Below are 144,179 nucleotides of genomic sequence, written 5' to 3'. Positions count from 1 at the left end.
TGTTTGTCATGGATTTGGTGGAAATTGTTTCTGGCCTCACTGTTGGTGTAAAAGTTAGTGTAGTAAATTTTTTTTTTTTTTGCTCTAGTTAAAACTATCTTACTTGACTAAATATACACTATAGGGGGGGGGTGTTTTGCAGCCGGAGAATGGGCGATTACTGTGTGTTGTCTATATTGGGTGGTGGATGGGTGGTTGGGTATATATGTGTTGATTGGTGTCCGTACATACGCGTGCGTAACTTGTTTTTAGTCATCCCAATATATTTGTAGTGGCAATCTTCACAGTCAATTTTGTATATGACGTTGCTCTTATTCAGGTCTGGTACAGGGTCCTTTGCTGTTTTATAAAGATGGCCCACTGTGTTCCTGCTACTGTAAGAGATGCCCATAGCTGTGTTGTTGTTACGCAGTATTTTCTTGATCGAGGATGCCAGTCCATTGACGCACGGATTTTTTTTTGACGTAGAACTACGTCTGTCTTTTCTATATTGGGGTACACTTTAGAATTGCAAAAAATTGAAAATCGTCACGAAAAAATGATAGACTTTGAACGTTAATATCTCAGCCGTTTCTCGATGGATTTTCAATTTTTTTGGACCATTCGATCAAGGAAGAGTCAACGCTTTATACCCGATGTACACTGAAGTCGTTTGTTACGCAGTTATTTTTACAGGAATCGTTTTTATGCGATTTTTTATTCACGCGAGTTTCTGGATTTCCGCATTCCTTCAGACATACTTTGGGATTTACGCGGTTTTTTACGTTGTTTTAATTTACGCGGCCCACAACTTCCGCGTAAAAATCGACTTTAGTGTGTTACAATATCTATGTATGATAATATTTACTATTAAAAACTTGCTAACAGTTAAGCACTTGGTTTCGGTGAATCAGTTAATCTCGTAAGTGCATCGCAAGCTTCTTCTTCCATAGCACTACATTCCAACTAGAACTTGGCCTGCTTTTCAACTTAGTAATTTATCAGCATTTCTTTAGTTATTAATTGAAGTTTTTTTATGTCCGCCATTGCAGGGCTTTTAACTAACTGTTCGTTCGTTTATGCTAACTTAAACGTGCGTTTTCCTTGAAAAGCTTGGGGGCATTTGACGATAGCTTCTTGCTTACGTCTGTTGAAGCAGTAGTGGGGCTCGGAACCTTCTTCGCTGCTGCAGTGAATGCGTTCTGGTAAACTTTCTTTGGGTCGTTTTTGCTGATTCGTAGGTGTCTGCCGGACTAAACGACGCAATTCACGTGAAGGAATAATTATTATTATCAATAACGCCATTGACAGCCCAGCTTTCGCAATAGGTTTTTCTGTAATGAGCAAACAGGGGCTTCGACTGACTTAGCGATGGGTGGTAAGTCTCTGTAGCATTTTGCGTCGGTAATGGTTGCAGCTGTACACTATCAGCCAGGCTTGTGCTTTTCAAATTGTGTAATCGATTATCATTTAAAATAATATAAGCCTAATTAATACCAATTGTCAACAATGAAGTTCAATCGGATGTTTGGCATTGTTACCAATGCTTCGAATCGAGATACAATTATCGAACGATTCTTACTCTCTATCGAGTTTTTATCAATTGGTAATTTGGATATGTGAACGCTTGAGCGTGTTGTTCATCCTCGATTATTTGAAAAATTATTTTTATCTTCATTTTCAAATGTTGGTCCAAAAATTATATACATCCCATCGAAAAACAGATTCATGCTGGGCTTGAAAAACGCTTGCTTTGGTCTCATCGCACAGAATAGTCGAAAACCTGTAGATTACATACAGCTACGTAGTTCAACGGAACCTTTGCGTACAACCCGATTGGGCTGAACCTTTGAGTTTTTATTTTATTTTTTTAATTCGTCAACCAACGTAGACTAGTACATATACATATACATGTTTGTTTTTGTAATGCTATAGTATAATTAAATAATAGGTTTTTTTTTAGTAAAGTGATGTATAATTTTGATTTTGAATTTATATTGCTGAATTTGTAATGTTTGTTCTTTGGAAATACTGTCTAATGTTATGCCGAGACATTGTTAAGTCAATAGTTTCGCAGTGTTGATTGTAAACGGCCATCATTCGGTTGAGAGGCCCAAATTTGGCGTAATTTGTTCGGCAGTGGTTGGTTAAAAATAATGTTCTATGTCGAAGTAGCCGAGAAGGTATGTAAAAGTTAAATTTCGATAAAATTTCAGTTGAATCAACACGTTGAGAAACTATATCGTTAACAAATGAAACCGTTGCACATTCTCGACGCTCTTTCAAAGTTTGTATATTTATAAGCATGCAACGTGCTTCATAAGATGGAAGAGGAAATGACGTCCAACCTAATTTACGAAGAGCGTATAATAGAAATTGTTTTGTACTGACTCTATTCTTTCTTCATGTGTGGTTGTATAAGGCGACCATACAATGCTACAATATTCCAGTATAGATCGTACATATGAAATATATAGTGTTTTGATTGTGTAGGGATCCTGAAAGTTGAAGCAAAACGCTTGATAAAGCCTAGCATATTATTAGCTTTGTGGATGATTGTGTTATAGTGATCAACAAGAGTTAGTTTCGAATCTAAAATCACTCCTAAATCCCTAACTCTTTCGTGTCTTTCTACAGTATTGTTCCCTAATACAATTTGTGTATTTGGTGTTATTCTTTTTCTGCTGAATGGTATTATGTTGCATTTCTTAACATTCAGTTGCAATAGGCTTTTTCTGCACCATGTATAGAACATGTGTATTTCATTCTGGAATATGATTATGTCGTCTTCATTTTTTATTTCCATAAATAGCTTTATGTCATGATGATGATGATGATGATGATTCTACCATCTATTGTAGCAAGGCACCTGCCGATAGCACTGGCCATATCTGACAAACGATTTGATCATGATTATGCTATTGTTTGTATTTCATCAGACTCTTGTATGAAGGGCTAAAAATGGGTGGGGTGGTTCCATAAGCAAAGACGCTTATGCGAATCCACGGGAAGAATAGAGAATCTCCTTCCAGAAGAAAGTTCGTACATGCAATATTATAATCTAGCCTTCGTTTCCCAGATTGACCCAATAGATGGGGAGAAGAGCCCGCCCTTTATCCACGAAATGTTAACAATAGGAAGTTGGCGATTCCACTTTTCCTATCCAAATCGCTTCAATCGGGTGCCCTGATGGTTTTTTGCCTTTCTCGTATACTAAGTATACGTAAAGGCTATATGATCGCTCCAAAAACAAACTTTTTATAGAAGGCCCGAAGACCCATAGTGTTATATACCGATCGACTCAGCTCGACGAATTGAGGTGATGTCTGTGTGTATGTGTGTGTGTGTGTGTGTGTGTGTGTGTGTGTGTGTGTGTGTGTGTGTGTGTGTGTGTATGTGTGTGCGTCTGTGCGCACCCACTCAAAAAAAATGTCACTCATTTTTCAGGTACTTATCGTTGACCGATTTATTCGCAACAAGTTGCATTCGACGCAAGACATTCTGCCATTGTTTCCTATTGAAAATTGGTCAGATCGGACTATGGGATCGGAAGTTATGGCCAAAATACAATTTTTTTTCACAAAAAAAATGTCACTCATTTTTCAGGTACTTATCCTTAACCGATTTACTCGCAACAAGTTGCATTCGACGCAGGATACTCTGCCATTGTTTCCTATTGAAAATTGGTCAGATCGGACTATGGGCTCGGAAGTTATGGCCAAAATACCACTTTTTTATAGAAAAATTGAGTAAAAAAATGTCACTCATTTTCAGGCACTTATCCTTAACCGATTTACTCGCAACAAGTTGCATTCGACGCAGAATACTATCCCATTGTTTCCTATTGAAAATTGGCCAGATCGGACTATGGGCTCAAGAGTAATGGCCAAAATACTATTTTTATAATGCACGAGAAAGGCACCATCACCGCTAGGTGGATTAATCAGGGTTTTTAATAGAAAAATCACAAAAAAATGTCACCTATTTTTCGGACACCTAGGGAGTGAGTGCTAGTAATGGACCCCTTAACGACTAAAATTTACTTCAGTTGCTCCGCTAGAGCGAGCCTTTTGACAAATTGTATTTCTGCTGCACCAGATGACAAGCAACAGGTACCAGCATCTTGTTTCGTACATAAAACTAGCCAAAACATTCATTTTTACTAATAAAGAAAGCATTTTAAAATAATGTAGCTAGCGGGCCTATTATGGCCACCCCCGGGTCCATAATACGCAACTTCGGGTTTGTTTATATACGTATAATGGTCCCCCATTTGATTTATATGTTCCATTCCTACATGTTCCTGATGCCTATTATGGACCCCCCTTTGTGTGCTAGTAATGGACCCTTTGGCGTATGTGCATTTACAGATTAGTTAATTTAACTAAATTCCTACTACCCAGGCCATAACAAATGTATGGAACTGCTGTCCTGTTACATGGAGCAACTCCGGACGGAAGCTTGCAGAAAATAGTCGATTCCAGCGTTTAATTTGAGATTTTGTTCAGGGGGTCCATTATACGCACGGGGTCCATTACTAGCACTCACTCCCTAACCTTGATCGATTTACACGCAACAATTTGCATTCGACGCAGATTCCTGTTCCATTTTTTACTATTGAAAATTGGCCAGATCAAAATATGGGATCGGAAGTTATGGCCGAAACACCATTTTTGCCTTTGGTCTACAAAGTAAACAAAAAGGCTATATGTTCGCTCCAAAACCAAACTTTTACCTGTAGACCCATAGTGTTATATACCAATCGACTCAGCTCGATGAATTGAGATGATGTCTCTGTGTGTGTATGTATGTGTGTGCGCGCACCAAAATTGCGACAAGTTTAGCTCACTTTTTTGGTACTTATCCTCAACCGATTTACTTGCTACAAATTCCATTCGACGCGGGATCCTGTCGTATTGTTTTCTATTGAAAATTTGGAAGATCGGACTATGGGCACAAAAATTATGGCCAAAATGCTTTATGTTATAAAAAAGCGCGTAAAAAAGTCTAGCTCATTTTTAATGCACTTACCCTCAATCGATTTACTCACAACAAATTGCATTGGACGCGGAATCCTATTCTATTATTTTCTATTGAAAATTATAGAATAGAAATTATGGCCAAAATACTTTTTGCCTTTCTTGTGCTACAAAGTTGTACCGAAAGGCTATAATTTCTCTCCGAAAACGAACTATCGGATGCTTCCACACTGATACACTTCCCTCCCTCTTCATACGGGAGTTTGGCAGAAGGACGGTCATGAGATTTATATCATAACAAATATTGCCCTCCGCTCGCTTGATGGGAATGACATTTTCGTTTTTTTTTGTGTAGTCAGAGCTTCAGTTTAACAAACATCCAAATGTGATATCCTTAAAATATATAACTGGGTAAAATAAAACAGGGGTATGTACATCAAAAAGATTGGAAAAGGAAAAAAATGTCGAAATTCTTATTAGCATATTGTAGATCAAGTTGAAAACCGAACCGAGATCTCGCGTTTTCAACTGGATCTACAATATCTTTGCTTGAAATGATCCGATTTTCATAGAACGGTCAAGAAGTTTTTCTTTTTTACTCTTAGCTACTAGCTCATCTACTTTCAAGCAAACACATTTTACGAAGGTCGAGAAAGGCACCATCACCGCTAGGTGGATTAATCTGGGTTTTTATATAATCATATGCGTTTAATATAATTTGTCAATATATACAATGGAATTTTCTCACCAAATTTCTGTACGAAAAAACTGCAGCTCCCTCGTTTGACTTAAATGGGCGAGCTCCTTTCTTGAATATCAGTATGTTTTGAAATGAAATTACTTTCTACGGTATAATTCTTGAATTCTTAAAAGAGGTGATGGGAAAAAAGAAAAGGCAGTATCAAACATAACAAATATGATATTAGTTTTTAAATACCGAAATGGACCATCATTTCGTACATTATGAAACATAGCAAATTCACAAATATCGAAGCATCGAATAAAAAACTAAAAACTAATTGAACCATGTTAAAATGTTATCATAGGTGACCATTTAAATGACTCATAAAGTATAGTGCACCTAGAAAAAAATAAGATAAATCCGATAGCAGGGGGATGACACCAAATACAAATAAATGAATGGTCTGTTTAGAGGTCGAGCTTCATGACATAAAAGAGGGGTATGTTGAGAGGTGAAGCATATTACTACTTGTTGGAATCCATATCTGTATCACCTATGTCGAAAAGAATGCAAAAAACAATATTTTCCGTTAGTCAAATATTCCAAAATTAAAAAAAAAAAATATATGCTGATCACTATTGTCTCCAACATTGTTTGGAAAGCCAAAAATGTTTGAACGAGGAAATAAAAAAAAAAGAAACATGTGAGCAAAGTCATCTTGCAGGAGGATCAGCATTATAGATGAATTTTTAAGATGAATAATAAATAATACAAGGGGCCGTCCACAAAGTACGTCACGCCTCTAGGGGGGACGGGGGGTTCAGAGCAGCGTGACGATCCATACAAAAATTTTAGAGGTTTATTACAAAAAGTGTGACGAAGGGGGGAGGGTGGGTCGAAAATCGTCGATTTTTGCGTGACGTACTTTATGGATCTTCCCCAAGCCAATTTTACTCCATTTAATTTACATAATAACCTTTCAATAAGACAGCTGATGCTTATTTTTGGCTAATTCTTAATTTTAAATCTTTTAAAGAAACATATTTCTGCAATAAGTACAATTATATGAATGTTTATTACAGTCAGTTAAAACGACCACCATTCGTAAATTTTGCATATTGAAGTCAACATTTTTATTACACATAAAACATGACAGGAACCATAATGACAGTTTATTGTTTAATGAAGAATTCCGTTCAAATCGCACTTTAGTTTGTTATATTCGATTTTTGATGTTGTTTGCCTCGTGTTCATGACGGAATAATATTCAAAGTGTACAATAAATCTTAAGTCTATAAATTGGGATTCAATATACATATTAACAGATGCCAATCAATACTCATCAGTGTGGAATAGCTCCATCTTTTCATAAATAATGGAACTATAGTTTTGTTTCAACTATTCTCAATCGCATAAAAAAGCAAGATATTCATGCCTTAAAATTATTAACCTTTTCAAGGTTTCATATGAAACTTTCCATTTTTTTGAAAATACACTAAGCTACTACTAAACTACGTACTACGTACGAGAAAGGCAAAAAAAAATTCAATCTCTTTAAATTTCCCGAATTCCAACAACCAAAATCAATAAATTAAATTTGTATCTGCCCATTAAAACTTCGCTCTCAACAAACATCCTATTAAACAATTGGTGTGCAAGTAAAGATTGAAATCGGTGGAATAAGAGACCATGAGGAATAAATGTCATTCGTAGCTTTATGTCATCGGCATAAATTAAAATCTTTATATTTTTGAGAATGAAGGTAATGTCATTTACATATAATATAAATAAAAGAGGGCCAAGATGAGAGCCTTGTGGAACTCCTGAAGTGACTTGAATGGGATTGGATTTCTTTCCGTTAAATTTTATTATTTGTTGCCGGTCTGTGAGATAAGATTCAAGCCATCTAAGGAGTCCTGGCTCAATTCCAATTTTTTCAATTTGAAGAGTAACATTGGAATGTCAATACGATCAAACGCCTTGCTAAAGTCAGTGTATAGAGCTTCCACGTAGTTACCATTATCCATTGCATTAAGAGAATAGTCAATGAATTCTATTAAATTTGTAGCGGTAGAGCGACCTTTGAAAAATCCATGCTGCTTATTCGTAATTCTGTTTTTAAGTTGTGAAAATAATTTTTCATTGATAATGGATTCAAAAAGTTTGGGAATGCAAGAGATAATGGCTATTCCACGGTAATTACGAATGTCAGATTTTTTGCCTGATTTGAAGATAGGCACAAGATAGGAGCTTTTCCATACCCTGGGAAAATTTCCGGATTCCAATGACAATCTGAAGAGCCAAAACAAAGGTGCAGTCAGCTCTTTAGCCAGACTCTTCATAAATATCGGTGGAATACCATCAGGACCAGGGCCTTTAGATGCATCTAAGTTTTTAAAGCGTTTAGAATATCGTTCACCATGATCTGATTAACACCGATATCCCTAGCGAATTCTGGGATAGGCGCGAAAAATCTAGGTCGCGATCTTGTTCCGAAAAGGTGGTGTATATTTCTTGGAAAAAATCTCCAAAAGATTACAGATATCTTCCGAGCAATTACCGACGCGTTCGTCTAAATACATGGTTGACGGAAAATTGTCTGATTTTAATTTTGATTTTACGTAATTGAAGAAGTTCTTTGGACATGACTTTATTTCGTTTTCTGTTTTCGTGTTGTGTTCTTCAAATGCTACATCAATTGCTAATTTTAATTGATCGCAGATGTTCAAATATTTTTCCAAATTTTCATTCGTCTTGTCTAGCTTGTAAGTTTTATGTAATTTTTGTTTGCGATTCTTTAAATTTTTTATTTGCCTATTGTACCAAATTGGATATTTTGAATTTCCGCTCCGTCGTTTTCTTCTTTTTGGGACCTCGTCAATAATAATATCAAAAATAATGTTATAAAAGACATCAACGGAAGATTCAATATTACCTTCATTCGACGAATTTCGCGCCAACTCGACCAGCGGTTGGCAGCACCATCTCAGAATCGAATGAAACTTGGTGGGCATAAAGATATGGTATTTCTAAGCCACTCTGCATACTTAGTTTTTCAAAAATTGTCAAGAGTAACATTTGATGAGGGCATAATTTTTTTTCATGGATTTTTTATAAATCGATGTAACTCTAAAATGACAAGACCTACAAACAAGTGTTGTATGACGGACTGTCGTGAAATTCCCAGAAGTTTTTTGGAAAAATATCCAAAAAATAAAATACCGATTTCTACACTGAAAAAAATTAGTTTTAAAAATTAAAATCGATATTACAAAAAAACCTCATCTCAGAAATCGATGAAATTTTTTCTGCAGATAGGTATTTTAATTATCTAACTTTTCTGGGAATAATGTTCCTGTGACATATTTAAGGCAAAAAAGTTTTTCTAACGAAAACTTTTTTCATGCCCATATTGAGTGAAAACTTATCAGCGTGTTTTATGCCTACAGCGCCAATTATAGGTTCAGCAGCCTATCAACAACCAACGACACATTTTGGAAGTATAAAAATTTGTTTAGGAAGCATAATCTAACATTAATGTGGACCAACATTTGAAAAGGGCGTATATTTTCCTAGATTGCTTATATCAAGCTCGGTAGGTAATTTCATTAGGGGGATTTCCGGTAAACGCACATTTAAAGAAAAAAAAATTCCCGCGTTTTTTTTATTTTTTCTTCAATTTTATTTGTTACTACATTTAATTCTTATTTCTACTTGAATACTCATTAATTTGTAAACTTAGTCGAACAATTCAAAGACTTTTGGGTCTTCATCTGAGTTGGAATATTTTTTAGCCAGATTTTTATTATGAGCGATTGGTATGAAAGAATGAAGCTTTTGTGTGCCAATTATAGTTTTTGCTTTTCTGAAAAGTTCATCAAACTTTTGTTGAGTACCGTCGTCGGGGGTGACAATGGGTCAAATGGGGGTGAGAATGGGTCACTGTTCCAACTACTTAGAATGCTTGTCGAATGGATGTATCTGAGGACAAGAAGACAAAAATATAAGAGGCCTTTTTGAACGATTTTGCTGAACGGTGAGAGCGATGACCCATTCTCACCCCTCATAACAGAAATGTAATATAGTGATATTTTTGTTTGATTGAAAACGTGCCCATTCGTACAACTCCCGAGGAGTCTTGATAGTATTTCCATAATCTTTGGCTAGCTTCGCAAGGGCCATTTCCGTGCGATGTTGTATAAAAGTGCCATTCTGCTTCTAAGCCATGTTTTGAATTTAAATTACACAGACTTGCAAAGTTCCTTTTATTTTTATAATGTGCTGCAGCTCACCCAGACACAAAAGTATTTTTTGTAAAATCGATCGACTGTTTCAAAAAGTCATTTAATTTTGAAATGAATAAGTGAACGGCTTTTGTGTCATGGGTCATTACTTCTGATTAATAAAGCTAACGTTTTCTAATTACCCGTTTCTTTTAAAGTAAACTTCGAATGGATGTATTGTTGCCTGGGAGTTATTCCAACCTTGAGCAGTATTTCAGATAATGAATGAATAATTTTCAGAGAAATCTAACAGTAAAAGTGTATTGCTGTTTGCAAATAATGTCATAAGTTATAAGTTTATCAATTTTTTCAATTAAATACGATACAAAATCAACTGCAGGTTTTATAACGGTTTCTAAATTACACCGGTCAGTGGTTAGCCTTTGCTGAAAAACAACATCTTCTTCTCCACTATTACAATTAAATATCACTTCAGTTTCGTTTCGGCAACATTGCCCGTTTTCAAAGTAATTATTTTTTTGTAATTGTTTTTAAGTTACTTCGATACAAAAAGTCAAATAAACCATAAACCCTTTTCAAATTTTGGTCCACAATTATGTTAGATTATGCTAAATTGCTTCCCAAGCAAATTTTTATACGTCCAAAATGTGTCGTTGGTTTATAATAGGCTGCTGAACCTATAATTGGCGCTGTAGGCATAAAACACGCTAAGAAATTTTATCTCAATATGGACGTGAAAAAAGTTTTTGTTAGAAAAACTTTTTTTCCTTAAATATGTCACAGGAACATTATTCCCAGAAAAGTGAGATAATTAAAATACCTATCTGCAGAAAAAATTTCATTGATTTCTGAGATGAGGTTTTTTTGTAATATCGATTTTAATTTTTAAAACTAATTTTTTTCAGTGTAGAAAGCGGTATTTCATTTTTTGAATATTTTTCCAAAAAACTTCTGGGAATTTTACGACAGTCCGCCATACAACACTTTTTTGTAGGTCTTGTCATTTTAGAGTTACATCGATTTATAAAAAATCCATGAAAAAAAATTAGGCCCTCATCAAATGTTACTCTTGACAATTTTTGAAAAATTAAGTTTGCAGAGTGGCTTAGAATTACCATATCTTTATGCCCACCAAGTTTCATTCGATTCTGAGATGGTGCTGCCAGCCCCATAGAAGGGTTGGCGCGAAATTCGTCATTCTCTAAAATTTGCTTCCAGTTAAATCTACTTAGCTTATGTCTTATGTTGTCATAGTTTGCTTTGTTGTATTCAAGGACTTCTTCAAAGTCACAGTCGCTGGGTTTTTTATATTCATGAACGAACACAGAGTATTCTATTGCCGTGTGGAATGTTTCGTTTTTCATAAGGGATTCAATGATTTAGTCACACAGAAATCTTCTTGAATATTGGTTAGTAGGAGATCAAGGTAACAGTTCTGTTGATTTTTAATGTGATTGATTTGGTTAAGTCCTAGGCTAGCAGTTCTGTCAAATATAAACATAAGTGTTTCATTTTCCCCAGCGACTGGAAGTAGAATTTTTTCGTTCTCTGAATCCGGAATAAAGTCAACGGTGCGTTGGTTAAAGTCTCCGTAAATATGTACTTTGACTTCAGGTGGAAGTCCCGATAAAATTTCTTCTGCAGTTTTTAAAAAACTTTCATAAGATGTTGTTTGCGCATGTTCCGGTGGGAAATACACAGAGGAGAAAACATGGGTTTCTCCTGCAATGTTAGATTTCACCCAAACATGCTCAAAGTTCTTATATTTTTTTGTAGTTATTATTTCTGAATCAAAATTGCTAGAGATTGCGATTAGAACTCCACCGCCAGACATTTTTTTGATTCTAAGAAATCGCGATCGTCCCTGAATACGTTAAAGCTGCTTCCAAAAAGTTCTTTACTATTCACGCTTTCATCCCAGCTGGTTTCAGTTGCCAAAATAACCGAGAAGGACGAGCTTAAGATGTTATTATGAATTTCCTTCATTTTAGCTGGGCTTTTCATGCGATTGAAATTTTGACAGTAAATCAAAACTTCAGTGGCATTCTGTTTTGATGAAGAACTTGTGGGAAGCACTTTGGTTGTTAAAATATTTACCCCGTTGGTCGATAAGATAGTGCTATTTTCTTCAGCCGAAGAAGGCGTCCTTACTTGCGAAAATTTCCGGGGTGACCTATAGGTGTTAGGCTTTTCCATCGTGTTTCGATGGGTTGATTGCCGTAGTATCCTGTTGATCAATGCATTGGGATAGTCATTTTTGCGAAGATGACTATGAATGAGTTGATCTTGTTGTTCCTTAGACTGTATTGTACTGAGTGAACGGACTTGATCGATGAAATTATTGGCTACTGATAATTTCTGATCCATAGAGTGGAAAGAGAAATAGTTTAGGATCCTTCCCGAAGACATCGGTTTGGCATACCAATCTGTTTTTACGGTTCCGTCTTCGTGTCGGATCACCATCAAATCTAAGAAAGGCAGCTTTCCTCCTTCTTCGACTTCACAGGTAAACTGTATGTTAATGTTCTGTGAGTTGAACACGGACAAAACTTGATTTACTTGATCCTTATGCAGAACCAGGAAGAGATCGTCTACATATTTCCGAATGTGTTCTAGGGGGATGCCAGTGAGAGTAATTGCCTTGGTTATCAGGTTTTCCATGACAATATCGGCAAGGATAGGAGACAGGGGGCTGCCCATTGCTGTGCCTGATACTTGGTGGTAGAATTTTCCACGGAAGCAAAAGAAACTAGCATCGATGCAGAATTCAACGATTTCGATAAAAAGATCGAGATTGATTTCTGTGTTATGGCCAATATCATCCCACATCATGATGATGTCATGTATTACCACATCTTTGGTGACGTTGGTAAACAGAGAGACTGCATCGAAAGATACCAGTATGTGGTTCTGTGGTATGCGTAGATTGTTTGCGTATGCACAGAAACTTTTCGAATCAATAGCATTGTGTTGGCTAGTGAACGAACGTCGTAAGATATTCGCAATGTACTTACATATTTGGATGGTAGGTGCAGTAGTGTTGGGGACTACTGGACGGAGAGGGAGATTTGGCTTGTGTGCTTTGGGCTGTCCATAAATCCTGGGGCACACTGCATTGTAGCTTATTAGTTTTTGTTTCTCTCTGTCGTCTATCAACTTGAGTGTATGCAGTCTTTTGACCATGTTGTTGTTCATGCGTTCATATCGACCTGTCGGGTCCGGGTCCGATACTAAGCTGCTTGCCTCTGTTGATAAAGTTTTGCATTTTGTTGATAACCTGACATCTTGTTTGTTCTCGAGTGGGTAGGTCGGTTTGTGTGGACAGAATGTTCTCTACATCGGCGATCAAATGAAAGCACGGAACGGAACGGTAGACACAGTGTTGTATGTGTGGTGAATAAAGTGAGTCTGAAAAATGCATTTGCATTTGTTGGTCACATTGATGGATAATGTGGAACGTATTTCTTATTTCATGATAAAAATAATGGAATAACCTAAAATATTTAAAAATGACATTAATAGAAAAAATGATAACGAATTTGAAATTCAATCGTAGTTGGCATTTGAAATGCCAGCATACTAAGAAGCTAATGAGAAGAAATTTGAAATTCAATCTCAGTAGGCTGACAGGAATTCTAGATGATTCTAACGGTGAAAATAAACGATCATTCAGTGTTAAGTATTTGAGGCGTGAACATGCGAATTATCCTTCGGTGTTCCGCGCTTGTTTTCGTTGGTAAAAGGCAAATCGGAAGATGGATTTGCTTGGCTGCGACAATGACGTAGTCGTTGCTCCCTACAAGGTAAGAAAGGTCAGCAGTAGAAGAAAAGCTGAATGAGGCAAAAAAAATATGATAAGCCTCCGACGTGAAAAATATTGCAAAAATAATGATAAGCTATGATTGGTGAAGGGTAAAAAAAAGGTAAACCCCAGACGAGATATGGCAAAAAATAGTGGTAAGCCTCAGTCTAAAAAAATGGCAAAAAATAATGGTAAGCCATTCTATATAAAAGGCAAAAAAATAATGGTAAGCCTAAGTTGGAAAAGAGAACGGCAAAAAATGAAAGATAAGCCATGATATGCTAAGGGCATATAGAAAGAGAGAGAGAACGCGAAGAAATAACATGGCAAAAAAAAAGAATTAAGGAAAGTCATGAAAAAAATTACATCGGATTTGGATTGGATATATATTGGATTTAGATTTAATTTGGATTGGATTTGGATATGATTTAGATTGGATTTGGATTGTATTTGGATTGGATTTGGATTGTATTTGGATTGTATTTGGATTGGATTTGGATTGGATTTGGATTGGATTTGGATTGGATTGGATTTAGATTGGATTTGGATTGGATTTGGATTGGATGTGTATTGGATTGGATTTGGATTCGATTTGGATTGGATTTGGATTGGATTTGGATTTGAATTAGATTTGGATTGGATTTGGATTGGATTTGGATTTCATTGGATTTGGATTGGATTTGGATTTCATTGGTTTTGGATTGGATTGGATTTGGATTGGATATGGATTGGATTTGGATTGGATTTGGATTGTATTTGGATTGGATTTGGTTTGGATTTGGATTGGATTTGGATTGGATTTGGATTGGATTTGGATTGGATTTGGATTGGATTTGGATTGGTTTGGATTGGTTTGGATTGGTTTGGATTGGTTTGGTTGGTTTGGATTGGTTTGGTTGGTTTGGATTGTATTTAGATTGGTTTGGATTGGTTTGGTTGTATTTGGATTGGTTTGGATTGTATTTGGATTGGTTTGGATTGGTTTGGATTGGTTTGGATTGGTTCAGATTGGTTTGGATTGGTTTGGATTGGTTTGGATTGGTTGGTTTGGATTGGTTTGGTTGGTTTGGATTGGTTTGGATTGGTTTGGATTGGTTTGGATTGGTTTGGATTGGATTTGGATTGGATTTGGATTGGATTTGGATTGGATTTGGATTGGATTTGGATTGGATTTGGATTGGATTTGGATTGTATTTAGATTGGATTTGGATTGGATTTGGATTGTATTTGGATTGGATTTGGATTGAATTTGGATTGGATTTGGATTGGATTTTGATTGGATTTGGATTGGATTGGATTTAGATTGGATTTGGATTGGATGTGTATTGGATTGGATTTGGATTTGGATCTGGATTGGATTTGTTTTGGATTTAGATTGGATTGGATTTAAAATAGATTTGGATTGGATTTGGATTGGATTTGGATTTCATTGGATTTCATTGGTTTTGAATTGGATTGGTTTTGAATTGGATTGGTTTTGGATTGGATTTGGATTGGATTTAGATTTGGATTGGCTTTGGATTGGATTTGGATTGGAGTTGGAATGGAGTTGGATTGGATTTGGATTGGAGTTGGATTGGATTTGGATTGGATTTGGATTGGATTTGGATTGGATTTGGATTGAATACCCTAACAGCTCTAAACAAAATTCCTAATCGAAAAAAAAGGAAAGAGTAGAGACGTTGAATATTGTGGTGAATAAAGTGAGTCTGAAAAATGCATTTGCATTTGTTGGTCACATTGATGGATAATGTGGAACGTATTTCTTATTTCATGATAAAAATAATGGAATAAACTAAAATATTTAAAAATGACATTATTAGAAAAAATGATAACGAATTTGAAATTCAATCGTAGTTGGCATTTGAAATGCCAGCATACTAAGAAGCTAATGAGAAGAAATTTGAAATTCAATCTCAGTAGGCTGACAGGAATTCTAAATGATTCTAACGGTGAAAATAAACGATCATTCAGTGTTAAGTATTTGAGGCGTGAACATGCGAATTATCCTTCGGTCCAATACACATCCAATCCAAATCCAATCTAAATCCAATCCAATCCAAATCCAATCAAAATCCAATCCAAATCCAATCCAAATCCAATCCAAATTCAATCCAAATCCAATCCAAATCCAATCCAAATCCAATCCAAATCCAATCCAAATCCAATCCAAATCCAATCCAAATCCAATCTAAATACAATCCAAATCCAATCCAAATCCAATCCATATCCAATCCATATCCAATCCAAATCAAATCCAAATCCAATCCAAATCCATTCCAAATCCAATCTGAATCCAATCCAATCCAATCCAATCTAAATCCAATCCATATCCAATCCAAGTCTAAATCCAATCCAAATCCAATCCAAATCCAAACCAAATCCAATCCAAATACAATCCAAATCCAATCCAAATCCAATTCATATCCAATCCAAATCCAATCAAATCCAAAACCAATGAACCAAACCAATCCAAACCAATGAAACCAAACCAATCCAAACCAATCCAAATCTAATTCAAACCAAACCAATCCAAACCAATCCAAATCGAATCCAAACCAACCAACACATCCAATCCAACTCCAATCCAAATCCAATCCAAATCCAATCTAAATCCAATCCAATCCAAATCCAATCCAAATCCAATCCAAATCCAATCCAAATCCAATTCAAATCCAATCCAAATCCAATCCAAATACAATCCAAATACAATCCAAATCCAATCCAAATACAATCCAAATCCAATCTAAATCATATCCAAATCCAATCCAAATTAAATCTAAATCCAATATATATCCAATCCAAATCCGATGAAATTTTTTTCATGACTTTCCTTAGTTCTTTTTTTTTTGCCATGTTATTTCTTCGCGTTCTCTCTCTCTTTCTATATGCCCTTAGCATATCATGTTTTATCTTTCATTTTTTGCCGTTCTCTTTTCCAACTTAGGCTTACCATTATTTTTTTGCCTTTTATATAGAATGGCTTACCATTATTTTTTGCCATTTTTTTAGACTGAGGCTTACCACTATTTTTTGCCATATCTCGTCTGGGGTTTACCTTTTTTTTACCCTTCACCAATCATAGCTTATCATTTTTTTTTGCAATATTTTTCACGTCGGAGGCTTATCATATTTTTTTGCCTCATTCAGCTTTTCTTCTACTGCTGACCTTTCTTACCTTGTAGGGAGCAACGACTACGTCATTGTCGCAGCCAAGCAAATCCATCTTCCGATTTGCCTTTTACCAACGAAAACAAGCGCGGAACACCGAAGGATAATTCGCATGTTCACGCCTCAAATACTTAACACTGAATGATCGTTTATTTTCACCGTTAGAATCATCTAGAATTCCTGTCAGCCTACTGAGATTGAATTTCAAATTTCTTCTCATTAGCTTCTTAGTATGCTGGCATTTCAAATGCCAACTACGATTGAATTTCAAATTCGTTATCATTTTTTCTATTAATGTCATTTTTAAATATTTTAGTTTATTCCATTATTTTTATCATGAAATAAGAAATACGTTCCACATTATCCATCAATGTGACCAACAAATGCAAATGCATTTTTCAGACTCACTTTATTCACCACAGTATGCATTGGCGTAACTTATGAAAAATTGTAGGGGGGGCTATCTTTTTTTGAACTTTTCTTTTTTAACACAGAAAGTTTACCATTTTCGCTCGATTCAACTGATGTATATTGTTGGTCTACCAGATATCAATGGACGACTTAAATATTTCAAATGATATTCATCGACGCTCAGCCCTGTTACAAAAATCTAGAAATCTCGTAGGATTCCTAAAATTCTTGATAGGTTCAGAAAACCATAGGTGTTGCGCTCGCCGTAAATAGAATGTGAAGCACTGAAGCACGATCCTGGGGTCTCATTGCGCATCTCCTTTCGACAGTTCTTTAGTATGACAGTTTGCACGGTTTGCTCGTTTCGAGTCGAGGTGCGCAATGCCACCCTTGATTTTTAAAGGATTTTTTTTATTTGTTTCGAACCTAGAATACATTGTAAATTAAATATTGGATAAATTAGTTGGTTAAACTCTTTGCGCCAGCTTTCAATTCAGTGGCCTGACAATTCCTACGAGCTTTCAAACGGCGATCTGACCACATCAAACTAGCAACCCTATAACCAGAGACCAGCAGAGTGAAAAACTGTCGAATTGGCAACGTATGAAAATGCATGAAATCGCGAAAATAATACTGGCAGCACTTGAACTTTTTGCTTGCTTCTTATGGATGCAAAAAGTAAACAAATCGAATTGGAACCGCTTTTGACGGTTCGATTGGAAACGAGATGGCGTTTTCCCCGATCTCTAATTCTAGTATTTCTACATCAAACTAACCTCTCATTTCTGTAAGAATAACTTCGCGGATGATTTAAAAAAAATCAGTGGAAGGTTAAGATCATACGCTCGATTTAGATTACAATTACTCACAAAACCTGGAAAAACTTGAAAATCTCAAGGAATTGTCCATTATCCATTAAGTACTTGAAATACTAATAAATAATATATTTTTTAATTCTCTTGATGATGAGGTATTTCCTTTGATATTTCATAAGCTATAACGTGTTTTGAGGGGTCCAGATTTTGTCGTGAACAAGCCTTATAACAATTGCAATCGAAGTTCAAAAACTTGAGCGAATAGATTCAACTTGCTGTAGTGTTTCTAGAGGGGGATTGGATAATGAGGACAATCCTTTCTCTGCATTTACCCCCGTATATAATCAGTGGACTAGATATGTCCAATACTTATACAAAGTAACAAATTTTCTATGGGGGGGCTAGCCAGATCCTAGGTGGGGCTATAGCCCCCCTCCCCCCCCCTAGCCCCCCTGTAGTTACGCCAATGGTTGTATGGCAGTGCAAACTTCGGTCCAAGGCTCAGGAGGATCATTGTTTCTGGTGGTACGTTCTTGTTGGTGGCATTTAGGATGGCATTTGGGTTGGCTGTTGGGGTTTGGCTCTGGTGGATCGTCACGGTATAGTGCATCAATTTGATGAATTTCCGAGTGGTTTGTTGAGATTTTCGTTTGAGCTTGTCGTGGTATGCGAACTGTTGAGTGAGAAAGTATCGTGCATGTGTGTCAGGATCAGTTTCACTGACGATGTGTTCCTTCAGGGGTTTTCTCGAGATTTTCTCCCAAATTTCTTTTCGGTTCTTCAGGGCAAATCTTTCGTAATTTACTGTGCATTTTTTTCTGAGCTTCCATGAGAATTCTTGAAAACATTTAAGACAATTGATTGCATATTATTCGGCAACTCGGCCGTACGAAAATCATTGTTTTGTTGAATACCATGTATTGTAATGGACAAATTGATATGCAATTTGCGAAAAAGAATCCACGTGTCTTGGAGGGATTCGAACCCTCATCCTCCTACTCTTTAGATAGGCGTGATAGCCCCTACACAGCAAGGCCACTTAAAGGTCACGTTTGCGGAAAAGCCATCAGAATCCGAGTACCAACCTCCACCGCGGTTAGCTCTTTTTTGCAAAGCAATGCTTCGGGGCTTCTATGTAAAATTCTTTTGATTTCCCACACAAAAAAAATGTCATTTTCACGGAACATTTCCCAAAATATCCATAGTAAATAAATTTGTCAATATATGCGCTTTTCTTTACTTAAAACAACAAACGCGCATTCCTAAAGAGGCGCCATAATGTTGCGTTTTTTTTAAATAGAAAACTGACTCGTTGTTTTATTTTTTGAGTCATGAACAAATTGGTTTGCACTCCGACAAAACTGGAAACGTTTTCTAGGAAAACCGTTAGACTAATGGAGATGGACCATTTTTCTTGTATCAGAATAGTTTACATGATGAAGCCACCTCCCGCATACAATATTAGCACAAACTTGGATGGCTGTCTCTCGTCACTACACTCCATCGCCACCACCCACATCCTCGAAGGACCCAAACGTGAGGGACGCTTCGGCGGGCTGCTGAAAGTTAGCTGCGAAAAAACTCACGCCGGCATCCCTTTGATTTATACCCTTTGGACGCAATGGCGCAAAACATGCCACACGGACACGCCACGGTCTTGTGCTATTTCCTACACTTTCCGATCCACAACAGACACCACAACGGATAGACAAAAAAGAAACCTCGTGAATCCGCCTGTCACAGACTTCCATTCTTCATAAACCAAACACCAAGCGACTCCATCGTTACATGAGCAATCTATGTGAAAAAAGCATTGATTCATTCACGATGCAGTGTTGTCTGTTTAAGTGATAAGAATTCGGTCCGGTCAATCACCGATTTCCCTGATTCGATCGCGGAACGCAACAAGAAGCAATTGTTCAACTACCTATAAGTCATTGTTTAACTGAAGACAAAGTCTTTTATTGAACACTTACTGCACAAGAAAGGTTAAATTCCGAAGCGCATCGGCCGTTATTTATGATCGCTTTTGCAGTGCCGCTCCACGATCGCTAAAACTGCCAACCAGCACAGCCCGAAAGTTGGTGGGGGGAGTCGGAAATGTGGAGGCACTTAGGGACGGCGCCTGGATGTATGCACCCTCTCCAACGACCCCGGGTGGCCCGCCACCGAACGGAATGGTGGCTGCCCGGGCTGTGGCCTAGAGAAGCCACGAAATGCGTATACGAGGGTGCGGAGAGAACACTCCTGACACAACCATCCATGAGATAATGTATTGTATGTATTGAGCTGAAGATTAAACGTGGTTGAGATTTATTGCCTTATTGGTGCGGAACGCTCCGGTGTGCGAAGCGGAGGAGGATTTTTTTTCTTTCTGCGTTCGAACGTCAACCCGACTCGGAGCAACCAACATGACCGTGTAGCAACAAGAAAGCATCTGCATTGCGACCGTGTATTTTTTTTTGTGTAAAAAAAGTTTGATGTTAATGAATGCATAAACACGCAAGACTGTTAGTTGGGATGTCAATTCCGTAGTGAAAAACTGGCGAAAAGTCGGGAAACGAGCGCCATGGTAGTTGTAGCACCCAAACTGAACGTTGGGCACGTTCCTTGCGATCCTTTCAGCGTTGACGGCTGGAAAAGCTTCTCAATGCGTGGTGCGAGTCACCAAGCACACTCTTTTGGGTAGGTACATAGAACATCGTCGGCATTCTTTTCTTGAAGTTGCAACGTTTAGAGCAGTCGCTCTTCTCCGGTGCTTGTCCAACTTTGTTTGTGTCTTAGCTACTTTAGTCTTAGCTAAGTCAAGTGGAATAGTCATCGGCTTGTTGGACAAAGCATCAAATTAGAAGAAGTAAGAAAAGACAGAAAGAAAATGAATTGAATGGCAAAATAAGAAGAAGAAAGCATTGAGTGAAAGAATATCCAGAAACCATAATAAAATAAAGAAGAACACAATTAGAAAAGGAAATAAGGAACTAAGGAAATAAGGAAATAAGGAAATAAGGAAATAAGGAAATAAGGAAATAAGGAAATAAGGAAATAAGGAAATAAGGAAATAAGGAAATAAGGAAATAAGGAAATAAGGAAATAAGGAAATAAGGAAATAAGGAAATAAGGAAATAAGGAAATAAGGAAATAAGGAAATAAGGAAATAAGGAAATAAGGAAATAAGGAAATAAGGAAATAAGGAAATAAGGAAATAAGGAAATAAAGAAAAAAGGAAATAAGGAAATAAGGAAATAAGGAAATAAGGAAATAAGGAAATAAGGAAATAAGGAAATAAGGAAATAAGGAAATAAGGAAATAAGGAAATAAGGAAATAAGGAAATAAGGAAATAAGGAAATAAGGAAATAAGGAAATAAGGAAATAAGGAAATAAGGAAATAAGGAAATAAGGAAATAAGGAAATAAGGAAATAAGGAAATAAGGAAATAAGGAAATAAGGAAATAAGGAAATAAGGAAATAAGGAAATAAGGAAATAAGGAAATAAGGAAATAAGGAAATAAGGAAATAAGGAAATAAGGAAATAAGGAAATAAGGAAATAAGGAAATAAGGAAATAAGGAAATAAGGAAATAAGGAAATAAGGAAATAAGGAAATAAGGAAATAAGGAAATGAGGAAATAAGGAAATAAGGAAATAAGGAAATAAGGAAATAAGGAAATAAGGAAATAAGGAAATAAGGAAATAAGGAAATAAGGAAATAAGGAAATAAGGAAATAAGGAAATAAGGAAATAAGGAAATAAGGAAATAAGGAAATAAGGAAATAAGGAAATAAGGAAATAAGGAAATAAGGAAATAAGGAAATAAGAAAATAAGGAAATGAGGAAATAAGGAAATAAGGAAATAAGGAAATAAGGAAATAAGGAAATAAGGAAATAAGGAAATAAGGAAATAAGGAAATAAGGAAATAAGGAAATAAGGAAATAAGGAAATAAGGAAATAAGGAAATAAGGAAATAAGGAAATAAGGAAATAAGGAAATAAGGAAATAAGAAAATAAGGAAATGAGGAAATGAGGAAATAAGAAAATAAGGAAATAAGGAAATAAGGAAATAAGGAAATAAGGAAATAAGGAAATAAGGAAATAAGGAAATAAGGAAATAAGGAAATAAGGAAATAAGGAAATAAGGAAATAAGGAAATAAGGAAATAGGAAATAGGAAATAAGGAAATAAGGAAATAAGGAAATAAGGAAATAAGGAAATAAGGAAATAAGGAAATAAGGAAATAAGGAAATAAGGAAATAAGGAAATAAGGAAATAAGGAAATAAGGAAATAAGGAAATAAGGAAATAAGGAAATAAGGAAATAAGGAAATAAGGAAATAAGGAAATAAGGAAATAAGGAAATAAGGAAATAAGGAAATAAGGAAATAAGGAAATAAGGATATGAGGAAATAAGGACATGACCCGCAATTTGCGCAGTCCAACCGACCCGCCATTAGTGCGGTCTTTTCGACCCACCATCTGTGCGGTCTTTCTGACCCGCTATCTGCGCGGCCCAACTGACCCGCTTTCTGCGCAGTCCTTCCCACCCGCTTCCTGCGTGGTTTCTCCGACCCGCTTTCTGTGAGGTCCTCCCGACCCACAACTTGCGTAGTCTAATTGACCCGCGACTTGCGTGGTCCAACTGACCCGCTATCTGAGCGGTCTTTCGGGGTTTTATCGACTCGCTTTGTGTGCAGTCCAACCGACCCGCTATCTACGCGATTATTCTAACCCGTTATCATTCATACTTACTGCTTCAAACAAATCTGCTGAACCGCTAAATAAAATCACTTTTGTCATTATAAGTTAAAAATACTTACACAATCACTGCAATTTGTGCTCAGAGTGATCTCTTTTCGTCCAGTTTTTTTCAGATTCTGAAAATCGTGAAAATTCTGCTGGCAGGATCGCCATTGTGAAGACTTAAATATTGGCGGAAAGAGATTACTCCGAGCTGCCACTGTTCCTACTCGTTCAATCTGTTTGACAGTCAGAAACTGATTGAGGTAAGGTAGTATCGTGACTACTTGGATGATTAGAAAAAGTCTCACGGTAAGTTCAAGCGTGGAGGTTTATCATGACCTGGGTGGTGCGAATAGAATCGATTTGGATGTCAAACTGAAGCCAAACTTTTCTATTGTGCCGCAGCCAAACATTGAAGATTGTGGTTATGTTCATTTCATATCCTATATTGAGAAGTATTGTTATAATTTGGGGAAATAATAAAACTAAACTTAGTTTGATTTCTGTATTCTTTGTAACAAATATTCTCACATTATATTTCGAGTTGAAAATTATTCAACAGCTGATTGGAGCAGGAATGTATGTAAACCATCGTAAAGTCATGTAGCGTCTCTCGCATTTGTGCACCTTCATGCAGCTTGAAGACAAAAATTCGAAGAGCGGGAAATGTTTGACAGCCAAGTAACTGCAAAATAATTTTGCTTATGGGATTGATTACAAAATATCCCTTTACTCGCTTGAGAGCAGAAAAGCGACTCTACCCGCAGCACCCAGCTCATGACATATTCAGCACACGTCACAATGTTCACTATCATCTTGGCTAGTACCAAACACCTTCGAAAGGCAAGAAATCACGCCAAAATTGGCCTAAGAATCTATGTTCCTTCAAAATCAATACCTGGGAACCAGAATGGCCTAGAGCATTGGAGCAGTAGAGCAGGAAGAACTCTCAGAGAAATTTGAAGAAGAACAACTGTAGGATTTTCACGAAAAAGTTCAGGACGAAATTCCTAAAATTCTACTTGGTGCTCCTTCAGAAATTACTAGTAACCTAATTTCTGGAGGATCTAAAGGAGTAGTTTTTGGAGGAGCTCCAAGAAGAATTTTCGGAAGGATTACCGTAACAAATCTAAAAAGATATCCTGGAAAAATGCCAGGTATAATTCCTGGAGGAACTTCAAGAATAGTTTCCGAATGAAAACGAAGAAGATTTTCCGTAGCGACGTTTGGAGGAATCCCTGAAAAAATCCTGAAGGAACTCCATGGGGATTCCCTGCAAGAGTTCTAGAACTCTCGGAGGAACTCCAGAAGTAATTTCTGGAAGGGATCCAGTAGGAAATCCCGGAGGAACTCCAGGAGTAATTTCTGGAGGAGCTGTAAGAAGATTTTTTGAAGAAACTCCAGGTCCTTCCTGTAGGAATTCCAAAAAGTTGTCCGGGATGAACCCCATATATAATCCCTGCAGGAACCTCAGGAGGAATTCCTTGGTGAACTTAGAAGGAAATCCTTGAGGAGCTCCATTTGAAATTTCTGATGGAGCTTTAGTAAGAATTTTTGGAGGAATTCTTAAAGTAACTCCAGGAGAAATTCCTGGGGGGATTCAAAATAAATTCCTGGAGGAATTCTGACTGAATTCCTGGGGTAATTATAAATGAGTTCTTGAGGGAATCCACAATGAGATCCTGGGAAAATTCAGAAAGAATCCCGAAGGGGCATCAGAATGAACTCCTGTGTGAAATTAGAATGAATTCCTGGGAAAATTCAGAAAGAATTCCGGGCGAAAAGCAAAAGTAATTCCTGGGGAAAATCAGGATGAGTTCCTGGAATAGTTAAGAATGAATTCCTAGAGGAGTTCAGGAAGAACTTCTTGAAGATTTCAGGATGAATTCCTTGATGAATTCAGGATAAATTTTGAGAGGAGTTCAGGATGAACTCCTGGGGGAATTGATTTTCTGAATGAATTCCTGGAGGATTTCAGGATTAATTTCTAGGGAAATCCAGCATGAGCTCTTTGGGGGAGTTTAGAATGGGGGAGTTTAGAATGAATTCCTGGGAGAATTCAAAATAAACATCGAGGAATTCAGAATGAATTTCTGGGGAAATTCGGAATGAATTCCTGGGGAAATTCGGAATGAATTCCTGGGGGAATTCGGAATGAATTCTTGGGAGAATTCGGAATGAATTCATGAGGGAATTCGGAATGAATTCATGAGGGCAATCGAAATGAATTCCTGGGGGAATTCGAAATGAATTCCTGGAGGAATTCGGGATGAATTCCTGGGGGAATTCGAAATGAATTTTTGGGAAAATTCGGAATGAATTCCTGAGGGAATTTGGAATGAATTCCTTTGGGAATTCGGAATGGATTCTTGGGAGAATTAGGAATGAATTCCTGAGAGAATTCGGAATTGAATTCATGAGGGAATTCGGAATTGAATTCCTGGAGAAATTCGGAATGAATTCCTGGGGGACTTCGTAATGAATTCCTGAGGGAAATTGGAATGAATTCCTGGGGGAATTCGGAATGAACTCCTGGGGAATTCGAAATGAAATCCTGGAGAAATTCGTAATGAATTCCTGGGGGAATTTGGAATGAATTCCTGAGGGATTTCGGAATGAATTCCTAGGGAAATTCAGAATAAATTCCTGAGGGAATTCGGAATAAATTCTTGCGGGAATTCGGAATGAATTCCTAAGGGAATTCGGAATGAAATCCTGGGGGAATTCGGAATGAATTCCTGGTAGAATTCGGAATGAATTCCTTGAGAAATTCAGAATGAATTCCTGGGGAGATTCAGAATGAATTCCTGGGGGAATTCGGAATGAATTCTTGGGATAATTCGGAACGAATTCCTGAGGGGATTCAGAATTGAATTCCTGAGGGAATTCGGAATGAATTCCTGGAGGAATACGGAATGAATTCATGGGGGAATTCGTAATGAATTCTTGGGGGAATTCGAAATGAATTCCTGAAGGAATTCGGAACTAATTCCTGGGTAAATTCGGAATGAATTCCTGGGGAAATTTGGAATGGAATCCAGGAGGAATTTGGAATGAATTCCTAAGAGAATTCGGAATGAATTCCTGGAGGAATTCGGAATGAATTCTTTGGGAAATACAGAATGAATTCCTGGAGAAATTCGGAATGAATTCCTGGGGAATTTCGGAATGAATTCTTGGGAGAATTTAGAATAAATTCCTGGGGGAAATGGGGATGAATTCCTGGGAGAATTCGGAATGAATTCCTGGGGGAATTCGGAATGAATTGCTGGGGGAATTAGAAATTAATTCTTGGGAGAATTCGGAATGAATTCCTGAGAGAATTCGGAATGAATTCCTGAGGGAATTCGGAATGAATTCCTGGAGGAAATTTAAATGAATTCCTGGGAGAATTCGGAATGCACTCCTGGGGGAATTTGGAATGAATTCCTGGGGGAGTTCGTAATGAATTCCTGGAGGAGTTCGTAATGAATTCCTGGGGGAATTTGGAATGATTTCCTGGGGGAATACGGAAAGAATTCCTGGGGGAATTCGAGATGAAATCCCGGTGAAGGGGGGGGGGGAATCCGGAATGAATTCCTAGGGGAATTTGAAATTAATTCCTAGGCGAATTTGAAATGAATTCCTGAGGGATTTCGGAATGAATTCCTGGGGAAATTCAGAATAAATTCCTGGGGGAATTCGGAATAAATTCTTGCGGAAATTCGGAATGAATACATTCTACGCGCAGCTGGAACGTGAGTACGACAGCTGCCCAAGCCACGACGTCAAAATCATCATAGGAGATTTGAACGCTCAGGTTGGCCAAGAGGAGGAGTTTAGACCGACTATTGGAAAGTTCAGCGCTCACCGGCTGACGAACGAAAACGGCCTACGACTAATTGATTTCGCCGCCTCCAAGAATATGGCCATTCGCAGCACCTACTTCCAACACAGCCTCCCGTATCGGTACACCTGGAGATCACCACTGCAGACAGAATCACAAATCGACCACGTTCTGATTGATGGACGGCACTTCTCCGACATTATCGACGTCAGGACATATCGTGGCGCTAACATCGACTCGGACCACTATCTGGTGATGGTTAAACTGCGCCCAAAACTATCCGTCATCAACAATGTTCGGTACCGACGACCGCCGCGGTACGACCTAGAGCGACTGAAGCAACCTGATGTCGCCACTGCATACGCGCAGCATCTCGAGGCAGCGTTGCCGGAAGAGGGTGAGCTCGATGGGGCCCCTCTTGAGGACTGCTGGAGTACAGTTAAAGCAGCCATTAACGACGCAGCGGAGAACAACGTCGGGTATATGGGTCGAAGTCGACGGAACGATTGGTTCGACGAAGAGTGCAGACAGATTCTGGAGGAGAAGGACGCAGCGCGGGCGGTCGCGCTGCAGCAAGGTACCCGGCAGAACGTGGAACGTTATAGACGGAAGCGGAGACAGCAGACCCGCCTTTTTCAGGAGAAGAAACGCCGCCTGGAAGAAGCGGAGTGCGAGGAGATGGAACAGCTGTGCCGTTCTCAAGATACACGCAAGTTCTATCAGAAGCTCAACGCATCCCGCAAAGGCTTCGTGCCGCGAGCCGAAATGTGCCGGGATAAGGATGGGAGCATCTTGACGGACGAACGTGTGGTGATCGAAAGGTGGAAGCAGCACTACGAGGAACATCTGAATGGCGCTGAGAGTACAGGCAGTGAAAGTCAAGGCAGCGGAGGAGATGACTACTTCAGTTCAGCGGACGATGAAAGCCAACCAGCCCCCTCCTTGAGGGAAGTTAAGGATGCCATTCAACAGCTAAAGACCAACAAAGCAGCTGGTAAGGATGGTATCGGAGCTGAGCTCATCAAGATGGGCCCGGAAAAGCTGGCCACTTGCCTGCACATACTGATAGTCAGAATCTGGGAAACCGAACAGCTACCGGAGGAGTGGAAGGAAGGGGTTATATGCCCCATCTACAAGAAAGGCGACAAACTGGAGTGTGAGAACTTTCGAGCGATCACCATCCTTAATGCCGCCTACAAAGTGATATCCCACATCATCTTCCGTCGTCTGTCACCATTAGTGAACGAGTTCGTGGGAAGTTATCAAGCCGGCTTCGTTGACGGCCGCTCGACAACGGACCAGATCTTTACTGTACGGCAAATCCTTCAAAAATGCCGTGAATACCAGGTCCCAACGCACCATCTGTTCGTTGATTTCAAGGCGGCATACGACAGTATAGACCGCGTAGAGCTATGGAAAATTATGGACGAGAACAGCTTCCTGTGAAGCTTACCAGACTGATCAAAGCAACGGTGGATGGTGTGCAAAACTGTGTGAAGATTTCGGGCGAACACTCCAGTTCGTTCGAATCGCGCCGGGGACTAAGACAAGGTGATGGACTTTCGTGCCTGTTGTTCAACATTGCGCTAGAAGGTGTCATGCGGAGAGCCGGGTGTAACAGCCGGGGTACGATTTTCAACAGATCCAGTCAATTTATTTGCTTCGCGGATGACATGGACATTGTCGGCCGAACATTTGCAAAGGTGGCAGAACTGTACACCCGCCTGAAACGTGAAGCAACAAAAGTTGGACTGGTGGTGAATGCGTCAAAGACAAAGTACATGCTTGTGGGCGGAACCGAGCGCGACAGGGCCCGCCTGGGAAGCAGTGTTACGATAGACGGGGATACCTTCGAGGTGGTCGAGGAATTCGTTTACCTCGGATCCTTGCTAACGGCTGACAACAACGTTAGTCGTGAAATACGAAGGCGCATCATCTGTGGAAGTCGGGCCTACTACGGGCTCCAGAAGAAACTGCGGTCAAAAAAGATTCGCCACCGCACCAAATGTGTCATGTACAAGACGTTAATAAGACCGGTTGTCCTCTACGGACATGAAACATGGACAATGCTCGAGGAGGACTTGCAAGCACTCGGAGTATTCGAGAGACGGGTGCTTAGGACCATCTTTGGCGGTGTGCAAGAAGACGGTGTGTGGCGGCGAAGAATGAACCATGAGCTCGCCCAACTCTACGGCGAACCCAGTATCCAGAAGGTAGCTAAAGCCGGAAGGGTACGATGGGCAGGACATGTTGCAAGAATGCCGGACAGCAACCCTGCAAAGATGGTGTTCGCTTCCGATCCGGCAGGTACGAGACGGCGTGGAGCGCAGCGAGCGAGATGGGCAGACCAGGTGCAGAACGACTTGGCGAGCGTGGGGCGTATCCGAGGATGGAGAGATGCGGCCTCGAACCGTGCATTATGGCGTCAAATTGTTGATTCAGTGTTATCTGTTTAGATGTTAACTAAATAAAATGAAATAAATGAACATGAGGAAATTCGGAATGAAATCCTGGGGGAATTCGGAATGAATTCCTGAGGGAATTCGGAATAAAAATCACTCTGATAAAACTTTAAAAAAAATCGGAATGAATTCCTGCGGGAATTCGGAATGAATTCCTGGTGGAATTCGGAATGAATTCCGTGGGAAATACAGAATGAGTTGCTGGGGAAATTCTGGATGAATTCCTGGGGGAATTCAGAATGAATTTCTGGGGGAATTTAGAATGAATACCAAAGGGGATTTGGAATTGAACTCCTGAGGGAATTCGGAATGAATTCCTGGGAGATTCGGAATGAATTCCTTGAGAAATTCAGAATGAATTCCTGGGGAGATTCAGAATGAATTCCTGGGGGAATTCGGAATGAATTCTTGGGATAATTCGGAACGAATTCCTGAGGGGATTCAGAATTGAATTCCTGAGGGAATTCGAAATGAATTCCTGGAGGAATACGGAATGAATTCATGGGGGAATTCGTAATGAATTCTTGGAGGAATTCGAAATGAATTCCTGAAGGAATTCGGAACTAATTCCTGGGTAGATTCGGAATGAATTCCTGGGGAAATTTGGAATGGAATCCAGGAGGAATTTGGAATGAATTCCTAAGAGAATTCGGAATGAATTCCTGGAGGAATTCGGAATGAATTCTTTGGGAAATACAGAATGAATTCCTGGAGAAATTCGGAATGAATTCCTGGGGAATTTCGGAATGAATTCTTGGGAGAATTTAGAATAAATTCCTGGGGGAAATGGGGATGAATTCCTGGGAGAATTCGGAATGAATTCCTGGGGGAATTCGGAATGAATTGCTGGGGGAATTAGAAATTAATTCTTGGGAGAATTCGGAATGAATTCCTGAGAGAATTTGAGAAATTTAAATGAATTCCTGGGAGAATTCGGAATGCACTCCTGGGGGAATTTGGAATGAATTCCTGGGGGAATTCAGAATGAATTCCTGGGGGAGTTCGTAATGAATTCCTGGAGGAGTTCGTAATGAATCCCTGGGGGAATTTGGAATGATTTCCTGGGGGAATACGGAAAGAATTCCTGGGGGAATTCGAGATGAAATCCCGGTGAAGGGGGGGGGGGGAATCCGGAATGAATTCCTAGGGGAATTTGAAATTAATTCCTAGGCGAATTTGAAATGAATTCCTGAGGGATTTCGGAATGAATTCCTGGGGAAATTCAGAATAAATTCCTGGGGGAATTCGGAATAAATTCTTGCGGAAATTCGGAATGAATTCATGAGGAAATTCGGAATGAAATCCTGGGGGAATTCGGAATGAATTCCTGAGGGAATTCGGAATGAAAATCACTCTGATAAAACTTAAAAAAAAAATCGGAATGAATTCCTGTGGGAATTCGGAATGAATTCCTGGTGGAATTCGGAATGAATTCAGTGAGAAATACAGAATGAGTTGCTGGGGAAATTCTGGATGAATTCCTGGGGGGAATTCAGAATGAATTTCTGGGGGAATTTAGAATGAATACCAAAGGGGATTTGGAATTGAACTCCTGAGGGAATTCGGAATGAATTCCTGGGAGAATTCAGAATAAATTCCTGGGGGAATTCGGAATGGATTCCTGAGGGAATTTGAAATGAATTCCTGGGGGAATTCGGAATGAATTCTTGGGAGAATTCGGAATGAATTCTTGGGAGAATTCGGAATGAATTCCTTAGGGAATTTGGAATGAATTCCTGAGGAAATTCGGAATGAATTCCTGAGGGAATACGGAATGAATTCCTGAGGGAATTCGGAATGAAATCCTGGGGTGAATCGAAATGAATTCCTGGGAGAATTCGGAACGCACTCATGGAGGAATTCGGAATGAATTCCTGGAGGAATTCGGAATGACTCCCTGGGGGAATTTGGAATGAATTTTTGGGGAATTCGGAATGAATTTCTGGGGAATTCGAAATGAAATCCTGGGGGAATTCGGAATGAATTCCTAGGGGAATTTGGATTGAATTCCTGGGGTATTTCGGAATGAATTCCTGGAGAAATTTAGAATGAATTCGTGGGGGAATTCGGAATAAATTATTCTTAAGGGAATTCGGAATGAAATTCTGGGGGAATTCGGAATGAAATTCTGGGGGAATTCGGAATGAATTCCTGGGAAATTCGGAATGAATTCCTGTGGAAATTCGGAATGAATTCCTTGGGAAATTCGGAATGAATTCCTGGGGGAATTCGGAATGAATTCCTGGAGGAATTCAGAATGATTTTTTGAGGGATTTTGGAATGAATTCCTGAGAGAATTTGGAATGAATTCCTGAGGGAATTCGGAATGAATTCCTGGGGGAATTCGGAATGAATTCCAGGGTTATTTCGGAATGAATTCCTGAGGGAATTCGGAATTAATTCGTGGGAGAATGAATTCCTGATGGAATTTGGATTGAATTTCTGGGGGAGTTCGAAATGAATTCCTGGGGGAATTTCGAATGAATTCCTGGGGGAATTCAGAATGAAGTCGTGGGGGAATTCGGAATGAGTTCCTGGGTGAATTCGGAATGAATTCCTGGGGGAATTCGGAATGAATTCCTGGGGTAAATCAAAATGCACTCTTGGAGGAATTCGGAATGAATTCCTGGTGTAATTTGGAATGAATCCCTGGGGGAATTTAAAATGAATACCTGGGGAACTCGGAATGAATTTCTGGGGGAATTCGAAATGAAATTCTGGGGGAATTTGGAATGAATTCCGGGGGATTTTGGAATGAATTCCTGGGGAAATTCAGAATGAATTCCTGGGGGAATTCGGAATAAATTATTCCAGGATGTTCAGAATGAATTCATGAGGGAGTTCAGAATGAAATTCTGGGGGAATTCGGAATGATATCCTGGGGGAATTCGGAATGAAGTCTAAGGGGAATTCGGAATGAATTCCTGGGGGAGTATGGCATAAATTCCTGGGAAATTTCGGAATGAATTCCTGAGGGATTTCAGAATGAATTCTTGGGGGATTTCGGAATGATTTCCTGGGGGAATTCGGAATGAATTCCTGGGGGAATTCGGAATGAATTCCTGGGGAAATTCAGAATAAATTCCTGGGGGAATTCAGAAATAATTTCTGGGGGAATTGAGAATGAATTCCTGGGGAAATTCGGAATGAAGGGGAATTCGGAATGAGCTCATGGGGGAATTCGGAAAGTGTTCCTGAGGGACTTCGTAATGAATTCTTGGGGGAATTTGGAATGAATTCCTGGGAGAATTCGAAATGAATTCCTGGGTGAATTCGAAATAATTTCCTGAGTGAATTAGGGATAAATTCCTGGGAGAATTCAGAATAAATTCCTGGGGGAATTCAGAATAAATTCCTGGGGGAATTGAGAATGAAGTCCTGGTGGAATTCAAAAAGATTTCCTGGAGGAATTCAGAATAAATTTCTGGCGGAATTTAGAATGAATTCCTGGGGGAATTATGAATGAAGGGGAATTCAGAATGAGTTCCTGGGGGAATTCAGAATAAATTTCTGGCGGAGTTTAGAATGAATTTTAGGAATTCTTTTTGGAGCTCCTCCAGGATTCCTGCCTGGAGTTTGTTCTTATATTCTTCTTGGAGCCCCTCCAGAATTTACTTACTGTATTCCAGGGTTTATGGGGCCCTCCTTAGCCGTGCGGTAAGACGCGCGGCTACAAAGCAAGCCCATGCTGAGGGTGGCTGGGTTCGATTCCCGGTGCCGGTCTAGGCAGTTTTCGGATTAGAAATTATCTCGACTTCCTTGGGCATAAATGTATCATCGTGTTAGCCTCATGATATACGAATGCAAAAATGGTAACCTGGCTTAGAAACCTCGCAGTTAATAACTGTGTGGAAGTGCTTGATGAACATTAAGCTGCGAGGCGGCTCTGTCCCAGTGTGGGGATGTAATGCCAATAAGAAGAAGAAGAAGAAGATTCCAGGGTTTCCTTGTGAATTCCCAGGAATTCATTCGGTAGCGATTTTTTAAATAAAAATAAATACTGGAGCAATTTCAGGAGGAAATCAAAAAAGGTATTCTTGTTGAACTTCAGGATGGATTTCTAGAATAGCTATAGGAGACATTCCTGAAGGAACTCGAGGTAAAATTTCTGATCGAATCGTAGAAGGAATCACTGGAGAAGCTCCAGGATGATTTTCTGAATAAACTCTCAAAAATATCCGCGGAATCGATGCCTTCAATTTGGTTCCAAAAGATTGAGAATCGATTCGAAAATAAACTTTTGGGAGCGAATTCAAGTTGGGGTTATTTTTTTGTTGTTGTGGCGTTCCTAAAGGTGTACAAGGAAGGTTAGGAAAGATAATAGCGGAAATTCTGAAAGACACTCATCAAATTTAGACGGAAAGTTTTTTCGAACTTTTACGGAAATTCTTCGTAGTTATCACAAAATTTCATCGAAATCTATACAAGAAGTTCTCTGGAATTACTACGAACAATTTTAAATGAGGGGTTTTCTGGTATTCTAATGAAAAAGTTTGAAATTTCCCCGAAGAGTTCTTCCACGACTCCATCAGCACTCACAAAAAATGCTCTAAATTGCCTCGTTTAGATTTTTTTTACCATAATTTAACTATCAAACATCAAAAACAACATTGATTTGTGTGTCGTTCCCGACAGCTCCGATTGATTTCCGGCATCATTTTTCAATGTCGACCTCCCTTCAGTCAAATGTCAAGATAATTCTATTGCGACGGGCACCCTCCGGTTTGCCACACAGGCCAAACAGCACCAACGTTCATAAAGACGACGCGACGACCTTTCACTCTAAATAAATTCCATGATGACGATTGAGGCCACGAAATGACGTCCTTATGTCGTGCATATTTTGGAACCGTCTACACACAACAAGTTCACCTTAAAATGTGTGCGAGTGTTTTCGAGAGGCACAGTGGGGAAAGAAGTGTTCTTTTGGACTTTGGTCATCGCTTTTCGAGCCACGCAAAGCCTTTGGCGCAAAGGAAGAATGATCCTTCCTCCCCTATTTACACTGGCTTGTCCAGCTTCGAAAGAAGACCAACATTGAAGCGATTTCAATCTGTCACTCAGGGATTTATCGGCCAAATTTGATACACCATTCCTCCCACGCGCAGCGAAACGAAACGACGTACACGCGCGGGTGGACTGCTATAGGACGTGTGCTTTCGAATTCCTGGGCACAATCCATTGGGAGCTCAGACGGAAAAAACCACAACATTGCTCATTCCTCCAGAAGCTGACACACCAAAGGGCCTATAGCATTGTGCTTCCTGCTATTGCTCGCTGATGGCGACTGCTCAATATATGGATCGATTCCGATGTTGACCGAATCATCAATCAAGTTGATGCTGGCTGCGTCTCCACTGCATGGATGGAACACTGGCACTGGGGACATTCGGTAGTCCGTGCACAGTGGCCTCTAATACTGAATAATTTTTCTTCATTTAAATGACATTTTTTCGTTTAATCTTTCTCATCAAACAAGCTATTGATATAGGAGATATTACAACACTATTAGGGCCAAATACAAAATTGTAACGAATACATAGCTACGTATCTGAAAACGTTTCACAAATTTTGGAAAACCCTCCCGTGCCCACTGTGTCGCCGCTCTACTGCGACCATCAATCTCGAACGCGTGGAGCTGGAATTAAGCCTTTCTTTCATCCCCGTCCATTTCGTGTATGTTCCCCACAATTTAGAGATAAAAGGGAAATCCTGAACGCTGGCGCTGCTGCTCTCTGCCGGTTGGCAGCCGAGAAAAAATGTTTCCCATGTTACCGAGCGGATCGAACTAATTCATACATTCTTGACAGTTTCCGCCGAAGCCACCAAAGCCGATCGATGCGATGCGGTATGGCCGTTATGCAGCCACAGCATAATGAACGTTCCAACCGAAAAAGCAGAGTAGGATTTTGAAATGAATAATGCCAGAACTGTGAAAGTATAATTGGAGTTGAGACAATGAGAATTGGAAAATGTAACTTTACTGGTATGGTACGGTAAACAAAAATATGAATAAAACAAAGTTTGAAAAAAAAAAACAATTTATTAATAACAAAATCAATTCATTATTAAGTTTTATCAAATCTGATATATCATTTAATAATCTGATGCTTAACGCGGTATTGCATTGAGCATGTGTGCCTTGTGGTAATTACGGATTTGATTCCCGCTCACGTTAGTGACTGTGCCAATAAACGTTGCATGTGCTGCTTCAGAGTATCGAACGTTATCATTCTTACAATAACAGAACAAATTCACCGAATTGAATTGAAATGCTGGACCGATTTGGAAATATTTCGGGTTGCCAACCACACGATTCGCACTTAAAAACTGGGGAAGTACCAACTCGCTAAACAAACAGCTACGAGTCGACGTTACCACAGCAGTTAGGATAAATGTAAGAGCAGATTTAAGCATCATTTCTATGGAAAATTTCGGTTTTGGCATGAAGCAATTTAATTTAGTCAACTCCCAGCTACGCTCCAGCAATCTCGTCCGGACCAGTCAGCGCCAATGCTCATCGTATGTCTGTCATCATCGTCAATCACATCGGATTTTCTGCCCGGTCGTTGGGGTAGTTGGGAAATTCCTCTGTGAGCACGCCCAGCCTATCCGAAAAAAAAAAATATTTCGATCTGCGAATTGCGTTTCCTGGACTAAATTTGGGTGTGCTGAAGCTAGTCGCGCGAATTGTCGAAATTGGATTCCTCACTGGGAATGCGTGCTTAATTTATGGTCAATTCGACGGATATCACTGCTGGGGTAGACTGTGTGGACACTTCGTATGATCAGGGTACTCTACTCATGAGATATGGATGCAGCAGACACACAACTTGGATATAATGGTTGATTTTTGTGTTGGGAAAAAGTGCGTAATAGCTTAAAACTAAAAGGGATTTTTTTTTGGGTTTTCGCTAATCTTTCTCCAATAAAGCTGAGTATCGTCGAATATGAAAAAGCACAGTTCCGTGCTACTATCGTTCGAAATGTATGTAGAATGGATGTAATATATGTACTTGACTCTTTTCTACAAGGGGCATGGAAATTGCTTGAAGTTTGTGTAATTGTGCACGATTCCTATTATCATTTATTTAAACCAAGGTCGGAGTGGCCTCTGCAGTGCATAAAAGACGTCTCAATTCAATTGCACGTCGTCAACCACGCAGTGTACAAATGGACCGTATACCCTCTTGTTGCACTTTGGATCGCTATCGAGAAACATTTTCTTCAGGTTCTTGTCCAACATTCTGGCTACGTACCCGGCCCAGGGCAGTCGTTTAATCTTCGCGGTGTGAATAATGGATTTTTTTTTCCTCGTTTTGAGTGATCGTACTCAGTAATGCAGTGACCAAGGAAACAATAATAGAGCAGCGCCTAACAATATACCATTTGTCATCAGCTGGACTTCTTACTGACAAGTGCACCTCGCAACAAGCCTTTATCAATGCACGAACACAGACTTATTCTTTCTTGCTTGTTACAAAGTTGTTGTTGTTTTATACGAAGAATACGATGCTGTTTTATTAATCAAGGTTAGATTCTCAAATATTCTCAAAAACGTACAAAGATAATGCAAAATAATGGGATGAACAGATAACAACAAAATTTACTTCTTTTTTGCTCCCAATAACAATTTTCGAAACTTTGTCTTTATTGTTTTCTCTGTTGAAGGCCGGAGTGGCCTTTGCAGTACATAACAGTCGTATTCTTTCAGCACGGTTCATGACTGCACGTTGCCAGCTACGCAATCTACGGAGGATCCGCAAATTGTCTTCTATCTGATCGATCCACCTTGCTCGCTACGTACCTTACCTTCTTGTTCCCATCGGATTGGTGTCCAGAACCCATTCCGTTCAATCGATGGATGGCTCTCCCAGCAACTGATGCAACTCGTGGTTTATTCGCCTCCTACACGTAAGTTAAAGTAAAAAAAATTTTCTTGGGCCAATCCAGAACACCTTCTTCTGCTTCTTGGCATTACATCCCCAACTGGGACATTGCTGCCTTGCTGCTTAGAGTTCATTCAGCAGTTCCACAGTTATTGACTGCGAGGTTGTAGCAATAACGTTTCTTATTTAATTGAATCCCATGGAAAACCCATAAAAGAATTTCATAATTTAGAAGCTATGGCATGAATAATCGTTTTGCTTACTTAGATCCCTAAAGTAAGTATCCACACAATCGCACGCCTCACGCATTCGAAATGGTTTCATCTGGCATACAAGTTAATCAAGTGAGTTCCCATTACCAGTTACACGCGCTAAACATGAGACCCAAGCCAACCGCGCGTCATTTCGACCCGCAAATGCGCCATTCATAATGCATTGACCTTCCTTATTCGACTTTGGACTCTACTTCCAAGATCGGAGAGGATTCGACTGGATGTTTGAAAGCCGTCAGAATGAGATATCGCGATGCCCGCTAAATCTCTTACGTCCAATTGCGAGAATAAGCGTTCGTGATATTATCTTCGGGTAATATCACGGCAACCAGGGATTATTTTACAGATTCGCAGTAAATCTGAGGCATTTCCAACTCTAATCGAGCAGTTCGTGTCGATCAGTGGAAGAGGCAAAAGCGGTCCGTATTTAGTCATTAGTAATTTGTTCGATCTAAATTGCGGCAGTGCGTGTTACTAGGATAGAAAAGGTGCGAGGCAGTGAAGCCGGTAGCCGTTACACCACCATCCCGTTAGAGACCGCTCGTCGGCGTCGAGGTAATCTCGGGGACCACGTGGCCGGAAGAAGGCTGCGTCACGTTTCTTTTACGCGCCCTAGACAGGCAGGCTCATCAAACCATCAGCGTCCAACCGACAGCAGCACGAACTATTGTTCGACGAACGAACGCATGTGCCGCGTTCGAGTGTAATGCTACGTACACACCAGTCAAGCAGTTCGACGAACATTGACTCCACCCCCAAGAAAACGCTTCGGTTGCTGCTTTGTTGGAACGTGTGTGAAGTTGTTCGAACAACCATTTGACAGTTGGCGGCTCGGTTGGAAAAAATTAAAACGGTTTGATTTTGGTTTGAGTTGTCGGGGGTGGAGTCAAGGTTCGCCGAACATGTTTGAGCATTTGTAGTGAAGTTGCACAAACCCCCATATATTTTTTGATGGTTGATGCTCAAGTTTAGCGCTCCGGTCGTTCGTGTGTGATATTGTTGGTCGAATAAATTGATTGTTCGTGCCGCTGTTGGTAAAACTTGATGGATGTTGGAACAAACGAGAGGTGGAGTCAATGTTGGTCAAACTGCTTGACCGTGTGTACGTTCCATAAGACCACGCGCCAGTAGAGAAAGTGGTACCAACGAACGACACGTAAAGCCGTCGACATCGGGCTCTGTGGGCTCAGCCGCCGACTCCTCACCAATCGTCAGTCACGTAAAGCCTAGGTAGTGAGTATTTGCATGCATTTTTGGAACTGTGATCGTCCATGGACATGCATGCGTATGAGATAATAAAATTTCACGTAGCTTATTGCCTCCGTTAACCCTTATGCGGCCAACAAAAAAAACACACGTGGATGGCCGACAGGGTACCCGTGTTCCCATAAATTGATATTCTCATAACTTCAACAATTTTCAAACGATTTGGATAATTTTGACAGTTTTGGAAACAGAAACTCATATACTTTTTGCCCATTGTCAAGTTTTACAGCTTATGCCCATGGTTATTCAAGAAATCTTTGAGGTAAGGCTTAGGAGTCTACACGCGTAACCAAAGGCCTTTCAACAAGTTTCAAATATGCTACAAGCTCTTTGCGCTTCTTAGAATTGAAGGTGTTCATAGTATATGCTTCGGGTAATGCAAAAATCCCTGAGACGAGGTCGTACTCATCCAAGAAATCTCTGGAGTAAAGCCTAAAGATCTACTCGCGTAACCGAAGGCCTTTTATGCAAATTCAAATACGGTACATGCTCTTTGTGGTACTTAGCATAGAATGCGTTCACAGTATATGTTCCGAGTCACCCATGAAATCTCTGGAGTTAGGCCTTAAGGTCTCCACTCGTAACCATGGGTCTATGGACTTGTCTCAAAAGTGGTACATGCTCTTTGCGCATCTTGATATTAAATGTGATCACTACATATGTTCTGCGCTATCGAAGAAATCTCTCGGATAACTCTCGGATAAGTCCTCTGGCGCCTTCATTGCATATGTTCATGGTCATCCAAGAAAACCCTGGAAAAGGCCTTCAGGTCTACACGCGTAACCAGAGATCTTTTAGATTATTTCAAAAATGGTGCATGCCCTTTGTGGTACATAGAAAAGAGCGCTTTTATTGCATATGTTTATGGTCATCCAAGAAACTCCTGGAAAAGGCCTTAAGATCTACACGCGTAACCAGAGATCTTTTAGATTGTTTCAAAACTGGTACATGCCTATTGTGGTACATAGAATAGAACGCCTTTATTGCATATGCTCATGTTCATCCAAGAAAACCCTGGAAAAGGCCTTAAGATCTACACGCGTAACCAAAGATCTTTCAGATTTTTTCAAAAGTGTTACATGCCCTTTGTGGTACATAGAATAGATTGCATCCACGGCATAGGTTCATGGTCATCTAAGAAAACCCTGGAATAGGCCTTTAAATCTGCATGGGTACCCAGAGATCTTTTGGCTTGTTTCAAAAGTGGTACATGCCCTTTGTGGTACATAGAATAGAATACGTCCATTGCATATGTTTATGGTCTTCCAAAAAAATGCTAGAATAGGCCTCAGGATCTTCACACGTAATCAGATACCTTTCGGATTGTTTAAAAAGTGGCATATGCCGCCTGGTACACAGAATATACCGCTTTCATTGCATATATTCATGGATATCCAAGAGAACACTTGAACAATCCTCAAGAACTTCACGCGTAACCAGAGTTCTTTCGGCCTATAGTTATACATGCCCTTTATGGTACATTTCAAATGTTCATGGTCATCCAAGAAAACCCTGAAGTAAGGCATTAGGATCTACACCAGAGATATATCAGTTTCAAATTTGGTACATGCCTTTGGGGTCCATGAATAAAATGCGTTCATCGCATATGCTAATGGTCATTATAAAAATTTATAGAGTAAGACTTCTAGGCTTACACGAATATCTAGAGGGTCTTTAAGGTCACTCCTCACGGAGTCCAAGTTTAAAAGTACTCGCGTTTTCGGGGGCACACCACTCGATACGGAAGCAACGCACAACTGTCATATTAGCCCGTTTTTCCCTCACGTTCTCGGCGTGAAGTTATATCGTACCAATTTATTCACATTTTGCATTTCCAAAGAATAGACAACTTCATATTAGTGATATGAATGAACTTTGTATACTACCTGGAACCAACAACAATAACTACTTGGAATGCTAATATATCAAGATTGGTTTCACATCTTGTTTATTCTTCAATTACTGCCCAGAGCTAATGACAACAACTTGAACTACTTGCAAACTTATACCAATAGCCTTCCGTTCGTGGGTTGATCTGCAAATCATTCCTATATGGAGTTCATAGACTACCTAGTACCATGGCAAAAACAAAAACTACTAGGAATGCGTACATTCACTCAGATGAGGTTGACCCGATTTTGTCACTCCCAGGTTGGAGGTGGAGGAGGTTGATCCACCGAACTTGACTCTATTTCATAGACCTGGAGCTCAAGACAACAACAAGAACTACTTGGAATACAAACATATACCAAGATGGGGTCACAACATTTTTTTATTCTTCGATAACTGCCTCCATTACGGAAATTGATCTACAGAACTTCGGTAGGGTTTGATCCCACGAAACCAGTACGCTAGACAGGTGCTTTCCCTACTAAGCTACGAAGGACCTCCGTCGTCCTCCGCAGCTTAGCGGGTACTGATGAAACCAAATTCACAGCACCGGGCATGTAGTCCAATCTCGCAATACATTCTCCGAACTAACTCTCTCATATATGTTTTTGTACAATGCCAACCAAGTAGGATGAGTATTTAGTATTATCTGGCTCCTACACACTTGCTTCATCACCAACGGTGCTCGATGAAGTAGGGTTGTGTGAGATTGTGCCAGTTGGTCGTCAGATCTCAACCCGACTACATAAGCGAAGAGAGGTCGCCTTTCGAGTTCAGTACATTCAAAGTTAATTACCTATGTTCCGGGTATTGAGCCACCCGAAGTGAAAATTAATTACTATGTCTGAAACTCGATTATGCATATGCACAACATGTGATAGATTAAGTTCGGAAAAGATATTGGAGGAAAACCGCTACCTTCCATCCCTCCCAGTTGTTCTTCAATAACTGCATCCGTTACGGAGGTTGATCCACCGACCTTGACTCTATGGAGTTCGTAGACTACCTGGAGCCCACGACAACAACAAGAACTACTTGGAATACAAACATATACCAAGCAGGGGCCACACAACTTGTTTATTATTCAATAACTGCCTCCATTACGGAGGTTTATCCACAGACCTTGAATCTATGGAGTTCGTAGACTGCCTGGAGCCCACGACAACAAGAACTACTTGGAATACAAACATGTACCAAGAAGGGGTCACAAAACTTGTTTATTCTTCGATAACTGCCTTTATAACGGAGACTGATCCACAGTCCTTGACTGTATGGAGTTCGTAGACTACCTGGAGTCATCGACAACAACAAGAACTACTTGGAATACACGCATATACCAAGAAGGGGTCACGCAACTTGTTTATTCTTCGATAACTGCCTCCATTACGGAGATTGATCCGAAGATCTTGACTGTATGGAGTTCGTAGACTACCTGGAACTCACGACAACAACAAGAACTACATGAAATACAAACATATACCAGGAAGGAGTCACACAACTTGTTTATTTTTCAATAACTGAATCCATTACAGAGGTTGATCCACCGACCTTGAATCTATGGAGTTCGTAGACTACCTGGAGCCCACGACAACAAGAACTACTTATAATACAAACATGTACCAAGAAGGGGTCACACAACTTGCTTATTATTCGATAACTGCCTCCATTACGAAGATTGATCCACAGTCCTTGACTCTATGGAGTTCGTAGACTACCTGGAGCCCACGACAACAACAAGAACTAGGGAAAATATATTAAGCTCTTTTAGTGGAATGTATTAAACCGTCTAAGACGAATTAAGTACTGTCCATTTAATTCCACCAGTTAATTTTCGTTATCTTTGCAGATACGTATTTCGACCACAACTGTGTGGTCGTCTTCAGTGTCTTGTACTTGACTCGACTTAAAACAAGACACAAGTCGAGTCAAGTACAAGACACTGAAGACGACCACACAGTTGTGGTCGAAATACGTATCTGCAAAGATAACGAAAATTAACTGGTGGAATTAAATGGACAGTACTTAATTCGTCTTAGACGGTTTAACAAGAACTACTTGGAATACAAACATATACCAAGAAGGGGTAACGCAGCTTGTTTATTCTTCGTTAACTGCCTCCATTACGGAGATTGATCCGAAAACCTTGACTGTATGGAGTTCGTAGACTACCTGGAACTCACGACAACAACAAGAACTACATGAAATACAAACATATACCAAGAAGGAGTCACACAACTTGCTTATTTTTCAATAACTGCCTCCATTACGGAGGTTGATCCACCGACCTTGAATCTATGGAGTTCGTAGACTACCTGGAGCCAACGCCAACAACAAGAACTACTTGGAATATAAACATATATCAAGAAGGAGTCACACAACTTGTTTATTTTTCAATAACTGCATCCATTACGGAGGTCGATCCCCAGACCTTGACTATGGAATTCGTAGACTACCTGGTGTCCACGACAACAACAAGAACTACTTGAAATACACACATATACCAAGAAGAGGTCACGCAACTTGTTTTTTCTTCGATAACTGCCTTTATTACGGAGATTGATCCGAAGATCTTGACTGTATGGAGTTTGTAGACTACCTGGAACTCACGATAACAACAAGAACTTCATGAAATACAAACATATACCAAGAAGGGGTCACGCAACTTGTTTATTCTTCGATAAACGCTTCCATTACGGAGATTGTTCCGAAGACCTTGACTGTGTAGAGTTTGTAGACTACCTGGAACTCACGACAACAACAAGAACTACATGAAAAACAAACATATGCCAATAAGGGGTCACAAAACTTGTTTATTTTTCGATAAACGCCTCCATCACGGAGATTGTTCCGAAGACCTTGACTGTGTGGAGTTCGTAGACTACCTGGAACTCACGACAACAACAGGAACTACTTGGAATACAAACATGTTTTAAGAAGGGGTCATGCAACTTGTTTATTCTCCGATAACTGCCTCCATTACGGAGATCGATCCGAAGACCTTGACTGTGTGGAGTTCGTAGACTACCTGGAACTCACGACAACAACAAGAACTACATGAAAAACAGATATATATCAAGAAGGGGTCACACAACTTGTTTATTCTTCAATAACTGCCTCCATTACGGAGGCTGATCCACAGACCTTGAATTTATGGAGTTTGTAGACCTGGAACCAATGACAACAATAAGAATTACTTGGAATACAAACAAATACCAAGAAGGGGTCACACAACTTGTTTATTCTTCAATAACTGCCTCCGTTACTGAGGTTGATCCACAGATCTTGACTCTATGGAGTTCGTAGACTACCTGGAGCCCACGACAACAACAAGAACTACTTGGAATACAAACATATACCAAGAAGGGGTCACGCAACTTGTTTATTCTTCGTTAACTGCCTCCATTACGGAGATTGATCCGAAGACCTTGACTGTATGGAGTTCGTAGACTACCTGGAATCAATGACAGCAACAAGAACTACTTGGAATGCAAACATGTTTTAAGAAGAGGTCATTGGATGACCCGGAACATATACTGTGAAAGCATTATATGCTAAGCACCATAAAGAGCATGTACCGTTTTTGAATTTGCACGATAGAACTTTGGCTACGTTAGCAGACCATAAGATCTTATTCCAGGGATTTTTTGGATGACTGAGGCCTTACTCCAGGGGTTTTTGGAGACCCAGAATATATACTGTGAACACCGACTATTCTAAGAAGCGCAATGAGCATGTAATCTATTTGAAACTGGTTGATAGTCCTTCGGTTACGTGTGTACACTCTTAAGCCTTACCTCAAAGATTTCTTGTATAACCATGACAAAAGCTGTAAACCTTGACAATGGGCAAAAAGTATATGAGTTTCTGTTTCCAAAACTGTCAAAATTATTTAAATCGGTTGAAAATTGTTTAAGTTATGAAAATATCAATTTAGTGGAACACGGGTACCCTGTCGGCCATCCACGTGGTAAAAAAAATCAGATGCCCCTCCCCACGTCCCTCCTCACTGTATCAACGTGATTTTCTCACAGATGCTACATTTTATGGAGTTCTTAGATGTCACCGAGTTTCAGCTTTCAGCTATGAAAATTCATTGAAATATCACCACTTGAAGTTGAAAAAGGAACACGGGTACCCCGTCGGCCGCATAAGGGTTAAATGATTGTTAAATACCGCACAAATAACACGCACGGGACACTGTAGGTTGCTGGGGAATGTAGCTAGATGTTAAAAAGGGCCTAGAAGCTAGGCCTAGGCGAAGAACAGTAATGAACGGAATGTAATAAAACTCTCTTGTTGTCTGTAGAAAAGTTTCGTTTGTTGCATTGCTTGTTTGAATGTAGAAAATTGTAGCGTTTTTCAGCATACTGCTATTCGTCTCGAACGTGATGAAGCGAAATCCCGTAAATGTAGACAAACAAAAGATATTTTAGTTACAAGATAAAGATTGTCGCTGTCCGGAACATCTTTTGTTGGCGAGGATAGGGTGCTAAATGTCAATGAAGTAAAATTACATACGATTTAACAGCTCGGTAACCAACATGTTTCGAACAGCAGAAGGGAACCGAAGCGACAATCTTTATCCGTAAACCGTAAACCATCAGATAGGGGTTCCTATGTAATTTCGCGGACGATTCATTCATGTCAGCAGAGACTAAAGGGCTTGACAATCCCTCCCCAGGCCATCTGCGAGTTGTGGCGCCTGCCTAGGATGTGGTGGGGTTTGACAGTGGACCCTGTTAAACCTCTATAAAAAGCTGCATGTATCCGCAAGCAGCCCTGACACGACGGCCCTCCGACGAGACAGGAGGTTTGCGCAGGCCCAATAAGCCGCCTTTAAAAACAACCATTACGAACGACATAGAAGATAATACGACTCGGTACAATCGGCAACGACCTAGGTGACGAATAAAGGATCACGATTGGAAGCTTGGAACATGGAACTGCAATTCGCTAGGCTTCGCAGGTTGCGACAGTATAATCTACGATGCATTACATCTCCGCCACTTCGACGTCATAGCGCTGCAGGAAATCTGCTGGACAGGACAGAAAGTGTGGAAAAGCGGGCATCGAGGTGCTACCTTCTACCTAAGTTGTGGCACCACCAACGAGCTGGGAACTAGCTTCATAGTGCTGGGAAAGATGCGCCAACGCGTGATTGGGTGGCAGCCAATCAACGCAAGGATGTACAAGCTGTGGATAAAAGGCCGATTCTTCAAATATAGTTTCATCAATGTGCACAGCCCACACGAAGGAAGACTCGACGACGAGAAAGAAGCATTCTATGCACAGCTGGAGCAGATATACGATGGATGCCCACTGCGGGACGTCAAAATCGTTATCGGTGGCATGAACGTTCAGGTAGTCTGCATAGCGTATCGAACGACAATGGCCAACGATGCATTAACTTTGCAGCCTCCCGCGGAATGGTAGTTCGAAGCACTTTCTTCCCCCGCAAGAATATCCACAAGGCCACATGGAGTTCACCTAATCAAGTAACGGAAAACCAAATCGACCACGTTCTAATCGACGGTAAATTCTTCTCCGACATCACGAACGTACGCACTTACGTGCGAATATTGAATCCGACCAGTATGGCTGGAGAGATATTCGATCCGCCATTGGAAGCACCGCAACCGCTGCACTTGGCACGGTGGCTCCGGATCAGAGAAACGACTGGTTGCAGATTTCCGTTTACCCTTGCTCAAGGAAAAAAAAAAAAAAAAAAAAAACATATATGATACCAATATCACTGTACAGCATAAAATCATATGTCTGTCACCCAAAATCACGCTGGTATCACGATAGCACAATGATTTCCGTACCCTGTCCTTCGACCGTTGTATTGTACGAAACAGAACATAATTTGTTGTTTGAAATGTCAAATACGCCGTTTGACATATGAAATAAAAACAAACATTTGCATGCTGACTGAATAAAAATCGGTTTTTCTGCAATTCCAGATGATGTTTTTCACAACATTGCCAAAATAATTATTCGTAAGCCCATTATTTACTACAATTATCCTCTGAAGATGACTTCCTATTGATTTTGCCAGTTCTTGGGTTGTTACCGGGAAAATCTACCGCCACTTTTGCATGATATTCAATGGTTTGAGTTCTGTATCGTGTGATTTCGAACAGTTTTGTGCAAGGATTCCATGGGTTTTAATTGGAATGAGGTCTAGGGATTGGAAAGGATGCGGGATTTTTGATTTGCCATTAGTCAGCATCTACTTTTTAAATGGGAAGAATGTTTTGTACCGTTGTTTTGGACAAATTCAAAATTGTATCTATGACCCAATTCGACGGTGCTGGCTATATCCTTCAAAATGTCCAAATGAATTAAACGATCAGTGCCGTTTGCACTGAAATCACCCCAAACCATAGAATAGAGTGATTAACGTCCGCAGAAACAATCGTCCTGCGGAATATTTGCAAGAACTCGCATATTTCTGCTTAAATACTGGTCGTCATTTATGTGGATGATATTTTAATCCTGAGTAATTCTCTGCAGGCGATTGAAGTCATCAAGAAACGGTTTTCAACAGAGTTCGAGATGACGGACCTTCAGGAGGTGAAAAGTTTTCTCGGGTTTAATATTTATCGAGACAGACAAGCGGGAACGATAACTATCGATCAGAGGGCATACATCCAAAGCGTTCTCGAGCGGTTTGGTATGGAGGAGTGCAAGCCTTCGCCCATTCCCATGGAGCCGCACCTGAAACTGATGAAAGGCACCAAGGAACAGACTACGGATAAGCTATACAGAGAACTGGTAGGGTGCCTCATGTACCTAATGGTAACCTCACGACCAGACATCTGTGCGGCAGTGAGTTACTTCGCTGGGTTCCAGTGTGGTGCTACCGAGGAACACTGGGTGCACTTCAAACGTGTACTCAGATACCTGGAAGGTACTAGTGACGGCAAGCTGGTGTATCGACGAACTGAATCGGCGGAGATGTTGGAAGCGTTCGCGGATGCAGATTGGGGCAATGATCCCAATGACCGGCGTCCGGTGTCCAGATATGTCGTCAAACTCTTTGGGTCAACTGTGACATGGGCGACAAAGAAACAGTCGTCTGTGGCCTTATCGAAAGCGGAACTAATGGCCTTGTGTCAGGCCAGCTGCGAAGTGGTTTGGATCGTGAACATGCTGAATTCTGTTGGTGTCAAGGTGGTAGAACCGGTGAGCATATACGAGGACAACCAACCATGTATCTCGGTGACAGTAGAGTTACGCAAGCATAAGCGAATGAAGCATGTTGAAATCCAAAACTTTTTTGTACGAGAATTAGTTCAGAGGGAAAGAGTACAACTGAAATACTTACCAACCGAAGATCAATTAGCAGATATAATGACTAAGGGGTTGGCCTCGCCAAGATTTCGGAAACTTAGGGATATGCTTGGGGTCATTAATTGAGAGGGGATGATAACAGTGTAACTTGAGTTAAATGCAATTGAATTACCTAATACTGTTTTGTTGGGTATTGAAACGTTAAATAAAAATTACTAGTTGTTCTTATATCCACTGCAAAGCATGCGTTTCATTTTCTCTCGTATTAACAGTTTGACCTACATATATTTTATCACACTGTGAACAATTAATTTGATAAACCCCTGCCTTATTTAACATTTCTACTCTATTCTTTGTGGAGCCCAACAGTGTCTTCAGTTGATTGCTTCTGCTGGCAAGCTTGGTTGTCCTTGGTTAATTGGTGATCTTCTTAAAATATATGTTCGGCTACTTTAGAATTGATGATAATGTATACCTTTTTCCGTGTCTTTGTTTGCTTCAGATACGTCTGCCAAATGTTCTTTGAACCTCGTGTCTACACAGAGAAAATAAAAGTTGTGATTTCAATATTTTCTAATTTTATTTTAAACGAAGGAGAAAATTGGTATGTTATAATGCCAAAATATTTAATTAAAAAGTAAAATGTTTGATTTCACAATTTTTTTTCTCAGTGTAAAATTGTTATTTTTACAGTGAAAGCACTCAGGACAAAATATGTGGAACATTTAATCTAAATTTCATATTGCGTATTTCTGGCAACACAGACATCCAAAAATAATGTAACTGGCAGCCTGCGATTATCTGTCAAAACTAAATTAGGAAAGAAAACAAGCGCAATCATTATTTTATCGAGCACCGAAGACGAAGTGAGTTTAAATTTGCAGTTTTATAAATAAATAGAATTAAGGCGGGTGTACCAATTGTCGCCATACATAAGAACAACTATTTTTTAAAAAATAAGTAAAAGGCATGTGGGTGGACTTTATATATCAACCGAAAGGTTTTAATTCCTGCTCCTTAGAACAGATGTGAAAACCACCATAAAATTTGTTATAATTCTCAAATAATTGGATCATTCATTCTCTCGCTTAACGTTATAGGGATGTCACAAATTAATCGATTACTTCGATTGATCGATTCGCCGTTGTGATAATCTATTAATTTTAAATCGATTATTATCCAGCGATGAATCGATTCAATAAGAATAAAAAGTAATCGATTAGTAACTAATCGATTATTCGGGATTTTACGACATCCCTAGTAGCGTATGACGTCAGATTTGCATTGTGTGAAATGATTGGATGAAGAGAGCAGAAAAATAGCTTCATGCTGCACTTCTTTTAACATTAACATTCAACAGCGTGGTATGCAGTGTGGTATGACCCAAGTATCCCAAAATAAACTATTTTTTCATGCGGTTTGAAAATGGGATTTTAGGGGAACAAATCAATACTTCCAATACGAAACTGGGACCAAAGCGAATCCGCACCTGCGGGAGCGCAAAATGTTGGCTTTAAGGGGAGTTGATAGTAACCAACAGTGCATCATTGAGACCCATGTGGGCGGTAGCAGTGCGAATCCGCACCTGCGGGAGCGCAAAATGTTGGCTTTGGGGGGAGTTGATAGTAACCAACAGTGCATCATTGAGACCCATGTACGGCACACTATTTTTTGTACACACATACACGCTCACATGCACACATATAGCCTAAAGAGACTAATAAAAAATTTTGGATTTGGGCAAAGCTTCTTAGTTGTCGACCAAGAAGGACGGCAGGGCTGGTGGTAAAATCTCAATTATTAGGGGAAGTGCACCGGTTTTGGCCAACTTGGTGCCTTATTTGGCCAACCCTGAAAAATACATATTTTTCCAAAATAATCGATCAGTTGAAAGCAGTGTTGAAGCGTGAGGGATATATATCTTTCATTTCATTCATTTATTTAGTTAACGTCTAAACAGATAACACTGAATCAACAATTTGACGCCACAATGCACGGTTCGAGGCCGCATCTCTCCATCCTCGGATACGCCCCACGCTCGCCAAGTCGTTCTGCACCTGGTCTGGATATATATCTTGTTGTTACTAAAAAAACATCTTGCGAATTGCTTTATTTTTGGAGCTATTCGCGAAATTGGACAAATTAGGAACATGGCCAAAACCGGTACAGTTCCCCTATATAAATATTAGTTGAAAATGTCGATTTATGGAATTTAGAAATACTTGTTTGGATACACGTGGAGACAGACATAATTATACGCATATGAAACTACAGACCAGATATTTTAAATCCTGTGGGGATTTCCTTGCCCCAATTTGCACCTCTGTCTGAAGTCTTCAAATATCACTATTTTCGACCTTAAATCGCCGATAACAAGTCATGTTTGCAAAAAACATCCCTGGTATCTTCCAGAAAGTGGTCTATTTTGATTATATATACATTTTTGTAGAACATTGTATCGACCTGAAACTGTTTGTTTCGAAAAAATCTTTAAATACTGTTTTTTAGGGTCTGTCCATAAAAAACGCCCGTATTTCGAAACGATGATAGATGGACACTCGGTGTCTTCAGCAATAAAATTCATAATAAATTACACTACAACTTTGCCCAAGACACCATACTTAAAAATCGTTTATTAAAGAAGTTACATTTTGCAGCGCCACCTGTGGCAAAAATTGGAACTACAACTTTTCGTCATTCGATGCGCCATATTTTTCTAAAATTTATTCCCGAAGACACCGATGCCAAAAAATAACACCATCCAGTGGTAAAAAAAGTTCACGATTTTCGCCAAACGCACCACTGTGGAACGGTGCAACACCGAGTCGCGGTCACTGTAGTCCAGTGCGCTGACCTTTCTAAAAGAATTAAATTTCAAAAAAATGGCGTTTTATTGAAATTGAAATCACACAATACTTGTTGGTTTGAAACTATTGCAGTTAATTCCAATGTAGGTAGTAACGTTGTTGACGAAGTGACATTTTCTCAATTGTAGATTCAACACACGCAAAAAAAGCGTTCCCGAATTCGTGAAATTTCGATACTAATTCGATACCAAATTTTCTTAGCTTAGAACCAATGAGCATGAGCATGAGCATGAGCATGATTGACCGCCCACGGTTGCTACTCCGTTATTGCCAGGTCAGCTGTAGTTACACAGAGAACCAACAGATGATGTTTGGGACTACTCGCTTTGATGGAAGCCGACGAGTCATCTGCACTTCCACGAGAAATCACTGGGATGTTGGATACATGGGGTAGGTATTGTAGCAGGGTTCGTTTTGGTAAACGGTTTGCCGTGTGAAGCGTGTAGTTTGATAAAGTTTAAACAAAAACACAATCGAACGCGCACTAATTAATCGACTTATCAACCGCACATAGCAGAGCCAAATATCTCAATGATCGCGCGATCGTTCTGCTTATTAGACGAAACACGATCGAACGCGCACTAATATTTCATTTGCTAATTAATTTATTCACCCATATAAAGTAGAACAAAATATTTCACAGATCTCGTGATCGTTCTGTAATTAATTTACTTTTTGAATGTGAATTAAGAACATTTTATAAATTAGGTTCATATTGTCAATACAGTCAAACCTTCACGAGACGATGTTCCGTGACTCGATATCTACTCATGGAAGCAAATTATTTCACATGAAAAAAGTTGCTATGGAGATCCCTTCAAACAGCTTCTCAAGGATTTTATACTCCTCATCTCGATACTTCCATGAGTCGATGGTCCCCTCAATATCGACTCATAGAGTCTTAACTGTAACGAATACAGCCAACATACCGAAATTCATGAAAATATGCAGTCGTTATAATTAGTTTTCTTTTCTTTATTATAGAAGTTTTCAGCCCTTGACTGATTCACCTCTTTAAAATATAATTAGGAATAATATCAAGCTGCAAAAATAATACTCAAAAAAGTCTTTCCATCTATCTCTAATTTATGATATTTAGTCGAGTTATGATTGCATATGAGTGGCAGATTAATTAGTTTATCAATAGTGCATTATTTTAGATTTCAGTGAAGTGAATCTTTTATTACTCAAAAACTTTCGAATTGGATTTCGGATTCGGATTTACGGATTCGTAAATTAGAATCGATGGTATTATATTTCGGAATCTGGAAACAGGAAGAGTCATTCCTAATTCGATAAGAACCTTATTTTGAAGATCAATAACAGGCAACGACCACGCTTCTATTTAGGTCATTAGTTTCTATATGGGAATAAATAATTCTCTATATAGGGTTTCTTACCACATTCTCGGTTTTACATACGGTTTTACAGAAAGCAACCCTTCCTGAATATTGTGGGCCGTGTAATACTGCAATGGGGTTCAATTCTGCTAAAAAGGGGTATCCTTGCATAACATCGTTTGAAAAAACTTTTATTTGATTTAAACTTATGAGGTGTAGCATGCATTTCAGTCACTACAATTGCTTTTCCATCATACTTCAATTCAATTCATGAGCGATTTTCACTCAATAAGCGATTCGATGAGCGATTTTCAATCAATCTCTCAACATATAAATCTCTCACTCACTCTAGAGACGGTAGAAAATGCGACGTAAACAAAAATATGCACGTTCCACGACAACGTGATGCCAAATGGTATTATTTTTTTTTTTTTTTTTTTTTTTTTTTTTTTTTTTGGTTTAAAATTTAGTTTATTGTCATTTAAGTTTGTATTTACAATATTGTTTGGAGTTCAAAAATCTAATTCAAGGTGAAAAATTAAATCATTAACATCAATTCTGTTGTTAGAGTTATTAACAAAGTGGATGTAGTTTATGAAATATTTCAGTATTTTCACACGAGTTGTTCTTGTTATGCCTGGTAGAACAGGTTTAGCCAGATCGTCAAACGAAAACCGTCTCCATCCACCCATTAATTCCAAAAGCTTCTGCTGGAGAACCGTCCATGCCGGTCCGACACGAGCGCAGGAAGAAAATTTGTGTTGGAGTGTTTCAGCTGTTTGGGTGCCGCAGTATTGGCAGTTCTCATTCTCCACGCGTTGCATTACGTGCAGCAGTCTTCGGTGCTCTGTTTTACCGTTCACCAGCAAGAAAAGTTGAGTGCGCTGCGCAGACGACAGCTCTTTCATTCCGATGTTTCGCCACGCGCGTGGCCAGTCGACTGCTGGACTGTTTCGTTCCACCTTTGGCAGCTCCGTTTGCTGGACGAAGTGCTGGTGGATTTGATCGGTGGAGGGGTTTTGCCGGATATGGATGGGAATTTGGGAGATATTTGAAAGGATTGATTTTATGTCAGGATGATCCATGGGAATTACGGGGCGGGGATTTGCATGGACTAGAAAGGATTTGTAGTAGGGAATGGAATCGATCTCCTTGATGTGCCTGTTGGTGGCCAAACTGCGACTTTTAAGCGCCAAAGTGTGTAGATTCATGCCACCGTGCTCCTTCTTCCGTGCCATCTGCATAATGGGAACGCGTGCAGGCATTCCTCTCCACAGGTACGTCCCCATCGATGAAGTGACTTTCGCCGTGTGGATACCAGACGGAGGCAACACCGATGAAAGGTACCACAGTTTTGATGTACCGAACGTGTTAAGCATTATTACTTTTTGATGCAGAGTCAGTGAACGGAGCGATTGCAACCACAACTGCTGAGCGAACTTTCCCACCAGCGCATCCCAGTTGAGCTTGGTCATTAGTCTGATTGAATTTGTGAAGACAACACCCAGAATTTTGACCACATTGGCTGTTTGCAGCCACTGGGTGTTAATTTGATTGCCTTCACAGAGCCCCACATTTACCGCAACGGTTTTTCGCAAATTCAAATTTGCGCCCGCGGCAATCCCAAAGCGCCGGAATATTTCTTTCATCGCCTCTATCTGCCACGGTGACGTCACTATCACGCTGATGTCGTCGGCGTAGGCAACAAGCAGGTCCTCTCCACACACTTGCTCGAGCCTGCGAACCAACGGGTGAAGATATAGGGGAACATGGGGCATAACGCCCTATCTAAGGATTTTTGACTTAAATTGGTATAAATGATCCGAAATATTAGGTGTTCATGCATCAGGATATCAGTTCATTCATTTTACTTCCGGTCTATTGTATATTTGTTTCATAAAAACATGTTTTTTATATATAGAATAATGATTTAAAAAATATATGCTCATATGACTTCACTTGTTTTTGTGAGGCAAAATGGCCTTTGTTGGAGGCATAATGCACCACAACAAAAAGAGGCAAAACGCGCTAAGTCGAGTGCACACAGTGATACCAAACTAGATCATAGATGGATTATATTGGCCAATTTTCTGCTGGAATTAACCATAACGGATAGTATTCCTGTCCGCCACATTTATTACTCGAGCGCCTTACAACTGAATTACTTGGTTTCTAGTTATATGGATAGAATCCTCAGATTTCTATTGATGTACGAAAAATCAAGTCATATGGTTGGATGGCAATCGAGTCATAACGTTACGGACGGGAATACGGGGTTCTGCCCAAATGGTTGTCCTCCCTAGTATACTTCATTCACATGAAACGCATACTTCAGTCAGGATTTTGCTACTTCGCATCCTAGAGACGTCAACCCCGTTACCCTCTCTTCTAGAACCTTACACAATCAGTGCATGTACCCTTACTGTTGAGAATTAATAGAAGCAAGGTTTTATCAATTATAATTATAGTTTATAAATCCAATTATAATTTATTCATTTAATTATCATGTTGTTAGCGCAAACACTTAGGCCATCTTCCGGATTGAAGTATTCAATTTCAGTCCGATAATTCAAAATCATACGGTCACAAGAATGGCAAATACTTCCAGTAAGACCAATAAGACATTTTTCTACAACAATTCGATGTCTATCAAAAGTAATCTTGCCATGTGAGCAGGCCCGGGTTATTACAACAAATTTGAATTTAATTCGAGAAATGAGACAGATAGATTTTTTTTTGTTCACTGACACCGAGATGGAATTCTTGATTTTTCTCGGTTAACTTGAGAGCTTTCACAGCTTTTTAAATATCACCTGATTTTTTTTCGTACGGTTAACTCATAGTTTCATTGACGCTATAGGTCTTAATCGACTAAAACCCAACCATGTAAAAAAAGAGCTAGGTGTGTTTCCACATTAAACTCAAATTTTGTTTAATTTTGTGTATGTGTGTGTGTGTTTGTATGTCTGTGCGTACCCACCAAAAAGTGGCAAAAGTGTCACTCAATTTTCAGGTACTTATCTTTAACCGACTTGCTTACGCAGAATTCTGTCCCATTTTTTCCTATGGAAAGTTGGCCAGATCGGACCATGGAATCGGAAGTTATGGACAAAAAACAATTTTTCATTTGCATGAGAAAGGAACCATCAGCACTAGGTGGATTAATCAGGATTTTTAGTTTTAAATTTAAATAATATCCCCTATTATTGTTTTCGAGAAATTCCACATGCCGACTTTGGTCCCATGCGCTAGATTTGTTCTCGAGTTTTGTAGAAATTTGTTTTTCGTATGAGTGCTCTCTCCTCCCTTTCCAAATGGGGGTGGAGTCTTGAACCACGATAGAAGCATTTCTTGTCTTAGAAAACCTGCACATGCCAAATTTGGTCCCATTTGGTTGATTAATTCTTGAGTTATGCAGAAATTTCTGTTTCATTTGTATGAAAGCCACTCCTTCCAAAGAAGGAGGGGTCTGAAAAGAAATATATCTTTCCATGAAAAACCTCCACATGCCAATTTTGGTTCCACGGGCTTGCTTAGTTCTCGAGTTATGCGGAAATTTATGTTTCAATTGTATAGTAGCCCTCCCTTCCAGAAGGGGAGGGGTTTCAAACCATTATAAGAACTTTCCCCTGCCCCAAACACCTCTGCATACAAATTTGTCCGCCGATCAGTTCAGTAGTTTCCGAGTCTATAAGGGCCATACAGACAGAAAGTAGTTTTTTATGTATATAGGGAGAACCATTTAGGCAGCACCCCCTATTCCCGTCTAGATATAGATTTAACAAACAAAAATTTTCCACCTGAGAATTCTTTCCTATTCAGAAACCCACATTTTACAGGACAACTCATAATACAAAAATATTGTTCATACTCCATTTATTATGCATTTGATCAAAAACGATAACAAATGATACAGGAAAAAAAATAAAGCACTTTCAAATTCATTACGTTAAAAAAAATTGAGTAAACACACCCTTTTCAGACAGGAACAGGTTGAGTACACGATCCGCATACCATCTGGTCGAACGTAACACATTCACTGTGATACCAAGCATGGCATTTAATACATTGACCATCCTCTGCCATCTGCTGATGCACTGAAGCAAATACCGCATGATGGACAGAGAACATCTGAAATACCAATAGGGTCATCTTTCTTTCGCTTGTTCCGGCGCTGCGCTTTTCGGATGTTTTTTATTTCCTTCTCAGCGGTACTCTGCAGTAAACGATTGCGATATGTAATCGAAGTAAGTTCTGCTGATTGTTCTCGTCGGTCTTTCTTAGGCTTGCGTTTTCGTGAAATTCCTTTTGGAACAATTAAGTTCGGATGAAGTACAAAATCCGTTCCTACTGCGTTACTCGACAGTACCGAGTATGTAGAAGGACCAGCAACAGAAGGATATACGCCGCTTCCCGATGGGTGCATGGATGAGTCGTTCACCGTGTGGATCTTCACAATGCCGTTTTCTTCCAGAACGTAGTAAATATTTGGATCAATCGTTACAAATTCAGTTTCGCCGGTTGACATGTTCAAATCAAAGCATTCTAATCCCAATTCTGCATTCGTCGATTCGACAATCGATATTTCTACCGGCGTGTCGTGCCCATCTGCTTGCATTATCTGGCTGTTTAATGCAGTGTGTTGTGATGCAGGTCTATTATTCTTGCTGGACGAACTTTGCTGAAATTATAATCAAACGAAAATAAAATGAGTTTTGTAGAAGTATGTATTGATTCAAATTATATTACCTCTTTTCTGGGAACCTCAACACACTCTGTCTCTGTTTGTATGGCTTTGTCCACGCTACCACCGGATGTATTCAGGAAGATTGAAGCAACAAAATCGGTGTCATTGAACAATCTTTTATCGAATGGGAAAATTCCAGTGGCTCGGAATCCCGAGACAGCATTTTGCATGGTAGCTGCATCGAGGAATGCTTCGTTAACCAAGGCCGCCACGTCATATACAGTCACCGTCTTTCCTGGGTTTCGTCTCAGAAAGTGGTCAACCGCCTGGCCATACTTCGTCTTAAGTGGCCCCATTACTGACACATCCAGAGGTTGCAGTTTATGTGATGTGTGCGGTGGGATAGAAAGTATACGAACATTATTACGTGCCGCTTTCTCAATCATCTCGATGTTCTTAGTATGACTCGAATGTCCGTCTAGTATCAGTAGTACCGGTGCATCAGTGGTCGGTCGCGTATGCGCCAGAAAATGGTCGAACCACGTTGAACATGTAGCTACGTTGCTCCAACCACTCGGATTACATGTGAACACCGAACCCGCCGGAGCTCCTATCTTGAGTAGTTCATTCATTCGTTGTCTGGGGAAAATGAACATCGGCGGCAAATATTGACCAGCAGCGGAAACAGTCATCATAACAGTCGTATTAACTCCCCTCTCAGCTGACGAAATAGCACTAACTTGTCGGCTACCTTTCACAGCGAGAACTTTGGATACTCGGTTCGGAACCTGAAAAAAGGAAAGATAAAATCACTATATAATCAAATAACACTGAATAATGATCGTACCGTATTAATGCCGGTTTCATCTGTATTCCAGATCCTGTCCGGCGAAAACTGATTTTCTTCGAAAATTGTCTCCAAATTTTCGAAAAACGTCGTCACTGCTTCTCGGTTGAATCCTGTACTGCGAGCCATGGAAGTTAGCTCAGGTTTACGCAAAGACAGGTTTGGATGCCGGCGACGGAAACCAGAGTACCATGCTAATCCTGCACACTGCTTTTCAGCATCAAATGTGTGGGGGATTTTGTTATACTCAGCGAATTGGAATGCCAAATTCCTCACATCTTTGCTGTTTAATCCAAAACCACACTTACTCATGTGAACTATGGTTTCCTCAAGCTTGTTCTCTTGCTGATGATTTAGCACCGGAAAGAAGTTTCCCAAATTCCGGAGCACAACTTCTTCACTTCTTGTATCACTTTGTTGATGCAAATAACGACACAGAGTTCGCTTCGGAATCGAATATTTCCGAGAAACACTGTTCCTGGATTCACCAGAATTAATGTCGCGCAGAGCTGCCTTCAATTGGGAAACCGTCCAGGCACGACGATCCGTCTTTCTTTTATAATTTCGGACCATTTTTCGCGAATTTGATTACGGAAACTGCAGAAACCTAACAAGCGATGCAAAGAGCTCAAATGACGTTTGTTTTGTTTTGTTTTGTTTTCCTTTATCATGCTGTGCGCACTTCTGAAAAGCGCCCAAACGTAAAACATCGATATTTTTCATATACCTACATAAAAATTATCTATAATAAATGCTTAATGAACACTAATCTGTGAGGCGGATCTGTCCAAGTGTGGGGATGTAATGCCAACAACAAGAAGAAGAGCATTTAATGTTTCTATGATGATGGGGTACCCTTCCCCATCTGGAAGAGGGGCTCCCCTACAAATAAACACAAACTTCTATATAAGTCGAGAACTAATCATGGAATTGTTACCAAATTTTGTATGTTAAAGTTTTTGAAGACATTAAAATGTTTGTATGTCGGTTCGAGACCCATCCTCCGTTTGAAAGAAAAAGAGGGTTCCCACACAAATAAAAAACCAATTTATGCATAATTCGAGAACCAATCAAGCCAATGAAGCTTAAATTTGAATGAATGGCCAATAAAATCAAATCGCAAAGCTAACGTCAGAACTTAATGTACGTTAAGCATACCGATTGGCATAATGTAAATTCCCCATTCTTCAGTCCACATTATGTTCATGTAGATTGTACAATTCCCTTGAAACCAAATTCCTGAGAAATAATATTTTGTCGAAAATAACTTTCCCCGAAAATGACATTTCCACGATAATGACATTTTCCTCTGCCTTCTTTTGATCATTGGATGTTCTTTCACCAATCCTTTGTTCTTCTCCATATACTGCACTGGTTTTAGCAAAACCAAACTAGCAATTTGGACAATAATTACGAAACCAAACTAGCAATTCCGGGCAAGACTAGGTACACATAGCTTGTATCAACTAAAACTATTGTGAATTAACTCGACATCAAGATTTCACGATTACTCAGAGAAAGGAACGCAAATGTAAATCTTCTTCTTCTAAATCAGGGTTTGAATCCAAAAGAGAATGAGAAAATCTCTCACTTATCATGTCTGTATACACTCTCGATAGGTAGCATACCGTGAGAGACGTTTTTCGGTAGCTGTTACGATAATGAACTGATTCGGGGGACTACAACCCATGATAAATTTCTTTCAATAAGCCCAAATTGCGGGGGGCACCGGTTCTGATGATGCATTTCAACTTGTTTTACACAGCTGTTCCAAAAAAAAAATATGGTCCCCAACATGAAATGAGCGAGAACAAAGCGTTTTATCAAACCCCATCGGTGGGGGCCGCCTATCCGAATCAGTTTTTTTCCAACTTGTATTGCCCGTTGCATCAATCTTTAGACTCTGGCGCAATTTTTGTTTTGCTTTGAATTTTCAGCGTACACACTAATACATTCAAACTATCTTTGTAATTGTTTTGTTGTTGTTGTTATTTATCAACATACGTGTTTTTGTTTACTCAAACAAACAGCGAATAATGTTAAGGTGGTTATACAACAAAGCCACAAATCGGCCATCTTGGAAACCACGTGCTTTTTCTAGTGATTTTTCAAGAGCACGAATTGAGAGAACCACAATGCCCATGGGGATAAAAACATCCGTAAATCATTTACTTACTTATGCTGAACAATCGACTTGAATTTCAGCATTGTACGAAAATTATTACGCTAGATTTGAACTTTGGATAATAGGAGTAGAAAACCGTGTGGTGAATTTAAAATTCACCACTTGGCTTGATTATATAATCACCTTAATTCACTTGTTTGTGTGACACGGGGAAAATATTCACGCAAATAATTTTCGCGTAGGGGTCTAATAAGGCGCAATCTGCGCAATATACAAGTGCGATAGTTTTGTTTTCATGGCTTGTTATGATCCGGAGAGGTTTTTGCCTCTCTTTTATCGTTGTTCGTTATCTATCGAGAGCGATTTCTGCAATCCCTGTTCTATATAGTTCTAATCTATGTTCTATATCTTCTATATACATAAAAATGAGTTTCTGTCTGTCTGAACCTTATAGTCTCCAAAACTACTGGGCCGATCGGCGTGAAAATTTGTATGCAGAGGTTTTTGGGGCAGGGGAAGGTTCTTAAGATGGTTCGAGACCCCTCCCTCCTTTGGAAAGGGGAGCTCCCATACCAATGGAACAGAAATTTCTGCATAACTCGAGAACTAATCAGAGAATAAATCAATTTTAGGCGAAACGAAATTCGTCGGGTCTGCTAGTGTTTATAAAACTTAATTTCAATGATCACAATTATTATGCATCCCAAGATAAACACTCAGATCGTGATCATCCCAATCAGCCTCCGTTGAATTGCGCTGGAGAGCGCCCATTTACTTTACACACGGCGGCTATTCAACTATGGCAACCCCATTCGGCGGCTTATTAAATTAAACAGCACAGACTCACACCCTGTGTAAAAGCTTATGGGCGCGCTGCTGCGCAATCTTTGCTTGCGCGTTATCACCGCGAAGAGTTGAACGTTTAAGAAGAGCGCGACAATATTTAGTCAAATGAAATTAATTCTTAAATACTACAGAAGCGGAGCTCCTGAAATAGTTTAGATATTTTTTGCTGCTTTTTTATGGCATTTAATTATTTTTTTGTAAACTTTCGATACCTCACAATCAGGTGATAAAAATCACTTTAATCTAACTACCCCTCACATACTAAAGCACTGCTCATTCTTTTTTCTGCCAGAAATGCAAATGCCAAAAAGCACGTGGATATAAATTTTATCAATAGTTTGCGTGTAGAATGGTTATATAAGATTTTTGCCAATAAAAATGTGTGGATTTTTAAATAGTAGTATAAATATAAATGAGATCTCAGTGGAGTTTATTCTGAAATTTGGTATATTTTGCGGGACTTTGCCAATATTAAACGGTTTTTTTTAACGGGTCAAAAAAATATTTCTGAGATCGCAATCGTTGAATGTCATCAATCGACAATATTTCAATTCAAATCTGTTGCCAACCCTTTTCAGAAGTTACGCTTCAAGAAACAAACTGATGTTTTTTTGTTAATTCAATGGTGCCTTTTGCCTCATCTTCACGTTTAACATAAAAAGCTGTAATTTAAGTGTTAGTATAGAATATTTCTGCAATATTCAGAGGTGACACCATGTATGAATAGTATCTTGAGATACACAGGTAATTAGAATACTTTTTAATTTGGTTGTTATCGTCCTAAAGCTTACGAAAGGTAGCGCTAAAATTACATGAATTAGTGCGTTTCCAATATTTTTAAGATTTTTGTTGCATTAACTGTATTTGAAGCAGCTTTTTATGTAGAAATGGTCAAATATGTTTATTATCTATTAGTTCTAAGTGTTTATATTGTGAAAAATACTCTAATTGGCTTGATTATTGTAAAAGGCGTTTTGCCCCGGGGGGGCGTTATGGGACATCTTCCCCTATGACGAAGAGATGCATGGAAAGTGGGTCCCCTTGCCGCACCGAGCGAGCGATATCGATCGGACGAGAGAGGCGCCCATTGATGAGTAGCCGTGATGTTGACTGACTGGCAATGCGCCCGAGAAGAGCGATGAGCTCCTGGTTGAAACCGAGCGCTCGCATGGTGTCGAAGAGGAATGAATGGCGTACCCGATCGAACGCGTTCTCGAGATCGAAGCTGATGAGCTTTCCGGCGCGACGGTGGTGGCGGAGATTGGCAATCCGATCTTTCAGAGCAAGAGTGGCATGGAAGATGTTGCACTTTGAGTTAGAAAATTTATGCTCAGTACATGGTAGGCTTGCATCATACTATCTCGCCAGTTTTTGAGAATGCGGGAGAGAAGTTTGTAGTCGCTGTTGAGCAACGATATGAGCCGATAGGCGCGGGCCGTGTTATCTCCACCCTTCTTTCGCACTAACACGTTAATGCCCTCCACGAAGGCATGTGGCAGGTTGCCGGTGTTCATTGAGAAGCAGGTTACACCCACGGTGGATGACGATGAATATGCGGAGATAAAACTCACGCGGAATTCGGCACCGGGGGATCGTTTTGGCGCACTCGCTCTGATCGCAGCTAATATTTCTGCCGTCGTGATCTCTTCGGTGCATCTCTCGTTCAGTGGGTCGTCCGGTGGGATGACTCGTTCGCAAACAAACCCGTCCTCGTTGTTTTCTGTTGCCTCTTCCTAGTAGAGATTCGAAAAAAGGCAAACAGATTTGTTTCGATTGCATGTGGCTCGTCCACCAAATCGTTTTCAGCCGTTTGCAGCTGCGTGATGGTTGTTTTTTTTCGTCGTCTTTCCCCCAGCTGAAAGATCGACATTGGCTCTCCCGCCAGACGCGTTTCGTTAATGCGCATAAACGCATGGGAAAAGTTTCGTTGCAGCGCCAACATTTCACCTTTTAGACGGTTTATGGTGGTCAACATTTCGGGATGTCGATAGTATCCGTCGTACGCTAGCCGTAGTTGCGCATAGAGACGCTGGTGCGCGTCGTGGAATTCCTCGAAAATGGCTCGAGATTTCCCCTTGAAAAAAGTTTTGATTTTGGACTTAGCGTACGACAGCCACCATTCCATCCACGACCCATAGTTTCTGCGCTGCCGAGTCCAATATTGCCACTTATAATGGAACTCGGCAACGTTTTCTTCTGTTAGAAGATGAGGCCGCAGGGCCCAAAGGCTCGTGTCCCAGTGGGGGGAGACAGATTCTTACCGTCAGCGCTTTGTGATCTGTGAAACAACAGACATGCGTGTAGGCGGACTGCAGGTTTGTTCGTAGACCGGTGCTCACATAAATACGGTCAAGCCGAGATTGCGCGTTCCGACTGACGTATGTGAACCCAGGGTCACGTGGGCAGAGTTTTTCCCACACGTCATGCAGCTGCAGCTGTTGGACGGCTGTTTTGAGAGACGGGCTTGTGTTTGGGCTGGACGAGTCGCATGCACGTAGAACACAATTGAAGTCGCCAGCGAGGATGATGTTTGCGGTGCGGTGACGGAGATAGTATGCCAGCGTGCCATTGAAAAAAGTTTCTCTGGCCGCTCGCTGCGCAGTGCCGGAGGGAGCGTAAATGTTGCATATCGTCGTATCGTGGACTCTCAGCGCGATCAACCTTCCATCTAGACTCTTTTCGATGTGAGTTACCGGGATGTGCTCCTTCACCGCAACAGCTGTGCCTCTTCTCGTGTGGTCCACATTCGCGAAAACGACAAAGCCAGGCAAGGATAGCTGTTCGTTCTCGACTTCCTGCAGACATACGATATCGAGGCTTTGGCTGCTGATGAAGGTTCGGAGCGCGTGGATTTTCGTGGGGTTCGTGATGGTTCCGATGTTTATCGATGCAAGGTTGTAGGATGTGAGAGCCATTTATGAATTTTTGCCTTCATCCCGCTCGTCGTCATCGGCTTCGCATCGTTGCTTCTTGCCGGGCGGGCGACCTCGGCTTCGGCTACTTCTTGTCGAAGTTGACGATTCATCCGTCTCATTGCCGGCTGTTCGGCTATGTGATCGAAATGCGCTAATAGGCTTTCTAAACACGTCGACTAATACAACTTCGGCACTCTGTGCATGTGTTTGTAGCGATGACGACGATGAGCTGCATGCGTGTTGTGCTAGTAATAGCGGGCTAGGGGACACCGTTCGAACAGTGCTTGCAGCTGGCTGGCTCGCTGGCTGATTTATTGTGCCCGACGGGTCGGTCTGACTCGCCGGCTTCTGTAGCTCAGGAAAGGCCTCCAGCGATGTTGATAGTGGAGCGACAAATTGCTGGCTAACCGGTTTGACGATCGGAGTTATCTCACCACTCGTCTTTTTTGGTAGTTGTCGCAGATCGATGTGCTTCTTTACGTTCGCGTAGCTTTTCTGCACCAGCAGTTTCTTGTTTTACACACAAGATATACCAGTATGGGTCTGTTCCTTGCAGTGTTTGCATGAGGCGATCTGCCCTTGTAAACGATGTACGCCTGCTGTCCATCGATCGTGACCCACGAATCGATGTTTCGTTGGATCAGCATACGAGCCGACCAAATCCCGAGCGGAATCCCACCAAACTCGAAACCATCACCCCACGTCAGTTCGCGCAGCGAGATCACTTCTCCGAACGCTCTGAGGAACTCGACGATCTTTTCTTCGGGTACATTCTCCGGCAAATCGTGCACCTTCACTTCGACACTTCCATCTTCCATGGTTATACGGAGCTTGTGCTTCTTCCCCGCAACGTCCACTTCATGTTTTTCGTCATGATCGTCCACTATTTTTTGTGCGAGCGTCAGGTCTTTGACCTTGACGAACGCACATTGTTCACCACGATGGCACTGGAGTCTCACTACATCTTCTTTCTTCAGCCCTAAAACTGTGCGGCAGAAGCCATGCACCTTCTCGAAAGACGGCTTCACAGGGAAACGCGAGTAGTCTATTCGAAAAGTATTTTCTCGCCTCATCGCGGAGCACTAGAATCGCGCGACGCGGCACGGATATATAAAAATAATAAACCACTGATGAAATCACTTGACTTTCGGAGAGCGGAATCGAACAACACGTCTACTCGTCTCAGAAGCTGAGCAAAAACTGTATTATTCATAATAGTTTTTATCTGGATTAAAAAATATATTCACTCATCCAAATTCCTTTCAAACATCCAACAATAATACTTTTTCACTTTTTGAAATCGAGAAAATTATAATTAACATGATAGCGTCAACGTATAAGACAGTTCTCTTCTTAACGATGAAAGGATTATTTTTATACTAGAACAGATTCCTGGCCTATTGGCTGCACGGGCTGAGTTGATTTTTGTTCGGTTTGAGGATTTTTAAAAGTATTCTAATACGTTTTAATAAGTTCTAGTGAAACGAACAAATAGGAAGGTTTGAAGTGCGTGAGTTTAGCATTATTGTGTGGTGGTTAACAGCTTTAAGCAATAATTGTATCGATCACTGTGACGATTTTCAGGTATGTGTTTATTTTAAGATACCGTTTTGTAAAAATAGAATGATTCACTCTGGCTCAGTGGTGTTGCAACAAAGAACGAAGATATCTACATTTTTATTTTCTATAATTGGCTCAATTAGGAGTAAAATAAATGGTTAAAAACCCAGATTAATCCACCTAGCGGCGATGATGCCTTTCTCGTGCATCGTAAAATGTACTGAAAAATCACATAGGAAAGGTCAAAAAAGCACTTTAGGGGGATAGATCGCATATTTTCTATCATTTTGCATGTTTTTGCATTAATTACTATGCATTCCCACCATTCTTGAAAAAAAATTTTTTTTTTTGATTTTGAAATTTTTTTTCCAAGGGGGGACCCCTGGGAAAAAACAATGATTTTTCAATAATTCCGAAATGCAATGTCCGATCAGGCCAATTTTCAATAGCAAACAATGGGACCGCATTCCCCGTCGAATGCGTGTAAATCAGGTAATGCTAAGTTCCAAAAGTGTGTCTACAAAATTTGTACACATACACACATACACACACACACATACATACATACACACAAACAGACATCACCTCAATTCGTCGAGCTGAGTCGATTGGTATATAACACTATGGGTCTCCGAGCCTTCTATCAAAAGTTTGGTTTTGGAGTGAAATTATAGCCTTTACGTATACTTAGTATACGAGAAAGGCAAAAATATTAAATATTGTGCGGGATAAATGTGAGACTTTTTGAAAATTATCATTCGTAAACCTACGGCTTCCAAATAGTATAAATCATAAGTTTTATAAGCAAGTGAGCCGGGAATCGGATACATAGGCCCAAGTAATGATTTACACTATAACTACTTGGCCTCGGGAGTCGGTTTAGTGATGAAATAGGGACACGGCAGGTATTTTCGTCTGTTCGTCATAGTCTCGAAAACCAATAAAAGAGACGCTTTTTTGTAAAACTCATACGTACCAAATCGTAGGCTCAGGAGAAACGTTCTGCTATAGTGGAGTTCTAGCAAATGTACGTTGCTTTCGTTGGTTTTAGCCCCTACGACGATGGACGGAAATACCTGCCGTGTCCCTAGTTGCAAATAATGTACTGAATTAGCTCTAAAAATTCCATAAAAAATTGACGAAAACACAAGCAACATTATTATCATACATAAGACAACATACACCAACATTGGATTGATCTCACCGAATTTTCATTAAGTTTTATTTTTACCGTATATGAAAATAGAATAAATATAGAGAATATAAAGAAAACATAATAACTGAAGCAAATTCTATGTTAAACGGATGGTAGTATAAGCATGTTATTGTTTGCTATAAATATTTGTTAAATTTCATTTTAAATATTTCAAGTGACACAAAAATAGATTCTTTTGGCAAGAATAAACCACATATAGGAAAGGTGAAATCTTTGCGAATTTAATGCATGACATTTTGATCATTTTTTAATATTTTGAGCTGCACATGAACAATAAAAAAAATAAAAGTTACACATGAGTTGTTAAAAAGTGCTGACACGATAACCCAGAAAATGTTTTTGTATGGTAGGAATTGCTTTCATGAATGTGGTCGGTATGAAGGATCAGAACATCGACTCATGGAGAATCGCCCGTAATACATGTAATGGTGAATAAAAGAATATGATGATTATATTGAAGGAAATGATGTGCTTACGAGACTAAGACTGGACCTACAATAACCATTACTTCTGAGATTCCCTCTGCCAGTTACCACGATAGAGTGTGTTGAAATCAGCACCCCAGCTTTGCTTAGAGTGGCGATTATCTTCAGGGCGTTGCATTATCGTGATTAATTTGTTGCATCATGATGAATTTTAGCTCTTCGATGTCCACCATATTTCTTTCTTGATCCGCTTTATTTTCCAGATGCCCTGGGAACCACAGCGCAAGAAATAATGCTCCTCCCGTATACACCAGCTTGAAAATGCCCACAGAAAAACTCCAACAGCCATCTTCAGACCTAGAACACTTCATGTTGTTCGAAGTCTTGAAAAAAAATCAATGCATTTTCCGTCTTTGGAAGGAATTCTAATCGAATTAGAAAATTGTGACGGGACAGCGAAATTTTGCGACCTTCTTCATTCACAGCACACTATGTTTTTTCTTTTCTTAGCTTAGAATCAATGAAAATAAATACTCTATTCTCATTGGCTTAGAGCGTAATGGTCTAGTTATATTGTAATCAAAACTGACGGATACGCGTCGTAAGTCATTTGTTATTGGTGATAATGTGGTTAATGATTTTCTGTACTGTGTTTTTCTATGTTTGTCTATAATGGCTTGAATAGTTCTAGTTGAGTATCCGTTTAGTCTAGCTGTTTCAAAAATGTAATTTAATTCTTTCTGTTTGCCTGTGACGCTAAGTGGAAAAGTCTCAAGTCTATGTATCATGTGTTGGAATGCGGCTGCTTTGTGTTGGTGTGAATGGTTTGAAGTGTTGGGTATAACTCTCTGCGTATGTGTGGGTTTTCTGTAAATTTCAAAACTCATTTTGTTTGATTCTCTAACTATAAAAATATCCAAAATGGGTAATTCCCCGTTTTTCTTCTGTTCACAAGTGAACTTGATATCCCACTCAACAAGGGCAGTAAAGTATGGAAACTCAACGTTAAGTAATCACATGTTTACAAAAGTTGAGTGAAATTTGCCTATCTTTTAGTTAGTTTCTATTTAAAATTAAGTATATTTTACTTAATATTAAGTGAATTTTGCTTAATCTCAAGAAAAAATACCTAATTTTGGGTTCCCACACTGAACCCCCGATTTGAAAATCCCGTACATAATATTAGGGACTTTTTTCTAACTGTGTAGAACAGGCCGAAATGCATCAGAACCAGTGCTCCCCGTGTTCGGGGCTTTTTAAAATAATATTTATCATAAGGCACAGCCGATTCAGTTCTTTATCATGGCAGCTTGCAAAAAAAAGTCTCTCGTGGTATGCTTCATATCGTACCCCAAGTAGCATTTTAAGTTTTATAACGCTTTTGAAGACCAACTTACTCTAAAAGAGTGGTATAAAACCATAATAAAACCCTGACTTGGGCTCACTGATGACCTCCGATAACGATACCACCAGAGAAACTCGGAGACGCATCATGGCTGGCAATCGTACGTACTTTGGACTCCGCAAAACGCTTCAATCGAATAGAGTTCACTGCCGTACCAAACTGATTATTCACAAGACGCTTATAAGACCGGTAGTTCTCTACGGTCACGAGACCTGGACGATGCTCATGAAGGACCAACGCGCACTTGAAGTTTTCGAAAGGAAAGTGCTGCGTACCATCTATGGTGGGGTGCAGATGGCGGACGGTACGTGGAGGAGGCAAATGAACCACGACTTGCATCAGCTGTTGGGAGAACCATCCATCGTTCACATCGCGAAAATCGGAAGACTGCGGTGGGCCGGGCACGTAGCCAGAATATCAGACAGTAATCCGATGAAAATGGTTCTCGACAACGATCCTACGGGAACAAGAAGACGAGGTGCACAGCTGGCAAGTTAGATCGATCAGGTAGAGGACGATTTGCGGACCCTCCGCAGACTGCGTGGTTGGCGACGTGCAGCCAAGGACCGAGCTGAATGGAGAAGGCTTTTCTGTACTGCACAGGCCACTCCAGCCTTAGCTTGATAATAAATAAATAAATAAAAAAAGAAATTCCCAAATTCAACAATCAGTCCGTAACGACATCCGCGGAATCCATACCTCCGGGTTGGTTACAAAATATTGAAAATTGGTTCCAAAATTAACATTTTTCGGAGCGAATTGCAGTTGGAGTCATTTTTGACCGGCTGATGCACAATGTGTCACTTTCGTTGTTGTGGCGTTCCTAGAGGTCCCTGAAAGCTGGTCACCTCCCACAATTTTTCGTTCCCAAAAGTTAAGAAAAGTCAGAGCTTTAAGCAATATCTCATTTCTTTACAAAACATTTTTAAATAATCACTGGGCAAAAATAGACCCCATAGCACAAGGAAGGTTAAAGCAATGGATGGATCAAATTAAATGTTAGCAAACATGTTGAAATCTATTTGATTTTCGAGAATGCTATTGTTCATGAGGTAGTAAATCAATGCATGTAGACGAATTATAAAACTGGTTAGAACTTTCTTCGAAGGACAACATTTTTTTGTCAACGTAATAACAGTTCAACAAAGTTAATTCAATTTATACTGCTTTATAAGAAAAGTACCAGTAAAAAAAATCGGGAATCATACATCTGCATGGTTATAACACTTTATTTTATGCATGGATCAAATTGAGATTTCAACGTGAATTGTATATTTCCAATTCAGATTTAAAATCAATCTCATCATGCAATTTAAATTACTGGTGTCTGATAAAAGTTGATATACGTGCTATCGATGTATACCTGAACTTGTTCTTAGCGATAATTTAGATAATGTTCTCATTAAGCGTGCGGTAACTGAAAATGTCCAATTCAAAATCATTCGCTTATCTCCTGTATCCAGGCTTTGGGGATTGCCTTAGGGTCCGGTCCAATTCAATCTCTATATGTACTTCAGTGCACCATTTTCTTTCCCAAGTTCCAACGTAGAAACAAACGATGATAAGCCAGTTGTCGGGAAGAGAACGAAGAATGATAAACCTTCCCTTCCTCGGCAGAGTCTAACTGGATGCCATCGCCCCGGTGGTGGAATGCAATTGACTCGATAGAATCTCACTTGATATCATTAGCCTCGAGGAATGCAATCACTTCTAGATTCGGTAGGCTTGGAATGGATATTGAATATTCATCATTCGTGGCGAATAACCGTCAACGCTTCTCAGCTGCGGGTTGTCTATTTGGTCGTCGCTGCTAGTGAAGACAGCGTTCAAGTGTTGCTCCTTATACACACGGTCAATCATGTTTAAGGAATATTGATTCGGCTCTCAAGAAACAAAAGTTGACGCTGCGTTTAAACACTTTTCAAATTGTTTGATTAACCTAGTGAACAGTAATGGGTCGTTAAATGGCCGAGCACCTACACTTTCCTATTTCCTGAAGTCGATACTCGTCAAATATGTTTGTCAGTCTGATTGGGGGACGCCGTCCCTCAAATGTACACAGCTGACACCGCTGTTGTAATGAATTTTCCAGCAACTCTTCGGCCACCCTCCGTGTCAACATTACAAAGCCGTGCATGGGTCTGCATGTCGGTTCGGTCTGCTTGAGTGTGGCTCAATACCGATGATGCGATGGCTGTGTCGCAGGGATCATTTCGGATAAATAAGTAAACACTACAGCCAGTGGCCTCCAGCTGAGCCATGCCATGATGGCAGTCCTGTGATGTTGACTGCGTGACTGGTTGGCTGATGCAGATTGGTCGGATTTGCAGCGGATGATTGAACCTGTTCCCATTGAGTTTATGCTGCCGAGCGAGCGGGGAGTCATTTGCATTCGGAGCCTGTAATTCATGTGACGTGATTCTTTTTCGAACATCAGTGATGATATTACCGGGCTTCGCATAGCATGGAGTGAGTAAATTTTGGAAGATTTTTCCTTGATGCGTTCTACTACTTACAATACGGTTGGATAAAGAAAAACTATTCATAACGCATAATCTGACAAGAAAATGTTTATCCCAGCCTCCAATATTTGGTATCATCATAATGGAAGATTTTAATACAGATTCAATTCTCGCTGCTTAAATGCCATGTGGTAGAAACACTTTTTGGTCTTGACACTTTTTAAATGAAAATTCTAGCGAAACCCATTTTTCACGTGAAAATTTTAAATTGCAAATACATTTAAATCCATTATGGATCAGGCTTGATTTGCAATAAACCCATGAAATTATTTGAATTCGCACCGTCACCAGCCTCATAGGACTTCAGTCTTCCCAATCCTGGGTTGTTATTGTAATGATATCCACACTTTGACATACATAAAAAAGGCAGAGAGCATTCATAAACCGTCGCTTTTTACAATAGTTGCTATCATAATGATTCTTTGCATTCTAATCCGAACCGACCCAAAAAAGCCCCTTTGAAACTTCGAGAAACAGGTCCCCTCATAAAAACCACAATCATAGTGTAGCTTCGAATTCATGATGATGATGATGTTGGGGGTGGTGGCGACCCAAAGAGGTTTTCGGTAATATTCGGTATCCCATGGTCAATTAGAAGCCATAGTCCAACGAGCCCCTCCAACAATGCGACGGTCGCCGTTAGAAAAAGGAGGGCGGAGTCTGATGGGTTGAGTGGAAAATGTAGGAAAAAGGATTCAATTCTCGCAACTGAAGAGGATCCGGGGAGGAGGGAACTTGGTTCTGCTCTATTTTTTTGCAAATTGGGATGGGTTTTCATGGAAAGCGGGTAAGAGGATATAATCGAATAATAAACTACAAAGTTTGGGTTAGAGAGCTCGAGCAAAGTGAAAAAAGTTTTCTCCCAGTCGGTGCCGAAATGGATGAGCTCCTCGGGGTGGTATTTTACTTTGACCGATTGGCAGGAAGCCGGACAAAAACAAGCGCCAGTTTATGATCGGACGCCGCTCATAAAAGTTTTGCTCGCAAAGTTTGCCCAACGAGTGAGAGTTTTTCGGGGGAAAATTCAATTTGCCGGTCATCTTTGAAGATAAATCGCCCGGATCAAATCGGAATGTGTCACCCCCAAAGTCCGTGCAATTATTCAATTACCCTTGCTTGATGTCCGGGTGGTGGGGGAGCCGGTTTATGTCGCCACGGGATGTGAAAAGAAACGAACGGTGCAATCAAATTAGCAGATTTGTCACTTTCACGGATCATTTCCAGGCACTCATCCCTGCAGCACCGGTGTGGCGGTACAAATGAGGGGAACAAGGCCGACTACCAGAAAGAAAAAAAAACCCTGTCATGACGAACGGTGGCATGCGAAGGGTTTTGCAAAACATTTTTGAATTTTTACCATTATTGTTGAAGTTTCGATATTAAATTGTTAAGCTATTTTAGAGGAATGTCTTCACCTGTCAGAAGACGAGTTAAGTACCATTCCATTTAATTTCACCACGTTGTAATCCTAACAGGTACGTATTTTGCCTTAAATGTATGGCCGTCTCCATTGTCTCGTAATTGACTCGATTTTTTGTTCAGTATTCCGAAACTCAGATATTTTTTTGCGGTGGAAAGATTTTAAACTCTCAAGTGGAATTTTACAAAGCTCCGGAATAAGTTTTCTGAACATTCCCGAAAAGTTTTAATGCATCTGAAAGTTTTCCGAACTATTTAAGGAATGGTCCAAATTTACGAAGACAGTATTCTGAACTTTCAGAGGAAGGTATCTCGAACTCTCTGGAAATGTTTCTCCAACATCTAATCTATGTAAAGTTTTGCAAGCTACCGAGACTATATTTGTAAACTCCCTCTTCAAAATGGAGATTTGAGAAGAAAACGAACATTCTGATTATTTTACTAGCTTCGTATGGAGTTTTCCAAACTCCGCCGAAAAGTTTTACAAACATCGTGGAGAAGTATTTCAAGTTTTGTCGAGAAGTTTTCCAAACTTCGTGGAGAGTTATTCAAATTTCGTCGTGAAGTTTTCCGAACTTCGTCAAGAAGTTTTCTTAAATTTGTTGAGAAGTTTTTCAATCCTCTTCAAGAAGATTTCCAACCATCGTCAAAAAGATTTCCTGAATTCATACAGAAGATTATTAATCGTCGTCGAGAAATTTTCAAACTTCGTCAAGAAGTTTCCAAACTTCGTCAAGAAGTTTCCAAACTTCGTCAAGAAGTTTCCAAACTTCGTCAAGAAGTTTCCAAACTTCGTCAAGAAGTTTCCAAACTTCGTCAAGAAGTTTCCAAACTTCGTCAAGAAGTTTCCAAACTTCGTCAAGAAGTTTTCCAAACTTCGTCAAGAAGTTTTCCATTTTCCAAACTTCGTCAAGAAGTTTCCCAAACTTCGTCAAGATTTTTTCCAAACTTCGTCAAGAAGTTTTCCAAACTTCGTCAAGAAGTTTTCCAAACTTCGTCAAGAAGTTTTCCAAACTTCGTCAAGAAGTTTTCCAAACTTCGTCAAGAAGTTTTCCAAACTTCGTCAAGAAGTTTTCCAAACTTCGTCATGAAGTTTTCCAAACTTGGTCAAAAAGTTTTCCAAACTTGGTCAAGAAGTTTTCCAAACTTCGTCAAGAAGTTTTCCAAACTTCGTCAAGAAGTTTTCCAAACTTCGTCAAAAAGTTTTCCAAACTTCGTCAAGAAGTTTTCCAAACTTCGTCAAGAAGTTTTCCAAACTTCGTCAAGAAGTTTTCCAAACTTCGACAAGAAGTTTTCCAAACTTCGACAAGAAGTTTTCCAAACTTCGTCAAGAGGTTTTCCAAACTTCGTCAAGAAGTTTTCCAAACTTCGTCAAGAAGTTTTCCAAACTTCGTCAAGAGGATTTCCAAACTTGGTAGATAAGTTTTCTAAACATCCAAACTTCGTCAAGAAGTTTTCTAAACTTCGTCAAGAAGTTTTCCAAACTTCGTCAAGAAGTTTTCCAAACTTCGTCAAGAAGTTTTCCAAACTTCGTCAAGAAGTTTTCCAAACTTCGTCAAGAAGTTTTCCAAACTTCGTCAAGAAGTTTTCCAAACTTCGTCAAGAAGTTTTCCAAACTTCATCAAGAAGTTTTCCAAACTTCGTCAAGAAGTTTTCCAAACTTCGTCAAGAAGTTTTTAAAACTTCGTCAAGAAGTTTTCCAAACTTCGTCAAGAAGTTTTTCAAACTCCGTTGAGATGCTTCCCAAACTTCGTCAAAAAGTTTTTCAAACTTCGACAAGAAGTTTTCAAAACTGCGTCAAGAAGTTTTGCAAACTTCGTCAAGAAGTTTCCCAAACTTTGTCAAGAAGTTTTCCAAACTTCGTCAAGAAGTTTTCCAAACTTCGTCAAGAAGTTTTCCAAACTTCGTCAAGAAGTTTTCCAAACTTCGTCAAGAAGTTTTCCAAACATCGTCAAGAAGTTTTCCAAACTCCGTTGAGATGCTTCTCAAACTTCGTAGATAAGTTTTCAAAACATCTTGAGGAATGCTTCCAAACTTTTCCCCGGAGACGAGCCAGCCTCTAGCTTAAAGTCTCTTTAATAAAGACACACAAAAAATGCTTCCAAACTTCGTCAAGAAGTTTTCCAAACTTCGTCAAGAAGTTTTCCAAACTTCGTCAAGAAGTTTTCCAAACATCGTCAAGAAGTTTTCCAAACTCCGTTGAGATGCTTCTCAAACTTCGTAGATAAGTTTTCAAAACATCTTGAGGAATGCTTCCAAACTTCGTCAAGAAGTTTTCCAAACTTCGTCAAGAAGTTTTACAAACTTCGTCAAGAGGTTCTCCAAACTTCGTCAAGAAGTTTTCCAAAATTCGTCAAGAAGTTTTCCAAACTTCGTCAAGAAGTTTTCCAAACTCCGTTGAGATGTTTCCCAAACTTCGTAGATAAGTTTTACAAAACATCTTGAGGAATGCTTCCAAACTTCGTTAAGAGGTTTTCCAAACTTGGTCAAGAAGTTTTCCAAACTTCGTCAAGAAGTTTTCTAAACTTCGTCAAGAAGTTTTCCAAACTTCGTCAAGAAGTTTTCAAAACTTCGTCAAGAAGTTTTCCAAACTTCGTCAAGAAATTTTCCAAACTTCGTCAAGAAGTTTTCCAAACTTCGTCAAGAAATTTTGCAAACTTCGTCAAGAAGTTTTGCAAACTTCGTCAAGAAGTTTCCCAAACTTCGTCAAGAAGTTTCCCAAACTTCGTCCTAAAGTTTTCCTAACTCCGTTGAGATGCTTCTAAAACTTCATAGATAAGTTTTCAAAACATCTTGAGGAATGCTTCCAAACTTCGTCAAGAGGTTTTCCAAACTTCGTCAAGAAGTTTTCCAAACTCCGTTGAGATGCTTCTCAAACTTCGTAGATAAGTTTTCAAAACATCCTGAGGAATGCTTCCAAACTTCGTCAAGAAGTTTTCCTAACTTCGTGAAGAAGTTTTCCAAAATTCGTCAAGAAGTTTTCCAAACTTCGTCAAGAAGTTTTCCAAACTTCGTCAAGAAGTTTTCCAAACTTCGTCAAGAAGTTTTCCAAACTTCGTCAAGAAGTTTTCCAAACTTCGTCAAGAAGTTTTCCAAACTTCGTCAAGAAGTTTTCCAAACTTCGTCAAGAAGTTTTCCAAACTTCGTCAAGAAGTTTTCCAAATTTCGTCAAGAAGTTTTCCAAACTTCGTCAAGAAGTTTTCCAAACTTCGTCAAGAAGTTTTCCAAACTTCGTCAAGAAGTTTTCCAAACTTCGTCAAGAAGTTTTCCAAACTTCGTCAAGAAGTTTTCCAAACTTCGTCAAGAAGTTTTCCTAACATCGTGAAGAAGTTTTCCAAACTTCGTCAAGAAGTTTTTCAAACTTTGTCAAGAAGTTTTCCAAACTTCGTGAAGAAGTTTTCCAAACTTCGTCAAGAGGTTTTCCAAACTTCGTCAAGAAGTTTTCTAAACTTCGTCAAGAAGTTTTCCAAACTTCGTCAAGAAGTTTTCCAAACTTCGTCAAGAAGTTTTCCAAACTTCGTCAAGAAGTTTTCCAAACTTAGACAAGAAGTTTCCCAAACTTCATCAAGAAGTTTTCCAAGCTTCGTCAAGAAGTTTTCCAAACTTCGTCAAGAAGTTTTCCAAACTTCGTCAAGAAGTTTTCCAAACTTCGTCAAGAAGTTTTCCAAACTCCGTCAAGAAGTTTTACAAACTTCGTCAAGAAGTTTTCCAAACTTCGTCAAGAAGTTTTCCATACTTCGTCAAGAAGTTTTTCACACTTCGTCAAGAAGTTTTCCAAACTTCGTCCAGTAGTTTTCCAAACTTCGTCAAGAAATTTTCAAACTTCGTCAAGAAGTTTTCCAAACTTCGTCAAGAAGTTTTCCAAACTTCGTCAAGAAGTTTTCCAAACTTCGTCAAGAAGTTTTCCAAACTTCGTCAAGAAGTTTTCCAAACTTCGTCAAGAAGTTTTCCAAACTTCGTCAAGAAGTTTTCCAAACTTCGTCAAGAAGTTTTCCAAACTCCGTTGAGATGTTTCCCAAACTTCGTAGATAAGTTTTACAAAACATCTTGAGGAATGCTTCCAAACTTCGTCAAGAGGTTTTCCAAACTTCGTCAAGAAGTTTTCCAAGCTTCGTCAAGAAGTTTTCCAAACTTCGTCAAGAAATTTTGCAAACTTCGTCAAGAAGTTTTGCAAACTTCGTCAAGAAGTTTCCCAAACTTCGTCAAAAAGTTTTCCAAACTCCGTTGAGATGCTTCTCAAACTTCATAGATAAGTTTTCAAAACATCTTGAGGAATGCTTCCAAACTTTGTCAAGAGGTTTTCCAAACTTCGTCAAGAAGTTTTCCAAACTCCGTTGAGATGCTTCCCAAACTTCGTAGATAAGTTTTCAAAACATCCTAAGGAATGCTTCCAAACTTCGTCAAGAAGTTTTCCTAACTTCGTGAAGAAGTTTTCCAAACTTCGTCAAGAAGTTTTCCAAACTTCGTCAAGAAGTTTTCCAAACTTCGTCAAGAAGTTTTCCAAACTTCGTCAAGAAGTTTTCCAAACTTCGTCAAGAAGTTTTCCAAACTTCGTCAAGAAGTTTTCCAAACTTCGTCAAGAAGTTTTCCAAACTTCGTCAAGAAGTTTTCCAAACTTCGTCAAGAAGTTTTCCAAACTTCGTCAAGAAGTTTTCCAAACTTCGTCAAGAAGTTTTCCAAACTTCGTCAAGAAGTTTTCCAAACTTCGTCAAGAAGTTTTCCAAACTTCGTCAAGAAGTTTTCCAAACTTCGTCAAGAAGTTTTCCATACTTCGTCAAGAAGTTTTCCAAACTTCGTCAAGAGGTTTTCCAAACTTGATAGATAAGTTTCCTAAACATCCTAACTTCGTCAAGAAGTTTTCCAAACTTCGTCAAGAAGTTTTCCAAACTTCGTCAAGAAGTTTTCCAAACTTCGTCAAGAAGTTTTCCAAACTTCGTCAAGAAGTTTTCCAAACTTCGTCAAGAAGTTTTCCAAACTTCGTCAAGAAGTTTTCCAAACTTCGTCAAGAAGTTTTCCAAACATCGTCAAGAAGTTTTCCAAACTTCGTCAAGAAGTTTTCCAAACTTCGTCAAGAAGTTTTCCTAACTTCGTGAAGAAGTTTTCCAAACTTCGTCAAGAAGTTTTTCAAACTTTGTCAAGAAGTTTTCCAAACTTCGTGAAGAAGTTTTCCAAACTTCGTCAAGAGGTTTTCCAAACTTCGTCAAGAAGTTTTCCAAACTTCGTCAAGAAGTTTTCCAAACTTCGTCAAGAAGTTTTCCAAACTTCGTCAAGAAGTTTTCCAAACTTCGTCAAGAAGTTTTCCAAACTTCGTCAAGAAGTTTTCCAAACTTCGTCAAGAAGTTTTCCAAACTTCGTCAAGAAGTTTTCCAAACTTTGTCAAGAAGCGAGTTACCTACAGCATTAAACGAGCGAAGCGGTTTCAAAGTCGACAGTAATGGCCCTACACGTCGTCGAGAAAGCTTTTGACAATGTGTGGCGCGACGATATCGTACACAAACTCAAACATCTTTCCAATGTATCTGGTTAAAACGATGCTGGGTCATTAGGCCGAAGGTCAATAGGCCGAAGGCCATTAGGCCGAATGGTCATTAGGCCGAATGTGAACTGGGAAGTGAGAAGTGAGTAGTGCGAAGTGAGGAAGTAGTAGAACGGAAGAAGAAATAAGAAAAAAGGTGGAAGAATTAACATGGAAGAAGAAAGAAGGAAAAAGAAAGAAAGAAGACGAATAAAGGAAGACGGGAGAAAGAAGGAAGAAAATGAAAAAAAAGCAGAATGAAGAAGAAAGAAGGGAGAAGAAAGAAGAAAGAAGAAAGAAGGAAGAAGAAAGGAGGAAGTAGAAAGAAGGAAGAAGAAAGAAGGAAGAAGAGAGAAGGAAGAAGAAAGAAGGAATAAAGAAGAAGGAAAAAGGAAAAAGGAAAGGAAGAAGGAAGAAGGAAGAAAGAAAGTAGAAAGAAAAAGGAAGAAAGAAAAAGGAAGAAGGAAGAAGGAAAAAGAAAGAAGCAAAAAGGAAGAAGGAAAAAGGAAGAGGGAAGAGTGAAGAAGGAAGAAGGAAGAAGGAAGACGGAAGAAGGAAGAAGGAAAAATGAAGAATGAAGAACGAAGAAGAAAGAAGGAAGAAGGAAGAAGAAAGGAAGAAGAAAGATGAAAGAAAGAAAAAAGAAGAAAGAAGAAAGAAGAAAGAACAAAGAAGAAATAAGAAAGAAGAAAAAAGAAAGAAGAAAGAAGAAAGAAGAAAGAAGAAAGAAGAAAGAAGAAAGAAGAAAGAACAAAGAAGAAGGAAGAAGGAAAAAGGAAGACAGAAGAAGGAAAAGAAAGGAGGAAAAAGAAAAAAGTAAGATGAAAGAAGGAAGAAGAAAGATGGAAGGAGGAAGAAGGAAAAAGGAAGAAGGAATAAGGAAGAAGGAAGAAGGAAGAAGAAAGAAGGAAGAAGGAAGAAGGAAAAAGGAAGAAGGAAAAAGGAAGAAGGAAGAAGGAAAAATGAAGAGGGAAGAAGAATGAAGTAAGAAGGAAAGAAGGAAGAAGGAAGAAGGAAGAAGGAAAAAGAAAAAAGGAAAAAGGCAAAAAGAAAAGGGAAAAAGGAAGAAGGAATAAGAAAGAAGGTATATGGAAGAAGGAAAAAGGACGAAGGAAGAAGGAAAAAGGAAGCAGGAAGCAGGAAGAAGAAAGATAGAAGAAGGAAGGTGCAAGAAGGGAGAAGGAAGAAGGGGTAAGGTAAAGAAAGGACTTCTTATTTTTCACTTTTTGATTCTTTTTGCTAATTCGGCCTAATGACCATTCGGCCTAATGACCGTTCGGCCTAATGACCATTCGGCCTAATGACCTTCGGCCAAATGGCCTTCGGCCTAATGGCCTGACACCGTCTACGACTACCTTGACGGCAGATCTTCTCAAGCTTGTGTTGGCAGTACATTGCAAAAGGAACATTGCTTCTGTAACGGTTGTACCCAATCATCAACCGTTGGTCCAAAGCATCCACCGCCAACAAGCCACAGCGAAGTCAAGACAATTTCCAATCCGAAAATTGTCTAGACCGGCACCGGGAATCGAACCCGGCCACTCTCAGCATGGTCTTGCTTGCCTTGCCTTGCTTAGGTGGCTAAGGTGGGCCCCTTAATTGATATAATTAGCACCAAATCTTTCTGCGACTAGCAACGACGTTTATTCGCCAATAAATGCGTCATTATGCTGCTATAAATCCAAAACAATTTGAAATTTTAGCACATCCACCCTTTATATGCCTACCTTTGTCCTTGTGCTCAATACACATCACTGGTCGCAAATGCCACCGCAGAGCGAGTAGTCCAACCGGAAATCGAATTGAATTTGGAAAAGGGTGCCTGCAAGGCCCATTCAATCGTCAATTGGGTGTGAACAATCATTAAGCCCCGCAGTTCGCTAAGCCCGTACAGTACCGCCAGGGAGGTGCTCGAGAGCAGAGCTGCAGAAATAGCGCAGCCGGAAGGAACACGTCGTTGCTAAACTCGCTAACTGGCGCTCGAGTCACAGTTAAGCAAAGTTGATTATCGACTGCGGCACGAGCTGCTGAGCAGCCACACACACGATAACGGGAACGAGGGAGTTTTCCTGCTAATAGGGAAATTATTTACCTTCGTACACAATGTCGAGAGAAAAACTGCTCGAGTTCAATGATGTTGAACTTTGGAAAACTGATTATGTTTACTCTGTGAAGCAAAATGCTGGAAACCTGAACGATATATTCATGCGAGAACGACATAAATAATAGCTACTCTGGCTACGATGAAGTTGTGTTGACTGCATATAAGGTTACCCTGGAAGTAACAGCTCCATCTTTTTTATAACGAATTCGAAGGCAGTAACGAGTTATATTATTTATTTTTGAAATCGCTTGTAATAATGTTTAAAACAGTTGTGGCTCGGGGTTATTTTTTAAAATCAGTCTGGAAAAAAATCAGTAGGTTATAGAATATCGAGTTGACATGGAAAGTTCACATAAGTAATTTTTATTATTTCCGACACTTCATCAATTTTTTAAACGCATATCGGTTCAGCTCTCTAGCCATTCAAATTCCAGTTTATTCGTCACCTTAATTGCTTACTATGTTGGCTATAAAGGCATCAACACCCTCCCCCGGCAGCTCAGCAGTGGGTAATCCAATGGAGGGAGCGTTGAAAATTGTTCACTCCCAAGCTATTCTTTATCAGCAAGGAGCTCGTTTCGTTCCATTTTTCTAACCACCCTCATCATTTAGTACCTACAGGTAAGCCATCTCCCGCTGCTCCTTCGCCTTTTCAGAGGACCACAAGGTGAATGAAAAAAAATCGTCAAGTTCTTCGAAACTCCAGGGGCACGCGGCAAAACTTGTTTACGATTATCGGCTCGATTCGGGAATTACTTTTCATGTTTTCCCATCGAAGTCAGGCACTCAGTTTTCGTCAAGTACGCGCTGTGCAACAGCGCCAGTGGCGGCAGCGTGGGCGAAGAGGTGGTTCGAATTTTCGCTCGTAACGCTTTTATGGAATGGATAATAAGCGCACTAATTGGAAATGGCGGTGGTAAAAGACTTTCGAGTTCTGGCGTGATGGGGGGAGGGGAACTGGAACGGTAGTTGCTGCAGCAGAGCCTGTCTTTTGTAGATTCAAGAACGTCGTCGTTTTTCATCTGCCGGAGCGGAACGTGAGGTTTCACGCTGCAAAGGATTATTTATGCAACAAGGCGAAAAGTTGCTGTTAAAGGTATGTGGCATTGATGAAATAGATGGAAAACCGAAGCTTGAACTATATTCTGTTTTCATATATGTGCTTCTACATTATGACAAACTCCTCCACGAGGTTCTTTCAAGCGATATACAGACATCGACTCGACTTTCTTGTCTATCCTTTTCTATGAACTAATCCCTCTGAAGGTACTTTTCATAACCCATACCCATAGCATCGTTCCAGCTTCCGACAGGTTGTTGTTTTCTGTTGCAGTCAAAGGAACACTGCGAACGGCAGAGAATGAGTGTTGCACTAGTTGTAATAGCTGTTGGTTCCGCTTGGAAAGTGCCAGCCGTGAGCGAGTGCATTATAACCATTTTACCCTGCAAACGTTTTCTTTAGCGAGGGTGGAGAAGTTTTTACACAAAGATGAAGTAAGCGGAAATGAGTTACGATGTAAATTCTTGAGATGCTATTGAGCGGGCGTGATCTCAGAAGAAAAATTGCAAAAAGGGGTATCTTTTCTTTATGAATTTGAATGGATTTATGTTGCGATTGTAGTTCATTATCTTGCAGTTCATAGTAATACGTAAGAAACTAATGGCATCGGTTGATTATATTATATTTATTTATTATTAAGAATGTAGGGAAATACTGGGTCGTAAATTTTCTTGATTGTCCTAGGCATATTCAAGAAGGCCATGGGTTACGACATCGTAAGTTGACATCCGGAAAGGGGCCCCCAACATAGCCCTGGCACTTAAAAGTTCCAATACTCACGCTTCCATGACTGCCAGTTAAGCGTTGCGTACGTAGCTGGTAGTTTTGTCTGGGCTCTGTGGTAATTCTGACATCATCTACAGTGAGCGGATGTGCCCTGTGGCGCCTGCCTAGGATGTAGTGGAATTTGACAGTTGGTTATCTTTAAGGTCACTCCTGACGGAATCCAAGTTTAAAAGTGCTCGCGTTTTCGGGAGCACACCACTCGATTCAGAGGCGGCGCACAACTGTCATTTTTGTTGATTTAGCTTTGCTGCGTCGCAGCATGCGTGAAATAATAAAAATGACAGTTGTGCGTTGCTTCCGTATCGAGTGGTGTGCCCCCGAAAACGCGAGCACTTTTAAACTTGGATTCCGTCAGGCGTGGCCTTAACTTAAAAAAACAGCAGCATTTATCCGCACGAGAGCCCTAACAAAGCGACCCTGTGCCATTTAAAGCCAACTATCTCAGACCTGGGATGATATGAGTCTCTAAACAATTCTTATCCGACTAATCGAGAGTATGAACACCAAGGAGGTGCGGCTCCAACAGCGTCAGTTCTGGCACCCAGCGGCTGGATGAGAAATGTAGTTCCCTGAAAGGTATATCTAAGACGGCAGCCCCATTTCGGAGGATAGGGGATCTTCGGTCAACAACCTACTGTTTCCGAAACATCTATTCGTTTGAGAATCCGACAATGACTTTGGTGTTGGAAGTTGCTATTGCCGTTTGATAAACCACTGCTTTTTAGTTATATTATGTTCAGGAACATATTTTGTGCACAATTGATTATATGTGGCCTTTATTCCCTCCCCTCGGATATGTGATCTTGATGCGATGGGTGGGCTTACGCCATTAGCACTTAGATGGCAACCAAAGACATATCCTGTCGTGGTGGTATCACATGTAGACTATTTTTGTTTGGTACCGCGTCACATATCTGGCATTGACGCACTGATTTTACACATGCGCATGTGATCCAACATCGAGTCTTGGAGCCTTCAATGGTAGTGCAGTCAGGCAGAGGTCTTTTTCATCAGTGATAATGATGTGGGTTCTCTTTTTTTAGACAATACTTTTCTGATTCGTTCCCTGTGACGCTGAGTCGTAGCCACGCTTACATTTAGATTTAGGCATCTATTGATAAACAATGTATTCAAGACATTGAAGGGAATCGACTGCTGGATTTACTGAGTAGAAGTTTTTTTAAACTAGGAAAGTGATGCCAGTCTTATTTTGTTATGTCTCACTTCGAAGAGCCATAATAAAAAATACCACCAATTATAATGATAGTATATGAACAATTAGGATGTCCCAAAAAAACGATGCTCAAAAAGTCATGGTGCTTAACCCTGAAATGAAAGATAAACCTGTCTGGATAATTTTAGTAGAACAAACCGAATTTCTAAAAATCGTTTAGAGGTCGCGTAAGATCGATTTTTGAAAAATGAGCCTTTTTTAGGTGAAAAGACAAATATTGGGTCCTTTCATTGAACAATCTTATGACGGCTTCATTATCGATAATGTTTACTAATAGATAGGGAATAGGCGTGATGAAGCTTTACTTTGCCACCGAAAAGTGAATCATATAGCTGACTCATAACTTATCATTAGTACATTATAAATAATAAAAGTTAGTTTGGAAACGATTCAGCTACTTGTTGGAACATAATCATTGTCTTATACTACCTTGACAAAGGAATGACAATAAATTAGACTAAATGCACGAACAGTTTCCACTTTTTACAGGACATATCTTACATACATTGAGTTTGATAGTACAGTGAACTCTCCCTTACTTCATATTGAAGGGACCATCGAGTTATGGAGGTATCGAGATAGAGAGCACATTTCTAGACCAACATTTTGAAAAGGGCGTAACAGCCAAAATTTATTCCTTCTGATTCTTTGTCCACATATATAGTCATCTATGCAGACGAAGAATCAGAAGGAATAAATTTTGGCTATTACGCTCTTTTCAAATGTTGGTCTGGATTTATTTATTTATTTCAAAATATCAAACACTTTTTATAACATGTAGAAATACGGTTTAGGGTCATCTGGCAGTATGCTATTTGAATGAAAGTGTTATTTGCCTGATCACCATTTGGCCGAATAGTTAAAATTGGTTTCCTTATTAAACGAGAAGTGAGATGTTCGAAGTGAGAATTGAAAAGTAAGAAATGAGATGTTTTGAGTGAATACAGAGGAGTGAGAAGTGAATACTGAGAAATAAAAGTGAGATGCAGTAACAAGTGAGAAGTGAGTAGTTGGAATGAGAAATAAAAAGTGACAAGTTAATGATGAGATGTGGGATGTGTTAGTTGTGAAGTAAGAAATTAGAAGTGACTAGTGAGGAAAACAGAAGCAAGAGATGAAAACTGAGAGATAATAATTGGGATGTAGAAAGCGATATGTTCAAAAGTGAGAAGGGATTACTGAGATATAAGACAGAAGAAAGAAGACAGACTAAAGAAGAAAAGAGAAGAAAAAAAGGAAAAAAGGATGGAAAAGAAAGAATAAGGAAAAAGGGAAGAAAAGGAAGAAGAAGAAATGAAAAAGAAAAGCCGAATAATGAAGTAAGAAGAAGGAAGAGAAGAACAATCATGAAGGAAGAAAAGAAGAGAAAGAATAAGGATGAAAGAAATAGGAAGCAGATTGAAGGAAGAAAAACAAAACAAGGAAGGGAAAATAAAAGGAGAAGGAAGATGAAAAGAACTTTCAAAAGAAATTTCAATTTTCACCTCCCTTTTCTCTTCTCATTCCTTGGTCCTCCCTTCTTACTTCTCATTTCTCACTACACTCTTCTCAGTGTTCACTTTTCATTTCTCACTACTCACTTCTCACTTCACACTTCTCTCTTCTCATTTCTCACTATCCACTTTACACTTTTCTCTCCTCACTTCAAGTTTCTTACTTCTTACTTCTCATTTCTCACTTTTCACTTCTCGCTTCTTACTTCTTACTTCTCAATTTTCTCTTCTGTATCTGCGTGTTCTCTTAGAATAGAACTCAAGTCTTGGGAACATTCTAAAATAGAGTACATCTGGAAAAACATCTTGATTGCAAGGCAATCATCACACCAAACGTATTTATCACTCGCAAAATTTTAAATCTTTCAACACACATACAGGTCTTATTACAGACCATTACCCGAGCCGATATCACTTGAAGCTTTTAGGAAAACTTCAAGATAATGTATGTCGTTTCTGCGGCATACATGTAGAAGACTTGAAACATCTGTTATACCATTGTCCGGAAGTTTTTAAAAAGAGATTACAAAGGGGTTTATAGAACCCTCAGAAGTTTGAAGTCCCGATATGGTAGTACGATTCATCAGAACCATAATACCGCATTGGGATAATGCTGGTAGTCAAGGAAGGTGATGCAATTGCTCTACAACATAGTAATGATGTGTTAACTTGACAAAGCTTGATCAAATGGGGCATATATGACAATAGATCTAACAAATGGTCGCAGTGATTAAGATACCCAACAAGGGAAAAAAATCTTTTCTCACCTTTTACCATTCTCTATTCACTTTTCACTTCTAATTTCTCATTTCTCAAATCTTTCTTCTCACTTCTCATCTCTCACTTTTCACTTCTCAAATCTTTCTTCTCACTTCTCACTTTTTACAATTTACTTTTCACTTCTCACTTCACAGTTTTCACTTTGAATTTCTCACTTCTTACTTGGTACATCTCACTTCTTACTTTTCTTACTTTTCACTTTTCCCTTCTTCCCTTCACAGCTCTCACTCAAAAGATTGAATTTTTCGGCGATAGCAGTCTTAATAAGTAGCAAATATTTGGTTGCTTCTACATTCAAAGTATTTGCAGCTTATTAATACTGCTATCGCCGAAAAAATCAATCTTAATAGCAAAACTTCAGTCGTCAACTCCCAGATAATGAGTTCTCACTCAAATTTCATACTTTTCACTTTTCACTTCTAATTACTTCTCACTTCTTACTTCTTACTTCTCACTTCTCACCTTCAATGTTATAACCTATTCGGCCAAATGTCCTATTTATTGAGCATGAGCATGAGCATGATGACAGTGCATTTCGTAGTTTTTACTCCGTGATCGACCAGAACAATCGCAATTGCACAGGGAACCAATGGATGGAAGCATGAGACTTGTTCGAGCGATGACGAAGTACCGGGGTAATAATTTATAACGAGAGAGATACTTTCCAGTTCACTATTTATTCAAGACTAAAACTATGTACACAAGCGTGTCCTATTTATATTCCACTCTTCCCTATTCTACTTCTAAGAACCTTCTAGAATTGTATTCAATTATTATTCGCTAAGTCTATTGTGTACAAGCTCTATTGTATACAAGCTGCTCGCCTATGCATAAAGTGTAACCTTGCTTGAATGTTCTAGAAACGTCAAGAACTATTATTCAATGTTTATAAACAATGTGAGTATCTCGAATGTACGATGGTAAGTAGTATAGAGTAATTTCTGTAATAATTCATAAGTAATCATAATGTTTTCTTCTTTCCAGGCATGATTTTATGATGCTCCAGCTGTGGAGCTAGGTATGACCAAAAGGGTAAGTATTTAATGGAATTCTAGTGGTGTTTTGAAGTGTGGCTGGCAGCATGAGGCATGCTGTATCCGCTGGTGTGGTGCTAGAATAAAGCACCCCGGTGGCTTGCTGCTGACCGCAACAAGACTTGCTCTCCAACCTCAATGTGAACAGTCCGAGAGCTCTAGTATTTTGGATGGTCGATAACGGCGCCGGCGAAGGAATTGATGATGCAGTCACTCGCCCACTGCAAGCCGAGAACACCTCTGCACTCGCCACGAGTTCCTGCGGAATTTTTTTGGAATCTGGGGTTAGGTTTTACGGCAGAGGTTCGTCTTGGTTAACGGGTTGCCAATGTGATAGTAATGAAAGGGTGGAGTATATTCTAATTGGATGCCGAAACGAGCTTTTTTTTGGCTCATTTCGAATTTTAACAGTAACCTGCTAGAACTAATCAAGTTATAGGTATAGGGATAGCGAAGATGGAAACGGTATGAAAGCCCAATTTCTGTTCTAGCGATTGCTGGAACATGAGAGATATATGAAAAGATACAAAGTAGGAGGAATGGAACGGGCCTAGGATTGAACCCACGACTTCCTGCGTATGAGGCAGAAGCGGTAGCCATATGACCACCAAGCCCATTTCGGCCAAATGTCCTATTTATTCGGTCAAAAGTGCTATTCCTATTACCTATCCGGCCAGACGACTTTCGGTCAAATGGGTTTCGGCCTTATGATTTGTCCGGCCTAGTGGCATTCGGCCAAATGGCTTTCGGCCGTATGGGTTTCGGCCAAACGACCCTTCCCCGCCACATGGTGCGATAACATGGAATCAAAAGGTTCTCTCATGATTTATTGGTATTAATTATCATGTGAAGTAAATTAGACTGTACCTTTTTGGCACAGATTTATCATATTGAAGCCCATTTTCGTCATTGAAAAAAATAGCGAGTGCAACTCGTTGCAAAACTCGTTTTTTCAGCACTTGTAGTATTTATCCAACTCGAAAATTAGTCTCGTTGTACAAACGAATAACGTTGCACAACACATTTGAGTTGTAAACCAGGTATTATGATCAGGAATTGCAAAAACTACTATTTTGTAACTGTAACTAATACTAAAACTATATGCTATAATATATTACATCGTTCTTTTTAAAACTCGTTTACATGGAGTTTAGTGACGGAGAGCAGCAAATTTCTCAACACATGGTCAGAGACACTAATTTAATCAGCAGGAGTAAAAAAATACGTAAATTCAGAATGTCCGACAGTGATTCGTTTAACTTTTGCATCGCACTTCCTCCGCCCTTCTCACATTAACACTATATTTGCTTTGAATTCGCCTTGCCAACAATGGAGCGGCAACCTAATTTATATTTTGGTCCACCTCGTTGACGCCCTTTGTTGGTTAGATTGTCCGGTTTATTTCGCGAATTGTGGCCCCATCTTTTGGCTCCTACAGGTCAGGAGGACCCTGCCTGTATCCACTAGACCAAGTAGCATAACAAGTCGCTTTATGGCCATACTCACGGCACGACACAGCAGCCAGGCATCAGCAATTGTTTGCGGCTCTGGGGGCCCGCACGCTAAATAAATTATCACGATTAACGTGGTAATTGTTCACCACCAGTCAACAGCAGGTTCAGTGAGAGAGTTCGAGCATCCCTTTATGTGTGCCATGGGTTCCCAACGTTTGACTTTTGGCTTTTTATCAATATATTTTCGTGATTTATGTGACTTTCTTATATTTCTTGAGTGCTTTGAGCATATCCATAGTAGTTTGATGCTTCGTGTATAGGTCGTGTTTTGTATGTACATTTGCTGATATAAATTTCGATAGGCTTATTTTGCCTTGAACAACTCTGTCGACTACTGTGTGACAAAATAAACTCTAATAACCGACAAATTACGAGTTCTGCCTGTGTCATGGATGCCGCAAGTACAAGAAGCAAAACAGTCTAATCGAAATTAATATGAAAGAAACCACATACGACCGATTTAACCAAAACGTTGAAAACCGCTCTCATTCGAAGTCACATTGTGACCCAAGGGAAACCCGGTGCAAGACGCTGGCTGCCAGTGACAAGTCTTTACTGGAGAATCATACAACGGCGGGCGATTCCGACGAAGAAGCTGTTTGTTCTTTTCTGCTCCAGTTGTTTTCCCCCGGCATAAATTTCGGCATCGCAGCTAAGCAGACACGGGAAATGAGAGTGCACAAAAGTGAATGGCCATGCTTGTAGAACATGGCGTGTAAACAACAGCAGCCAGCGATGCTTCAGGAGGTCGCTTTCCGCTTGGCTGGCCGGAGGCATCGCGAGTGAAACTGAGTGGCCGCCTGGTGGTCCATTGTTTTACCGACTGCACGTACAGTTGGTACTTTGCCTTGCGGAGTGGATCCCGGTACAGGAAAAGTGGAAAATAAAGAGCTCGACCCCCCACTGATGACGTTAATCTGTGTTCGGGGTCCGCTGCTCAGCGACAGAAATGCACGCTGACTTCCGGAAGCTACCGGAACGAAAATCGGAAAACAACAACCAGCCCCAAGACCCCTATCAGATGGAGGATTTCGTGCTCGGCGTGGAGCAAAATTTATGGCAGATTACGGGTGGCCTGCGCATGTAACTGAGAAAAAATTAAAAATCAGTATACAGATGTTGTTGGTCTTGTGCCTTTCGATAAATATATAAGTATTCAAACGCAAATTTTAAAATACGATTAAAATGGATTATTATTTTGCTGTATTGAAACAATAAAATCTGGATCAAAGCATTCTATGTACCTAATATAATATTTTAAAGAAAGGAATCAAAAGTTGACAGAGCTTCGAAGGAAGGGCGCTCGATCAATTCAAATTTCCATTTATTGATTCAAATTATTGGTACAGTGGACTATAGAAGCAACAAACTCGCTTCACTCGAACAAATACAAAGTCAGAAAATACAGTACGGGCCAGTTTTGCCGTTAGTAAGATTTTGGCAAAACAGATGAAACCTTTCCAGAACGAAGAACTTGTCAACGTATTTTGGTTGTTGTTAAAATCGTGTGCTTCAAGGAAATAGCCTCCTTAAGTAGTAGTAGTAGTAAAAGTTTCCGAAGAAGATTTGAAAGCTACGTTACGTGAAATCTGAATCCGTCTGCCTCATATTCTATTCTCTTGTAAACGATGAAAATGCTGACATGAAAATCATGGCAAAGGTAGCTGTCTTCATAAGAGGAATCGATGGTCATATTCGAGTGACAGAGAAATTGACATCTTTGATTCTAATGCAGTGACGGGAAAAACCTGAGAGATTTTTTTAAAATCTTTATTAACGTGATTTTTTATTCTCATGAAGTTCATTACATAAACATGAGTGCTGTTCATTAAAAAACTTCATTCTCCTTCGAAAACTCAAGTGGCCTTACGATTGATGCAGCACCAGCAATGACAGGAAAGGACAATGGCGTTGTGACATGTTTAAAGAAAGAAAAGCAATCACATTGGTATGGCGATATTTTCCTGCAATTACGTAAAAAGATTTTTGTAAAATTTCATTCTTTATTGCAACTTTAGACTGGTTCACTTGTGATCAAAATAATCGATATGCGAAAGCAATCAATATTCCTAAAATATTGACGCTCGTTATTAAGACAATCAACTTTATCAACGTTAGGGAACTCAACCACACCCAAATCCAAATTATGTTAACGGAAATATAATTAAATTGCGGAGTATGCTGAAGCAAACTTCATATTGTCTTATCAGCGTGGTTTTATGGCATTGAGCTAGCTCAAAACCAAATAATAAATGCATAGATATCCACATCTGCCAGGCGTATACGCAGATAGAGAATTGTTAATAGCATACATTTGCTCACAAGAAGAATCTTCTGCACCTTTCTAGAATGCACAAAGATGTGTATTTCAAAAACACGATCGCAAAGTTTTTACGGCAGCAGTTTGCCAGGTAAGTGTGCGCCGGTCCGAAAATTGTCGGCGGCGGCGTTTGTCAGAATTTTGGCCGCAAACGTGAGATAAGAGCGAACATACAGCAGTTTCAGTATACCTACTAAAAAGTTGAGTGCGCCATTTTGCGCCGGAACTAGTTACACGATTCTTAAACACCCCTACAAAACACATTTTCTCAAATAACTTTACAATTTTAAGAAATAGAGCTTTGCATTGTCTACAAAAACATGTATTTTTGTTAGCCAAATAACTTTGTAAAAGGTGGTAAAAATGACTGAAACATAGAAAAAAGTTATGCTTAAAAAACTGATTTCAGGGACCTTCTACAGAAAAGGTCACATATCTCGTACTATATAAGTCATAGGTATGGAGTGTCTTTGGCAAAGTGGCTTGAAATACCATCCGCTACAACTTTCCTGAAGACACTAGGCTCATATCTGGTTTCGATGGCTAAGCAAAATTCTTATCTCACTTTTAGGAGAAAAATAGCCCATTTCATATCTAACGTCTTCTCCAAACAAACTACAGCGAAAAAATCAACAGAAATGATGCACACGAAGTCGGCAAAACGCAACACTGTGTATTGCCCGGAAAAGTGTTGTCTCTAACAGGTTGTTTAGCCGAAACAGACGTTTTGCGAATGAGGCCGAAAATGCCATTTGTTCGTAATTAAAATTAAATGGCCTTTCAACCAGACGGCCATTTCGGCTAAATAACCTTTTCCGCAAACGGTATTTTCGGTCAAATCACCTATTTGGCCAAACAACCTAACGATATTTTCGGTCGTATATCCATTTCGGCTAAATGACATTTTCGGCCAAATGATTGTTTGAATGTTTGGCCAAATGGCCTGTCGTTCATTCGAAAGTCGTTCGGCAAAAAGCCATTTGTTTGAATGCCGCTTGGCCGAATAACACGGTAAGCCGTATTCCATTTGGCGGAAATGTTTGTACGTTGTTTCGTTGTTTCGTTGGAACGAAAATGGTTTGACCTAAAATATAATTGACCCGAAGCAACATACAGCGTAAAGGGAGTAATCCGGCCAACAAAGATGTTTACCCTAGCAACCCTTCAGGCTCGGGGTCCCTCCTTAGTCTACCGGTAAGATGCGCTGCTATAAAGAAAGACCTTACCGAGGGTGGCTGGGTCCGATTAGGCAATTTTCGGTCCTGGTGCCGGTCTAGGCAATTTTTGGTTTTGAAATTGTCTCGACTTTCCTGGGCATAAAAGTATCATTAGGTTAGCATCATGATATACGAATGCAGAAATGATAACTTGGCTTAGAAGTCTTGCGGTTAATAACTGTGGAAGTGCTGAATAAACACTAAGCAGCGAGGTGGAAATATACCAGTGGGGGATGTAACGCCAATAAAAAAGAAGAAGAAGAACCCTTCAGGCTTAAACTGTCGTTTGGCCGAAAATGCCCTTTGGTCGTTTTGCAGAAAGAGCCATTTGGTCCCGAAAATGACCTTTCTACAAAACACTCCGACACTTTAGGCCAGATGTCCACTTCGGCCAAATGGCTAAATGTTAAACGACCATTTCGGTACATTAAGCCTATCGGCCAGCGGATTTTTCAGCCAAAAGAACTGTTCGGCCGACCGAAATTTTCAACAGTATGTACCTTTCAACCAAATGACATTTTCGGCGAAATAACTTTAGGTTAGATGGGCTCCAGCTAAATGGTTTGTTCGGTCAAAAGCCATATTTAGCAAAACAACATTTGGCTTCCGGTCAAATGGCATTCTGTCAAACGACCCTTCTTCGTTCAAAAAATCTAATTCAATGAGAAATTCTTTGGATTTCAACGGAAATCCTAAAACACGATAATAAAGTTATGGAAAAGCTGGTAATCCTTGAGAATTAGCACTCGAAGTTCTTCTTAGTTTTTCAAGAAAATTATTGGTATTTTCACGAAAAATTAAGTTTCATACTGCGAACTTCTTCGAATTTTATTTGGCGTGAAAAATCATAGTTAAGTGGCGGGAAAATTTTTAAACGGCCGGCAGCGGCGGCGCACACCTCTACATATGAGGCATGCAAAAAGTGTTGCCAAATTTTCATCCTCAACCGAATTCAATTGAGTGCAAGAAACAGAGCTGCTATGGACAGTATGAGCCGGTCACGTCCTTACAGTCAATTTATAATTAGGAGTGGAAAATTAGTTTGACACTCATTGTTATAGGAGACCCAGGAATGCTCTGTATCTCCGTGAGCACCATGGGAAAAGAATCGTTGGTTAGTTGAAAAGGTAATTCATGTGGAGCCACCACAACGTAATTGAAGTTATTTTGAAAACTCTAAAACGAAAACCGTGTTTCAAATCAATTCAACGCAAACTCAGTGTGCTTCGTTTTTAAACGAGATTCTACAACACGGTCGATTCTGCACTAAATAATGTTGTGCTCTTCGATGCAGACATTAGTTTTATCACTTCTCGTGCTCCCGCAACTAGCGTGATCAGCATCAACACGACCGATTGCACAGTGCACACTGAATAAACAAGTTTCTGCTCTGCGAGGCAGATGTTTTCAATTCGCGTTCTCCCGGTCTAGCTGCCGTCCCGTGATCGATACCGCACTCATATTGTGCAAATAGTAAAAAAATATCACAATTTTGAATTTTGGGGGCTATATGTAGGTACAGTGGCGTAGCCAGAAAATTGGTCTGTGGGGGTTTCTGAACATTTTTTTCATCTAAAATTTTTTTCTAAAATTTCGTCTCTAGGGGGGGTGTTAAAACCAGACTCCAGCCCCCCCCCCATGGCTACGCCACTGTGTAGGATGATTCGTCGAATATTGACCATTTTATGGAGTCTGGAGTATCTTCAATCCTATGAACTGTTTATTCTTATTTTTATTTAAGATTCAAATTGTTCTTTGAACATAAAATGTTGTATTTTGTTTTCCTTAAGACCTTCTTAACTCTTAAGCGGTGCTTACCCATGCGCTTAAACCTGGTTTGAGGCCTAACCGGAGGTAAAGAAATCGGCCTTTAATAAGAAAGAAGCGCTCTAGAAGACTTAACAAGTCCAAGGACCTTAGGAATCCACGCCACAGCTTTGCCTCTTTGACAAAGTTTTACTAATCTGATTCATATCTTATTACATTTACACTTTGAGCCTGACGTCTTAGATATTGATTCGGATCACTATTGAAAAAAATAGGATAGAATAGTTAAAGATGCTTTTCGTTTTCTGTAAGACATTTCTAATAAAACACTGAAGACGTTTCATAGAAGAAAACTAAATACATATTTGTCGACTCAGAACGGGATTATGTAGTAAGCCTCAATAGAAAATTTTGTATAACATAAAGTATTGCAAACATCTTTATGAGTTTGTTCAGCGGCGCAGCCAAAATTTTTGCTAATACACGACCGTACGAGACAGCATGGTTTAGGTTTAAATTTGTTTCGAAATTTCGCGGAATTCCGTTAAATTTCGTTAAAAGCTAGTTTTTTCTAGCGAAATTTTTGTAATTTTACGAAACGAAATTAAATCAAGAAGTCAGATTTCGCCATGCTCAAATTCCGCGAAATTCCGCGGAATTTCGTTACAAAACAACTGGAAACGAAATTTTTCGAAATACCGCATATGCTTATTGAGAGATTTTATTCTTTTCGAAAAGAAATTGGCATTATTTTTACACGATAGAGGAAAATCACTGCCCGAGCTGAATGATCCTGAACAGATGCGTGACTTGGCTTTTCTACCAAATATCTCTATGCAGAGCAAAAAACAACAGTCCAACTTTATCCAACACTGAAGCTAATGAAACAAAACTAGCACTTGCACTGTGGGTTGCTGAAATCTGGTACATTTCTCTAAAGTTGTTGAAAACAGTTCTCGCGCTTAGTTTCATAGGGGCGTAACTGTATAGATCGATTTCTCTTCGTCGATGTTTTCTTTTTATTTCTTTTTACTATTGTACCGAATTGCGCTAGTTTTTTTGCGCTTTATACAAAAAGTGTGACATAGGGGGATGCCTAAATTTCCCATTTTTGCATTACGTAATTAATGGATCTAACCGAATATTTTCTGGCCCTCCAACAAGTGTGAATTCTAAAAATTTTCCCGTGGCTTGGATAGGTTGGACAGGCCTGATCTAAAGCATTCAAACTATCCTTGAGTTGTAGTATTGGTTTTCTAAGGAATCCACACCACACTTTACCATATTCTGGTTAAATAATTGAAATTGAAATGCTTTTGTGATAAAATCCTATACCTGTCCAGCGTTATAACAGATATTCATTTCAATATCTTCGATACTCCAAACAGTTCTTGAATTCAGTTCCTTTAATCAAATCGATCAACAAGAAGATCTTCGATGTCCCTACTAGTTTTATGTTGCTCAAATTAATACACAATCTCAGGACCCCATGATTCACTCTGTTGGTGTTGTAAACCTCCAATATCTGAACTCAAGAATGGTTTGGAGTACCGTAGCGATTCTGGGAATGTTATTTTTTTTTATATACTGATGTAATGATGTCTCATGGGGTTTCTACAACTAACACACAAGCTCAGGAGCCTATCAATCACTTGAAGACGTCTTGAAGACGACCAAGATCCAAACTCAAAAATAGTTTGGAGTACCGTTGATGTTCTGAAAACACTGCGATTTGATAAAAATAGTTTAATTATGTCTCAAATACCATTGCCAACTTCAAATTAAGATTGAGGCCCTGTAAAACGCTGATTATATAGATCATCAAGATTTGAGCTCAATGAAGGTTTGGAAGCCCTAGCTTGAAGATCTCAAAAAAATATTTTCCCCCATATTTCTACTTTTTTATTTCTACATTGTTAACCTTATTTGAAGCAGTATGTCCAAAGCTTATGTTGAAATACGAAGAAAAAAAAAATCCGTGTTGAATCGTTTATGGTAATTAATTTAAAAATGATTTATCCCAACCTCTTCAATGTTCATATTCTTGACAGTAAGACCTTTGACCGTTGAGCTGAAATATTCACGCTAACCTGGATCTACCCAGAATTATGTCAATGTGACTCTGATTTTACTCAAATCTGGAACAAGTGAAAAAATCTTGGTAACTTCATTCTTATCTTATTCTTGATGTAATGCGATTAAAATGCAATGTATTCTACTCTAACATGCAACGTCGACGCCATGTTGTTAGATTCAAAAATGTACAAGTCCCAGTTATTCGGATTTCGGGTCTTTCTGACTCAAACCCCTTGATTTTCGCACGCCGTCGCCGCTGTTAAAAATGCTACCGCAAAAATGCTCTACCAACCCAAATTACAACCCATCGATTACGTCCTTTTTTCTCACTCTCTGTCTTTCGTCCGTTCTCTTCTTCCATGTGTTCTTCTCAATTCAACCAAGAAAGCGATTTGACCGAATGTCACTACCCAGCAAACACAAGATTGTATATCATAGCAAATAAGTGTACAAAGTGGAGCCCATATAAATACATTTTGCATGCAGTCAAATGGAGGCATGGGCCTATATCGCCTCCACCGTGTATACTTATTCGCCAGCATATGCGACTTTGTGTTGGCTGGGTAGGCCGAACAAACCGTTAGACCCAAACCCATCTGGCCGAAAGTCAATTGGTCGAATATGACATTTGGCCGAATAGGACATAAGGCCGAATTGCACGGCTTTGGGACAGTTCGTCGAATGACATTTCGAAAGGACATTTAGTCGAATGTTGAAAGTGATTAGTCGGTAATAGGTAATTAGTTAAATGGATAATTACTCAAAATATTTTTGGTTAAATTTGAATAAATAATCTACAAGATACATTGATAAACTTATAAGAGGAATTTAGTGGACGTTGAACTTCCTCAATCAGCAGCGGAAAAAACAAATACGGATGCCAATGAGGATTTTTCACCATAGCTAACAGAAACTTCTGGAGACCCTGGTGAATTATATAAAAATTGTAACCTACAGAAAAATGGTGAAATACCCTCTAATCTATTTTTCGGCACATGGTCCAAAACCAATGATATAAATGTTATTTTGCCGATACTTCATAATACTTATTCGTAGTCGGCTTTGGAACATTTAGTCCAATGACATATTGTCAAATGACATTTCGTCGAAAGGACGTTTAGTCGAATGGAAATGGTTTTCTTATTCTTTTCATTGAAACTCGTTCTTTCACCCAATTATTATACAATAATTAGTTCAGAATAAAATTCCAACCATGATTCGACCAGATGGTCATATGACCTAATCTATTCGACGTCATGTCGAACAAACGTCATTCGACAAAATATTCGAAGATTCTTCATTCTAAAATCTGATTTTGACTAAATGTCCATTCAACCAAATGTCCATTCGACGTAGTGTCCTTTCAACCAAATGTCCTGCGTCTCTAGTGGATTAAAAATCATTTTCGACTAAATGTCCTTTCGACCAAACGTCCATTCGACGTAATGTCCTTTCGACCAAATGTCATTCGGCTAAATGTCATTCGACGAAATGTCTTTCGACGAAATGGTATAGATTCGAGGCCGAATTGGACGTATGGCCGAATAGGTCATTTGAAAGTGATGAATGAGGAGTGAGAAGTGGGACGGCTCACTACTCACTTTTCATTTCTCACTGCTCACTGTAAAAAGTGAGACGTCTCACTTCTCACTTCTTACTCACTTTACAGTGAGCAGTGACAAATGAGAAGTGAGTAGTGAGACGTCTCACTTCTCACTTCTCACTGTAAAAAGTTAGAAACGCAATGTGAGTTATGAGATGTCTCACTACTCACTTCACGCTTCTCACTCTCTACAGTGAGAAGTGAGTAATAAGGACTGAGTAGTGAGGAGGCTCACTTCTCACTACTTATTTTTCACTTCTCACTGTAAAAGTGAGTAGTGCGTAATAAGAAGTGAGACGTCTCATCAAATGACTTTCGGCCTAATGGTTTTTACGGTCAATGTGTATTTTTGGCTAATTTCTTTCATTCACACATTTTTCAGGCTAGTGGCCTTCGGCCAAATGGCAGTTGGCCGAACGATATTCGGCCGAATGACCGTTTCCTGGAAGATTACATACGTTTCGGTATTTTTTCGCAAGGTGATAGGGAGCTGGGTTTCGGTGATTTTTTTTAATAATTAACAGAAAACTGTGAAAAATTTATTCGATGAAAATGTAAATGAGCTGTATCTCCTGTTTCGGTACTAAGTTGAGATATTGGTGCACGCAAACGAATTCGGTAAACGTGGTGAATGAAACGCATATTTTTTTAACATTGAGTTCCTTTTTTAAAGTCCTTCGTTGAACATCTTGGAGGGAACTGGAATTGAATAAATTCCGGGAAGAACTCTTGGAGGAACTTTCCGAGTAATTCCTGAAGAAGTTTAGGAGGAACTTCCTAACTAATTTCTGAAGGAATTTCCGAAGGAATATTTGTAAGAACTTCTAAAGGAAATCATGGAGGAACTTTCGAAGGATTTTTCGGAAGAACTTCCAGAGCAATTCTTGGAGCAGCGTCAGGAGACATTCCTGGATGAACTTAAAAAAAAATAAAAAAAATATAGGAATTCCGGGAAGAACTCTTGTAGACATCTTTCGAAGGATTTCTGGAAAAGCTTCCTAAACAATTCTTAGAGGAAATCTCAAATAATTTCTGAAGGAACTTCCGAAGGAGAACCTTCGGAAGGAATTCCTTTAAAACCTTAGGAAGGAATTCCTTTAAGACCTTAGGAAGGAATTCCTTGAGGACCTTCGGAAGGAATTCTTAAGGACATTGTTGATGAATTCCTAGAGGAAACACCGTAGGAATTCCTGGGGGAACCTCCGGAGGCTTTACTGAAATATTTTCCGGAAGAATTCCTGGAGGAATTTTGGAAGGAATTCTGGAGGAATTTTGGAAGGAATTCTGGAGGAATTTGGATGGATTTTTAAGGAATGCCGGGAGAAACTTTCCGAAGAATTCTTGGAGAAGTTTTACGAAGTATTCCTGGTGGAAATTCCAAACTAATTTCTGAAGGAATTTCCAGAGAAATTCTTTGAAGACCTTCGGAAGAAATTCCATGAAGACCTCCGGAAGAATTTCTGGAGGAGCTTCCGAATGAATTCCAGGAGGATCTTCCAAAGGAATTCCTGGTGCAAAAATCGGAGGAATTTTGATGGATTTTTAAGGTATTCCAGGAAGAATTCTTGGATAAAATTTTCGAGGAATTTCTGGAAGCTTCCCGAAGAATTCCTAGAGGAAGTTCCGGAGGAACTTCTGAAGAAAGTTCCGAAGGAATTCCTAGAGGACCTTTAGAAGGAATTCTTCAACGACCTTTAAGCTACGTTTTGACAGGGCAAGTGAATTGAACAACTCAGTTGAATTCAATTGACTTGCCAAAAGTTGAACATGTGCAACTTTCTTTTCATTCAAGTGAATTGAATTAAGGTGTTTACACGTTCAGTTCGCGTTCGATTCAAGCGACTTGTTCAATTCACTTGCCTTGTCTAAATGTAGCATTAGAAGGAATTCCTTGTGGACCTTCCGAAGGAATTCGTTAAGAACCTTCCTGTAGAGTTCCTTGAGGATGTTCAAGAAGAATTCCTAGAGCAACTTGCGAAAGAATACTGCAGGAATTTGGATGGATTTCCATGTGGCGCTGGATACAAATTCTCAAGTTTTGTATTGTGTCTTGTAACAAAATGACAATTTCCGGGATCATTTTTCAAGGCTTCCACTGATCTGGAAAATTTATTCGCAGTATAAATAGCACGTGCTATCAAAGCATTCACAGCTACGAACCCCCACATGGCGTTTGAGTTCTCAAATCTATTAAAGTAGCTTTTTGCTGCGGATATGTTTTTTTAAGCGACTATCTGGCGCTTATTTTCGGTTGCGACGAAAAATAAGCGGATGAGTAGATTTTTTACGCGCGATACAATACTCAAACGATAATAAACACAGATTTTTCATTCGAATATTATTCTTTACTAATATCAGCTAATCTTCTATTTGGCGTTATGGTTTCATGATAGTAACGAGAAAGGGTTCAAAATGTAATGGTAAATGCTTCACATCAAGATACGGTTTCCAAACGATTCTCAATCGATGGAGTATTTTTATCACTTGATGATTTAATAGTAAATAATAGATTTTTTGAAAACTCGATTTCCCCATCCCTGTTAAGGAACTTTCGGAAGAATTCTTGAGGAACTTGCGAAGGAATTTGGATGGATTTTTAAAGAATGCCTGGGAGAATTCTTGGAGAAACTTTCCGAAGAATACCTGGGAAGTTTCCCGAAGTTTTCCTGGAGGAAATTCCAAAGTAATTCCTGAAGGAACTTCCAGAGCAATTTTTGGAAGACTTTCGGAAGAAATTCCTTGGAGATCTTTGGAAAGAATTCATGGAGGACCTTCCGAAGGAATTCCTGGAGGATCTTCCAGAAGAATACCTGGAGGAACTACAGGAGGAATTCTTGAGGTATTTGGATGGATGTTCAAGGGTTTCTGGGAAGAATTCTTTGAGATGCGGAGAAATTCCTAGAGAACCTTTGGAAGGAATTCTTTGTCGACCTTTAGAAGGACCTTGAGGACCTGCAAAAGAAATTCCTTGCAGTTGTTTGGCAAAAATTCCTGGATGACCTTCCGAGGGAATTCCTGGAGGACCTTCCGAGGGAATTCCTGGAGGACCTTCCAGAGTAATTTTGGACGAATTTAGATGGATGGATTTTTAAGGAATTTCGGAAAAAAATCTTGGAGAATCTTTTCGAGGAATTCCTGGAGAAGCTACCCGAAGAATTCATGGGGGAGCTTGCAGAGAAATTACTGGAGAAACTTGCGGAGGAATTCTTGAAAGAAATTTCCGAAGAAATGTCTTAAGAATCCTGAGGAATTCCTGGAGGAACCATTGGAGGAATTCCTGGAGGAGCTTGCGAAGGAATTCTTGAAAGACCTCCGGAAGGAATTCGTTGAAGACCTCCGGAAAGAATTCCTGGAAGACCTTCTGAAGGAATTCCTGGATGAACTTCAGAAGAAATTCTTGAAGTAATTTCCTGATGAATTGCTGGACATTCATAATTCTCATATTTTCAGGGATTTCGACTGGATTTGTTGCTTATAATCAGGATTTTCGGGTTCCAGTCACTTGAAAATTTTGATCATTCTAAATCATCCGGAAGTTTGTATCATCATCGGAGCTGAAAATTATTCAATTAATGATTAGTTTCGAGCCCTGATGATGATCCAAACTTCCGGATCGAAATGTTGGCAATGGTTTTAAATTATCAACATTTTCATGAGACCGTGTAATTGAAAAATGAATTTACAGATTGAAATCAGTTACGAGTTGGAAATTGATGTGATTGAACTTCATGAAAGGAAAACATTCATTCTAAGCCAATTGCAAAATTGTCCTTTAAATGTCCAATTGAATGAAACTAGGTTCGTTACTTCTTAGTTATAAAAACCGTCCCACAATGTCTACAACATCTCTGATATACAGGCAGCACAATCAAACAAACCATGAAAAGAAACTCGTTCTGCAAACAAACCCACTTGAGGAAAAATTGATCATCTTCTTAGCTCTGTGTGCTATTTCCACCCATCTATTTATTCATAGCATGGCGGCTGTCCATGATACATACATGGATTAGGGCTAGCGGATAAAAGAGCATGTACCGCATCGAATTCGCCGTCGCTTTGATCTCCGTTTCAACGAACGTCTGAAAAGGATTTGCAGAAATTCGTGAAAAGCTCATCCAAATCATGTTCGGGGAGGAAAAAAAACGTAAACCCTCTCGAACTGAGAGCGATGACGACAGTTTTCGGGCACACCCGTTGCGGTGGAGGTACAATTTCCGTCGTCAGTTCGATCCACTTACTTGCCAGCTCTTGAATCTGAAGCAGAGCGACTATCCCACAGTCTGGCGTCCTGTAGGGCGATGTTAGTTGAAAACGCTTTCTGGTTACACTTGATTGCATTACAAGTACGTACCCAATAATTCTGTTCTGAACTAAAATTCTCATAACCAACAAAAGTTCTTCAAAGGACAAACACCTCATTTACTCAAGATACTTGGCATATATTCGTAAGATTATTCACAGAGTACTCGAAGGACGCATTACACGGTACGGAACTGTAATTCTTTTTCCTTCATCTAATTCCAAATTTCACATCAGGAACCTGAAAAGAGCAATACCGCAGCTCCATCAAAGACGTCAGTTACCACTTAGTCGTCAACCTGTCACAGAGCCATCCCGATGAGAACTTTAAACTCGTTCAACTTTATGTGCAATCGACCGTCAAAGATAACAAACGGTGGTATACGGGAAATGGCATCGGATGTACTTTTCGAGAGGCATTTGGAAAAAATGTATTATGAAAAGATGTTTGAGCCATCTTCCCGAAGATTTAGATTCAATTGGATCTGAATTGCTTGGTTTGCAAATAGACTAGATTTGGGTTGAATATTTATTGGACAAGAATTAGATTGCAATCAAATTTTATTTGTTTTTGAGTAGTTTGTATTTTGATTGAATTTGTTTAAATTTATTTTGAATAGAAACTGGAATGAACTAGAATTGATTTGGATATGAATTTTGAGTAATTATTGAAAAACACACTACCCACATAACTTTTGTGGCAACATGAATATTGGTTCGAAAAAGCCATATTTTTGACTACTTCAAATTATTTTTCTAACAAAGAACTTGTAGCTAAATTCAAGAAAAACCTATAAAATTTAAAGTGCATCATTAAAAGTATCGTTATAGCAAACGAGAGCGACGAAAAAAGCAGCTAATCAGACGATATCGATTGGGGTACGAATTGATTGATGTTGCAGAAATTATGCTCGGTCGTAAGGTTCCCGAATGTCGCACCTGATTGCACCGCAAACTATGACGACTGTGAAGACCGGGAAGATCGGAGCAACTCTCCCCCATGGTTTGATTTTTATCAGCTGCATACCGTTAGCTGATTCGGTTTGGTTAGTTGGTTCATGCCATCGAGAAGTTGATGCAAATTAGAACCGCAAATGTCGCCAACAATCGCTTTCGTGTGCTATTTCAAGCGACGTCGTCGTCATTGAGCTGGTCCCGCACCAGTTCGGCAATCAGTTCGATTGGTATGGAATACAAATCATCCATTTGCATCGGTTATTTCTGCTGGAGGTTGGTGGCACTGCTGCTGGTCGGATGGAATATGAACTCGGTTCCGGTGGAAATCGACCGACGTCCTTGTCACCCTTACCACCTTCGAACCGGATCAGTTCCGGGCAAATCGATGCTTTTACAGAAAGGAAATCATTGACTATTCATGAAGGAGGTCTCTCCGAGTTGGGTTCCGTGGTCAGAGGGTTGGTAAATTGTTATAAAGCCAAGGCCTTGGCCATCGTAATGTGCGGGTTTGGGCGGGGATGGTTCGGAAAGGACATCAGTGTGATGGTATTTTCGATCTGAGGCAGACTATTCAGATCCAGTAAGTTGAAGTTCAATGTAGGTTGTTTGAAAGAGCTTTTGTGGACGGTGAAAGTATCAATTTGCAAAAATGCGAAAATGTGTGTTCGAGTCGAAGTACAAATGTGTGGGCTGCTAGTTGAGACAAATTCATGAATTACGTACATATTGTTATGATATGAATTATGGGATGCCATTTGAGCATATAAAACTTATTTCTGGTAGCAAGAATAATATGCAGATATAGAGAACAATCATATTCAACAAATCTTACAATAATTGAGAACAACTCGTTGGTTTGGCTGGTTACGTATTTGACGTTCCTAGTCTCTCCAATAAAAAAATACTTTTGTATACATTTTTTTTAAACTTCCATAGAGAAAGTTCTTCGGAAATTTTGTTTAAAATTTTGCTTATTTTTCTAAGTTTCTCGGAATTTCAATAGGAAAACTTATGTGGCTTTCCAAAAGACAATTCCTTTCGCTCAAAAAGATAATTGGTTTAAATTTCTACAGGAAAAATCTGCTGAATTTTTAGAAGAAAAATCCTTTTAATTTCCATAGAGGGCTTCGTTTAAACTCTCGTAGAAAAACACAAAGGTGCATCCCAATCAGGTTGTACGCAAAGGTGACATAGGACTTCGTACCGTTACGTGTCTATTTATTAACATTGATCTGCTCAGAGGTCAACCGAATCAAGAAGCTGAAGAGCAGCTCCCAGTTGGATGGACTTTGAATCTTCAACCGTGGAGAAGAGATTAAAACGATTCGTTCGGATCACCGCTGAAGCCACTCGCCTGGCTTTCAGTGGAGGACATCAGAATCCCAGAAGACACCATCCTCAAAAATGTTCGAAATAAAGGAAAAATTAACAGAATCCGAAACGACGCGAAATCGAATGCAAATTTATTTATTTGCAACGTATGGTTTTCGCCCGTGATGGGCCGGAAAAGTGAGAGAAAATTGAAGAATTAATTACACACTGTGGGGCGGGATCGCAACAGACGCCATTTCTGAAAACAAATCTTTCTCCACATAAAATGCTGGTTCGATGAGGTTCTCATTTCGAACTGAGGATTAGATCCGAACCTACTAGTTGCTTGATTTTGATGTCTGCGCTTGCGATTCATGCACGTGGTTGGTTTGTTTAGCTATATCTAAACATTTTTTTAATCAATTATCGATGCTAAATAGTTGGAAATCAGTATTTTCAGACAAATACGAAGAAGCGTTGACTCATCTTTGTTCGAATGGTTCAAAAATAATGGAAATCCATCGAGAAACGGCTGAGATATTTATGTTCATCATCTATCATATTATGGTGACGGTTTCCGATTTTCGCAATCGCAACGTTTACCCCAATATATAAAAGACAAACGTAGTCCTACGTCAAAAAAGATGAAACATTAGGAAGAGCAGGAAGAAAAAGAGGGTGCGGTTACGGTTTGATGGCGACAATAGCGAGCCTAGTTTAGAAGATATGTGTGCTATGTTTCATAACTATTTTAATATTTAGATTTTTTGGAATGCGTAATCGTTATGAAATTCAATACTGATCAATTACGCTTTATTCTCTGTCGAATGTAACGTGTTGTGAGAGAATCGGTTCAGAATTTCTATGTGAAAAATTGGCTAATATTTTTTATGACACATGTGCATGCACACACATACCCACGAACAGACAGACATTTACTCAGTTCGTCTAGCTGAGTCGATTGGTATATAACACTATGGGTCTCTCCCCCCGTCTTCGTTCCTACAAGAACGTGGCCGGTGCCGTTTTTGATCATTTGAACATTTGAGTCACTAAAACTTGCACACTGAGAATGCGTGGGGTAAGAGTACGCATTTTTCCAATCATGTATTTTAAGTATATATTAACAAAAATAAGAGTAAATAACATTTAATTGATGTTTATTGAAAGTATATTATAGAATGTTTAAAGATTACGTAACTCTGAAAGGGTGAGGGGTCCTAGAAATCTGAACTTTTATACGAAAAAACTATGTTTTTTTATTATATTAAAAAAAAACTACAGAGGTAAAAATATACGAGGTTTCCCTTAGCTTGAAGAAATGAATTTTCTTTAAAGAAAGATCACTAATTACGTAACGGAAAATTTGAGCATTTCATCACCCCTCCCCGCAATCTTACACTTTTTGTATGAATCCTCTATAAATTCTATGAATCGTTATACATCTCGCAACCCTCCCAGCTCAGCGTTGCGTAATTTATGGATGTTTCTTTTGATTAAATGATTATCATTTAGATGAAATTGTGTTTTCGGACTATGTTGAGGTGTAAAGGCACGGCAAATGCTGGGTAAAGCGTACCATTGGTACTTCGCGTACCTGAAGGAATAAAATAGACCCCATCTCGCGGTCCTTAGCCTCTTACCCAGCAACTCCTATCCCTACCTCCCCGCGGTGCTGGCCGGGATACGAGCAACCTTAGGGAAGATCGGGTAATCAACCCCGGTGGGAACTATGGTCGTATGCTGACAGGGAAGGGGGGGTTTGCTCCTCTCCGGAGGTGCAAATCTTATTGAGCGTCTGTTCTCCATGTCAGGATCGGCTCACAACAGCGTCTGTTCTCCATGTTAGGGGCGGCTGATCATCGTCCGAGTGCCAGCGAGGGACTCTAAGTGAAACTGTGCACCATGGTCCACCGGAAATAAGGAGGAATGGCCTCCGGAAATTTAGGGGGTTTGGTGTCAGGCCCTGCAAGCCAGCCTTTAAAAAATCATAAGCAACGAACAATCAACAAGAGAGTACGGACCGGAACCATCGGCGAAGACCACTGCGACGAAAAGGGACTAGCGATTGGAAACTCGGTTCGTGGAACTGCAAATCTCTCAACTTCATCGGGAGCACACGCATACTCGCCGATGTGCTGAAGGACCGTGGATTCGGCATCGTAGCGCTGCAGGAGGTTTGTTGGAAGGGATCAATGGTGCGAACGTTTAGAGGTAATCATACCATCTACCAGAGCTGCGGCAACACACACGAGCTGGGAACAGCTTTCATAGTGATGGGCGATATGATCGAGTGGTGGCCGATCAATGAAAGAATGTGCAGGTTGAGGATCAAAGGCCGGTTCTTCAACTTCAGCATAATCAACGTCCATAGCCCACACTTCGGAAGCACTGATGATGATAAGGACGCATTCTACGCGCAGCTGGAACGTGAGTACGACAGCTGCCCAAGCCACGACGTCAAAATCATCATAGGAGATTTGAACGCTCAGGTTGGCCAAGAGGAGGAGTTTAGACCGACTATTGGAAAGTTCAGCGCTCACCGGCTGACGAACGAAAACGGCCTACGACTAATTGATTTCGCCGCCTCCAACAATATGGCCATTCGCAGCACCTACTTCCAACACAGCCTCCCGTATCGGTACACCTGGAGATCACCACTGCATACAGAATCACAAATCGACCACGTTCTGATTGATGGACGGCACTTCTCCGACATTATCGACGTCAGGACATATCGTGGCGCTAACATCGACTCTGACCACTATCTGGTGATGGTTAAACTGCGCCCAAAACTATCCGTCATCAACAATGTTCGGTACCGACGACCGCCGCGGTACGACCTAGAGCGACTGAAGCAACCTGATGTCGCCACTGCATACGCGCAGCATCTCGAGGCAGCGTTGCCGGAAGAGGGTGAGCTCGATGGGGCCCCTCTTGAGGACTGCTGGAGTACAGTTAAAGCAGCCATTAACGACGCAGTGGAGAACAACGTCGGGTATATGGGTCGAAGTCGACGGAACGATTGGTTCGACGGAGAGTGCAGACAGATTCTGGAGGAGAAGGACGCAGCGCGGGCGGTCGCGCTGCAGCAAGGTACTCGGCAGAACGTGGAACGTTATAGACGGAAGCGGAGACAGCAGACCCGCCTTTTTCAGGAGAAGAAACGCCGCCTGGAAGAAGCGGAGTGAGAGGAGATGGAACAGCTGTGCCGTTCTCAAGATACACGCAAGTTCTACCAGAAGCTCAACGCATCCCGCAAAGGCTTCGTGCCGCGAGCCGAAATGTGCCGGGATAAGGATGGGAGCATCTTGACGGACGAACGTGTGGTGATCGAAAGGTGGAAGCAGCACTACGAGGAACATCTGAATGGCGCTGAGAGTACAGGCAGTGAAAGTCAAGGCAGCGGAGGAGATGACTACGTCAGTTCAGCGGACGATGGAAGCCAACCAGCCCCCACCTTGAGGGAAGTTAAGGATGCCATTCAACAGATAAAGACCAATAAAGCAGCTGGTAAGGATGGTATCGGAGCTGAGCTCATCAAGATGGGCCCGGAAAAGCTGGCCACTTGCCTGCACATACTGATAGTCAGAATCTGGGAAACCGAACAGCTACCGGAGGAGTGGAAGGAAGGGGTTATATGCCCCATCTACAAGAAAGGCGACAAACTGGAGTGTGAGAACTTTCGAGCGATCACCATCCCTAATGCCGCCCACAAAGTGATATCCCAGATCATCTTCCGTCGTCTGTCACCATTAGTGAACGAGTTCGTGGGAAGTTATCAAGCCGGCTTCGTTGACGGCCGCTCGACAACGGACCAGATCTTTACTGTACGGCAAATCCTTCAAAAATGCCGAGAATACCAGGTCCCAACGCACCATCTGTTCGTTGATTTCAAGGCGGCATACGACAGTATAGACCGCGTAGAGCTATGGAAAATTATGGACGAGAACAGCTTCCCTGGGAAGCTTACCAGACTGATCAAAGCAACGGTGGATGGTGTGCAAAACTGTGTGAAGATTTCGGGCTAACACTCCAGTTCGTTCGAATCGCGCATGGACGAATCGCGAATGGACTTTCGTGCCTGTTGTTCAACATTGCGCTAGAAGGTGTCATGCGGAGAGCCGGGTGTAACAGCCGGGGTACGATTTTCAGCAGATCCAGTCAATTTATTTGCTTCGCGGATGACATGGATATTGTCAACCGAACATTTGCAAAGGTGGCAGAACTGTACACCCGCCTGAAACGTGAAGCAACAAAAGTTGGACTGGTGGTGAATGCGTCAAAGACAAAGTACATGCTTGTGGGCGGAACCGAGCGCGACAGGGCCCGCCTGGGAAGCAGTGTTACGATAGACGGGGATACCTTCGAGGTGGTCGAGGAATTCGTCTACCTCGGATCCTTGCTAACGGCTGATAACAATGTCAGTCAGTCTTGGGCAAGAAGATACAAAAAAATACGATTGTAACAACAAGCAGCCAAAGCTATGCATTATGAATGCAGAATGACGCAAAAAGACAGATAACAGACGGATAAAATGCTCAATCTAATAATGTCTGCTAACATGCTAGAAAAATCATATTCATCAAAATTATTCAATTTGTGTATGTTTTCAACGTTTTGTTTTTCTGCAGCTCACATTCATTAATCGAGGCATCGTGAAACATTGTGTCAAATCTGGGCCAGGCTGGGATTATGACATCGATGATTGCGATGGGGCTCTGCCGTAGGCTCAGTGGTAAAAAGCGTGACTATAAAGCAAATCACGTTGAAAATCACAGTGTTTGATTTCTTGTCCAGTTTTTTTTTTCGGGTGGGACGCTGGTTACTTCACAGGAAAATTAATCCATAAACAATAAGCTGGGAGCCGGCAGTGTCCCACTCGGGGATGGGCACGTCTGTTTTTTTTTGTTACAGAAAGAGGAAGATTTCGATGATGACGCAGGAAGCCCAAGCATCAAGTTGGAGACGATGCGATGCTTGACCGCAGCAATGTTTCCAGTTATGCATAAAAGCTCGGCTGAATCACCAAATCTCATCTCCTCTTCACAAAACTCGAGAGCTGACGGGGGGTATAGCACTTTGCTTGATTGAATGCTGTAGAATTGTTGATGAGCAGAAACCCCCGTATGTGTATGTCGGTACGTGTGTCATTCGCTGACTTTTGCTTCTGCGTTGCTGGTGAAAAACGTGCTTTCGCATGCGGTAGTAACTTCAAGTAAACAAACCATCCATTGTGGGTTTATGATTAATGGGTTTACTTGGGTGCCTGCTTTCGTACTTGGAAAAACAAAGTTTCTGCGTCAATCTATTGTGATTGGAATTTCAACCCGATTTAAATTAATTAAATGGCTCCTCCGGGATTTTGCAGTAGTTCGTGGCAGAACATCATTCCTCGGTGGTTTAGTTTAGCATGATTTTCAAGTAACTTCTTCCTCAGTAGCAATTTTGTTTTTTTTACGTCTAAGAATGTGTATTGTCACACTTTTCGACAAAAATTAGTTACCTATTCGAAGTATTTTTTTTTTCAACAAATGTAGCACGTTTATCTAACAATGTGAAAAGAAATATCAACTATTTGACCAAACAGTTTATTTCAACGATCTCCTCGGTTAAATTGCATTTCTTTAACCGTCCATATTGATCCTCGATGTAGATTACACGAGAATGGGATTGTGCACCTTGCTTGACAAAAAAGTTGATAAAAAAACTCAAAGGTGCAGCCCAATCGGGTTGTACGCAAAGGCGACGTAGGACTACGTAGCTATTCAAAATTGATGGTATTTGCCATAATAATTTGTGTCGTTTTATTAACATTGAGCTAACTGTTCGGAGGCCAACTGAATCAAGAAGTTGAATAGTTGTTCCCAGTTGGATGGACTTTGAGTCTCTAACCGTGGAATTAACATGACTCATCGGCCGCTGAAGCCACTCGACTGGCTTTCAGTCGGGGACATCACAATCCTTACTTTGCCACGTACGCTTACATCGCGGGCGAAAACCAAACGTTTCAAATAAATATATTTGCGTTTGATTTCACGCCACTTCTGATTCTGCTTATTTCTCCTTTATTTCAGCCATTTTTGAGGATGGTGTCCTCCAAAAAGGTCTTTATGCATACAAAAGAAGGTTGATCCGACAATCCGATATGAACTTGTGCAAAACTCAATCGTAACTAGCAAATTTGATAGCGCGACGGAGGGAGATGATGCAATTTCAAATTAATTGCATGGAATCACTAACATCAACCAAGCTACCACGCTAAACCAGATGCCGCCCAAAACAATCCATTTTCGCAATTAACTCTTTCTTTCCATAAAATGCTGGTCCTGAGAAGAACCAATTTTCTTTTTCCAATGGGCCTTTCCAATGACTAACTGCATCTAATTGCTTGTCGCTTGCATTGCAACTGTCCGACCGCCACTTGATGATTTTTCGCTCAGCCTCTAAAATTTGAAATAAATTTTCAGCATTGCCACACTGCCACTCACTCCTTCGTGCTGCTGTGTCCGTTCCGCTACTCGAATGTCAAACCGCTCGAATCAAAATGGCTCGCGCGCGCCGGACAGCAGCTTTCTTGTATTCAATAGATTAAGCCCGTTAGCCCCTCCCCCTTGTGTGCTGATATGGGTGTAAATAAAATGTGCACTCATAACGATTAATGAAGGGACGGGGCTAATGGAATTACTTCATTAGATATAAGAAAGCTGGTTTTCGGCGCGCGCGAGCCATTTTGATGGAAATTTCGCAGACAATGTCGGAGAATGTTATTTGCCACTGCCTTGCAAGCGGGAAAAAATGCAAAAAATAATGAGATTTTAAAAAATTAGGTTTTACGTAAAACAAATCAAAACAAGATGTTTAAATAAAATGTTTAAATAAAGAAGGATTTTACTACTACTACGCGTGCGAGTCATTTTGATCGGGATTCAGCAGACAACATACCGTTTGGAGAATGGCAAGCTCTAAGAATCTTATGAAATTTTCTCGCAAGATTCTGAATTGGGTATGAGATGTTGTTTATCTAAGATGCGTTTTGTTGCGAGGAATAACAACAGAAATTTTACTCAAGACGAAGCTTCTTCATATTACAAAACATTATCTCTTAGCATCTGTTTGTCCGAGCGACGTTCACCGATGGCTGGTTGCTGTAGATAGTTTCCACTGAGGTAGCGTCTTCATTGATTTTATACAAAAGCCAACATTTTATACAAAAGAAGGTTGATCCGACTATCCGAAATAATCTTTCTTCAAAGTACAAAACTCAATCGTAAATAGCAAATTTGATAGCGTCTCGAAGGGAGAAGATGCAGTAAATTTGAATGGATGGAATCACTAACAGCAACCAAGCTACCACGCCAAACCCGATGCCACCGAAGCAATCCATTTTCCCAGTTAACTCTTTCTTCCATAAACTGTTGGTCCTGAGAAGAACCATTTTTCATTTCCCAATGCGACTTTCCAATAACTAATTGCATCCAAAACGCTTGAAGGCACCTTGCGGTGAAACTGTCCGACTGCCACTTTATGATTTTGCGCTAAGCCTCCAAAATTTGGAATAAATTTTCCGCATAGCCACTGACACCCACGCCTTCATGCTGCTGTGTCCGCTCCGCTGCATCGAATGTCAAACCACTCTTTGTGGAATCCCGATCAAAACGGCACGCGCGCGCAGAACAGCAGCTTTCTTGTATTTAATAAATTATGCCCGTTAGCCCCGCCCCTTTGTGAATGATATGGGTACAAATAAAATGTGCACTCATAACGATTAATGAAGGGGCGGGGCTAATGGAATGACTTCATTAGATATAAGAAAGCTGGTTTTCGACGCGCGCGAGCCATTTTGATGGAAATTCTGCAGACAATGTCGGAGAATGTTATTTGCCACTGCCTTGCAAGCGGGGAAAAATGCAAAAATTAATGAGATTTAAAAAAAATAGATTTTACGTAAAACAAATCAAAACAAGGCACGTTACATTTTTAGCGAAGAGTCCTAGTTGGAAAATGTATCACAAATGAAAAACATTTTGTTTTGCACTTTTTTCCCAAGCAATTTTGTCAAAAATCCAAAACCCAAATATATAAGAAAGGCGAAGTAATTTTCACGCTAATCACGCTATAATCTAGCACATGAGATTCAAAATAATTATTACCAATGGGAAAAAGTATATCTTTGCCGTCATTTTTCAACGAATTATAACTGAAATCCATCTTCCACTCGAAACTTACGATCTGTTCGTAAAAAGCCGTTCTCAAATTGACTTTTCAATTTTTATGGCTCGAATTCATCTGGGGGATTACTAGGTAGTAAATATAGTCACTACATGGGAAAAAAATAAGTAGAGCTCTTGTTAATACACAGAAAAACATATAATTTGTTGGTGGCAATATAATGTATAGCCTTATAAATGGTTAAACCGCCTTTTGCGGAATCCAGATCAAAATGGGTCGAGCGCTGGAAAGCAGCTTTCTTGTATTCAATAAATTAAACCCGTAAATTTGAATGGATGCAATCACTAACAGAAACCAAGCTTCCACGCCAAACGCCGATGCCACCGAAACAGTCCATTTTCGCAATTACCTCTTTCTTTTCATAAAATGTTGGTCCTGAGAAGAACCAATTTTCTTTTCCCAATTCCCACTCCAATAATTAACTGCATCCAATCGCTTGTCGACACCTTGCGTTGCAACTGTCCGACCGCCACTTGATGGTTTTTAGCTAAGCCTCCAAAGGGTGAAATAATTTTTCAGCATTGCCACACTGCCACCCATTCCTTCGTGCTGCTGTGTGCGCTCCGCTGCATCGAACGTCGTACCGCTCTCTGTGGAATCCAGATCAAAATGGCTCGCGCGCGCCGAACAGCAGCTTTCTTGTATTTAATAAATTAAGCCCGTTAGCCCCGCCCCTTTGTGAACTGATATGGGTGTGAATATAATGTGCACTCATAACGATTAATGAAGGGGCGGGGCTAATGGAATTACTTAATTAGATATAAGAGAGCTGCTTTTCGAGCGCGCGAGCTATTTTCGATCGGGATTCCGCAGACAACGGAACCGTTCGGAGAATGACAAATTCTAAGAATCCTATTAAATTTTCTCGCATGATTCTGAATTTGGTTATGAGATCAATCGTAAATAGCGAATTTGATAGCGCGTCGGAGGGAGATGATGTAGTGAATTTTAATGAATGGGATCACTAACAGCAACCAAGCTACCACGCCAAACCCAATGCTACCGAAACAGTCCATTTTCGCAATTAACTCTTCTATTTCGTAAAATGTTGGTCCTGAGAAGAACCAATTTTCTTTTCCCAATTCCCACTCCAATAATTAACTGCATCCAATCGCTTGTGCAAATTTGCAGCATTGCCACACTGCCACCCACTTCGTGCTGCTGTGTCCGCTTCGCTGCATCGAATGTCGAACCGCCTTCTGTGGAATCTCGATCAAAATGGCTCGCGCGCGCTTAACAGCAGCTTTCTTGTATCTAATAAATTAAACCCGTAAGCCCCGCCCCTTTGTGAGCTGATATGGTGTAAATATAATGTGCACTCATAACGATTAATGAAGGGGCGGGGCTAATGGGATTACTTCATTAGATATAAGAAAGCCGCTTTTCCGCGCGCGCGAGCCATTTCGATCGGGTTTCCACAGACAACGGACCGTTCGGAGAATTATGAATTCTAATAATCCAATAAAACTTTCTCGAAAGATTCTGAATTTGGTTATGAGATGTTGTTTATCTAAGCTGCGTATTGTTGCGAGGAATGACAACAGAAATTTGACTCAAGACGAAGTTTCTTAATATTACCAAACATTATCTCTTGACATCTGTCTGTCCAAGCGACGTTCACTAATGGGTAGTTGCTGTAGGTAGATAGTTTTCACAAAAGTGGCGTCTTCATGGATTTTATACAAAAGAAAGTTGATCCGAAATAAACTTTCTTCAAAGTTCAAAACTCAATCGTAAATAGCGAACTTGATAGCGCGTCGGAGGGAGATGATGTAGAAAATTTTAATGGATGAGATCACTAACAGCAACCAAGCTACCACGCCAAACCCGATGTCACCGAAACAGTCTATTTTCGCAATTAACTCTTTCTTTTTATAAACTGTTGGTCCTGAGAAGAACCAATTTTCTTTTCCAAATGTTCCTTTCCAACTAACTGACACCACAATTTGTAATAAATTTTCAGCATCGGCACTGGCGGTGCGGGATCGCCACAGTGCTATTTTTATGGTCAACCTTTTCTTCATATGAAATTCTGGTTCGTTGAGGTTGAATGATCTGCAGCAACACATCGAGCACCACCACCAATGCGATGGATTTTCTTTGAAAATGTCAATAGCGTCTACGTGATGCTGTGTTCTCTCCGCTAAGATCGCTTTGATGCGTCTGCTATGCGTAAAATCTTGTTCAAACTGAGGATTAGATCCAAACCCGCAAGTGATTGATTTTTGATGTCTGTGCTAGTGATGCATGTACGTGATTGGTTAGTTTACCTTTTTCTAAACTTTTTATCAATTATCGATAATAAATAGTTAAAAATCAGTATTTTCAAATAAATACAAAGAAGCGTTGACTCATCCTTGATCGAATGGTCCAAAAAAATTGAAAATCCATCGAGAAACGGCTTAGATATTAAAGTTTAAAGTCTATCATATTTTCGTGACGGTCCCAGATTTTCGCAATCGTAAAGTGTACCCCAATATAGAAAACACAGACGTAGTCCTACGTCAAAAAATCGAGTGATTTTTTTTCAATAGTTTGTTTTCTACATGCTACATGAACAAATTGGATCTCATGACCTACGGACAGACCAGGGACAACTTTTTAGTCCAGAATTATCACCTCAAGCTTTCAATCATTTCGTTCCATGAAAATAAACAAAATCGGATATATAAGAAATAAAACGAGCGAAAACTTTCAGAGCTATTGGCGCTGGAGTAATCAGATAAAGAGCTTCCTGAAACGGAAATGGTTCAACATATTGATTCTTGGGTGAACCGAACGATGACAACTGCATAAAATTGTAACGCCACGACATTTCCCACTAGGCCAGCGTTCGAATCCGTAGATTTATGATGTGGCACCGGCATGTTTCGTTCCCCGGCTGCTCGAATTGCATATACGCAATGCCGATACATATTGCGGATCAAATAATCATATTGTCGGATTAAAATTATTGTCCCCTTCTCGATTCGTTGAATCTGGCTGACCGACAGAAGCTGAAATGACGCGTCGCGAGGATTGTTAATGTTATAAAACGGACACCACATGGAAAAATTCCATTTCATACCGCAAAATGTTTTATTATAGAATTTTTTTCTATCTATCTGTAAGTTCAATTGACGTATTTTTACCATTTGCATCCATCCGATCTATAAAACTAACAGTTCTCCCATTGACACCTACATTTAAATGCAAAGACAATGCGCGTTCCATCGAGCTCGATGCTGCATAAAAATTGTTGGATTTATTGTTGCTTCGGGAGTTGTCGTCGTTGTTGTCAAAGATTGATATAGTTGCTATGCACTTTTCACCCCATTTGATCACCCCCACCGGCTGGATGAGCGACAGAGGTGTTAATCACATGTTGGAAGATCCACCCCATAGGAAAAGTATCCTGTCGTTGTGACATTCCAAATTTTTACCGGTAGTGAGTAAAAGTAGCGTATTGGCATAAAAGCAAATAAAATAATTGGGTATCTGTGAGAACGGTGAGAACCATTCAAATTAACCAGTGGAACATATTTTGATTAATCCAAAAAACAACAGTTTGCTATTTCTTCGTTTGAAGTTTGAACCCATTATCTATTGTTGCAATTATATTAATGCCATATGAATGTGGTGTTTGTGCTTATTTTACATCTAGTAAAATTTTGATTTTGCAATTAGGCTCCAATAATATAAAGCAGAATGATCGCATTGGGCTACTTGGATTTGTGGATTCAAAATTGATTTAAAAAAGAGTAAAAAGGAAGGTTAGTCAAGTCACCCCACAGCAGGCGAATATTATTCATCGCAGCGATTGTCTCCCATTGTCAGACAAATTTCAACGAATTATTCCGCACTCCGATTCCCGGAGAGCGACGCATTATGAAGTGAAGTTTGCTGCGTAAACACCCCTTCTTGAATGTGAAGCTTCCAAATGATGTTTTTCGGCTTTGCTCGTAAATAACGGAAGGATATGTAAATTGCTGTATCTCTGCAAATTTGTGATGCTATAAATCCTCGTTATTGCACACATTACTCTCGATAATGCCATTATCATGCTAGCAGGTGACTTGGTTTGATAAAACAACAAATTAAATTCTTGTTTTCGGGTTTCATTCGGTTTTTACGCTGCACTTGTAAGCTGGTTAGCAATTATGGTGGGACAGAACGATGGGTATTGAGTACGTTAGAGGTGCGGTTTTTCCTTTCAGTGTTTCAAATTCTGCAAACCTATGGACTTGTTTTCAAATGAGCATTTATTTGTATTCTGAACTTCATTCACATTATGTACCAGGAATTACGTTTTAGATGAAACACATACATAAGGCTGCGTTTACAATGTCAAGGCTATTTATTTATTCTATGGCATCGATTCTTAACCTTTTTTCGTGAGTAGTACCCCTTCATACCTTCGAATAGCTTGAGCTACCCTCTAGTTTTTTGCCTTTCTCGTTTTTATAATAGAATTAAAAGCTCAACTAGAATTAAAAGCAAAAGAGGACCAGCTGAACACGATAGGTAATTGTCGGGAACAGAATAGTACTCACGTGTCGTCCGTAAATAATCAGTGGAAAAACTGGTTGCATTCTCAACGTGTTCTAAGTCATGACCTACTGACGCTCAATTCAAATTACGCCGCGTTGGTGCGGAGTAGACGCGACTAGCGACGCGATGCTACGCGACGCGATTTTTGACAAGTCGCGCGATAAGAAATCACTCAGAGACTGAGTGAAATTATATTGCCGCCTCTTTTTTCTCATGGAAATCTTACTCATTTTTCGTAAGACGTGGAGCTACTCAAGATTTGAGTAGTTACACTTTTTACAAAAAAATGATTAAGATTTCCGTGAGAAAAAAATAGACGGCAATACAATTTCACTCAGTCTCTGATTGATTTGAAACAGGCGTGTACAGAATATGCCAGAGTAAACGCGACACTGAGCGATGTGATACGCTATTTTCTAAGCGACACGCGACCATCCGGTGCTTGAAAATTTTTGTCGCGCGCAAACCACGCGATTAAATAATTTTCAAATTCAAAAACATATTTTTGTTTTCGTAATGACCGAAGATAATATTTCCGGGCATATTTCTCTGAACGTGGAGGGCTTTATTGGAGCTGTTTTTCGACGAAATTCACTGTGGGAGCAACAATCGCGCAATTACCGAAACCGTGTGCTTGTGAATAAATGTTGGAAGGAAGTTTCGGCTGCATTTGAAATAACGGGTATGTACATTTGAAACTATTTTTTTCTTGTCGAAATCAATATAAATAATCTAATGATTAAAAGTATCATTTTAATTATAATATATAATTATAATAAATATCATGATTAAAGAATTACTAATGTTTGTTATAATAATAATCTTTTCAGAGGGTGTTGCCAAAAAGAAGTGGAAGAATTTAAGGGACACTTTTGGCCAGGAACTAAGAAAGGTTCCAGAGTGTAGATCCGAGGATGCTGGTGATGAAAGCGTCTATTCTACCTGGCCCTATTTTAGCAGTCTTCTTTTTCTTACGGATCAAATGAAGCCAAGAAAAGCCAGCGGGAATCTCAAAAGCACCATCGTCTGGCAGCCAGTCTACCGGGAGTGGTACTGAAAGGGGAAGGGTGATTCGAAATGTCCGCGAATGACCTGGAGACAATCGAGGTTGCTGAATCATCCTCGCAATCATCCAAAGCGCCTCCATTAAAAAAATTAAAAAGAGTGTTGGAAAGAACATCCATACGGCTGCTGGATATTGAGCAACGAAAACTAGAACTACTGGAGAAGAAAATGACATCACGACACAAAGATGAAGACGATGCATTCTTCGACAGCCTTCTCCCTCATGTCGAAAAACTCAATCCACCAGCAAAATTCAAGCTGCGTATGAAGCTACAGCAGATTGTGGTTATTATTATTATTATTATTATTATTATTAACCAGCAGATTGTGGTCAAACATGTATATTAGGGTGGTTCAAAAAATCGGTTTTGCTCCACTGCGATCATCTGATTCTTTATCATGTTCTGAGTGTTCTCTGAAAATTTGAGCTCATTTGGATTAAAACTGATTAAGCACAAGCCATTTCATGTTTGCATGCAAATTTTTATTGGAAAATTTATTTTTTCATTATACTGATAAGAACGCGTTAAAAGCGCAGGTTAAAAGAAAACCTACATAGTGGGCCCTCCTTAGCCGTGCGGTAAGACGCGTGGCTACCAAGCAAGACCATGCTGAGGGTGGCTGGGATCGACTCCCGGTGCCGGTCTATGCAATTTTCGGATTGGAAATTGTCTCGACTACCCTGGACATAAAAGTATCATCGTGCTAGCCTCATGATAAATGAATCCAAAAATGGTAACCTGGCTTAGAAACCTCGCAGTTAATAACTGTGCAAGTGCTTAATTTGCAATAAGCTGCGGAGCGTCTCTGTCCTAGTGTGGAGATGTAATGCCAATAAGAAGAAGAAGATAAAGCTGAAAGTTCCTCCTGAAATTCCTCCGGAGCTCCTTCAGGAATGCCTCCAGAAGTTCCTCCTAGAATTCCTACGAAAGTTTCTCCACGAATTTCTCCAAAAGTTCCTCCTGGAATTCCTCCGAAAGTTTCTACGAATGTTCCTCCAGGAATTCCTCCGGAAGTTCCTCCAGGAATTCCTCCGGAAGTTCCTCCAGGAATTCCTCCGGAAGTTCCTCCAGGAATTCCTCCGGATTTTCCTCCAGGAATTCCTCCGGAAGTTCCACCAGGAATTCCTCCGGAAGTTCCTCCAGGAATTCCTCCGCAAGTTCCTCCAGGAATTCCTCCGGAAGTTCCTCCAGGAATTCCTCCGGAAGTTCCTCCAGGAATTCCTCCGGAAGTTCCTCCAGGAATTCCTCCGGAAGTTCCTCCAGGAATTCCTCCGGAAGTTCCTCCAGGAATTCCTCCGGAAGTTCCTCCAGGAATTCCTCCGGAAGTTCCTCCAGGAATTCCTCCGGAAGTTCCTCCAGGAATTCCTCCGGAAGTTCCTCCAGGAATTCCTCCGGAAGTTCCTCCAGGAATTCCTCCGGAAGTTCCTCCAGGAATTCCTCCGGAAGTTCCTCCAGGAATTCCTCCGAAAGTTCCTCCAGGAATTCCTCCGCCGTATCCTCCAGAAATTCCTCCGGAAGTTCTTCCAGGACTTCCTCCGGAAGATCCTCCAGGAATTCCTCCGGAAGTTCCTCCAGGATTTTCTCCGCAAGTTCCTCCAGGAATTCCTCCGGAAGTTCCTCCAGGAATTCCTCCGGAAGTTCCTCCAGGAATTCCTCCGGAAGTTCCTCCAGGAATTCCTCCGGAAGTTCCTCCAGGAATTCCTCCGGAAGTTCCTCCAGGAATTCCTCCGGAAGTTCCTCCAGGAATTCCTCCGAAGTTCCTCCAGGAATTCCCCGGAAGTTCCTCCAGGAATTCCTCCGGAAGTTCCTCCAGGAATTCCTCCGGAAGTTCCTCCAGGAATTCCTCCGGAAGTTCCTCCAGGAATTCCTCCGGAAGTTCCTCCAGGAATTCCTCCGGAAGTTCCTCCGGGAATTCCTCCGGGAATTCCTCCGGAAGTTCCTCCAGGAATTCCTCCGGAAGTTCCTCCAGGAATTCCTCCGGAAGTTCCTCCAGGAATTCCTCCGGAAGTTCCTCCAGGAATTCCTCCGGAAGTTCCTCCAGGAATTCCTCCGGAAGTTCCTCCAGGAATTCCTCCGGAAGTTCCTCCAGGAGTTCCTCCGGAAGTTCCTCCAGGAATTCCTCCGGAAGTTCCTCCAGGAATTCCTCCGAAAGTTCCTCCAGGAATTCCTCCGGAAGTTCCTCCAGGAATTCCTCCGGAATTTCCTCCAGGAATTCCTCCGAAGTTTCCTCCCGGAATTCCTCCGGAAGTTCCTCCAGGAATTCCTCCGGAATTTCTTCCATGAGTTCCTCCGGAAGCTTTTCCAGGAATTCCTCCGGAAGTTCCTCCAGGAATTCCTCCGGAAGTTCCTCCAGGAATTCCTCCGGAAGATCCTCCAGGAGTTCCTCCGGAGGCTTCTCCAGGAATTCCTCCGGAAGTTCCTCCAGGAATTCCTCCGAAGTTCCTCAAGGAATTCCTACGGAAGTTCCTCCAGGAATTCCTCCGGAAGTTCCTCCAGGAATTCCTCCGGAAGTTCCTCCAGGAATTCCTCCGGAAGTTCCTCCAGGAATTCCTCTCGAAGTTCCTCCAGGAATTCCTCCGGAAGTTCCTCCAGGAATTCCTCCGGAAGTTCCTCCAGGAATTCCTCCGGAAGTTCCTCCAGGAATTCCTCCGAAAGTTCCTCCAGGAATTCCTCCGGAAGTTCCTCCAGGAATTCCTCCGAAGTTCCTCCAGGAATTCCTCCGGATGTTCCTCCAGGAATTCTTCCGGAAGTTCCTCCAGGAATTCCTCCGGAAGTTCCTTCAGGAATTCCTCCGATCCTCCAGGAATTCCTCCGGAAGTTCCTCCAGGAATTCCTCCGGAAGTTCCTCCAGGAATTCCTCCGGAAGTTCCTCCAGGAATTCCTCCGGAAGTTCCTCCAGGAATTCCTCCGGAAGTTCCTCCAGGAATTCCTCCGAAGTTCCTCCAGGAATTCCTCCGGAAGTTCCTCCAGGAATTCCTCCGGAAGTTCCTCCAGGAATTCCTCCGGATGTTCCTCCAGGAATTCCTCCGGAAGTTCCTCCAGGAATTCCTCCGGAAGTTCCTCCAGGAATTCCTCCGGAAGTTCCTCCACGAATTCCTCCGGAAGTTCCTCCACGAATTCCTCCGGAAGTTCCTCCAGGAATTCCTCCGGAAGTTCCTCCAGGAATTCCTCCGGAAGTTCCTCCAGGAATTCCGCCAGGAATTCCTACGGAAGTTCCTCCAAGATGTTCTCCGGAAGTTCCTCCAGAAATTTCTTCGGAAGTTCCTCCAGGAATTCCTCCGAAAGTCGCTCCAGTAATTTCTCCAGAAGTTCCTCCAAGAATTCTGCGGAAGTTCCTACAAGAATTCCCTTGGAAGCTCCTCCTGGAATTTCCTTGGAAGCTCCTCCTGGAACTCCTTTGGAAGGTCCTCCAAGAAATCCCTCGGAAGGTCCTGCAGGAATTCATCGAGATGTTTTTTCAAGAATTATCCAGGAATTCTCCAGGAATCCTCCGGGAATTCCTTTAGGGTTTTCTCCGAAAGATGCTCCAGGAATTTCTCCGGAAGTTCCTTCAGGCATTTTTCCGGAAGTTCCTCCAGGAATTCTTCAGGGAATTCGTCTACGAATTCTTCAGAAAGTTCGGCCACGAATTTTTCCGGAAGTTTGTCCATGAACTCCTTCCGAATTTTGTTCAAGAAATCCTCTGGAAGTTCGTTCAGGAATTCCTTTGGAAGTTCGTTCAAAAATTCCTCTGGATGTTCGTCAAGGGATTCCTTCGAAAGTTCGTCCAAGAATTCTTCCGGAAGTACCTCGAGGGAATTCTCCGGAAGTTCTCCCGTGGATTCGTCCAGGAATTCCTCAGGAGGTTCATCCATGAATCCATTGTTTCCTATTGACAATTGGCCGGATCGGACTATGGGCTCAGAAGTTATGGTCAAAATACTTTTTCTTTAGGCAACAACGAGTGGAAAAGTCTAGCCAACTTTTCAGGCACTTAGCCCTAACCGATTTGCTCGCAACAAGTTGCATTCGACGCAGAATCATGTCCCATTGCTTCCTATTGACAATTGGCCGGATCGGACTATGAGCTCAGAAGTTATGGTAAAATACTTTTTCCTTAGGCAACAACGAGTGGAAAAGTCTAGCCAACTTTTCAGGCACTTAGCCCTAACCGATTTGCTCGCAACAAGTTGCATTTGACGCAGAATCCTGTCCCATTGTTTCCTATTGACAATTGGCCGGATCGGACTATGGGCTCAGAAGTTATGGTCAAAATACTTTTCTTTAGGCAACAACGAGTGGAAAAGTCTAGCCCACTTTTCAGGCACTTAGCCCTAACCGATTTAATCGTAACAAGTTGCATTCGACGCATAATCCTGTCCCATTGTTTCCTATTGACAATTGGCCGGATCGGACTATGGGCTCAGAAGTTATGGTCAAAATACTTTTTCTCATAAAAAAGCGCGTAAAAATTTATAGCTTACTTTTTTAGCACCCTCAACCAATTTCCTCGCAACAGGTTGCATTCGACGCAAAAACATGTCCCATTGTTTCCTATTCAAAATTGGCCAGATCGGACTATGGGCTCGATAGATATGTCCAAAATATGTTTTTCTTCATTCCAAAAGTGCGTAGAAATTACTCACTCGAAAAAAAAACGAGAAAGGCACCATCACCGCTAGGTGGATTAATCTGGGTTTTTTATAATAGAATTAAAAGCTCAAATAGAATTAAAAGCTAAAAAGAACCAACTGAACACGTTAGGTAATTGTCGGGGACAAAATAGTACTTACGTGTCGTCCGTAACTAATCAGTGGAAAAACTGGTTGCATTCTCAACGTGTTCTAAGCCATGACCTACTGACGCTCAATTCAAATTACGCCGCGTTGGTGCGGTAGCCAGAGTAGACGCGACTAGCGACGCGATGCTACGCGACGCGATTTTTGACAAGTCGCGCGATAAGAAATCACTCAGAGACTGAGTGAAATTATATTGCCGCCTCTTTTTTCTCATGGAAATCTTACTCATTTTTCGTTAGAAGTGGAGCTAATCAAGATTTGAGTAGTTACACTTTTTACAAAAAATTAGTAAGATTTCCGTGATAAAAAAAAGACAGCAATACAATTTCACTCAGTCTCTGTGTGATTTGAAGCAGGCGTGTACAGAATACGCCAGATTAAACGCGACACTGAGCGATGTGATACGCGATTTTCTAAGCGACAAGCGACCAACCGGTGCTTTCCAAGTTTTGTCGCGCGAAAACCACGTGATTGAATATTTTTCAAATTCAAAAACATATTTTTGTTTTCGTAATGACCGAAGATAATATTTCCGGGCATGTTTCTCTGAACGTGGAGGGCTTTATTGGAGCTGTTTTTCGACGAAATTCACTGTGGGAGCAACAATCGCGCAATTACCGAAACCGTGTGCTTGTGAATAAATGTTGGAAGGAAGTTTCGGCTGCATTTGAAATAACGGGTATGTACATTTGAAACTATTTTTTTCTTGTCGAAAACAATATAAATAATCTAATGATTAAAAGTCTCATTTTAATTATAATATATAATTATAATAAATATCATGATTAAAGAATTACTAATGTTTGTTATAATAATAATCTTTTCAGAGGGTGTTGCCAAAAAGAAGTGGAAGAATTTAAGGGACACTTTTGGCCAGGAACTAAGAAAGGTTCCAGAGTGTAGATCCGAGGATGCTGGTGATGAAAGCGTCTATTCTACCTGGCCCTATTTTAGCAGTCTTCTTTTTCTTACGGATCAAATGAAGCCAAGAAAAGCCAGCGGGAATCTCAAAAGTACCATCGTCTGGCAGCCAGTCTACCGGGAGTGGTACTGAAAGGGGAAGGGTGATTCGAAATGTCCGCGAATGACCTGGAGACAATCGAGGTTGCTGAATCATCCTCGCAATCATCCAAAGCGCCTCCATTAAAAAAATTAAAAAGAGTGTTGGAAAGAACATCCATACGGCTGCTGGATATTGAGCAACGAAAACTAGAACTACTGGAGAAGAAAATGACATCACGACACAAAGATGAAGACGAGGCATTCTTCGACAGCCTTCTCCCTCATGTCGAAAAACTCAATCCACCAGCAAAATTCAAGCTGCGTATGGAGCTACAGCAGATTGTGGTTATTATTATTATTATTATTATTATTATTAACCAGCAGATTGTGGTCAAACATGTATATTAGGGTGGTTCAAAAAATCGGTTTTGCTCCACTGCGCTTATCTGATTCTTTATCGTGTTCTGAGTGTTCTTTGAAAATTTGAGCTCATTTGGATTATAACTGATTAAGCACAAGCCGTTTCGTGTTTGCATGCAAATTTTTATTGGAAAATTTATTTTTTCATTATACTGATAAGAACGCTTTCTCATTAAGCGCAGGTCAAAAGAAAACCTACATAGTGGGCCCTCCTTAGCCGTGCGGTAAGACGCGCGGCTACCAAGCAAGACCATGCTGAGGGTGGCTGGGATCGATTTCCGGTGCCGGTCTATGCAATTTTCGGATTGGAAATTGTCTCGACTTCCCTGGGCATAAAAGTATCATCGTGTTAGCCTCATGATATACGAATGCAAAAATGGTAACCTGGATAAGAAACCTCGCAGTTAATAACTGTGGAAGTGCTTAATGAACAATAAGCTACGAGGCGTCTCTGTCCTAGTAAGGAGATGTAATGCCAATAAGAAGAAGAAGACAAAGCTGAAAGTTCCTCCTGAAATTCCTCCGGAAGTTCCTCCAGGAATGCCTCCAGAATTTCCTCCAGGAATTCCTACGAAAGTTCCTCCACGAATTTCTCCAAAAGTTCCTCCAGGAATTCCTCCGAAAGTTTCTCCGAATGTTCCTCCAGGAATTCCTCCGGAAGTTCCTTCAGGAATTCCTCCGGAAATTCCTTCACGAATTCCTCCAGAAGTTCCTTCAGGAATTCCTCCGGATTTTCCTCCAGGAATTCCTCCGGAAGTTCCACCAGGAATTCCTCCGGAAGTTCCTCCAGGAATTCCTCCGGAAGTTCCTCCAGGAATTCCTCCGGAAGTTCCTCCAGGAATTCCTCCGGAAGTTCCTCCAGGAATTCCTCCGGAAGTTCCTCCAGGAATTCCTCCGGAAGTTTCTCCAGGAATTCCTCCGGAAGTTCCTCCAGGAATTCCTCCGGAAGTTCCTCCAGGAATTCCTCCGGAAGTTCCTCCAGGAATTCCTCCGGAAGTTCCTCCAGGAATTCCTCCGGAAGTTCCTCCAGGAATTCCTCCGGAAGTTCCTCCAGGAATTCCTCCGGAAGTTCCTCCAGGAATTCCTCCGGAAGTTCCTCCAGGAATTCCTCCGGAAGTTCCTCCAGGAATTCCTCCGGAAGTTCCTCCAGGAATTCCTCCGGAAGTTCCTCCAGGAATTCCTCCGGAAGTTCCTCCAGGAATTCCTCCGGAAGTTCCTCCAGGAATTCCTCCGGAAGTTCCTCCAGGAATTCCTCCGAAGTTCCTCCAGGAATTCCTCCGGAAGTTCCTCCAGGAATTCCTCCGGAAGTTCCTCCAGGAATTCCTCGGAAGTTCCTCCAGGAATTCCTCCGGAAGTTCCTCCAGGAATTCCTCCGAAGTTCCTCCAGGAATTCCTCCGGAAGTTCCTCCAGGAATTCCTCCGGAAGTTCCTCCAGGAATTCCTCCGGAAGTTCCTCCAGGAATTCCTCCGAAAGTTCCTCCAGGAATTCCTCCGGAAGTTCCTCCAGGAATTCCTCCGGAAGTTCCTCCAGGAATTCCTCCGGAAGTTCCACCAGGAATTCCTCCGGAAGTTCCTCCAGGAATTCCTCCGGAAGTTCCTCCAGGAATTCCTCCGGAAGTTCCTCCAGGAATTCCTCCGGAAGTTCCTCCAGGAATTCCTCCGGAAGTTCCTCCAGGAATTCCTTCGAAGCTCCTCCAGGAATTCCTCCGGAAGTTCCTCCAGGAATTCCTCCGAAGTTCCTCCAGGAATTCCTCCGGAAGTTCCTCCAGGAATTCCTCCGGAAGTTCCTCCAGGAATTCCTCCGAAGTTCCTCCAGGAATTCCTCCGGAAGTTCCTCCAGGAATTCCTCCGGAAGTTCCTCCGGTCCAGGAATTCCTCCGGAAGTTCCTCCAGGAATTCCTCCGAAGTTCCTCCAGGAATTCCTCCTGGAAATTCCTCCAGGAATTCCTCCGGAAGTTCCTCCAGGAATTCCTCCGGAAATTCCTCCAGGAATTCCTCCGGAAGTTCCTCTAGAAATTCCTCCGGAAGTTCCTCCAGGAATTCCTCCGGAAGTTTCTCCAGGAATTCCTCCGAAGTTCCTCCAGGAATTCCTCCAAAAGTTCCTCCAGGAATTCCTCCGGAAGTTCCTCCAGGAATTCCTCCGAAGTTCCTCCAGGAATTCCTCCGAAGTTCCTCCAGGAATTCCTCCGGAAGTTCCTCCAGGAATTCCTCCGGAAGTTCCTCCAGGAATTCCTCCGGAAGTTCCTCCAGGAATTCCTCCGGAAGTTCCTCCAGGAATTCCTCCGAAGTTCCTCCAGGAATTCCTCCGGAAGTTCCTCCAGGAATTCCTCCGGAAGTTCCTCCAGGAATTCCTCCGAAGTTCCTCCAGGAATTCCTCCGGAAGTTCCTCCAGGAATTCCTCCGGAAGTTCCTCCAGGAATTCCTCCGGAAGTTCCTCCAGGAATTCCTCCGAAGTTCCTCCAGGAATTCCTCCGGAAGTTCCTCCAGGAATTCCTCCGGAAGTTCCTCCAGGAATTCCTCCGGAAGTTCCTCCAGGAATTCCTCCGGAAGTTCCTCCAGGAATTCCTCCGGAAGTTCCTCCAGGAATTCCTCCGGAAGTTCCTCCAGGAATTCCTCCGGAAGTTCCTCCAGGAATTCCTCCGGAAGTTCCTCCAGGAATTCCTCCGGAAGTTCCTCCAGGAATTCCTCCGGAAGTTCCTCCAGGAATTCCTCCGGAAGTTCCTCCAGGAATTCCTCCGGAAGTTCCTCCAGGAATTCCTCCGGAAGTTCCTCCAGGAATTCCTCCGGAAGTTCCTCCAGGAATTCCTCCGAAGTTCCTCCAGGAATTCCTCCGGAAGTTCCTCCAGGAATTCCTCCGGAAGTTCCTCCAGGAATTCCTCCGGAAGTTCCTCCAGGAATTCCTCCGAAGTTCCTCCAGGAATTCCTCCGGAAGTTCCTCCAGGAATTCCTCCGGAAGTTCCTCCAGGAATTCCTCCGGAAGTTCCTCCAGGAATTCCTCCGGAAGTTCCTCCAGGAATTCCTCCGGAAGTTCCTCCAGGAATTCCTCCGGAGGTTCCTCCAGGAATTCCTCCGGAAGTTCCTCCAGGAATTCCTCCGGAAGTTCCTCCGGAAGTTCTTCCAGGAATTCCTCCGGAAGTTCTTCCAGGAATTCCTCCGGAAGTTCTTCCAGGAATTCCTCCGGAAGTTCTTCCAGGAATTCCTCCGGAAGTTCTTCCAGGAATTCCTCCAGAAATTCCTCCAGGGAGTCCTCCGGAAGTTCCTCCAGGAATTCCTCCGGAAGTTCCTCCAGGAATTCCTCCGGAAGTTCCTCCAGGAATTCCTCCGGAAGTTCCTCCAGGAATTCCTCCGGAAGTTCCTCCAGGAATTCCTCCGGAAGTTCCTCCAGGAATTCCTCCGGAAGTTCCTCCAGGAATTCCTCCGGAAGTTCCTCCAGGAATTCCTCCGGAAGTTCCTCCAGGAAATCCTCCGGAAGTTCCTCCAGGAATTCCTCCGGAAGTTCCTCCAGGAATTCCTCCGGAAGTTCCTCCAGGAATTCCTCCGGAAGTTCCTCCAGGAATTCCTCCGGAAGTTCCTCCAGGAATTCCTCCGGAAGTTCCTCCAGGAATTCCTCCGGAAGTTCCTCCAGGAATTCCTCCGAATGTTCCTCCAGGAATTCCTCCAGAAGTTCCTTCCAGGAATTCCTCCGGAAGTTCCTCCAGGAATGCCTCCGGAAGTTCCTCCAGGAATTCCTCCGGAAGTTCCTCCAGGAATTCCTCCGGAAGTTCCTCCAGGAATTCCTCCGGAAGTTCCGTAATCCCTCCGGAAGTTCCTCCGAAGTTACTCCAGGAATTCCTCCGGAAGTTCCTCCAGGAATTCCTCCGGAAGTTCCTCCAGGAATTCCTCCGGAAGTTCCTCCAGGAATTCCTCCGGAAGTTCCTCCAGGAATTCCTCCGGAAGTTCCTCCAGGAATTCCCCAGGAATTCCTCCGGAAGTTCTTCCAGGAATTCCTCCGGAAGTTCCTCCAGGAATTCCTCCGGAAATTCCTCCAGGAATTCCTCCGGAAGTTCCTCCAGGAATTCCTCCGGAAGTTCCTCCAGGAATTCCTCAGGAAGTTCCTCCAGGAATTCCTCCGGAAGTTCCTCCAGGAATTCCTCCGGAAGTTCCTCCAGGAATTCCTCCGGAAGTTCCTCCAGGAATTCCTCCGGAAGTTCCTCCAGGAATTCCTCCGGAAGTTCCTCCAGGAATTCCTCCGGAAGTTCCTCCAGACGTTCCTCCAGGAATTCCTCTGGAAGTTCCTCCAGGAATCCCTCCGAAAGTCGCTCCAGGAATTTCTCCAGAAGTTCCTTCAGGAATTCTGCGGAAGTTCCTACAGGAATTCCCTTGGAAGCTTCTCCTGGAACTCCTTTGGAAGGTCCTCCAAGAAATCCCCCGGAAGTTCCTGCAGGAATTTATCGAGATGTTTTTTCAAGAATTATCCAGGAATTCTCCAGGAATCCTCCGGGAATTCCTCTAGGGTTTCCTCCGAAAGTTGCTCCAGGAATTTCTCCGGAAGTTCCTTCAGGCATTTTTCCGGAAGTTCCTCCAGGAATTCTTCAGGAAATTCGTCCACGAATTCTTCAGAAAGTTCGGCCACGATTTCTTCCGGAAGTTTGTCCATGAACTCCTCCCGAATTTTGTTCAAGAATTCCTCTGGAAGTTCGTTCAGGAATTCCTTTGGAAGTTCGTTCAAGAATTCCTCTGGATGTTCGTCAAGGAATTCCTTCGAAGTTCGTCCAAGAATTCTTCTGGAAGTACCTCGAGGGAATTCTCCGGAAGTTCTCCCGTGGATTCGTCCAGGAATTCCTCAGGAGGTTCGTCCATGAATTCCTCCACAAGTTCGTCCAAATCTATTGGAGATTTGATATATTTGAATACAAAAAGGATGATTTTCTGCCTAATTTCTTAGCTAACTAGAACTAAGTGGTTGCCAAAGTTCAAATAGTCACATGACAACCACCGTCGATAATTTTGTACCTGTTACCGAATTACTTTTTTTTAAACAAAATCTGATTTTTAACTATACAATAATTTTAAATTGAGCTTTTTATTGGTATAGTAATTACATTACATTAAAGTAGTTTCATTTTATTAAATTATTTCATTATCTTTGGTATTACCAATGAGATCACGAAAAGTATCACGAACTTGTTTTCCAGTTTTCCGTACACCATGATGAAAAGTTTTTTGTGTTACTAAGTTCGAAGGCTTTGAACATTTTGCAAGAAATTGTCTCCTTCTTTCATGACATTTGCATATCCTTCTCTATCAATGATATGACAGTGTGCAAAATGCAAATTGCCTCGCTGTGTACACATCTGTTTCGATTGGTTTCCAAAGAAGTCTCCATTTGGCATTAATTGCACCAAAAGCACACTCGACAGATTTTCTTCCTCTGGAAAGCCTAGAATTGAAATATTCTTCAGCTTCAGTGCAATCTCGCCGAGCATATGGTCGCAAAAGGTTCTGCGATAGTGGGTACACTTCGTCTCCCAAAAAAAGTATGGCGCACATATGTTTGTTCCGGGAAGATTTTTCATTGAAGGAATCCCCAACTGTCTCGACTCCATCAGTTTGAATAGCTCGGATGCATGGAATGTAGCCCCGTAACTTTGTTCTGCATGACCACCAATTTCTACCACAATAAATTTACATTTTGCGTCAGCCACACCCTGAAGAACTATCGAAAAATCGTTTTGTAATTGTAGAACAATGTCCCAGAGCATGGAGGACATTGGACTCGGATATGTTTCCCGTCAATGCTGCCAGAACAATTTGGAAAGTTTCACTTGGACCAGTAGTGTTGCGCAACGTTGATGAATTGTTGGGATGGCTGTGGCATGTGAATTGGCTGAAGCTTCTTCCATATTGCACGACAAGTTTCCTTGACAATCTCTGCTTTTGTAGTTCTTCCAATGCGAAATGAATCCGTTGAAAGACAATCTCGTTGACAAAAGCCTACAAATAAAGTAGAATATATCTGTAATGTGTTCTATATATTCTGTATGGATCAGCGAAGTTCTCGAAGTTCAAATATATATTTACCTTAGTGTAACCATAAGTTTTTTATATGGTGTAATTCGAGTTTTATTGAAATTGGTCCATTCTTTGATGAGATCAATCTCTATTTCTCACCATAATAATGATGAATGTGATAACTTGTATCCTCGGAAATTTGAGGCATTCAAGATTTTTCCTAAAAGCTGAAGGTTTTAGCCTCGCGGAGAAACAAAAATACATTTGTTGATCACTTTTCCACTGCTTGAACAAAACAATCGCCTAACATAACGGATTATAAGTTAATTGGAAACCTTTCTACCCATCATTTGTTTTTTTCTTACCTTCACGACAGTCTTTTTTTGGCCAGGTGACGATAAACCCGCGCCCGTGGCTAATCGATTTCGACGTCTAAAAGTTTGGACAAGGGTTCTGTCCTCTGGTTAAAATTTCATTGTTTTCCATTGAAGAGCAAAAAAAACAAAACCAACCGAATTTAAGCAACGGATTAGGAAGCTTTATCATTCACCCACCTGTTCGGCCACGTGCTGCTTCACAATTGGTCATAAAAATAGCCTGAAGCCGAAGCAAGTTTTTTCGGCTGCCTTCTGTGAAGCGGGGTTGACTTTCAGATGCTATGCTTATTTTTCCCCAATTTATCCACTTCCTTCGCCATTTGTCGTTTTACCGAGATTAGTTTGGAAAGGGTTATTCTTTTCTTTTCTCAAACCGTTGGACGTGAACGTGGCACGCCCTTCCATCTTTAATGTAGCAGTGAACAAATGGGAATGTCAATAGCTTTTAATATTTTGGTAGTGAAATGGCGTCAGGCGTGGGGGGGGCCTTCCTAAGCCTAGCGGCTAGATGCGCAAAATTCTTTGAAATTTTTCAAGTCGGGTCAAGTCCCGAGTAGAGGAGAAAAAGTCAATAATATCTAATGTTCATAAGATAGCAAAATGAGATATGGACATGATTGATATAAGAGATAAAATATCGGGCAACAATATCAAAAATTTACACTGAAATATCATTTAAATATCAAGTTATGCTATTTGTAATAAGTGATGAATATCATGTGCCATTAGTTTGTTCTTATCCATAGCATTTTTTGCTATTTAAATGATATTTCGGTGCAAATTTTTGATATTGTTGTCTGATCTTTTATCTCTTATATCAATCAAGTCCATATCATGTTTTGTTATTCTGTTCATGGCTTCTGCCCGGGGTTCGTTCAATGATTATCAGAATTGAAACAAAAACATCTGTACAAGCAACCATTCCCCAGGATCGGCCTGAAAACTACAACAAATGAGACTTAACCCGCAATGACCGACTCTTTTGAAAAAGCGTTTCCCATCGTTGTTGGTTCAAGCCGTGTGGCGTAGCTCCATTTGTTGATCCAGCAGTTTCGCCAAATCGGGAAAGGTGAATAAATTGACGGAAAAGTTGCCCGAGTCCCGTATTCCGGCATTTCCAAATGCCGAAATACAATAACCCGGTGCCGAACGGAATCATCAGGATGCCATTGCGAGAAGTGACGAATCTACCTCTGAATTGATGCCCGGCCTCAAGTTGCGGACTCAATTTGCATATTTTATGACTGGGTAAACATCCATAGGCCGATGTTGCGGTTAAGTGTGGACGTCCGTTGTGAAAGACTGAGAGGTCGGTGGACTTCTGAAAGGTTCTGTCGTTCTCTCGGGCGCACCCAAATGGAAATTGTCAACTGTTTAACATTCAATTGAGATGAAGTGGGGCAGAATCAATGAGCTTATGTTTGTGTTTTGCGACAAAACTTGGTGCAGTATTACGGTGGCTGATACAAAAGAGAATATTAATTCAGTGTAGTGGTCCTTGGTGTGTATTTCTGATCAGAAATACATAAATTTGCGTTTGAGATTAATTGGTTCGCGAAGAAATAATGAATAAAAACCAGCGCTATCAAATGCAGTGACAGAATATTTTTCATTCTTTATGAATATTGTCAAGTATTTATTCTACTGTAAAACCTTACGCGTAAAAAGTTTAAACCATTTGTATCTGGCAAATTTGAATTGGTTTCGGTGGTTTTTTTGTGGAGGAGAAGATATCACGGAAGCTTTCCACGGTACACAGCTGAACCGACAAAACCCAGACGGAAAAACAAGCGATTCATTTTCCGTTGTGGTTATTTTGTTACTATTTAGTATGGAGAAATCGACTGCACATTTTTTTTTTGATTTTAAGAACAGCTACGCAGTCTTGAAATATTGATACAAGATGTGTTGAAATGTCGGACAAAAAACATCTTGCTACTATTACTATTTATTTTTCATACAATAGACAACAGCAACATATGTACATTTACAGGGCTGAAGGGATGACAAACAATTAGACTGGCCCAATATTCAACACTTCTCCTCAAGGTTTACCAACACTTACAGTTAAAACAAAGTCCACTCCACATAGTTTTACATACACAAGTTTTACTTGGGCACACAGTCGTTTTAGCACTTCTCCTACACCAAAAGCTCTTGCTTCATCATCGTTGTCTTATCGTTTTATCCGGCACTTAGCATTGGTATTATTCTTCATCCGCACAGTCGTAATTTTCTTCTTCTTCTTCTTCCTTGCGCTCCACCTAAACACCTCCACCTAGGACAAAAGGTCGAAAGGACAAAAGGTCGAAGAGTCAAAAGGTCGAAGGGACAAAAGGTCGAAACAAAAAAAACTGCGTCAAAAGGTCGAAAGGACCAAAATGTCTTTCTTTTTTCTTCCTTCTTTCTTATTACTTCTTTCTATTTCCTTCTATTCTTTTCCTTCTTCCTTTTTCCTTCTTACTTCATGTGTTTCCTTCCTTCAATTCCTTTTCCTCCTTTCTTCTTTCTCACTTCTTTCTTCCTTCCATATTCCACCTTCATTGTTTCTAATTTCTTTCCTTTTTCCTACTTTTTGCTTTCTTCTATCCTTCATTTTTCTTCCTTCTTTCACCTTATTTCTTTCTTATTTCTTCCATCTTTTTTCATTCTTCCTTCCTAGTTGCTTTCTTCTTTTTTTTCCTATTTATCCTCCTTTCTTCCTTCTTTCTTCCTTTTTCCTTCTCTTTTTCTTCTTTCTCTCTCCCCCTTTTTTTCCTCCTCTTTGTTTCCTATTTTTCTTCATTCTTTCTTTTCACTTTCTTTCATTTTTTCTTCTTTATTCTTTCTTTTGTGCTTCTCTCTTCCTTTTTCCTTCCTTCTTTCCTCCTTTCTTCTTCCTTTCTTCTTTCTTCCTTTTTCCTACTTTTTTCCACCTTTCTATTTTCCTTTTTTCTTTTTTTCCTTCCTTCCTTTCTTCTTTCTTTCTACTCTCTTCCTTCGTTCTTTCTTCTACCTTTCCTTCGTTTTTCTTCTTTCTTTCTTCCGTCTTTATTCCTTCTTTCCACTTTCTTTCTTCCTCCTTTTCCCTCCTTTTTTCCTTCTTTCTTCCTACTTTCTTTCTTCTTTTTTCCTTCTTTATTCCTTCTTTCTTCTCTCTTCCTTCTCCCTTTCTTCCTTATTTCCCCTCCTTTCTTTCTTCTTCCTTCATGTTTCCTGTTTTTCTTCCAACTTTCTTTTTTCTTTCATCTTTCTTCTCTTTTTCCTTCTTGTTTCCTGTTTCTCTTCCAATTTTCTTTTTTCTTCCTTTCTTCTTTCTTTCATCTTTCTTTCTTCTTTTCTCCTTATTTCTCTCTTCTTTTTTTCTTATTTCTTCTTCCTTCCAACTTTCTTCCTTATTTCTCTCTCCTTTGTTCCTTTTCTTCAATCTTTCTTCTCTTTTCCTGTTACTTGCTTCCTCCTTGTTTCTTTTGTTTTGCTTCATTGTATCTTCTCTTCTTCTTCCTTCCTCCCTGCTTCCTTTCTTCTTCTTTTTTTTATTTCTTTCTTCTTTTTTTCCTTCTTCCATCTTCCTTCTTTTTTCTTTGATTTTTTCCTCTTCTGTTATTTTTCTTTCTTACTATATATGTTTCCTCCTTTCTTCTTTCTTCCTTTTCACTTCTTATTTACATCTCACTTCTAACTTCTCACTTTTCACTTTTCACTTCTCATTTATTTATGATCACTACTTTCATCTTGGATCTCACTTATCACTACTCACAACTCCCATCTCATTCCTTGTCTTTTTGTTCTTTCGACCTTTTGTCCTTGGACGTTATTATATTACATTTTGACCCTTCGACCTTTTGTCCATTCGACCTTTTGTCCTTTCGACCTTTTGACCCTTCGACCTTTTGTCCTTTCGACCTTTTGTCCTTCGACTTTTTGACCTTCGACCTTTTGACACAGATTCTAGTCCGAAACGAACTTACTCCCGATGAATAACACACACACAAAAGTAATTCGAGATACACCCTTTTTTACACGGTTGGGTTTTAGTTGATTATGACCTTGAGCGTCAATGAAACTATGAGTTCACCCCACGAAAAAAATCACAAAAAACCAAAGATTTCAACAGTGTAAAAAAATATTGGGTGTAGTTTTAACACTCCGCGACTGTTTCGCGCACTTCTTCCACTTGTACTGGACCCATAACTTGTGGGAATGTATCACCGATCAGTCAACAAGACTCAAATTTTCGGAGGACACTCAGAACAAGAGACCGAATCATATGAGCGTTGTGGAGCAAAATTGATTTTTGAACCACCCAAATAGACAACAACAACATGCATTCACAGGGCTAGGTGAGGATAACAAACATCGAAAACATAAATTAGACTTGCCCAACATTCAACACTATTGTTATTATTTATTTGGAAGGCTCATTTGCCGTGAAGCGTTACAGAGCCGGAATCATGTTTTTAAATACAGATTTTATGATTCTTATACCTTAATGTTAATTTTGGGAACAACTTCGGATGTTCTAGGTATAAAATTCATGCTTGCATGTAAAGTAGTTTCATTTTTCGTAATATGTTCTAGGTAGTTCAAGTGCACCATATTATGCAGATCAACCTCCGTAACGGAGACAATTGTTCAAGTTGTATAACCTCATATTGGTATAAGTTGGATTTCCAAGTAGTCCTTGTTATGGGTAAAGATAGTCTACAAACCTCATCCATGTACCACTTTTGAAACAGGCGGATACATCTCTTGTAAAGCAAGTAGACGTTGAGGCCCTCCAACGGGGTTTTATTGAATGACCACGGAAACTAGACATGTGCGTCGATTGAGATTTTATCAGCGGCGGCGCGACAGCCCTCCGGAAGTTCCTCCAGAAATTCCTCCGCAAGTTCATCCGCAAATTCTCACGGGAATTTCACCGGGAAACTATCCGGAGATTCCTCCGGAAGTTAATCCGGAAATTCATCTGGAAGTTATTCCGGGAATTCCCCTGGAAGTTCCATCGTGAATTCCTCCAGGAATTCCTCCGGTCAATTCATGTTTTGATAGTCGTTAGCTCGGTTCTTATTGCGCGCGCTCGAAAAAATCTAGGCGAATTTTCCGATTTTCCGCGATCGCGGCGGTCGTAACCTCTCCGTGATAGTTCATAAAGTACCGCAGAAGTGATCCACAGTGAAGGTTTGACGAAATGCGGTGCAAAAGCATTCAAAAAAGCGAGTTTATTCTGTGCTTCACGTGCCTCGAGAAACAAAACAACAAGTTGTCCGACTGCCCGGCTGACGTTTTTTCGTTCACTCTCTTGGCAGTGTGGATTTCTAAAAAAAAGTCAAGTAGTCAACTGACGCATAAGGGGCAAGCCAGAGTAAACGTGACGTGCGATGCGACGCGATAGTGCAATTTGACAGCCTGTTGATAATGATTGTTATTCTTTTACGTGAGTCGCGTCGCGTCGCATCGCTCGTCGCGTTTACTCTGGCAGGCACCTAAGGCGTACTACAGTGTGTGCCGAAAGTGTACCACCACAGTGGGAAACAAAATTTTGTGAACACCTATGGAGATAACCGACGTAAAGGTGAAAAAACAAGCGGAGTGTCTCGATAGTGATTTAGAACACCGGCGCTGGTTTTCTTGACCAGCCCAGGTACTCCGAAACCGGATCCTGTGGCCCACGTGAGTGCCAGTAATATTGAGTTTTTTTTCGAACTTTTCGGTCGGACATACGTGCAATAGCGTCGCGAATACTCTTGTGAACGATATCCGTCCCGTTCTGCCAGCATGGCGCTGGCGAGCGACCAAGATATCCGCCCGGGAGACCTTGGGGATCCTGGTGGTAGCTGGATCAACGGAAATTTCACTGGACTACCCCTACCAACGTTTATGGACCCCCATGGTACCGCAGGCACCCTGCAGTACCTCAGGATGGAGGTAACCAATAGCCCAATGCCACAAGACCCCTCTTGTTAAGGTTTTCCATCGAAAAATACCTGAGAACCCCCATCGACGGAGCCTTCAAGGAGATTCGTGGCATGAGCTACGTTCTGAAAAAATCGCAGTAAGGCAGAGTACGGCAAGTTATGCCAGATTGCACTTCACGACAAACTTCGATTCCGTCGGCTTAAAGGAAGATTATCTCCGGATGCAGCTGGCGCCTCAAGGCGTTATGGAGGTTCGGCGCATGCCTGACGGTAATTTCGAAAACACGGCTGCAATTATCCTTACGCTGGTACAGTCATTCCTCCACATATCGACTTTGGCTACACAAGATGCAGAACCCGCAATTATTATCCATCCCCGATGCTGTGCTTCCGATGCTGGGAGTACGGTCACACCGGCAACAGATGCACACATCCATCCAGAGTGTGCGGAAAATGCAGCCAAGCGCACGAAGAGAACCGTGAATTAGTCCCAGAACAAAACACATCTGCCGACCAGGCCTCTTCCCCCGCAACTGCCGCGCAGGTACAACGTTGCGAACGACCACTCTGCTCAAACCCGACCTACTGTAAATTGTGCAAGACCCATGAACACGCAGTATCAAGCCGTAAGTGCCGGGTATACGAAAAGGAGGTTGCTATCCAACATCTCCATGTGGATCTCGGCATCTCGTACCCACAAGCCCGCAGGGAACACGAAATTCGTATCGAAGCCACCAACCGGAGTCCAAGCGCGTACGCCAATGCAGTGGCTAATAGCAAGGACACCGAAATCGAATAAATGACAGCCATGGTCGCCCAGCTCCTTGCCGATTCCAAGGCCAAGGACAAAAGGATTGCGGAAATGGAGAAGGTACTTCACCACAAAAGCGTCGGCGACTGAATGGACAAAGTAAAGGAGCATGGAACACTCGAGGAGTTGGGCAGGCAGATTGCTGAACTTTTCACCACAGTGAAGAAACTGCAGGCTGACCTCGAAAAACGGAATGCACTGATTGTGAGGAAGGATGAGACGATCAGGAGGCTGATGAATCAGGCTGATCCAGGCTCTCATCTCACAGTTCACCATCCCCGAAACGCCAACCGAAAAACAACCGTAGAGAACATAGAAAAATGGTTTGAAAATTACATGTCCAAAACGAATGAAGCCACCACACCAGCGGTGGAAGGAAAGAAGAAAAAGAAGACGTCTCAAAAGAAGAAGGCTCCAAAAAGCGAAATTTCTTCTGACGAAGACACTACGTCCACTTCCTCTCATCAGTCGAAACGGACACGACCGACTACCAAACCCACCACTAGCTACGACTCCACCGGCTCCCCCAACGCAAAACGAAAGGCGAAGGCCAATAGCTTCGATGGATCTCACCGTTTAGATTCGAACCAATCGCTGCTCAGTCGCCATAAAAATCTAAGTGGTTCAAGCAAGCAAACCTACTTACTCTTCTCGTCACCCCTCCGGAGAAGTTCATCACGCCAATGACACCGGCGCCCACAGCGCCTTCCTTTGCCCCTCTTTCGCACGAAGAGGCAACGGATCCGGATGCGAACGTCTACGATGTCCTACACAAAACTCGCTACGGACCAACAGCAGTGATCAAGCATGGCAACCCCTGCCAGCTGTACTCTCCAATCCCAGTAGCTCACCTGGCGGAGGGCTACAGGGGCCTACACTCAACATCTTTCCCGCAGCTCCTTCACCTCTACCAGTAGTGGGTCCACCACCACTTCGCAATCCAGTGGAACATGAACGGCTTCTTACACAATATTGCGGATCTGGAAATTCTGGTACAGAAATATAAGCCAGCGGCACTCGCTTTTCAAGAGACACAAGAGAGAAGTTCCTCCGGGAATTCCTCCGGAAGTTCCTCCGGGAATTCCTCCGGAAGTTCCTCCGGGAATTCCTCCGGAAGTTCCTCCGGGAATTCCTCCGGGAATTCCTCCGGAAGTTCCTTCGGGAATTCCTCCGGAAGTTCCTCCGGAAGTTCCTCCGGAAGTTCCTCCGGAAGTTCCTCCGGAAACTCCTCCGGAGGTTCCTGGAAGTTCCTCCGGAAGTTCCTCCGGAAGTTCCTCCGGAAGTTCCTCCGGAAGTTCCTCCGGAAGTTCCTCCGAAGTTCCTCCGGAAGTTCCTCCGGAAGTTCCTCCGGAAGTTCCTCCGGAAGTTCCTCCGGAAGTTCCTCCGGAAGTTCTCCGGAAGTTCCTCCGGAAGTTCCTCCAGTTCCTCCGGAAGTTCCTCCGGAAGTTCCTCCGGAAGTTCCTCCGGCAGTTCCTCCGGAAGTTCCCCCGGAAGTTCCTCCAGTTCCTCCGGAAGTTCCTCCGGAAGTTCCTCCGGAAGTTCCTCCAGTTCCTCCGGAAGTTCCTCCGGAAGTTCCTCCTGGAAGTTCCTCCGGAAGTTCCTCCGGAAGTTCCTCCGGAAGTTCCTCCGAAGTTCCTCCGGAAGTTCCTCCAAGTTCCTCCGGAAGTTCCTCCGGAAGTTCCTCCGGAAGTTCCTCGGAAGTTCCTCCTGGAAGTTCCTCCGGAAGTTCCTCCGGAAGTTCCTCCGGAAGTTCCTCCGGAAGTTCCTCCGGAAGTTCCTCCGAAGTTCCTCCGGAAGTTCCTCCGGAAGTTCCTCCGGAAGTTCCTCCGGAAGTTCCTCGGAAGTTCCTCCCGGAATTCCTCCAGAAGTTCCTCCGGAAGTTCCTCCTGGAAGTGGCTCCCGTAATTCCTCCGGAAGTTCCTCCAGTTCCTCCGGAAGTTCCTCGGAAGTTCCTCCTGAAGTTCCTCCGGAAGTTCCTGGAAGTTCCTCCGGAAGTTCCTCCGGAAGTTCCTCCGGAAGTTCCTCGGAAGTTCCTCCGGAAGTTCCTCCGGAAGTTCCTCAGTTCCTCCGGAAGTTCCTCCAGTTCCTCCGGAAGTTCCTCCGGAAGTTCTTCCGGAAGTTCCTACAGAAGTTCTCCTGGAAGTTCCTCCGGAAGTTACCCCGGAAGTTCCTCCTGGAAGTTCCTCCAGTTCCTCCGGAAGTTCCTCCGAGTTCCTCCGAAGTTCCTCCTGGAAGTTCCTCCGGAAGTTCCTCCGGAAGTTCCTCCAGTTCCTCCGAAGTTCCTCCGGAAGTTCTCCGGAAGTTCCTCCGGAAGTTCCTCCGGAAGTTCCTCCAAGTTCCTCCGGAAGTTCCTCCGGAAGTTCCTCCGAAGTTCCTCCGGAAGTTCCTCCGGAAGTTCCTCCGAAGTTCCTCCGGAAGTTCCTCCAGTTCCTCCGGAAGTTCCTCCTGGAAGTTCCTCCGAAGTTCCTCCGGAAGTTCCTCCAGTTCCTCCGGAAGTTTCTCCGGAAGTTCCTCCGGAAGTTTCTCCGGAAGTTCCTCCGGAAGTTCCTCCGGAAGTTCCTCCGGAAGTTCCTCCGGAAGTTTCTCCGGAAGTTCCTCCGGAAGTTTCTCCGGAAGTTCCTCCGGAAGTTTCTCCGGAAGTTTCTCCGGAAGTTCCTCCGGAAGTTTCTCCGGAAGTTTCTCCGGAAGTTCTTCCGGAAGTTCCTCCGGAAGTTCCTCCGGAAGTTCCTCCGGAAATTCCTCCGGGAATTCCTCCGCAAGTTCCTCCGGAAGTTTCTCCGGGAATTCTCCTGAAGTTCCTCCGGGAATTCCTCCTGAAGTTCCTCCGGGAATTCCTCCGGAAGTTCCTCCTGGAATTCTCCGGAAGTTCCTCCGAATTCCTCCGGAAGTTCCTCCGGGAATTCCTCCGGAAGTTCCTCCGGGAATTCTCCGGAAGTTCCTCCGAAGTTCCTCCGGAATTCTCCGAAGTTCCTCCGGGAATTCCTCCGGAAGTTCTCCGGAATTCCTCCGGAAGTTCCTCCGGGAATTCCTCCGGAAGTTCCTCCGGGAATTCCTCCGAAGTTCCTCCGGAATTCCTCCGAAGTTCCTCCGGGAATTCCTCCGGAAGTTCCTCCGGGAATTCCTCCGGAAGTTCCTCCGGGAATTCCTCCGGAAGTTCCTCCGGGAATTCCTCCGGAAGTTTTTTAGACATAATTATCAGATTGATTTATAGGAAAAACTAGTTTTAGGCTTCGTCGAGCGTATATGTATAACAACGGATTTATTGTCCAAGTTGGCTACACACATTTTTACGGCGTTTTTCTCACGTTTTAATGAAATCAGCTCATCTTCTATATGGTGGATTCACCTTGCGACCCTGATACCCTGATACTGAAAAGAATTTAGACGACCTTATAACGAAATTGGTTAAAGACACTTCAACAAACTCAGACGAGTTTTAATGCAGAGTTGGAGCCGTATCATAAATCATCCGGGATTAAGAAGTCCTAAAATTATTCTGGAAATCCCTAGATACTGAACCGACACTTAAGCACTTTCTACGTGAATCTCAAACACATTCTTAGTGATTATGCAATAAATGATCAAGCCTATGATCAATGTTGCCCCATAAAAAAAAACAATAAAAGCTCGGAACTCAACTGCTATATTATCTTATTTGTCCCATTTGTAAACGTGAACTTCGCCACAAAAATATTTCCGAGATTTTGCTTTCTCCACTTTTATAAGGCAATCAGAAAATTTCGAAATAATTTCACAGTTCTTTCGATTGACTTAACCAGAAAACTCATTCCGTGACGGAAACCGCTCTATCCTTTTCCAATAATGAGAAACGGAATCGAGCCCAGCCCCGTAAGCTATTATCCATTGCCGGTGGTAATTAAGTTTTATCTGGCTCTCGCTTCTCGTGGTTTTCCATCCAGTTTAAATTTCATCCGGATTAGCTTTTATGGTGCTCAGTGATGAGTCTCTGTAGCTGCACCGAAACAGTGCACTACGCTCCTCGCAAGCCCTTCTCCATCCGGTAAGCGAAATGGAGTTCATCGGTTGCTGTATTCGTTTTTTTTTATTTCTCTGGCCTCAGTTACGCCCGGCAAGGAACGTTAGTGGCTGCGAGGAGAAGCAACTTCCATCCCAATACCATCAATCCAAGTTTAAATTAAATTTCTCCGCACTTATTGGCTTTATCATTTGCTTTCCAACTTCGAACTGTGCGGATCCTTCTCCCTTCAGGCCGCTTCTCCTTCTATAGGTCTCTGTTGTTATCGCCTGGGTCGTCCTCGGAACAAATTTCAATTCCCTTTTTCGCTATAATTAATATAGCATCGCGGATATTGCTGCAGTTTGGTGACAGGCTCCACGCGGGCACAAAAAGCGATTGAGTTATAAAACTTATCTCAAGAATCTTGGATTTTTCTTTCGCTCCTAGCAATTTACTCCTTTTGACACTGAAAAATCCTCTTCAGTTCAGCAAACATGCAAAGAAGTTTCCCAAAGCTGGCTGACGAGCGACGACGATGAGCAGAGACAACGAGCACCGTGGCACCGCTCGGCTCGGCCATAGATAGAAGGATAGAAGGGCGAGGTGTACTTGAAGTCAGCTCCAGTTAATGAGTTTAACTTGTTGTCACTGCGCTCGGCGCTGTAAGTTTTTTCGCCATTCAATTTTCAGTACAAGTTCCTTGCAAGTTTGAACCATTAGCAACGGGTCTTCGAATTATACGATTCCATGACATTACGTGGAATTTTCTTTTCGAGAACCTGAAAAGACATAATTAGTGATGACTTGAGAGTTTCAGTTACAAGTAATTAGGACGATAATCAGATGCTTCACAGATTTCATCAGAAATATTTACGATCTCTTCGCTTGTACTGTTACCGACGTTATCTATACGCTACGATACGCGATAAGCATACAATTTGGGAAAAAGTAATTTATCATTCCTAAGTTTCCGTGAACAGTTGTTACTAGATAGCATAAACCTCATTGAAAAAATAATTTTGCTGATATTTCGTTTGCAAAAATTATTTATTTGATGTACATGTCTCAAAGACAGATTCAAAGATTCATCTTTGAATACAGGCATCACTCTCATCTGGAAAAAACAAACAACAACACTGCCTTCGGTCTACTTTTTGATTCGATGTACGGCTTGAGATACAGTCCTGCGCTCTATTCTTCTATCTCGACGCAGATTGTTGCTGCCCCACTTGGATGCGAACTATTTAGCTAACAGGCATACTTTTTTGATCCAGCGAAGTTGAGACATCAATCCGAAATTGCTCAGACTGGCACCGGGAATCGAACCCAGCCACCCTCAGTATGGTTCATTTTGTAGCTGCGCGTCTAATGGCATTTATTAAGGAGGTCTGATATCATGTGCTGCCATAAACATAAAAAATGCTCATCCGAATCATGCAATGAAGGATGTGATCCTTCATTAAACCAGGTGTCAATGGAGGGTGATGTTTTTTTTTTGTGTCTTTATTAGGGAGACTTTCAGCCCGAGGCTGGCTCGTCTCCGAGGTGGGGGGATGTGATTACTTCTTTAAAAGTAGGCGCTTGTCCGGATTGGGGCAATGGTGGATGTGATACCTTCAGTAGGCGTTTGCCCGCACATAAATGGTGAATGTAATGGTTGCAATTAATTGCATATTCAAGCAACCCGGTCGTATTTAGTGCCCGTTTTTTGTTAAACATTCTGATGTACATGTTTGAAATGGACAAATTGATATGAAATTTGTGAAATAGTCCATGTGCCTGAGGTTTAACTTGTCTCCTACGCGTGATAACCCCCTATATATAACAAGGCCTGTTCATACTTTGTAATTAGCTGAATTACTTCCAAAGGGTATCTTTAATGAAATGTCATACCCATTATTCCCAGTCAAAATTAAATGTATGACTTTTGCATCAAGATATGTACTTGTCAAAAAGATTGTAGTCTCAATATTCTATTATTACTCTCTATAGATTATAATAATATGATAAATATGTCTGTGACGCAAAAAAGGTTCATGAAGCATGAACCAACAAGATTACAGTGTTTTGTACCACGGTTTTGGGAACGTTCTGGAAAACGTAACCGGTGTTCGCAATCCATACTGCCATGAGACACACTTGACAGGATTCCTGCTCATTTGGAACGAACATTTGTTTGGATCAGACCATTTCTGACCAGACATATCTTAATTTTGATACTTGCGGCACTCTGCTTATAGGAGTATAGACTCAACGAATCCATCAAGACATAAACTTTAAAACACGGTGTATTTCCCAGCTGTCTTACGAATTGGGAACGCTTGTTTGTATGTATTCAAATATAATATATTAACAATATAGCCTTCACTTCATAAATTCCATATATTAGGTAAATGATACATTAATTATTAACCATCTGCGTCACAGTGGTAACTAATTGAAAACGATAGCTATGGTTCCATAATTGCAAAAATTACACTTAATTTCATAATGTTTAACCATTTGAATACAATTTTTTTAAATTTATTTTCAAACTATACCAATATGGGGTCAAAGGATACTCTAGCATTATTTCATTACGTTATACTGCATATTGCATTCTACTTTTTAAACACCCCTCGAAGGTCTCTTTATTATATTGCTTGCCCTTTGTGACACCGCGTCGCTACTGTGTTGTCCGTTGGAATCAGCCAGAGTGAACTATATTGTTAATATAGTATATTTGATGTATTTCATCGAACGAAACAAAACAAACGAAGAAAATACAATAAGCCATTTAAAAAATAAACTCCTTCCATTTTTCACAGAATCCACCACCATCGTAGCATAAGAAACGATTACCTGGTGTAAGGATGAGTAGTTTTCAAAAATCTGGCGATTTTTACTCCTCTGCCCATCGGGGTACGTTCGTTGAACTTTGATCTAATGCTGGAATGCTATTACCCATCTTGTCACTATCATTTCCACGCTGCAGCCCTTCTCGGTGTAGTTGATCCACTGAACCAACACGACACCGGACTCATCCGTATTCTAACGTCATTTTATAAAAGTTTACGACTCTCTCTGGTGTCCTTTCACTAAGATCCCAGTTTGGGTTTACTTTTATGCTTCCTTCGTAAGCAAAACATAGCAAAGCACTGAAAATTTGGGATGCTAAACCAACTCAAAGAATCATGAAAAACCAATGAAGCTCTTGAATGGTATAAAAACGCCATTATAGTCTGGCGGAATAAATGTTAGTAAAGAATTGGTCTGTAAATTTTGAACTCAAATGAGGTATGTTTGAAAATGTCTAGGAAATTTAAATCACATTCATAAAGTATCAATAAATAATGAGAATGTTTGTGGTTTCACATGTCAGTATTCGGTATGAGGAGTTGGGTGATGTTTATTGTAAATAAATAAACTAGAAACATCTGTTTTGAGTCGCTGAACGCAGATGGATCTCAATCAATTTCATGCAAACTTGCTCTGTTGAACGCATTTGTTGGCGATTAAATTAGTTGCGATTTACATATAGTGTGTTGGCTAATCTTTTTGTTCGCTGTCGTGCATACAATCAACACAGACAGACAGAAATTTGATCAATTCGTCGTACTGAGTCAAAGTTTTATACACATTATGGGAGGTTCCTACACAGAACATTTGAGTATACGAATCTCCTACCGAAAGTTTAACTTTACTTTGAGTGAATAATATCCCAAATTGTTGCGTATTAAAATCAAAAACGGCGTTCAGCCTCCACATCCAGGCGGCGGCTAACCCCCATTCATTATCATGGAAGCCTGTATGAATGCGCCAGTATGGGTCGTCATCGCCTATATCTTCCGTCGTCGGTCAAAGGAATAAACCTGGAGGGTCAGCAAATCTTTCCATCTACAATCACGTGTTTTGGCACCCGTTTTGAACGAATGCTCTTGAGCGAAGTCGCCTGAAAATAAGAAGAAATGTGTCGGCTGGATGTGCATGTGTGCGTTTCTGCTTGTTTGTTGTTTGCTTTGTGTGATTTCTGACAACTGAACAAGGCCAAGGTGGGGAATGAGGGAGGTTGTCCAAGCACTAAATTGTTTGGCCAAAGGACTGTTCAAAATTATTATTCCATCGTTTTTCGGGCATTTTCAACCCCTCCCTCC

Source organism: Armigeres subalbatus, chromosome 3 (assembly GCF_024139115.2).
Source record: "Armigeres subalbatus isolate Guangzhou_Male chromosome 3, GZ_Asu_2, whole genome shotgun sequence".
Taxonomy (NCBI): Eukaryota; Metazoa; Arthropoda; class Insecta; order Diptera; family Culicidae; genus Armigeres; species Armigeres subalbatus.
The sequence above is the reverse complement of the archived record's forward strand: the minus strand, read 5'-3'. Positions refer to the sequence as shown.